General features: G+C 46.6%; 2 protein-coding genes and 1 long non-coding RNA gene across 8 annotated transcripts; 2 read left to right on the forward strand and 1 right to left on the reverse strand.

Moving 5' to 3' along the window:
* The first annotated feature begins 54,055 nt into the window (after positions 1-54,055).
* On the forward strand, positions 54,056-78,529 carry YWHAB (tyrosine 3-monooxygenase/tryptophan 5-monooxygenase activation protein beta). The gene is made up of 6 exons (XM_075901272.2): positions 54,056-54,214; positions 69,912-70,213; positions 71,053-71,176; positions 74,370-74,533; positions 76,036-76,131; positions 76,656-78,529. Exons 2-6 carry the CDS (start codon positions 69,920-69,922, stop codon positions 76,710-76,712), a joined length of 735 nt encoding a protein of 244 aa, XP_075757387.1. The 5' UTR covers positions 54,056-54,214; positions 69,912-69,919; the 3' UTR covers positions 76,713-78,529.
* On the forward strand, positions 76,037-113,428 carry PABPC1L (poly(A) binding protein cytoplasmic 1 like). Of its 6 annotated transcripts, none has more exons than XM_075901264.2 (16): positions 76,037-76,131; positions 92,260-92,473; positions 93,957-94,150; positions 94,710-94,825; positions 96,075-96,214; positions 97,308-97,402; positions 97,813-97,950; positions 98,947-99,042; positions 99,692-99,958; positions 101,174-101,264; positions 101,697-101,825; positions 104,466-104,605; positions 107,502-107,595; positions 110,377-110,507; positions 111,888-111,978; positions 112,974-113,428. In XM_075901264.2, the coding sequence occupies exons 2-15, from the start codon at positions 92,281-92,283 to the stop codon at positions 111,969-111,971; spliced, it is 1,908 nt and encodes a 635-aa protein (XP_075757379.2). In that variant the 5' UTR covers positions 76,037-76,131; positions 92,260-92,280; the 3' UTR covers positions 111,972-111,978; positions 112,974-113,428. The 6 variants fall into 6 exon arrangements, with proteins under 6 accessions (XP_075757379.2, XP_075757381.2, XP_075757380.2 ...); XM_075901266.2 differs by lacking the exon at positions 76,037-76,131 and adding an exon at positions 84,757-85,013; XM_075901265.2 differs by lacking the exon at positions 76,037-76,131 and adding an exon at positions 85,037-85,186.
* Positions 102,037-107,105, reverse strand: LOC149523470 (uncharacterized). Its single transcript, XR_016347045.1, has 2 exons — positions 106,374-107,105; positions 102,037-104,220 (listed from the first exon to the last, which is right to left on the reverse strand). It is a non-coding gene; the product is annotated as an uncharacterized LOC149523470 (long non-coding RNA).
* Positions 113,429-117,371: the final 3,943 nt, after the last annotated feature.

Here is a 117,371-nt window from a genome sequence, read left to right on the forward strand (position 1 = left end):
TGCTGACTCCGTGTTACTGACCCTCAACTGACTACAGCGGCATTGTACAAGAGGGTTTTTCTTGTGCAAGAAGGGGCAGTGTAGACAGCTCCTTCTGGCACAAGAGCCTCTGCTGCAAAAATGGCAGCTCATTAGGTATGCAAATGAGGCTGGGCAATATTCCACGCTTAGCCTCATTTGCAAATTTCTCGCACAAGACGCCACGACTGTAGACGTAGCCCTTGATGGTATCATGAGCTTTTGTGGGCACAACCCACTTCTTCAGCTGAGTTCTAATCAAAGCAGCCTTTCTAATCCAGCACTTTTCATTGACAGCACTCAAAGCACTTTGCAAAGCACCACCCTCCCTATTCCACAGATGGGGAAACTGAGGCACCAGAGAGGGGGAAGTGACTTGGTTAGGGTCTCCTGTCACAGGGCAGATTCACCACATTGCACCTCCTCCTAGGGAACACCCAGTTCCCCCCTTGCCTCAGTGACCTACTGCCAGTCTTCATTAGCCCCTGCCTCAGGGGCACACTGCAGTCCGAAATGGCCCCTCCTCATTGGCAAGGGGGTGTGGACCTGCTAGCTTCTCCTATCCTGGCTTCCCCCCTTGTACTCTCAGGCTTTGCCTCAGGCCCTGCAGCCTGGGAGTGAGGTCAGGCCCCAGCACTGCTCTACCCCCAAGAAGCTGCCTGCTTCCTATACAGCCAGGTCCCTCCTGCTATCCAGCCAGAGTAAGTCCTTCTCTCTCATACTAGGAGCCCTTCTTTATATAGCCCCTGCTGGGCCCTAATTATCAATAACCACCTCAGCTGGGGCTTCACTCTCAGCCCTCACTCAGGGCTGGGATTTTGCCCTTAAAGTGCCAGTGCAAGGCAGATGCCCTGTCACTTTTCCCAACTGGCCAGTGGCAGAACTCAGGATAGAATCCATTCTCCTGATCCTTGGTTTAGTGCATTAGCCACTACTCTACACTGCCTCCCTATCCACTTAAATTGGACAGCGCCTGTGTTTCAAGTCCAACCATCGCTGCCAGGATACATAATTTGGATATTGTCACATATCATGGGGAGAGAGTGACACCCCACTCCATTTACCTGAGAACGGGTAATGGGATGGGATCACTTGGGCTATGTCTACACTGGCATGATTTTCCAGAAATGCTTTTAATGGAAAAGTTTTCCGTTAAAAGAATTTTCGGAAAAGCGCATCTAGATTGGCAGGACGCAAAAAAAAGCACTTTTTGCGGAAAAGTGTCCGTGGCCAATCTAGACGCGCTTTTGCACAAAAAAGCCCCGATTGCCATTTTCATGATTGGGGCTTTTTTGCGGAAAACAAATCTCTGCTGTCTATACTGGCCCTTTTGCGCAAAAGTTTTTTGGAAAAAGACTTTTGCCCGAATGGGAGCAGCACAGTATTTCCGCAAAAGCACTGACAATCTTACATGAGATCGTCAGTGCTTTTGCGGAAATTCAAGCGGCCAGTGTAGACAGCTGGCAAGTTTTTCCGCAAAAGCAGATGATTTTGTGGAAAAACTTGCCAGTCTAGACACAGCCTTCAAGTGCTCTCAGGCTACCCAGTACAGCAGAAGTCAGGTGGGATACAAAGCATACCAAGAAGTAGCCCTCTTCGAAGTATCTGCTCCTCTTAAATGGTGTTTTCTGCCCTTTGATATTTCAGAAATCTGACCAAACACACCACATATTTCATATATTACTACTTTTATGCCTGTCAACTTTCCAAAGAAGCTAATAGTCAGGGGTCTCCAAGAACATTTGTTCAAAGTGCAGCAGCAGTCAAAAAAGCTAATAGAATGTTAGGAATGATTAGGAAAGAGATAGATAATCAGACAGAAAATAGAATGCTATTATATAAATCCATGGTGTGCCCACACTTTGAAAACTGTGTGCAATTCAAGTCACCCCATCTCAAAAAGGATATATTAGAATTGGAAAAGGTACAGAGAAGGGCAAATAAATTGATTAGAGGGTTTGGAATTGCTTCCCCTACAAAGGAGATTAAAAAGACTTGCACTGTTCATCTTAGAATAGAGAAGAGAGAAGATGATAGAGTCTTTAAAATGATGACTAGTGTGGAGAAAGGGATTAGGCAAGTGTTATCTACCTCATCACGTAACACAAGAACCAGGTGTCACCCAGTGAAATTAATGGGCAGCAAGTTTCAAAACAAACATAAGGAAGTAGTGCTCCACGCAATGCACCACTAACCTGTAGAACTCCTCGCCACTGCACACTGCGAAGGCCGAAAGTAAAACTGGGTTCAAGTAAGAATTAGATAAGTTTGTGATGGATAGGTCTATTGATGACTATTAGCCAAGATGGTCAGGACTGCAACCCCCATGCTCCGGGTGCCCCAAAACCTCTGAGTGCTAGAAGCTGGGTCTGGATGACGGGATGGATCACTCGGTGCTTGCCCTGTTCTGTTCATTCCCTCTGAGGCACCAAGATCGACCGCTGTCGGAAGACAGAATGCTGGGCTAGATGACTATTGGTCTGGCCCAGTGTGGCTGGCCCTATATATGGGAATTTCTACACTGCCATCAAAGGCTTTTTTAAAACTCTCCATTTATTTTTCAGTAGTTTATGTTTAACTCGGTTAAGGCTGTAATGGGAGCCTGAACTTGCTTTGACTTGGCTGGCCTCAATACCAGTAGGTGAAGCCATGGCCATACAAACTTCAGCATGGGCAAGATGTCTGAGTAAATTACCTAGGCCTGGTCTACACTAGACCCCTTTCCCTCCCCTCCCCACTACCCCCGGTCAATCTAAGATACAGAACTTCAGCTATGCAAATAGCATAGCAAAAGTCAATGTACTTACTGTGGGGTCTTCTGTGTAGTAAGGTCGGCCGCTGATGCTCTCCCGTGGACTCTGCCTATTCTTCTCATTCTGATGGAGTAACAGAGTAGACAGGAGAGCACTCGGAGGTAGATTTATCACATCTAAGCAGACACTAGGGCTGTGTCTAGACTGGCAAGTTTTTCCGCAAAAGCTTTTGTGGAAAAACTTGCCAGCTGTCTACACTGGCCGCTTGAATTTCCGCAAGAGCACTGACGATCTCATGTAAGAAATCAGTGCTTCTTGCGGAAAACTTTTCCATTAAAAGCATTTGCGGAAAATCATGCCAGTGTAGACGTAGCCAATGTGACATCCACTGACATGTTGCAGCATCAATCCACTGCATATTGGAGACAAGCCCTTGGGCTCCAGGCAGGTTGTATTGTCCATGATGCTGCAACTTTACTGCTCTCAGTACTTGAGCTAGCTCAGGTATGCCTCCATGCACTGCAGTCACCACCATCCCCAACTGCACTGTACATGCACCCTTAGATTCCATGCCACTCTTCTTGTCAGTTGCTCATTTAATTATCCCCCTGGATGGGAATTTGTTCTGTGGGTAGCCCCTATTTATAGACCCTGCAAATCCACAGATATCCATGGGTATCAGCATCCATAGATGTGGATGTGGACATCTGCAGCTCATTTTTGCATCTGCAGATACACATTTTATATCTGTGCAGGTCCCTACCTATTTACTCCCTGCACTTCACCTTGAATCCATCAATGGTCTATGAGCAACTCAGGCTAATGCAACTAGCAAAATACATTGTTACCAAACTGACCCCCAGAGAAGAAAGCAGCGTAATCCACTCTAGCTACTAAACATTCCTGCCTTCTGAACATGATATAACTGGAGAGACACTTTGTTTTATGGTTCCCTGTCACTGATAGCTGCCTCTCAGCTCTTGGCCTCAGCGATATTTAATGACACTCAAAATAAATCAAATAGGCATCTTGCAGAAATATGCTGTTTCCAATTAAGAAACAATGTCTATGCATTCGGATTTAGTAGTCAGACAAAAGATAAATGTGATGGTTAATTGTGCCTGTTACGTTTCCCTTGGGAGACATGAAACAGAATCCATGTATGTTTTGATCCTACACATCAGCCAGTCGGCCTCATAGAAGAAAAGGAAATGCTGCAGATGCCACATCCTGGGAGACAGATTGGCTGGGCACAACATATGTCCGGATGGGCCCACTTTATACAAACCTAAATAAATCCATCAGCATCTACTATGCACAGAGTGGCACAGATGTGCCTGAACTGTTGCCAACTTTCACACTGTAAAGAAGCACCACGGCTTTCACAATAAGCCAATCACCAAGCCAGTCCCGTTTCAAAACAAGGCCAAAACAAGCCAATCCCTAAAAGAACCCCCATACTCTGTTACTGGATCCCAAGCATGCAGTGTGGGACTGTTGGTCCTAACCCTTAAGCCTCTTGCCCCTTCAAAAAACAAAAAAGCAACAAGCTACCAGCAACTTTTCAAAACCTGACAAGCAAAAATGTAGCCTCAAGCCAAGTGCGTCTGAAATAAGCCAAATTTCTGCTTGTTTTCTGCAGCTTTGGCAAAAACAGAAGGGGCTGATGGCAAAGGGTATGTCAAAGAGAAGAGCAAATGGATGATGCACTTCCCTGTGAGGCTCACTTGTGTGTCTTGGTTGTTACAGTGTTAACGATGGCTGTTTACAGTCAATATTTGTAAACAGCTGATAGAAAGGCAGTGTCCTACATTAAACACAGATGCATGCAAACACATGGTCATAAACACACAGACATGTGCACACACATCTATGCATGTGGAATCTAGTGGCCAGTGTACATTCTGTGCCACCTTCTGTGCCCAATCCACATAGGACGCGGGTTTATCACAAGCCTACAGGTCTACATGTTAGCTCTTTAGCGCAAGCTAAAGAGATCCATGCTCTGAGGCCTAGAGGGCCTGGCTTTAATCCCAAAGGGATGCATGCCCACAAATGCTAAAGCAGCTGGAGTCGAGGGTTAGTGAAATAGCAGCTTGGCCCACTTTTTTTGGTGTGAAGGGTGTGCCATTGAGGCTGCCATGGCCCAGAGATGGAATGTCAGAAGTTGTGGCTGGAGACCACTTGCTTTGATCCACCGGTTGGGCTTCCACTTCCCACAAGGGGGCTGGGAAATAACAGCATAGGAGTAGGAGGCAGTCGGTATCAAGATGGAACAGTCTGTGTCAGCAGGCTCTTCATCACTACCTGTCATACCCAGGAGGGCTGACCAGCAGCCTGGTGACTAAACGGTTAACCATGTCTCCTGTCCCTAGCCAGGTATCTGGTCATCCAGTAGTAATGCAGGTAGGGATTTCAAACTGGGACAAAGGAATTTTTATTTTTTCCCTCCTTTGTCTGAGTCAGAGCGGTTTCTTGCAAGTCACAGGGAGCTGGGAGGCCGTTCCTCTCCCCAAGAACGGACTTCTTATAATATGTAAGTAGGACAAAGCTTAGTTAGCCCGTCAGGTTTTATTGTTTTCATGGTTTGGGGATTTTGACTGAGGTCTGTGCTGTTAAAAGTGGTTTTTTCTCTCTCTTTTGTAAGGAAGCTTTCTAACCCACGGAATTTTCTCTGAGTATATCAATGGGTAGCTCTTACCATCTAGCCACCTCAAATATGCTTGCAGCTGTAGTTTTGTTTTGATAATAAAAGTTTGTTTTCTTTTTTCTAATTAACCAGTATTGGTTCATTTTTGTGTCCTGGAAGGTTCTGGAAGGTTTGTCTGTGTATCTACCTGCCTGACAGAGGGGCAACTATCACAGACTGCAGCTTGTTTTCTCTCTTCTCTTTTTTCAAGCTCTCTTTGGGGAAAAGAGCTTGAGGTATTCTTGGGGTTTTAGGGAGGAGGTTTCCCAAGTGATCTCTTCCCTGGTTTTCTTGGAATACTTGGGTGGAGGCAGCGGATATTCCCCAAAATCCGGGCATTAGGATTTGGGGGGGAAGTTTTTGTACCAAAACCTGTAGAGATACGGTTTTGGGGTGCTTTTGCAGGCCCCCACTTCTGCATTTGTCGTGCCAGAGTGGGGAACAGCCTTGATGCTACCCAACAGGGATGTGTCAGGGGGGTGTATAAGGGGAGGAGGCAATGGAGCAGATACACCTTAGCTGGAACGTGGCAGAACTCTCATGCCTGAGAACTCAGAAGCAGAAGGCAAAATGCTCATGCCTAAGGTCCCTCCCCAGCCTGTCATGAACAATTTGCACCTCCTCTATCAGCTTCTTGTAACTTGAAGACTCTAATTCACTATTTTTTCCTTTCCTTTCCTCCCCTATTTATTTTTGGATCTGGACTTTATATAACCCATTCAGCCGAAGAAGTGGGCTGTGCCCACAAAAACTCAAGATACCATCTACATGTTTTGTTAGTCTTTAAGGTGCTGCTAGACTATTAGTTGTTTTTCAAGTTTTTCCAGCATAACCCCAGTTCAGTGCCCCTGCTGGGCATCACAGCACCCTGCCCTGAGAGAACCGGAAGCCCAGGGCCAGGCTAGAATGTGGCATCCTTTCAGCTACTGATCGCTGCATGCTTTTCTAAGTGGCCCTATGCCACCAAGCCCCTTGGAACCTTCCCTCAAAAACAGGTGAATCAAATTCCATCACTGACTAGGGGGTCCGGCATTACAATCAAACTGTGCAGAGAAATCTGTTTTATTTCCTTTACGCAAAAGGAGGGACTCAGTCTTTATACCGATAGGCTGCCTGGCGTATTCTCGGCACGAATGCACAGTCTGGGATGGCTGAGAGATTACAGAAGAAACAGGGACTGAACCTCCCCAACAGCTGCAGCTCAGAAACATGCTTATTATCCATCTTGACGCCAGCAGGGGTTGTCTATGGTTGCTGAAATGTCCTCTAAGAGCCAAGAAGTCTGATCACTGTGTCTGTTAGTGCCCCACTATCCTAATTAGAGGCTTTAGCTCCTCTTGCTGCCGACACTTGAAATCTCTTTGTAAGTAACTCCTGCTCTGCAGGCAGCATTGAACACAAGCAGCGTAGCCGCCACTCTCCTTGGTGGAAGAGAACAAGGGCAAGTACTTGCCAGGTACTGTATGTGCTAGTGAAGAAGGCCCACGATTTAGTGCCAGTGCAGCACACTGCCAGACACTAGCCTTCACTTTTTCTCACCAGGAATTCTCCTGGACTTTTACAATGTTTAGCTTTACACATCAGTCTGTTTAGCATGCAAACTGCTATTCTGGTCTGTGTTTTATTACTCAAACCGATCGTTACTAGGGTTGTTTGGGGCTTTCGGCTCCCTGCAGACACTCGGGCTATGGTTTTTGTTTAATTATAGGATGGCAAACATTACAGATGGAGCCTTCGTAAGAGAAATGTTGGCTGTGAATTCCTGTGCATTTTACTGCACGTACGAGTGTAATATGGCACTCTTTAAAGGACTGAGGGGGATGCATTCCTGGGGAGAAGGAATGCAAGGAGGAGGAAGATAGTCTTCGTTTTTATAGCTCCTGGTATGAAAAGACCTCGAGGAGTAGGATCCACAAGGAGAATGAGGTGTTGCAACAGGCTGCTTAACATTTTAGCACCTAGAAAATGACAGGCACATCAGTGAGCTCTACATAGCTGGAGTTAGGCTCCTAAGGGGAGAGGAGGGAGGCACAAAAGGTAGGATGCTAGGTAAGGAGCCTCTAAGCTAAGCAATGGAAAGGGTGTATCCAAAGCCCTGCTCTTCTCACAGAGATGGGCACCTTCCTTAGCCTCCCATGAACAGAAACCCCTTTTTGGGAGTCAGGCAGCTATCTGCCTAAGGTGTTTCTTGCAGGACTAACTTAGGCAATGCCTTGCTCCACATTAAATGCTGGCAGCAGCAGCAACAAGGAAAGGCACCAACACTAACTTTTATCCCAGTGGTCAGAGCATTTCCAGGAAACCCAGGTTCAGCTTTCCTTCTTTCTCTCTGAAATATCCCACTGAACTATGGGATATTCTGATGTGGGGGCTCCCCCAGTCTCTCCTGCTGATGCTATGCCACTATCGATTCCTACTCTGGAGGGAATGACTCTGTAGTTCAGTGGAAGATCCCCATACCAGTGCCCTTGCTCCAATCACCCTTTATCCATAGTGGAACTGCTTTAACAACACTGGCAGGGCTCAGTGTCAGAATATCCCACAGTTTAGTGGTTAGAGCATTCACCTAAGATAGCCCGTGGCCAACCCGTGGCTCGCGAGCCGCATGCAGCTCTTCCCTCCCCAGGGTGCAGCTGGTGAACCTCCCCCGCCATGGCTCATAAAGCTGCCACCCCCATGCCCGCAAAAATGGCCCTCTCCTCCCAGCTCCCTGTGCTGACCTGGGCAGGGGAGCCATCTGGCACGGCCATTAAAGATGGAGAATTAAAGATGGCATTGGCCAGCGGAAGCCTGATGTGGCCAAAAAGCCTCTAAACCAAATGCGACTGGGGGCTCTTTTTAAAGGGGCAGTCCTTTTTTTTTTGGTCAACAACTTTGCCCCGGCTCTTTGCGCTGGATCCACTGATATCTTGGTTCTTTGCCCAGAATGGGTTGGCCACCCCTGACCTAAGAGGTGGGGCACTCCTGTTCATTTCCTTCCATCTCACTCACCTCTGGCAGAGACAGGGGAGTTGAACCTGGTTCTCCTGTATCCCCAGGAAACGGTATAACCTGGATGCACAGGGAAATGGGCTAAGCATTGCAGTAGAAGCATCACTTTCTCCTCCTCTGCCCCCTTCAGATTCTGAACTGGACTTGGTCCAGTATACAGCCTGCCAGACTGGGCCTGCAGACCACTTATCTTCCTCCACTTTGTGACTTGCTCTGGGGCTAAGGCAAGAGATAGGAGTCCAAATGCTTAGAGTCGTGGTCACCAATCCATCAATCGTGAGGTGTTCCGGCCTTCCCCTTGTTCCCCCCCCCCTCCCAAAAAGAAGCCCACACTGGCACTACAACCTCCTGGGAAAATGGAGGTAGCACTGGCTTCCTGCGGCATGGGGGAGTGGGGGAAGTCATAGAATCATAGAGCTGGAAGAGACCTCAGGAGGTCATCAAGTCCAGCCCCTTGCCCAAGGCAGGACCAATCCCAACTAAATCAACCCATCCAGGGCTTTGTCAAGCTGAGACTTAAAAACCTCTAGGGATGGTGATTCCACAACCTCCCTAGGGAACCCATCCCAGTGCTTCACCACCCTCCTAATGAAATAGTTTTCCTAATATCCCATTTAGACCTCCCCCACTGTAACTTGAGCCCATTGCTCCTTGTTCTGCCATCCGTCAGTACTGAGAACAGCCTGTCTCCATCCTCTTTGGAACCTCCCTTCAGGAAGTTGAAGGCCCCTATCAAATCCCCCTTCATTCTTCTCTTCTGCAGACTAAACAAACCCAAATCCCTCAGCCTCTCCTCATAGGTCATGTGCTTCAGCCCCCATGGCTGCACACCAGATCCAACTTCTCAGGAAGTGCACCAGCTGTTTTGGGGAGGGAAGGAGCAGTGCGTGTACTTCCTGAGATGCTGGATCTGGTGTGCAGCCGTGGGACCCCCATGTACCAGCCAAGCTGTCTCTGTCCCCTCCCCCTGGCCAGACCCCCATGAATACCATGTCCTGGGCCCCATCAGCACCCTGTCTCTGCCCCCTGCTCCCACCAGCACCCTGCCCCAGTTCCCACCCAGCACCCTGACCCCTGGCCAGACTCCATCTGCACCCTGCCCAGGCCACCATCAGTACGTTACTCCCACCCCTACCAGCACCCTTCCCCCTGCCCAAACCCCCACTAGCACCCTGGTCACTGGCCAGACCCCCATCAGCATCCTACTCCTGCCCCCTTGCCAGACCTCATCCAGCATCCTGCCCAGACACCATATAACACCCTGCCCCTGTGTTGTACCCAGACACCCACCAACACCCTTCTCTTCCCTTGTGGCCAGACACCATTCTGCACCCTGTCCCCTGGCCAGACACCATTCAGCACTCTGACCCTGCCTCCTAGCCAGACACCCACCAGCACCCTGCTCTTATCCCTGGCCAGACACCCACCAGCACCCTGTTCTTGTCCCCTCCCTCCTGGCCAGACTCCTCCCTGCAGCTTGCTCCTGTACTCTATTTCCCACCCAGATTCTGCACTCCCATCTCTATCCCACTCACTGGCAGCCCTGTCCCGCACACCGGATGCCTCATTTTTGGCCCCACTTCAGAGGTTAGAGGGTCCCACAAATTCCACTAACTCTGGAACTCAGAAGAGTTAATCTGGCCTGAGGCTTTGAACCTCAGTCCTTCCGACCCTCCCTCCCCCCATGGGGCTAAAATGCCAGAGGAATGAGGTGTCTCAGTTGGGGCCACATCAGTGAGGCTTGGGGGATTTGGGAGGGGTTGTTTTTTTGTATCTCACTTGTATGGTCCCCGACTGATTTTTCTGTGGGTCGGTGACCCCTGACCCAAAACAGGTTCCCCGCCCCTCCCATAAATAAAGACAATGCTGAAACATTTTGTGTTTGACATAATATTTTATTTAAAAATGAAGCCTGGCCAACAAGCCCCCAATTGGGGCCAAGCCCCCATCTGGCTGCAGCATCATAACACACCTGCACCTCCCACAGACCTCAACCCTGAGCCCATCATTCACTGGAACCCCCCTGTCCTCAGTCCCTCACATCCCCAAACTCCTGCACCCCCGCATCCCCAGTCTTTGCCACAACACTACTGCACCATCCACACACTGCAATCTCCCTGCCCTGAGCCCCTCATGCACCCCAACCCAAACTCCTGCACCCCCACATCCACAAGCCTGCAGCTTGCTCAGCACCCCGACCCTCCACCTGACCCAACACTCCCCAGCCTGGAGCCCCCTCCCTGAGCCAGCATCTCCTTCTCTACCTCCTCTTGCACCCAACTTCCCTCCCAGAGCTTGCACCTCTCACCCCTTCCCACGCCCAAATCCCTCATTCCCACCCCAGAGCCCGCACCTCCTGTCTCAACCCAGGCTGTGTCCAGACTCCATGCCTCCGTCGACGGAGGCATGTAGATTAGCCAGATCGGAAGAGGGAAATGAAGCCGCGATTAAAATAATCGCGGCTTCATTTAAATTTAAATGGCTGCCCCGATCTGCCGATCAGCTGTTTGTCGGCAGATCGGGAGAGTCTGGACGCGATGCCCCGACAAAGAAGCCTTTCTTCATCGACACAGGTAAACCTGGTTTCACGAGGCTTACCTGTGTCGATGAAGAAAGGCTTCTTTGTCGGGGCATCGCGTCCAGACTCTCCCGATCTGCCGACAAACAGCTGATCGGCAGATCGAGGCAGCCATTTAAATTTAAATGAAGCCGCGATTATTTTAATCGCGGCTTCATTTCCCTCTTCCGATCTGGCTAATCTACATGCCTCCGTCGAAGGAGGCATGGAGTCTGGACACAGCCCCAGTGAGAGTAAGGGCTGGGGACAGCAAATGATGGAGAGGAGACCAATAGAGAGGGCAGGGCCTCAAGGAAGGGGTGGGGTCTTGGGGAAGGGATGGGGTAGATCTTGGCTTGCCCTGACATTTAAAAAGTGAACTTGGGTGTAAAAAGGTTGGAGACCAGAGGCCTAGAAGGAGCCAGAGGTAAAAATACCCAGAATGCACATCGAGAACATTTACCTGGAAATTTAGACACCAAGTGAATTTACACAATTCGGCAGGAATTGTGTGGATCACAGTGGAGTGTCTTTGCAGATCTGGACCAAGGCATTTTACAAACAACCTATTAAGCAGTGTTCCTGTTACAGAGATAGACAAACTGAGGCCCAGGTAGAGGACATTGGTCTGGTCTCTCTGGGTATGTCTACACTACCCCCCTAGTTCGAACTAGGGGGGGGAATGTAGTCATACGGAGTTGCAAATGAAGCCCGGGATTTGAATTTCCCGGGCTTCATTTGCATAAAGCCATCCGGCACCATTTTTAAATGCCGGCTAGTTCGGACTGCGTGCCGCACAGCTACACGCGGCATGAACTAGCCGGCATTTAAAAATGGCACCATCCGGCTTTATGCAAATGAAGCCCGGGAAATTCAAATCCCAGGCTTCATTTGCAACTCCGTATGACTACATTCCCCCCCCCCCCCCGGTTCGAACTAGGGGGGTAGTGTAGACATACCCCCAGAGTGCCCACAGCTCACAATGGGAGTCGCAGACACTCGGCACCTCTGAAAGGCAGCTCAGACGGGCTTGTGTGTTTAGCAGGGAAAACCCAGCGGGGTGCGCCCAGCTGAGAGAAGTAGTAGCACTGATGACGTTTTTCCTCTCTGGTGCCCTGTTTTCTGCCATTCTGCTCCAGGAGCTGTCTGGAGCGCCTATGGCCTGGCTCCTCAGGCAGGACACTCTTCTAGTTCAGCCCCCTTCCAGGCTAACAGAAAAGTCCCCACAAAAGAACTGAATAGGGCCACAGGGCTGGCGTATAGACTATTAGCCTATTCGGGTGTGATGTAGTGTCAGTACCTTGCTGGTTGCTGTGCTTGGGCTGTGGGCTGAGGCATCCTGGTCCAGACTCCTGTAGCCATGTCACATCTAGGCTGCGCTGTATCCTGGAAAAGCAATAAACCCTTCTCTATTCTACTGGCTGGCGGAGTTTGTTCTTGCTGCCACAGGGCTGCATGATCAGGGGGAACCCCAACTCGCCGTCACGCCGGGACACAGCAGCTCATGGTTCTTTTAAATAATCCCCAAGGCTCATGTTTCCCCTCCTGCTTGGGGAGGGGAATCCAGGCCCACCCTCACCTCTGGTGCCAGCCCTTGGACTCTGTGTTCTACTGCACCTTATAACCTGCAGCCATGCCAGGCTGCTCCCATTTTCCCCCTGTTTGTCAGAATCTCTCACTGGGCTCAACTCATGCTCTGGAGGTCTAGCTCCCTCATGTGACTGCTTTTAAGGAGCTTCCTCCACCCAGTACCAGCCTTGCTTCTTGCGGGTATGTCTACACTACAGTGTTATTTCGAAATAGCTTATCTCAAAATAGTTAATTCAAAATATGTTATTTTAAAATAATGCATCTATACACAAAACGCATTTCAAAATAGCATTCTGCTATTTCGAAATACTGCGTCCACACTAAGTGGATGCTGAATCGCATTTAAGGCCAGCTGGAACCAGGTCCAGCAGGGCATCAGGTCAGGAATTACTTTGTGTGGCTGCTGCCTGAGGCTATCTGAGGCCTGTGCTTAAAGGGATTCCCCTCCCCCCAGACAGCCAGTTCTCAGCTTTCCCTGCTTGCTTGCCTACCTCGATGAAGGACAGCAAAGCATTTTGTCTCTGCGTGCTCTGGTTGCCCTCACTCGGGACACGATAGCACTCTGCAACACGGAGCCAGAGCTGCCCCTGGGCACTCTGGTGCTTTTTGTGGACACGTTGCTGCGAGCCTGGCTGCACTTTCTGCAGGCTGCCATCTGGGAGGTCCATCGGGGGGCTGTGCGTATCCAGGAGGCCCTGCAGAAGAGCTTCCACCCTGAGGAGCACTAAGAGCCTCCCTGGTCTGCCTCACTGGGGGCTTGTGCCTCATTCCTCCCTCACGTCCTTCCACTTACCCCTCCCTAACTCCCCTTCCTGATGTCAAATAAAATACACATATTTTCATGAACACAAACTCTCTTTATTTAAGAAAAATGGGGGGGGGGAGGGAATGAAACTCTGGTGAGACTGGGGAAAGGAGGTGGGAGAGGGGAGAAGAGAGGGTGGGAGAGGGGAGGGGGAAACCTGGGAGGAGCGAGCTGGAAGGGGGAAGCAAGGGGAAGAAGGAAAAGGGGAAGCTCAGGGCTCAGGGTTGGGGGTCTCACCAGACCAACCTGCTCCTGAGTTTCATTCAGTTTCATGCAAACCTGCTCCTGAGTTTGCACGTGGCCTTTGGTGGCCAGGCTGGCAGCTATCCTGCCATAGATGGCCACGTTTCTCCATCTAGTGCGGAGATCATGGACATTAGGGGCATCTCCCCCCAAACCTGAATAAGATCCATGATCTCCACCCTGGACCAGGAAGGCACCTGCCTTCTCCGGACCCTGTCAGGCTCCTGGGAGCTGGCAGACTGCTCCTGGGGAGCGGTGGAGGACTGGCTGCCAGTGGCTTGCTGGCTCATGTTTTGGGGCCACTGGGTCAGGGGCAGTGACTGCAGGCTCTGGGCTGGCAGGCTTGGAGCTGGCACAAGCACTGTAGCCAGAGTCAACACCTTTAAGGGCTCCGGGGAGAGGGGAGGGAGAGGAGTGTTCTTGGTTGAGGCTGGTGTGGCCATCAGGGCACCCTGGGAAGGCTGGAGCCCCCCTATTTCGGAATAAGTGTCTACGCAGCACTTATTTTGAAATAACTATTTCGAATTTGGCATTACCAAATTCGAAATGAGCACTCCGTTATTTCGAATTAATTTTGAAATAGTGGTTTGGCTGTGTAGACGCTAGTAAAGTTATTTCGGAATAACTTTGCTGTGTAGACATACCCTGCCTGAGTGGCTGATTGCCTGCTGGACCAGCTGTTGCTATCTGACTCCCTCAGTTACAGCTGGAAGTGTTACTGTCCATCTATTAACTCATGCTTAGCTGTTACAATGTGGGGCTTACATATCCCAGGAAAATTACTCTGGATTGGTGCATGTGTTAACTAATATGTAAATCACTCAGGCCCTGATTCATCCAAGCACTTAAACATGTGCTTAACTTTAATCATGATTGACTTCAGTGGGCTATAAGCACATGCTTAATTACTTTGATAAATGGAATCCTCAGTGCTGATGACAAGGGCTATCATGTTGAACATATTAATAGGTTGTGGTAACAACCCATTCTTTAAACACAAGAGTCCGTATGAGAAGGGCTTGACAAGCCCCGGCGAGAGCTACTCGCCAGCCCCGCATTGCGCATGCGCCAGATCGGCACTACACATGCACGACGTGCCGGTGAATGGGGTGCATGGAGCGCCTGGCTGAAATCTACTCACCACAGTCGAGTAGATTCAGCGGTTTGTCGAGCCCAGCTTATGAGCATGGAACCACAAAACAAGTTAGGCACCTAAGTTCCTGTTTTAAGTGCATAGTTTCAGAATCACCATGATGCACAAAAGTACTGAACCTTGAAGACATCTAATCTCACTCAGCAATAAAGATCCCTCTAATTTTTTCCCAATCCATGAGTGGAATAAATGTTATGTGCACCAAGGCATGTACAGTTGTGCACCACCAGTAGAAATACACGCTGAGAGCTGTGGGAGGCTGTTAATCAGCTTGGTGGCATTGTAATCTCTCCTGAGCAGCGGCTCAAGCACTCAGTTTATAGGGAACACTTCTCAGCACCTAAGTTTTTGGTAGTAAAAGTTCCCTCAATGTCTATGTTTCTGCCTATGGACAGGTGCCCTGCTATCTTCCTCTTTCACCCAGGTACACGTTGTCCACCTTTACCCAGACTCATTCACAAAGCAGGGGAAGACAGGCATTCGGGTGCCTAAGTCTCATGCAGGGCCGGATCCAGTAGTCACACTGTGAGCGTGTGCATACATGGGGGTGGGGAAGTGTTATTTTTGCTGGGTATCATGTCTGCAGTTATCAGTATGTTCAGATCTGTGGTGTCCAGCACGCTAGCCACTAGTCACATGTAGCTATTTGGCCTGTTGAGTGTGGCTAGTTTGCTCTGCTAGGCTGTGTCTAGACTGGCAAGTTTTTCTGGAAAATCAGCAGCTTTTCCAGAAAAACTATGCTGCTCTCGTTTGGGCAAAAGTCTTTTTCCAAAAGACTTTTGCCCAAAAGGGCCAGTATAGACAGCATAGTACTGTTTTCCGCAAAAAAGCCCCGATCGCGAAAATGGCGATTGGGGCTTTTTTGTGGAAAACCGCGTCTAGATTGGCCATGGACGCTTTTCCGCAAAAAGTGCTTTTGCGGAAAAGCATCCTGCCAATCTAGACGCGCTTTTCCGAAAATGCTTTTAACGGAAAACTTTTCCGTTAAAAGCATTTTCGGAAATTCATGCCAGTGTAGACGTAGCCCTACTGTATAGTAGTTCTATAAGGGCTACTGCTTCAGAACTTGTTGGATATCACCGGTTTAGATCTTTTTGTTCCTTTAAGGTATACTGTGAAAATTAGAAATCTTTTTCTTCTCTGTCTTCTGGAAGAAGACTTGTTTTTAACCAAATGCTAATGTGTGAGCTTTCGGGAGTTAGCATCCTGGAAAAGATACAACTCTGTTTTGTTTATCTTTTGCCCATCTGAGAGAATTCGAGCTATTTTTCTAGATTAATGAATTTCATAAAAACAAGATTCCATCCCAGAACAGTCAAAATAAGGTAATACGGGAAATAGAAAGAATGAATGGGAAGTTATGCAACAATTTGGCTCTTAATCCAAAACACAATCTTCCCCCCACATATCTGTATTCACTGCTAGATTAAATGTTCTCAACATATTGTTTGTAAATCCGACTCCTTTTATCAGGTTAATTGGGCTTTAGGCTCTTAAATCATGGGCTTCTGTAATTGTAGTGCCTATTCAGTTGATCACACAAGAACTTTCAGAGGCAGCTCCTGGCAATATTTGTACAACAATGAAAATGTGTGTGGAAAGAATGAGAAACCTTGGCACTGTTAAACATTGCCATGAATGTACGGAATCTATTGTTGTGCAAAGGCTAGGGTTTATGTTCCTGTTTTATAATTCATCAGTAGGTTCCAGACAATCAAGGTATCTAAAAGGCATTCTCAGAATGAGTGTTTCTTAAAGGATGGGAGTTCTACTCCCCATGCTCAGGAAGCTGGGAAAAGGTATTTGTCGTACATGACATTTGCCCTGTTACTAGTGCTTCACCTCGTAACTAGTATAATCTCATTGTACAGCATTCACATAAGGAGTGACTTAAGATTTTGTTACAAGGAATCCTGTGGCACCTTATAGACTAACACAGCACTTCTCAAACCGTGGGTCGCAACCCCCAGGGGGTCACGAGCAACTTAGAGGGGGGCCGCAGCTGGATTCGGTTTTTCACTTGTGACCCCTCTCCCCCGGGCCATGAAGAGCGGCAGGGCAGCGGAAGGCAGCCGTTGGTAAGCCGTGCAGTGTGGCTGGGGCCGCAGGACTCCAGAAGCGCGGCTCAGCTGCAGCAGGAGGCAAGGCGGCGGGAGAGTGAGACTAGCGCCGGCGCAGGAACAGACGCACGAGGGGCCAGCCAGGGCATGGTTGCCAGGCGACTGAATGCTTCCCCATCTGGGAGAGGGCAGGGTCACTCAGGCAGTGGGCTGGGGGATTGGGTCGGGGCAGAGGACCCGGAGGTAAATAAGGGCACATGGGGATCAGAGGAGAAGGCAGAGGAGACATGGGAGAGGAGTGGAGGATGGAGGAGAGGAGAGAGAGAAGGAACCAAAGGGACGCAGAGCGGAAAAGAGGCACAGAGGAGAAAGAGACAGGGGAAGGAACCTGCAGGGGGGAAGGGCGTTGAGAACCGCAAACACCTTGAAGGAACCCCTGGAGGGCAAGGAGTCTGGTGAGAAGTGGGGAGGAAGCGACCAGGGCAGTGGGGGGGGGGGGGGAGGTCCATACAAATTCATTTAGCATTTTATCACAAAGTTTGAGAACCCCTGGACTAACAGATTTATTGGATCATAAGCTTTCGTCAGATGCATGTAATGAAAATTCCAGAGGCACGTATAAATATATAGGCATAAGAAAAGAGTTCCAATCAAGAGTAAGGCTAGAGATAATGAGGTCAATTCAGTCAGGGAGGATGAGGCTCACTTCTAGCAGCTGATGTGGAGGTGCGAACACCAAGAGAGGAGAAACTGCTTTTCAGTCATCCTCCCGGAATTGACCTCGTTATCTCTGGCCTTACTCTTGATTGGTACTCTTTTCTTATGTCTGTATATTTATACCTGCCTCTGGAATTTCCACTACGTGCATCTGGCAAAGTGAGTCTTTGCCCACGAAAGCTTATGCTCCAATAAATCTGTTAGTCTATAAGGGTATGTCTACACTACAAAGTTAATTCGAACTAACGAATGTTAGTTCGAATTAACTTTGATAGGCGCTACACTAGCGCTCCGCTAGTTCGAACTTAATTCGAACTAGCGGAACGCTTAGTTCGAACTAGGTAAACCTCATTTCACGAGGACTAAGCCTAGTTCGAACTTACTAGTTCGAATTAAGGGGTGTGCAGCCCCTTAATTCGAACTAGTGGGAGGCTAGCCCTCCCCAGCTTTCCCTGGTGGCCACTCTGGCCAACACCAGGGAAACTCTATTGCCCCCCTCCCGGCCCCGGACCCCTTAAAGGGGCACGGGCTGGCTACGATGCCCGTTCCAGGTGCAAGCCTGCCAGCACCCAGCTAGCAGACCCTGCACCTGGCACGGCTCGAGCCAGCCACCCAATGCCCCCCAGCCCTCCCCCTTTTCCCGGGACCAGGCTGGAGGCTCCCGGGAGCTTGCCCGAGACCGCAAGAGGCGGGCACCCGCCTGGTCTAGTGCGGACATCGTGGGCTTTGTCCACGACCTCTGCACTAGGCACAGGAAAGTGGCCGTCTAGGGCAGGAGAGCTGCCAGCCTGGCCACCCAGGAGCAGGTTTGCATGAAAATCAAGGTGGTCCACTGAGACCCCCGACCCTGAGCCCTGAGCTTACAATGGCCGTACTGGGTCAGACCAAAGGTCCATCTAGACCAGTAGCCTGTCTGCCGACAGCGGCCAACCCTAAGAACCCTGGAGGGGATGGACCGACGACAGTGACCAAGCCATTTGTCTCGTGCCATCCCACTCCAGCCTTCCACAAACTTTGGGCAAGGACACCACTCCTACCCCCTGGCTAATACCACTCCATGGACCCAACCTCCATCACTTTATCTCACTTCTCTTTAAATTCTGTTCTAGTTCTAGCCTTCACAGCCTCCTGCAGCAAGGAGTTCCACAGGTTGACTCTTTGCTTTGTGAAGAAGAACTTTCTGTTACTACTTTGAAGCCTGCTACCCATTCCTTTCCTTTGGTGTCCTCTAGTTCTTCTATTATGGGAACTAATGAAGAACTTTTCTTGATGCACCCTCTCCACCCCACTCATGCTTTTATAGACCTCTATCCTATCCCCTCTCAATCTCCTCTTTTCTAAACTGAAAAGTCCCAGTCTCTTTAGCCTCTCTTCATATGGGACCTCTTCCAAACCCCTGATCATTTTAGTTGCCCTCCCCTCTCCCAGCCTTTCTCTTCCCCTCTCCCACCTCCTTTTCCCAGTCTCCCCGAATTTTGTACAATAAAGAGAGATTCTATTTTTGACCACACGTTTTCTTTATTTTGTACATCAGGAAGGGGGGCTAGGGCAGGGTAAGTGGAAGGAGGTGAGGGAGGAATGGGGTACGAGCCCCCGATGGGGAGGACTGGGCTGGCTCTGCGGGCTTCTGGGGGTGGAAGCTCTCCTGCAGCCCCCCAATTGCCCCCTCTCCCCAGATGGCAACCTGCGGCAAGTGCAGCCGGTCTGATGGCCGAGTGCTGATGTGCGGAAAATTATGCCAGTCTAGACGCAGCCTGTCTGCCTTGTTTGTTTAGACTCTTTTGGACAAGGACTGCCTCTAGCTGTTGAATGTATCATGCCCATCAGAGGTCCATCAGCAGGAGGGGAGGGATACCTCAGTGGTTTGAGTATTGGCCTGCTAAACCCAGCGTTATGAGCTCAATCCTTGAGGGAGCCATTTAGGGATCTGGGGCAAATCTGTCAGGGATGGTACTTTGTCCTGCCATGAGGGTAGGGGAGTGGACTTGATGACCTCTCAAGGTCCCTTCCAGCTCTATGAGATAAGTAAGCCTTCATGTGATGGGCCCTATCAGCTTTAAAGGTTGTGAATTCTGCTAAGCATCTCATACTACTTCTTTCCCATGCCAAATTAGTATGATGCTACAGAACAAAGGAAAACCTCAATAACAAGAACTTTCATCCAAGCCCAGACACCAGAGTCCTCCTTGGAACCAATGTTGCCTGCACTGGTTTTACCCTGTGCTTGGTAGTTAGCCTAAACACTTCAAACACACATTGAAACAGCCATTGTCTATACTGCTGGCTATAGGTAGGTCGGTTCAGAGTCTAGCTCTTTCAGCAAAATGTTGCAACCTGGCAGTATTTAAACCTTGTGCTTGCAGTTGTTCAGGGCACAGTAATAATTAGTAGTGCCCTGGTTCAGAGTACAAATGGAACATATATGATGGCTCAGCTATCTGTAAATCAGGACAGTTTCCATCTGGTCCTAAGTCTATTTATACCTCACCAGCCCCAATTAACTTTGGAAGCTGAGGCTAGTAGTGAAACTGAAAAACTGTTCCGGAAGAGTGTGACTGAATATGGGCTGATGTTAGCAGGAAGGGGAGAGGTGGAGACTATTTATGCCATCCAGTGAAGGAAGATGTAGCACAGGCCACTGTACTGCTGTAAACTGACAAGCAAGTAAAACACAAAAGAGGGCCCGGCTAAGCAGCAAGATAATTGTGTTTCTCATGAACTCTACAGACCCCAGACACTTATAATCAGGGCCGTCCCTAGGAGGGTGTGGGGCCTAACATAACTCCTCAGGTGCAGCACCTGGGACAACCCCTCCACAGCAGGCCCCACCTCCACCCTACCTGTGCTCCACCCATTCCCACAAGCCCCACCCCCGCTGGGCCCCTCCTAACCCTGATGCACCCTTTTGCCCCCTTCTTCATGAGATGCAAGCCAGGGAATTACCAGGACTTGCACTGAAGTGGCAGCCGGGATTTCCCCGCTCCGCCCGCTTTCCCACCAGGACTCTCAGTGGTGGTGGGAGCAAGAGCAGCTGGGTAGCCGGCTTCATTCCACCCTTCCGTCCTCTCTTGGCCCACTATGCTCGGCTTCTCTGTGGCAGTGGGAAGTGGAGCACCCTGGGGCCAGGGTGTACTGGTTCCTGCTGCCACAAAAAAGCAAAGAAGCCAAGAGCCACGGGCCAGGACAGGAGGGTGGGGGTAGGATGGGACAAAGCAGAGCCGGCTACTACTGAATCACTCCGTGTCCCACCCCTGCTGCTGCCCTGCACCAGGCCCCTAGGAAATCCTCTGGGTCCCATCCATAGGACAGGTGAGGCAGCCACCATGGGGCCCCCCAAAGCATGGGGCCTCAGGTGGCCCTAAACTGTCATAAATGTGATGACTCTGCTTGTAATTCCTGTAATTTAGTACTGATTCAAGTATATTTCCCCAGTATTTCTGCCTGGCAGGGCTTATTGGTCCTAGTCCCCATTAGAGCTGTACAAATAACTGATTTTTTGGTTTGCTGAGAGACAAGGTCACTGAAGCACTATCTCTTACTAGCCCAACGTCTGGTGGAAGGTCCAAACTTTTCAGCTTGACTGGATTCCTCTTCAGGTCTGGAGAAGGAAACCAGCCTGTCTCCGGTTGATTGTTAATTTTAAGGGATTAACACATGAAGTGAGCAATTAGGGTTAGCAGATGAATTGTTGTGCGCTACAAATTGTGGTAACAAGCCCTAAAACCAGTGCCTCTGAGACTGTGATTGTTGATGTCTGGAAGAGTTATGCATGTATGTTCCCGGGCTTGCTTTTTGAAGGTGTTTCCTTTGAGGAGGAGTTCTGAGAGCTCAGATATAAAACGATCGCTTTGTGAAAAGTGTTCACCCATGGGTGATGTGGTGATTTTGTCGTTTATCATTTTTTCTGAGAGTTCATTGGAGAGTACAGTGATTGTTTATTTTACCTACACTGTTTTGGGGGCACCTTGTACACTGAATGAAGTACACCACATGTGGCATATGCAGGGCCTGAGGATCTTGAAAGCTTGTGATATTGATGACTGTAGCAATGAAACTAGGTCTTCAGGTTTGACATCTGTTCTTTTGTCAGAGTCCAGTGCCCCTTGTGTCTTGGTCTGTGGGAGTTTGTTTGTTTGTTGCGGTCAGTTCTCAAAAACAAATTTGTGTCAACTCAAAATTTACAGTTTTGGCAAATTAAAAAGTCAAAAAAGATTTCTGCCTTGGCTTGAATGAAATATATTGTTTTGATTTTGAGCAGTTTTTTAAAAATGTTTAAACTGAAGGAAATTTCAAACAGAAAGCCTTTTCAAGTGGAACTGTCAGAAAGTTTTATTCAGAACATGTGAAAAACACACATTATTTGAAACAAACCAATGTTTTGACTTTTTCTGATTTTTTTTTTCCAGCCCAAGAAATTTGGAGATACAGAATGAATTCATGAAATATTTCAGGCAGTGCTGAATCTGCACTTTCCAATGAAAAAAGTTTTTGGTGAAAATTTCATCCAACACCTGGTCCAAATCTATGTCTCCTGCTGAGTGTGTAACACATGGGACAGTGAACCACATCCACTAAGTGTGTGGGTTACAAGTGCACAAGACAATGCTGCCTCAGTGCAAAAGGGAATCAGTGAGGGTATGTCTACACTACAGTGCTATTTTGAATTAACTTAATTCAAAATAGTTAATTCAAATTAAGCTAATTCAAAATAACTCATCTATACACAAAAACTATTTCGAAATAGCATTTTGCTATTTTCGAAATAGCACGTCCACACTGAGCGGACCCTGAACTGAAATTAAGGCTGGCCGGAACCAGTGCCGGCAGGGCATCAGGTTAGGACTTAGTGTGTGGGGCTGCTGCATGAGGCTAACTGAGCTCCATGCTTAAAGGGACACTACTCCAACTCCGGACAGACAGTTCTCAGGGTTCCTCGCTTGCTTGTCTACCTCGATGAGGGACAGCAAAGCAGTCCTGTTTTGGAGTGCCCTGAGAGCCCACACTTGGAACACCACAGCACTCGGCCACATGGCCCACAGCTGCCCCTGGGCACGCTAGTGCATCTCGTGGGGTTGTTGCCATCAGTCCTGCTGCACTTGCTGCAGGCTGCCATCTGGGGTCTCCATCGGGGGGCTGTAAGGATCCAGAAGGCCCTGAGGGAAAGTGTCCACTCCGAGAAGCCATCAGAGCCTCCTCAGGCATTCCCACTGGGGGCTCGTGCCCCATTCCTCCCTCATGTCTTTCCACTTATCCCTCCCTAGCCCCTCTTCCTGATGTCAAATAAAAGACACGTGTGTTCAAAAATAGAAACTGGGTTTATTGAACAAAACTGGGGGGAGATAAACCTCTGAGGAGACTGGGAAAAGGAGGTGGGAGAGGGGAAGAGAGAGGGTGGGAGAGGAGAGGGGGAAACCTGGGAGGAGGGAGCTGGAAGGGGGAAGCAAGGGAAAGAAGGGGGAGGGGAAGCTCAGGGCTCAGGATGGGGGGGTCTCACCGGACCAACCTGACTTTCATGCAAACCTGCTCCTGGGTTCGCATGTGGCCTTTGGTGGTCAGGTTGGCAGCTATCCTGCCATAGACGGTCAATTCCTCCATCTAGTGCGGAGATCATGGACGTTGGGGGCATCCCCCCCAAACCTGAATAAGGTCCATGATCTCCACCCTGGACCAAGAAGGCACCCGCCTTCTCCAGCCCCGTCAGGCTCCTGGGAGCTGGCAGACTGCTCCTGGGGAGCGGTGGAGGGCTGGCTGCCAGTGGCTTGCTGGCTCATGTTTTGGGGCCACTGGGTCAGGGGCAGTGACTGCTGGCTCTGGGCTGGCAGGCTTGGAGCTGGCACAGGCATTGTAGCCAGGGTCTATCCCTTTAATGTCTCTGGGGCTGGGGGAGAGGAGAGTAAGCTTTCCTGGTTGTGCCCAGAGTGGCCACCAGGGCTCCCTGGGAAGGGCTGGAGGCCCCCTATTTCGAATTTCTACACAGCACTTATTTCAAAATAGCTATTTCGAATTTGGTGTTACTTCTTGTAGAATGAGGTTTACCAAATTTGAAAGAGGGACTCCACTATTTCGAATTTATTTCAAAATAGCGGTTTGCCTGTGTAGATTCTATTAAAGTTAATTCGAAATAACTGCTGTTATTTCAAATTAACTTTGTAGTGTAGACATAATAATAATAATAATGATAATGATAATCTAGTTGACTTCCTACAGAACACAAGCCATAGGTTTCACCCTGTAATTCCTTCACTGAACCTCATCAGCTTGTGCTAGTACTGATTTTTGCCCCGGGCTCTCTTTACAGTTGCTTTAGCAGCATATAAATTCCATAAACCACAAAGGAAGAACAGCATACAGCCAATGTAAACAGGCCTATACTGCCCCCTAGATAGGCTTAGCAGAATTCAATTTTTATGTTTTATAATTTCAGTGGATGATATTTAAGTTTATCATTAAACTTTTTTACAAAATTAAATTTTCATAATTATAGGAAATTATGGAGAAATCAGACATTAGGAAGGATCAGGCAATTACTTAATGAGGATGGTAAAATAGAGAATAAAAAATTGTTAAAATACAGTTTTAATCGTTAAAATACAAGTTGTCAATATTATATCTCAAAACATACAAAGTAAATACTCTTAAAACAAACTCTAATGAGTTCTCAAGCAGCATATTTCTTACTTTGCCTGTCTGTGTATTTTGATGATTATCGATGGAAATATTTTTTCCGTAGTTCAGGTGAGTTCAATGAAATTAAGATGAACCAGTATTAACCGCAACGAGTCCTGTGGCACCTTATAGACTAACAGATGTATCGGAGCATAAGCTTTTGTGGGCAAAGACGCACTTTGTCAGATGCATGTAGTAGAAAGTTCCAGAGGCAGGTATAAATATGCAGTCCAGAATAAAGCTAGAGATAACGAGGGTCAGTGGCCTTGGGAGGCAGGCCAGTCCTCGCCCACAGACAATCCGCCAACCTGAAGCAAATTCTCACCAGCAACTATACACCATACCACAGTAACTCTAACTCAGGAACCAATCCACGCAACAAACCTTGGTGTCAACTCTGCCCACATATCTACACCATCACCACCATTGCAGGACCTACCCAGATCAGCCACATCATCACTGGTTCAGTCACCTGCACAGCTACCAATATAATATATGCCATCATGTGCCATCAATGCCCCTCTGCTATATACATCGGCCAAACTGGACAGTCCCTATGTAAAAGAATAACTGGACACAAATCAGATATTAGGAATGGCAATATACAAAAACCTGTAGGAGAACACTTCAATCTCCCTGGACACTGTAGCAGATTTAAAGGTAGCTATCCTGCAGCAAAAAAACTTCAAGAGAAACTGCTGAGCTACAGTTCATCTGCAAATTTGACAACATCAGTTTAGGATTAAACAAAGACTGTGAATGGCTAGCCAAGTACAAAAGCAGTTTCTCCTCTCTTGGTGTTCACACCTCCACATCAGCTGCTAGAAGTGGGCCTCACCCTCCTTGACAGAATTACCCTCGTTATCTCGAGCCTTATTCTGGCCTGCATATTTATACTCGCCTCCATGGAGCCCTGGGCTAGGTTGGTGGGGGGAGGGCAGTTCCACTCTCCCGGAAAGGGTGGGGCTGAGGGCAGCCAGCCCTCAACACTGCCCAGAGCACAGAGCATTTGGATTAATTTTCCTGAGTGTCTCCATGTAGACAATTCCACTCTCCCTCCAAAGAAGAAGGAGTGTCAAACGTGATAGGAGTGATAGTCTGCTCCCTATATGCGTGGAGTGGGACTTTTTACATTCACCTACCCAGCCCATAGATGTGGAATGCTGTTACATCTTTCTGTAAAGGGAGCTGGCTAGGACAGTGTGGTGCCCTGAACATTACTACGGTGGAAGGATAAAGGGGGATGAAGAACACTTTCTTCAAAAGATAGGTAGAATAGGTTACATGTAGTCTAAGTCCACAACATCATCTTCAATATACAGTCAGCAGGCTTTCGGTAGGTCTTAGATTCTCCACTTGCAAGTGCCCTAGGCTCTCTCTCCTCTTCTGATGTCCTCTCCTAAGCACTAATATAGACACCCGAGCACTTGCATTATAATGAACCCCAGACTCCTCCCATTCCTATAATGCTTTGGTAAGAGGAAGCTGGACCTTCCTATTGCTACTCATCAAGCCTTCTCTAGTCCTCAAGTCTAGTTTGTGCAAAAGCATGGTCTTTTCCCCCCCTTCAAAGCCCTTTCCAAGTTCCATCTGAGAAACTTGTTCTGCCATGGCACCCTCTCAGGACTGCCCCCAACCCCACCCTTTCCCGGAGAGTGGAGCTGTCCCCTCCCCCGCAACCTAGCCCAGGGCCCCATGGAGGCTGTCGGAGCATAATCTTTCCAACACTCAGCAGAGCCAAGAGAAAGCTTAGGCTGGGTCTCCTACTTTCTTACATGGATTCCAAGTGGCCCCCTCTTTCAGCTGCTCATAGTGTCTCATTGTCTAACAGCTTCCCATCCTGACTACTGAGTACACTGGAAGAGTATTGCCTTTCTGCAATTGCCACAGTAATTTTAGTACATCATCGACTGTGAAACTGCCTGATTCATCTCAAGCTTGGCAGAAGGAGAGGTGACGTTTTCCACACAGAACTAAACAAGATGTAGTGAGTCAATGCCTGCTGATCTATTTGTCCTATATTGTTAATGGACATGCTCCATCATGCAGACTATACAAGGAATAGATTGCATTGCTGTAAGGAGTGTAGGGATTCAGCACGCTAAGAACCTTTAGATGCCAAAAAGGGAGCCTGAGGAGCTAGACAAGGCCCTTATATCTGTCCGATTTGCTGTCCCTGACATTTTAAACAAGTTTCAGAGGAGTAGCGGAGTTAGTCTGTAACAGGAAAAACATAAAAAACAACAAATAGTTAGTAGCACTTTAAAGACTAACAAAACATGTCAATGGTATCACGAGCTTTTGTGGGCACAACCCACTTCTTCAGATGACCAGAGCATTGGAAGTCCAGAATCAAGAATAAATAAGGGAAAGAGGAAAGGGGATGAGGGTAGAAGGAAAAAATTAGGGGGAGAGGGGAAGACAGTGGGGGTACATCTAGACTACATGGCTCCGTCAACGGATTTGTAGATTTGTTTGTTCGGCAAAGGGAAATGAAGCCGCGATTTAAATAATCACGGCTTCATTTAAATGGCTGCCCCGCTCTGCCGATCAGCTGTTTGTCTGCAGATCGGGGCAGTCTGGACACTCCCCTGTCGACATGAAAGCCCTTTATCGACCTCCCCGGTAAACCTCATCCTACAAGGCATAACGGGGAGGTCGATAAAGGGCTTTCAGGTCAGCACGGGAGCATCCAGACTAGCGCGCTGAGCCGACAAACAGCTGATCAGCTGTTTGTCAGCTCAGCGGGGCAGCCATTTAAATTTAAATAAAGCTGCGATTTAAATAATTCATTTCCCTCTGCTGATCAGCTTAATCTACATGGCTCCATCGACAGAGCCATGTAGTTTAGACACACCCTGGGTAGATAAGTTTCAAAGGGATAGTCGAGCCAGTCTGTAACAGGAAAAACTTAAAAAAACAACCAACAGTCTATTAGCACCTTAAAGACTAACTAGTTAAAAGAGGCTGATAAGAACCATTAGTTTGCATTAGGAAAGGAAAAGTACTAACACCAGATTCTACACAGACATCAAGAACCACTGGCACCTTCATTGGTTGGTTGGTGGATACTGTGCGAGCCATCCGGATAGCGTGATTTCGACCATTAGCATGAGAATTAAATTTGTGAATGAAGTGGAGTTCCAATCCTTCTCTGTATATTTGGCTTGTGGAATTGGTTGTGGCTCTTTCCCCTTTGGGTGAAGGGTCATTTTCAAAATGATCATCTGCTGTTTTCCCAGAAGGGGCAGATTTAGCTTTTCTGATTCTCACCATCGGTTTCCCTTTGTGTCATATTACAGCTGGAGTGCGGAGACCATTGGGCTGCTATCCATTCATTACAATCAGCCTTGGACTTAACTGTCCTAAATAATTTGGTATAATCTGCAGACTTCGACTACTCACTGTTTACCCACTTTTCCAGATCATTTATGAATATGTTGACAAGCACTGGTCCCAGTACAGACCCTTGGGAGATCCTGCTATTTACCTCTCTCCACTGTGAAAACTGATCATTTATTCCAACCGTTTGTTTTCTACCTTTTAACCAGTTACTGATACCTGCCACATTGTGGCCTGGAGACAAGGGCCAAGAAGGTACAAGGGACATGATCAGTTAAGGGAGAGTGAAGGAGGGAAGGGCAAGGCTGCTGCCAGAGGGTCTCTGGGCTGGGACCAAAAGTAGTGGGTGGGTCAGGGTCCCTCCTTGCCTCTTACACCACACCTGGTACCAGGGAGAGTAGCCTATCCAGACTGTGGCTTGCACCTGAAACAAGGGGCTAGATTTTGGAGCTGCTGTTAGCCATAATGGCAAGTATAAAGACTGAGGACTGCTGCTACACTCCGGGAAGGGGTGAGAGACTGTACTAGAGGGCTCTGCCAGAGGACACCATGGCCCTGAGAGTGACGTGGATCCAAGGAGAACCAGCAGAGCGATGAGCAAGACCTCCCACCCCCAGAAAGGCATGCCCTGCTGGGTGTGAGAGCTGATCCCACAGTGATTAGCAGGAGGCATTGTGGCCATGAGTTGACCCTGTTACAAAGCAGCACAGGAAAACATTACAGGGTTGTTTTAAATCAACAGGCACGTGAAGATGAAAACTAACCTGTTTATAAGAAGTTCTGTGAATGTGCAATGCAAAAGAAAACGCACGTGAAAAATGAAAGAAAGAGGAATAAAACATTTAGAGGGAAAAAAAAGCTTTTGAAGACAAACTGCACTGGTCAGGTCTCCATTCTTTGTATTCTTAGGAACAGTCAGTAGGAAATGGATAGCCTTAGTACAAGAAGGAAATGAGTACCTCAAAGAGGGTGGGGCAGAACAAGCTCTGTGGGACTAGCCCCCATGCCGCTGATTATAGTAACCCAGTGTACAGTATTACAGACTTAACAAAATAACATTGGGCTGACTAGGAGTTGACAAAATTGCTCATTACTTATCAACGCAGCATGTGCTCTGTCGCAAAGGGTGAGCTGGAGCGCAGAACCCAAATATTTTAATAGCAATAAAATCTGCCCCACGGGAGGTTTGAATGATGTTTGTATTTTTTTTGTCTGAAAAGGCACAACAAGCAGAGCCAGCAGTACTGTAAGTCCCCAGAGGCTGTGTGTGGCATGAGACAGTGATGGCAGGAAACCGGCATTTCCTACAGCAGCTCCCTGCAGGCAGCTGATTTTGTGCTTCTAAAGTCAGTTGGCCAGATCATCAGCTGGTGTAAATTAGCATCACTTCAAAGAGTTCAACAGGGCAAGGATGACTGACACCAGCTCTGGCCCATGCATTCTTTTGGAACTAAACAAGAGAAAGAAGGGGCTTGTTTTATTTTTATTTATTTAAAAAAAAAAAACTTTTACCCTTTCCTTTCACTCAGCTCTTACAGCTTCCCCGGTATTGTGCATTTCCTCATGGAAATGTAGTGTAACAAGTCTAATGAAGGAGGTAATAGGAATTGTTTCAATAAAGGGGTGTTCTGCACATCCCCTGCATGAGGAATGCTCTGGGTAGTAATACAGTAATTTCCCATGTAACACTATAGATGCATTTCTGAAAATGTTCGTGCTAAGCGAAAATGTGCTATGAGGGGTCAATTTTCCCATTAAAAATAATGGACAAGGTGGGGGGGGGATGTTGGTGGTGATGGGTCGTCAACGTCAGCATTAGATATCTAGCAACACACGTCACTGTGGTTTGTTAAAACACAAAGATAAACATGTGAGTGAGCAGAGGAACACTGTGACCACGTGTATTCATAAAATAAAATCATGCTATTGCAAAAACGTGTTAAGCGGGCACGTGTTAAACAAGTAATTACTGTATTCTCCAAAGTGCTCTGATTTCTAATGTTCCTAATACACTTGAATGGGACTATAAATACAAGTGCAAGCAAAACATGGGGGTAAGTCACCTTTAGTGGCTGCTTCTCCCAATATTACTGTTTCATAGACCTCAAGGCCAGAAGGGACCAATAGTATCTTCTGGTCTGACCTCCTTATGACACAGGCCAAAGAACTTCCCCAAAATAATTCCAAGAGCAGATGTTTTACAGAAATATCCAATCTTGATTTAAAAATTGTCAATGATGGAACATCGTTGCATCTGTCCAGGTAACATGAACAGTTTCACTGACATTTCCTCAATACTGTTCATGGTGGATTTCTTGGTAACAGTGCAAAGGGCTGTTATCTGTGCTGGTGTTGACTCTACTTTGTCCCTTCTTGCCTTGTATGGGTATCCCACACATGATCACACAGCTTTTTAGCTTGTTTACACTAAACCCGTTAGGGTGTCCACCCCACAAAAGGCCTGAGTAGGTAAAAAGGGCCAATTAACCTGTGAAAAGCTGCACCTGGAGAACAGTCAGGGCTGACAAAGTCTAACTGATGATGAAGCCCAACTGAGCTGCGCAGGCTAAAACAGGAAGGTAGCAAGGAAGAAGAGGGGGATTACTAGGAGTTTAACAGCAAAAATGTTACTTTCTTCTGACTTCCTCATAATATCTGTCAAAAAAAGTATAACAAAGTATGTAATAAATGAGAAAACCAAACGTTTTTGGTTATGGGAAATCAAAGTACAGCTGGACAGATACAATTCCAAATCCACAAATGGGGGTTATGAAAAAAATGAAACAAGGGAAAAACTGCAAAAAACCAATGACATTTCTGATTTTTTTAAATGAAAAATGGAGCCAGTTTTGTCAAGTCTACAGAGATAGATCAAAAGAGGGCAGCACAGTAAAATGTGGACAACACTGTGTTGCTCCTAGTTTTGGAATGCAGAAATCTAAAAGGCTGTCAAATTACGTGAGCATTTTGATTGCTGAACTACTGATGATAATGTTAGCGCCAGCCTGGATTAGAGAAGTGCAACCGGCAGCAGCTACAATTTTATCTGATTCCTCGTCAGGCAGTATGACAATCAGAACAGGGACTCTGGAAAGCAGAAATGACAGTAAGTGAAATAATATTCCTAACTATGGAAATAATACAAGTCAGTATCTGTATAACAACAGCATGGGTTCTAGCACATATCAGCATACTCAGAAACGAGATGGCTGACAAAGCAGCAAAACAAGCTCTAAGCAAGGAGGAGATGGATATTACAATACCCTTAAGTAGACAAAAATGTACAAGTGTGGTCTCAAAGAGCTTGTGAAGGAATATCAGGATCAGCATAGTCAGTCTATCTCCCTGCCAGGACCCTGACAATGGGTGTATAATTGTGTTCATTCCTATTCAAAGACCAAGTAAATTGTATCTCATGAGAGCCCAAACTATTACAAATGTTGCCTCATGGGGCACTGATTTATCACATAGGCCTAATAGGATGACTAAGCTAGAAATTGTGGCAAAATATGAGTTAATTATAGTTAAGATGAAAAACTCAGGAGAAAGGGAAGGAGAGATGTTTCTGCCAAGGAAAACATTAATTAATGGTTTCTTACTGATGGATGAATTACTCCTCTGCTCATCCATTCTCATCTAATACTGGGCACAAAGCACACTACCTAAACTTTCCATTCGCTAATGAAAGCAAATAAAGGTATCTTGGCAAGGGTGATGCTTACTAGGTAACCAATTAACCAGTTAATCCTTTACATCCCTAGTTCAAAGAAGACTTTTCTGTATTTCCCTTTCTGGAATGAATTAAAAAAACGTAGCTGAGTTGCTTAATTGTGACTCGTCATGTCACATGGTATGGTTTCTTTTCCTTGATTGAACGAGGCAGCTAATTTCTTGTAGCCGTCATGGTTGACATGGACAGCTTTGAAGGAGGAGAGCGCAGTGGTGCAGTCAGTTCAGTATGAAACCTTGGGCCTGCCCAGGGCAGCGGTTGGGAAGGAAGAAAACACAACAATGGTTGTGGAAGAAGTAAACAAAGAGGGTGTCTAGGATGTTGTCGTTGACAGAGTGGAGGGGTTGGGAGAGGACTGGTGCCAATAGCACAAGCACCTGAGTCAGCACTCAGGTCACTGCAACTCCAATTAGTTGCCCCAGAGCACTCCTGACTACGTGAACTGTGCCCAACTGATACATTGAGATGGTCTGAGGAGAGTTAATAGATCAATTAACTCATTAGCCCAGTGGATATAAATTGCACAAGGACACACGAGAGAGACTTATAAACTCAGAGCTGTGAGAGATCTCCTTCCCTCACGAGTAGTAACCACTGATCTAAATATTCCCTTTGGGCTGTATAATGAACAATAGCAGGAGAAAGCAGACACATGGTGGACATCAAATAGTTTTGAAATAAAACATTTAACATGTTTTTTGCTGAGCTAAGTTGTTCTTTAAAGACCCCTGAAAGGACTGTAAGTTTCTCAGGATGGGGGATAAATGCCATCTGCACTTGACTTGTGACCCTTTCCCTTATGCTTTCACGTGCTTGTGTGGTCCGCATAGCACTAGTGACTCCTTTTCCACTGCAGCTGATGGTGAGAGAAATCTCTAGCTTCAGAGCCATTTTTTTATTCTCCCACCTTCACACTGCTTTTGTGTACCGTGAAAGCAGACTCGTCCTTAATAGCAACTGTGCCTTTCTAGTCAATGTACTAAACATAAATGCAGGAACAAAGAAGTGCAGAGATATAAAGGATATATTAGGTAGTGTACGTTCTTATGTATAACTAGAAGATTTACCTAGTATTGCTCAAGTCCATAACTCAATTAATTTTAGTTTTTCTTCATTTGATTCATTGCTCTGGGGTGGGGCTGGGGATGAGGGGGTCAGTATGCAGCCCTCTGTCACTGTTGCATCTTGGGTCCAGGTGAGAACTGCCTGTCCATAGCCGTTCCAGCTCCAGCAAGCACAGCTGAGGAAGGGGTGCCTGTCCCAGGCTGGGGCAGGTCTAGGTTCTTCTGCCCTCTGCACTGCTCAGCCAGACTGAGGAATGCAGCCAACTGTGGACTTTTCCCTCGCTCCCTGATGAAAGGGAACAGCCAGCAATGTTCCCATATGAATTGGAGGGGGGGAGCTTCAGCCCCCCTCCCCATGCTCCCTAACATATGTCTGGGGCATGGGAGGTTCAGGGTGGGAACAGTCCCCAGTCAGCCCCTTTCAGCTTCCTGGTGATTCTGTCTCTCTTCTGTAGGGTTTTATGAGAAGCAATCACATTCGGCACATCTCATTTTCCTGCACAACCAAACCCTGATCCTGCTTTAAGTTATGATGAGAGGAGGCTGCATATCGAATTTGGTGGCCCTAGCTCCTACCGTTTAGGAGGAATTCTTGAACAAACAGACAAGACACAGAATCTCACATACAAACTCTCTCAAATATATAGTAGGCTAGCAGATATACCCAGTGTTGCTCAGGTCCTTAATGGTATTTGGAGGGGGGGATGCGGGAGTCAGGGAAGGGGGTGGAGGCTCAGAGCAGAAGGTTGGGTCGGGGGGACCACAGCAAGGGTTGGAGATGGAGTCAAGGCAGGGGGTGGGGGCTCCAGACAGGGAGCTGGGAGGCCTGGGGGGCTTACTAGGGCCATCTGCAGTGACGAGGGCAGCACTGGTCCAGCAGTGGCGGCTCTTGAGGCTGTGCTGGGCCTCTGGTGATGGTGGCTCCTAAGGTGGCCTGGGCTGTGCTGCTGCAGCAGCAGCTCCTGTGGCATCGTTGGGCAGGACTGCACTGTTTGTCCCCTTGTCCAGTGTTAGGGCGGAGGGCAGGGGAGGGCCTGGGCTACCCTATTGGCAGGGCGGGGTGGGCGGACAGTCATATGGCTGCTCCCCTGTGGTCACTTTGCAGTATAACTGTTCCTCCTAGCAGCCCCCTTCTTTCATGTGTTATGGAAAACAATTGGATTCCAGTCCGACCCCGTTTTCCTGGCCCAACTAAACCCTGACCTTGCTCTAAGTTAAGATAAAAAGACACTACATATCAAATTTGGTGGTGTTAGCTCTCACCGTTTAGGAGGAGTTCTGGAACAATGGTCTCAAGGACACACACACACACACACACACACACACACACACACACACATTTCTAGAAAGCTAGCTGACAGCTTGCTTAACTAAGCTACCAAACCAGAGGTAAAGCAAGTAAAATGCAAAGCTATAGAACATGGCATTTTGTACGTAGCTCAACACAAAGCATTTTGCATGGCTTATCTGTGACAAATTATCTTGACATCAACCTCCTGTCTAGACTCATCTTGCTTATCATCATCCCTAAGCTAAATGCTGAGTATAATGGTTTGCAGGATTTGACTATAGTATTGGGACATCTAATGGCTGAGATCATTATTGCATGTAGTATGAGTTCTTGCCCTTCCACATATAAGGAACCAGATAGAAAACTAATTAAAAGCTTGAATTAGTTCAGTCCTTGAACCACTGAAAATAAGGTTACAGATTACATCATTTCTAGACCCCACATATTGATGTTTTTATATCCTTTAAGCTTATCTAATTTGGTTGGGCACTTCTCACTGTACTAGTTCTACAAAAAACGACGAGGAATTCTGTGGCATTTTCTCATTTTCGCAGATACAGACTAACACAGCTACCCCTCTGAGAATTGTACTAGTTTTGTGATCTGTTCACAATATTCAATTCTTTGTCAGTGGCTTCTGTATTTCTCAGCATATTAACATATACAATTTGGTAAGGCATTAACAATTCTAAAGGTAACAACATTAATACGTTCACACATATTGCTTCAACCTTCTACCCACTCTGTATTCCAGGGGTGGGCAATAATTTTAGAAGGGGGGCCACTGGAAGGGGTGGTTCCTCAGGCAGAATGGGCAAGGACACTTCCATGCTCCCTGCCCACAGACCTGAGGGGGCAGGAGGAGACCTCACACGCTCCCTCTGCCCCCAAGCCAATCAGGACTGGGAGCGGGGGAGTGCGTGAAGTCTCTTGCCTCCTGCCCCCGACCTGCAAGTGGTGAGTAGTACCTAGAGTGAACTGCCAGTTGTTCAAAACAGCTGGCAGTTCACTCAAGGCGCTGAGCGCCTCTTGCAGGGGGAGGAGACTTTGCGCACTTCCCCTTCCCCAGGTCTTGATTGGCCTGGGGGGCAGGGGAGTGGCAGGGCAGCCACAGCAGTCTGAATCAACCTGCTTGACAGCCCAGATCCAGCCCACAGAGGCTCTCTTGCCCATCTCTGCTGTATTCTGACATCTGGTCCCTGCCTGCTTCTACTACTGCCACTCCTTCATTAACTGGCTTATTTGAGTTGCCTGTACATAAAAAACACCTAGCATACGACATGCACCAGAGGGTCTGATTCTGCCATGCTGGCTCACATTGATTGGCATCCTACTGTATGAGCAATCCCATTGAAACTGATGGAACCATTTGAAGAATGAGGTATTATTCAGCACGAGGCTGGCAGAATTGCATCCTACATGCATCCTAGGTTCTATACATCTAGTCCAATGTAAACGAGGATGAGTGCTTAAACCTATGTAAAGAAATTTGGGCTGGATTTTTCAAAAGAGCCAAAGGGAGCTAGGGGCCCATTTGAATTAGCCTCATTAAGACTCCTTTGAAAATCTTAGCCTTGGTTTATAAATTGATATTGGGCACAGATAGGTAAGAACCTAAATAGAGCCAGGAATCAGGGTGAGCAGCAAAGCCAGTTTCTGGGCAATCTAACCAATGCAACTGGCCTCTAGCACACCGCCAGGAGTTGAGTGCCTACAATGCCTGCTTGGTGGGAAAGCTTAACAGACCGTCTTTTAAATCCAAACAGCAGTCTGAGGACTAGACAAAGATGGACTATGAGGGATGTGCAAGATTCAGGAAACAGCTGATCATTTTCTGTGAGAGTGCAAAGAGTGTACCTTTGAAAGGGGATATTCATATAAAAAACTTGAGACCTTAAAGGTCCATCAACGGCTATTAGTCAGCAAGGTCAGAGATGCAACCCTGTGCTCTGAGCGTCCCTAAGCCTCTGGGTGCAAGAAGCTGGGACTTAAGTACAGTGGATGGATCATTCAATAATTGCTTTGTTCTATTCATTCCCTCTGAAGCATCTGGCACTGGCCATTGTCAGGAGACAAATTGCTGGGCTAGCTGGACCATTGATCTGACTCAGTATGGTCATTTATTATGTTCTTAGTGAAGGGAGTAGAAAACGTGGGAGCCAAGTGAGTTTTTTTCCACTTCTGCCAGAGATACAAATATTATACATACTTGAAAATTATATTCTCTTTCATCCTTAATGGCTTGCCACTCAATATTCCCTCCACAGGTTAAACAGAATCTTGGCTTGAGTTTCTCTTTATCAGTTTACTAAGGCCATTCTGCCTCAGAACTGTGCAAATAGATCATATTTTATTTTGCAAATACTCTCATGCACAATCTGAGATTTTTTACATGAGAGATTTTGTTAATTTGATCCATGATAAAGCAGTATACTTTCCACTAATGTATGCAGTTTTGCTGGTGACATCTTGCAAAGGTCAATATACTGAGTTGTCCTGAATTTGCCTCGGGGAGAATTTGTACCACCATTCTAGCAAAACAGTTTTTAGTAGGGAAACAGCAGGTGGCAAGGGTACAAACAGTCTTTCATTCTCAGAAAAAACATCAAGAAGAATTCCAAGAAATCCTGACTAACAAATACAGGCTGCAGTCAAAGATCTGGAGCCAGATACCGCTATCAGTCACAATGGTTTAATGGTGGTGTTCTTGTTTTCACAGCAGCCTTAATTCAGATATGGCTGGCTATCGGGCTCAAATAAAGAGTTTAAAAACCGGACACTAAACGTCAAATTATTAGAAATTTTCCTACTACCTTTTTTCCTGAATGCTCAAGAAATCCTATGCCAAGCTAAATTTCCCACAAAAGGTGCTCTGAAGAGGCAGCAACGGTATGTGCTGAATCTGAGAAATAATCCTTTGTATGACTATGGAGGGACAGAACTCACAGCTCTCACTATTGAGATTTACATATCCTTTTATCACTCTTGTGTCATCCTCTGATTTCAGTTCTTGCTCTTGGGAAGCCTTTTAGTGAACTATTTGTGAACTGTTAAACTACTAAATGAACATTGTGATGAGAAATGAAGACATCATGAATCAGAACAAGCCAGGCCAGAGAATGGAAATTCCTCTAGGGCAGTGCCACTTTAGAACTTGCCCACTATCACAGAAAGAAAGGATGCTCGTAAGAGTTGTTTGCAAGGCTGGGGCGAGGTATTGGTCATTTTCCATTCTACAGTTAATTACATGCAAAAATCTGAGATTTCAGAGAGCATATAAAATAGGAATAGCTTCTCCCTGGTAAGAGTCACATTTGCTAATCCTTTATCAGATTTTGCACACTGGTGGATTAAGGTTGAACATTTCGTTTCTTTATTTTGAATTATACAGAACATATCCATAGCTCAAGGTGCCCTTCACAATACAATTACTATAGTTAGCACTTCTCCATCAATTCCATCCAACCCTGCAATCAAAAACAGCCACGAAGGAAAATGCTTGAAAAAAATCTTCCTCTCCTCCTATAATTCCTCCTCTCCTCCAGAAACAAAGGACAAGAGATGGGATTTTCAGCAGGCTCTAAATTTGAACAGATTCAGGCTATTCTGCTTCAAAGGAAGAGTGAGTTCCCAAGTTCAGTGGCTCATGCAGAGAACACCCCACCAGCAACTCCCTTTTATTTATATTTAGGGGCTGCTGCCCAGTGCATCTGCAGTCCTATGGAATAAGTCAAATGGGACCCAGGTTCATCAAAGCTTAGGTGCTCCATGAAAGATGCATCATTCCAGTCAACACCATGGATTTTTTTCCAAGAACTGAGTCCTTAAATTTCTTCCTCAATAAAAACAACGAGGAGTCCTGTGGCATCTTAAAGACTAACAGATATATTTGGGCATAAGCTTTTGTGGGAAAAGACCCACTTTGTCAGATGCAGTGGAGTTGCCCACAAAAGCTTATGCCCAAATAAAGCTGTTAGGCTACGTCTACACTGCAGTGCTATTTTGGGGTACGAGAGGTATCCCAAAATAACTATTCTGCATCTCTTGAGTGCACGCATTATTTCAAAATATACCAGGCCTGCTATTCTGACATCCCTGTAAATCTCATTCCACAAAGAGAAAGGGTATGTCTACACTACCCCGCTACTTCGAACTAGTGGGGTAATGTAGGCATACCGCACTTGCAAATGAAGCCCGGGATTTGAATTTCCCGGGCTTCATTTGCAAGTGCGGTATGCCTACATTACCCTCCTAGTTCGAATTAGGAGGGTAGTGTAGACATACCCTAAGGGACATTTTGGAATAGCGGTTTATTTTGAAGTAAGTGTTGTGTAGATAGCGCCAAATTTCAAAATAACATCCAAATAAGATATGCAATTTGCATAGTTCAAATTGTGTAGCTTGTTTTGAGTTCCAGGTGCAGTGTAGATGCACCCTTAGGGTATGTCTACATTAGGGAGTAATAATTTCAAAATAGCACTATTCTTCTTCACAAGCAAGAGTTATTATTTCAAAATAACAAGCCCATTATTTCAAAATAACAGGCTTGGTAGTGTGGATGCTTACCCTGTTATTTCAAAATAAGGGGAGTTATTGCCCTTAGTCTTTAAGGCATCACAGGATATCTTAAGGTTTTTGCAGATACAGACTAACATGGCTACCCCTCTGATACTTTTCCCAGTAAGGTAACCCAGCCAGGCCATACCCATCCCTCTAGAGGCTGCCTGGAGGAAAATACTTAACCATAAAACTAAGCTGATAAATTGCTACACCGACAGCGAAGAAGTATAGAAGAATGTATTTTTCCATAGCTAATTTTCTGACTGAAATCGCATAGCAGAAGTATTTGAACTTCAGATGATTCTGTGAGCAAGCCAAGACCCATTTTCACAAGGAGTTCCAAACAGTCTAGATTTGGTGTGTACACAGTCTCAGAAGATCTCAGAGTTATGTTAAGATTGTTATTGGTGAGCAATATTTTGGAGAAAAGAACAGTGTACACAATCCTACTGATACTTCTTGATAGATACATAAGAAATATCTCTCCATATACTGCCTGCCATGCATAATAAGGCCACAGTTTTTAGGTCTTGTCAGAACAGCGAGTAAATAAAGTATACGGTTGGAGAAATTACCTCTGGCTCCCTCTACATCCTGTGCTTTGAAAATTTGTTTAAGGTTGCTGCCTTGTTCATCTCATGGTTTAATTCCCCCAAGCATTACGCTGGATCACATGCACATACTGATTGTATTATTGTCGCCAACTTTCAAAGTTACAGTATCACATTGGCTGTCAGTCATCTTTCTGCTACACTGATGGGTTTTGTTTGCTAAATACAATGTGGCTATTTAGCAACTTGAATGTGATTAATCTCATTTGATTCAGGGAAAAAACTAATTGCATTTTCTCAGAGTCAATATTCTATCCTTTCTGTGAGCCTCCCTTACCAACACCGCTCTCCCAGAACTGACTTCTTTCTATAGCATTTCCATTTCCTATCATTACATTATTTTTTATTATTTGGGTTACTTATAAACCCATACTCTTATATATATTTGTGTCACCAAATTGTTTGATTAAACTATGGTTTTAGCTATGGTCTGTTACGTCACTTTCAAGTACCTCCAAATTGCAATGATGGTTTTTTACTTCAGACCAGCATGTACTGTATTTGGTACAGAAACTACTGAGTTACTGGCTTTGCTTTGACTTCATGAGGCCCAAACATCAATATTTTGTTATTTTGTTGCCCAAACCCATGTTTTAGATAAATCCATTGTGAGTCACAATAGTCTTGACAATGTCTCTTTAACTAACATTTAAAAAAAAATTCACATCATCATAATGTACTTGGCCAATAATCATAACTGATGACCTGTTTATGCCCTGAAGCAAAAGTACCAGTATTCTTAAGTTTTTATCTTAACTAGGTTGATTGTAACACTATCTCTACAACTACCAGTTGCAATGTTACAAGTAGTCTCTACACCAGTGTCAAGGCTGTTCCCCACTCTGGCACTTTGAGTGCAAAAGGTGCGGGCCTCCAAGAGACTTTAAAATACCCTGTCTCAAAAAGCTTTGTTTAAGAAACTCCCCAAGGTCATAGATTTTCTGACTCTGGATGGTACGCTGCTACCACCCAAGTGCAAAAAATCCCTTTGAGAACTCAGGAAGATGCACTTGAGAATTTATTTGTGTGGAGAACTCTCAAGCTCTTTAACTCCCCCTCTGGAGAGAGCTTTAAAAAACATGTAAATTCCTTAATAGCTGGCCTTGCAGTTTTAGTCAGGTGCCCACAGAACCTCCTGCCTTCTAGGATGCAGAAATCAGATCATAGTCTTAAAAGGTGAGTTTATTAACAAAACAAAGAAGAAATACTGGGCAAAACATTATTTGGTTACTGGTGTTACAGAACAACTGAAAAAAGGCAGATAAAAACCCCAGAAAACATCTTCCCTGGGATTCTGTTTAAAAGTTACGGTGTATGGAGGCGGGTGAAGGTAGTACATGGGCTCAGCACAGAAGTCCAACAAACCCAAAATTAAAGAAAATAACCTGATTGCATCTGACTAAATATTCCCTGTTCTACTCACATATCTGCTGTTCCAAGATGTAATCTTCCTTAGGCATGGATGTTGCTGGATTCAGTGCCTGGCCCCCTGGCTTAATTCATGTCTCCCAGATCTGCTGTGGTCACACAAAGACTGCAGCAGGAAGATGCTGCTTCCAATTAAAAAACTCACACTGTTTTCCTTGGATTTCCTGCCAACTTCCTGTTTCTCTAGCATTCCTGGAGACTCTCTACAACCTGTCTGTAGGTTTAACGCTTACAGGCAATTTAGTTAGCTGAATGGCTGGAATGTCCAGAAAAAGGTAGTACCTCTCCCATTCGTCACAATCAGCAACAAGCAACCTAGGCTGGGAGCGGGCCTCATGAGTCCTTTATCTCAGTGGGCCGCACGATTGTCATAACCAAGATGGTCTCCCAGGATAGGGTAGTTTTACTAACTGTGTTTGCATACCTAGAATATGCAGGGTGTGCCGGTTGAATCAAAGCAGTGCTTTGATTGGATGCAGGGGGAGCACACTGCTCTTACTGTCATGTTGTGTGCAATCAGCACACACTTCACTTCGCATGCCCTTGCTTTATATGCATATCACTTTAGTAATACTGGTAGGGAAAAAATGATGCAGACAAAAACCATCAGAATCTGGCAACCCAGTGCGTGGATAATGATAAACAAAATGTCTTGCGCCCCATGAGGGTTCTATGTTTGGCCTGCATGTTGCCCATCACTGCTCTACACGGACAGATGATTGGAGACAGAAATGGAATTTAGTACGTTTCTTGTTCGGCTTTTTCTAATGGCAATAATAGTCTAAACATATCATACACCCAGAGTTGCCTCCTGACACATACTTTCCCTACTCCGCTCCTTTGCATGCCCTGAACCTGCACTGTTGAATGATATTTCAAATGTACCTAATCTGCCATCTGCTGGACATCTAATTAATCAGTCCCAGAGGAGACAAGATATCTATAATGACTGCTATTAGCCATTACATTAACCCCATTACATTATTTAGTGATCTGTGAGATCAAACTACGGAATGAGAGTATTGATGAAACAGTTTGCAGACTGCAGTATGAAAAATATGCAAAAAGAACACATACTGTGTTCCCTGTAAGATTTGCAGCTGGGTGGCCACCCAGGAGAGATTTGGTGCCATCCTTCTGGTTAGCAGAATGCCCAAAGCCAGCAGCATGTTTTTATTGGTGGTACATGTCCACACCTGCCTTGGTGCACATAACAGAATTGATTCTGAACATGATGGAAAACATTAAAGGATTGGACACATGCAAGCATGTGTCTGAAGTGCTGTGATCAGAGAAGAGCACAGGAATCAAGAAATAAAATACAAATAATAACTATCAATAAAAACTATCAAATAATGGAATTTTGTCAGTATTTTTCTCATGACTGTGAAAGTGAAACCCTTTCTACCATACCTATTCAAACATTATTAGATACAAAGCACAGATTATAATTACAATTAACAGTTTCATGGTCTGTTTATTAACTGTCTTCTTTCTGCATCTGTATTTTGTTTTTTAAAACAAGCACCAGCACATCAAGAAACTGTTTTTAGATATACAGTTCTACATAGTGATGTGCCCAAAACACAATAGTGTTTACAAATGCTGAAGCAACAACAGCTTTGGATCCCATTGGAACAGAATTTTTCTCACATCACCCAGGTAAAAATTTAAATAGATCAGTCTGACTTCATTTTCATCTGCTTTTTACTGACTGCAATGCTTATATCACCAAACACATCAGTTAACACACCCAATTGAAATAGTTCTATACAACATGAGAAGCAAAATACAATTTCTCATAATAAAATTGCAAAGGCTTTGCCTTATTGGTCCCTGCCCTTTCCTACACACACAGTTCTTGGATTACATGTGTAAATCTAACAAAAACAGCACTCTCCAAGAAGTTCTTCTTCACACGGCGCACAGTCAGCCTGTGGAACTCCTTGCCAGAGGAGGCTGTGAAGGCTAGGACTAAAACAGAGTTTAAAAAAGAGCTAGATAAATTCATGGAGGTTAGGTCCATAACAGGATATTAGCCAGGGGGTAAGGAATGGTGCCCCTGGCCTTTGTTTGTCAAAAGCTGGAGAAGGATGGCAGGAGACAAATTGCTTGATCATTGTCTTCGGTCCACCCATTCTGGGGCACCTGGCACTGTCGGAAGACAGGATACGGGGCTAGATGGACCTTTGGTCTGACCCAGTATGGCCATTCTTATGTTCTTATGTTCATTCTTATGCCCGTATAATCAGAACCCTGATATCTCCCCTATTACCTGAACCAAATATGTGTCACAGAGGCCCTGTTTACAAGAGAAAGGTACACCAGTTTCATTAACATCATTTTTAAACCAATGTAGTTAGGGCACATAAGTGTATGAGCTCTCTTGCTCCAATTAGAACTGAGTTATCTGAAGTAGTTTCCTAATCAATTTAAGCCATAATAAAAATGTGCACTTAGCCTTTAGCACTGCTTTAACTAAACCAGACTAAAAACCATAACTATTTCACATAGCTTATTCCCCTCACTTATATGCCCTGCCTCTCCTTTTATGCACCTCACAATCTCTTGTGGCTAATTGTTAAATTAAGATCATCAGCCATCTATTATTACCAGTTTTGCTGTCACCTGTTCCACTAGCAAATCCTTTGATAGCTGCAACCCATCTACTCCTTTGACTTTTGCTTAATTTCCTTGCAGCAAAATACTCCTTTCTCCCTTTGGGAAGGGAGGGAGAGAAGACACGCATTGGTCCTGAAGATATGAGGACAATGTAAAGCAGTTCCTGGGCATTGGGACATTGGCAAATGCAACTGTTCATGTTCCTGATTTTTCTGTGAGAGCCACTGTTTAACTACACAAAGATCTAACAGATCCTGGGACTGGTGGGTCTACCCCTACCCAGAACTAAAGGCCCATTCCCTCCATTGAGGCGGAGAAACTACAAAGCTCAGAGCAAAACTGAGTTGAGGAAAGAACAAAAATGAGACACCAGGAATGAGAATAAAGCTCGTAGGGCCAAAACGAAGCATCCAGAGGAGGACAGAAAGCAGAGAACACTAGACAATGGCCATGGCTCCTCAGAGAAGCCCATTATTTCATAATAGACTTGAGGCCCAGCCTAAGGCTCATGCACACTGCTTTAAATAATGTATGCTGACAGACTGCAAGAGGCTGAGAACCAGATACAAGTTGGGGCCTGTGGTGCTTTACAGGGAGAGAGGTGGGGGAAAAAGAGAACTAGGTGCCTAAATATTTTTGAGGGTCTGGGTCCCAATCCATGCCCCAAAGCACACTTAGTCCAGGCTAATAGGACACATACGATGCAGAGAGTATTGACATAAGGCAAGAGGGAGAAGTATAGAAAATATATGATACAGGTAGCTAATTAGAGGAGTGAATTCACTGAGGAGTGAATCATTATTGGAGAGATTGTGAAAAGAGGTGGGCTTAGAGTGGGAATCTATGGCTATGTCTACACTGGTGGATCCTTGCGCAAGAACTTCTTGCGCAAGGATTCTTGTGCAAGGAGTCCTGAGTAAGAACACGTCCACACTGCCATGTGTGAGATGTGCTTTTGCGCAAGAGCGCCCATGACAGTGTGGCTGCACGGCAGAGGTTCTTGCGCAATAAAATTCTATAGCTAAAATAGCTTGCTTGCGCAAGAGAGCGTCCACACTTGTGCTTCTTGCGCAAGAGCTACGCTCTTTTCTTAGAAGTGGAAGCTGTCTTGCGCAAGAAGCCGTCTCTTACCACGCAGTACTGTAAATCTTCTTGCGCAGGAGCGGGTGGGCAGTGTGGCTGTGTTCTTGTGCAAGAAGCCGCAAGTGTAGGCATAGCCTATATGAGGAAAGAGGTGGTGACAAGATGGGCTTTGTGGGAGATCTGGATGAGACAACAGAACCCTGCAGACATGGGGCAGCATTGCAGACAGCACAGAAGCTTTTGTAGGAGAGAGAAACAAATGGGGCAGGAAAGGAAGCTTTATTGGCAGGATTTAGGGCTTGGACAAGAGCATGATGGAGATAAGGGATGAGAATAAAACAGGGACAGCAGGCCAGGTTTTTAAAGCTAATTAGGGACCTAATGATGAAGATAGGAAGCCAGTGGGATTTTCAAAACACATAGGCTATGTCTACACTGGTGCTATCTTGCACCAGAAGTATGGAAATGAGGCTAAGCGCTGATTATCTTCAGGAATAACGGCATTGCGCAAGAGGGTTTTTCTTGCGCAAGAAGGGGCAGTGTAGACAGCTCCTTCTGTCACAAGAGCCTCTTCCGCAAAAATGGTGGCTCATTAGATATGCAAATGAGGCTCGGCGATATTCCACGCTTAGCCTCATTTGCATACTTCTGGCGCAAGATCGCGCCAGTGTAGACATAGCCCTAGGCTGTTTAACTTCCAGTGACATAAATGGGTATTAGGCACTTAGGCTTAGGGTTGCCAGGTATCCGGTTTTGACCCAGACAGTCCAATATTTGAGCTTTCTGTTCGAGAAACAAATCGAGAAAATATAAATGTCCAGTATTTGCTTAAAAAGATGTAATGTAGATTGTGATGTAATGTCAGGTATGTCCTTTATTTTTGTTGAAACCATCTGGCAACCCTACTTAGGCCCAGATCCACACCAGGAACTTAGGTGCCTAAACCCCAGCCTGAGTCTCAGATATAAGCACCTAAATCCCAGTTCTGGCTCCGCTTTGATGAATAAAATTTTCACCAATGATCCCCACAGAAACCTTAACTGACTTGGTTCCTAAATTTTCCCTGTACAGGCAGTCCCCGAGTTACGCGGATCCGACTTATGTCGGATCCGCAGTTACGAACGGGGCTTTTCTCGCCCCAGAGGACGGGAGCGGCAGGACGCCCAGATGAGCCGTGGTCCCGCCGCCCGCGTTCTCCGGGGTGAGAAAAGCTGCTCCCCGTCTCCTTGGTCTGCTGGTCAGACCAGGGAGACGCGGAGCATAGCCGCGGAGGACGCCCGCATCGGGACAGCCCAGGCGCGCTGCGCAGACTAGGTAGACGGGGAGCAAAGCCTCGGAGGCCGCCCACAGCGGGACAGCCGTGGCGCGCCTGGACTGTCCCGCTGCGGGCATCCTCTGTGGCTTTGCTCCGCGTCTCCCTAGTCTGCTGGGGGAGGGAGGGCGCAGCTAGTGCCCCCTCCCCCCCAGCAGACCAGGCTTTTCTGCCCACAATGCCTGGGGTAGAGCAGCTGGGGCGCTGCTGGGTTGGTCCCGCAGTGCCGCTCCTCGGCGCTACTGGAGCAACCCAGCAGCACCCCAGTTGCTCTGCCCCAGGTGTCCCCAAGTCAGCCGCTGCTGAAACTGACCAGCGGCTGACTACAGTAAGCCCGAGGCAGAGTTGCTCTGCCCCGGCTTCCTGGAATCAGCCGCTGATCAGTTTCAGCAGCAGCTGACTTGGGGATGCCTGGGTTCTTAAGTTGAATCTCTATGTAAGTCAGAACTGGCATCCAGATTCAGCCGCTGTTGAAACTGATCAGTTTCAGCAGTGGCTGAATCTGGACGCCAGTTCCGACTTACATACAGATTCAACTTAAGAACAAACCTACAGTCCCTATTTGTACGTAACCCGGGGACTGCCTGTAATGTTTCCCTCTGCACTTATGGGTGTATGCACTCCCAAATGCTTATCTCATCTCCCACTTAAGCCCCAGATAAATTACAAAAAACCAACAAATGGTCTGGTAGCACTTTATGGACTAACAAAACAAATTGAACTTTCGTGGTCACAGCCCACTTCTTCAGATGACCAGAGTTTTGAGTTTAGCTAAAACTCAAAACTCCAGTCATCTGAAGAAGTGGGCTGTGACCACGAAAGTTCATGATACCATCTATATTTTGTTAGTCTATAAAGTGCTACCAGGCCATTTGTTGCTTTTTTGTAATTTATCATTTACAGACTAACTTGGCTATCCCCTGAAGCTTAAGCCCCAGAGCAATTCACAAGCCGGGGAAAGAAGGCATATGGACGCCTTAGTGTTCTGTGGGGCTCATTTGGGTAGGCGTGCCAGATCAGATCCCATTTCAAATCTGGCTGGAGTATGAGCGCTGCTGCTGCCACCCACCTTTTCACTTTTCATAGAATGCTTGCCTGAAATGTGGGAGATTCAGGTTTAGTTTCCATCTGATTGGCAGAAGGGATTTAAATAAGGCTTTGCCACCTCTCGGGATATCACTCTAACCACTGAGCTGTGGGATTGGGTGATGTGGTGTGTCCTCCATCTTTCATGTCGGAGCTGTTGCACTATGGATCATATAAATAGACAGCCAGTGGAAAAAGGGGATTACACATAGGGCTTCCCACCTGAGTGCTTTAACCAGTGGACTGCAGAGTCATTCTCTGTTTCTGACCCAAGGAGTATTTAAGCATTCAGTCATAGCAGGGACAGGCACCTCCTTTCACTCCAGATAGCTGCCTTAGGCAGGGGAGCTGACAGAATTGCCTAGCCCCTGGGCAAAGTGGCATGGGGGCCTGGCTTCACAGTCCTGGAAGGGCTGGGGCTTCAGGTGGAAGGCAGGGGGCTGAGGACAGCCAGCCGTTAGCACTGCCCAGATCACAATATGCCTTCCCCCCACCAGCCACCCTTAGCACCACCCAGGGCTCCGACAGCAATTTAAAGGGTTGGGGCTCCAGCCATTGCTACTGCCATCGCAGCGGTCTGTAGCCCCGGGCCCTTTTGAATCACTAAGCCCCAGGGCAATTGCTCTCTTTGGCCACCCCAGGCAGGCCTCACTTTAAGTCATATCCCTCTTGTTGGGATCTCCTGTTGACTGGCTTAGATGATTCCCCACCCAGCATGCTGACTTCCATGAATCACAGTGTAAAGTTCCTCTCTTCCTCTATTTATCATATTAGAAGCCTAAGTGCCTAAATCTGGAAAAACTTAAAAAACAACAAATAGTCTAGCAGTACCTTAAAGACTAACAAAACATGTAGATGATATCATGAGCTTTTGTGGGTACAACCCACTTCTTCAGATGCCTAAATCTGCTTTGTGAATTGCAGTGTTTGTCCCTGTGATTTTCTACGCTCCTTACACAGAGGTCAGCAACCTTCCGCATGCAGCCCATCAGGGTAATCTCCTGGCAGGCCATGAGACATTTTGTTTATGTTGACTCTCTGTAGGCACAGGCCTCTGCAGTTTTCACTGGCCACAGTTCACTGTTCCTTTGTGGATTCCATACCTCGTCGGTTATGAAAATCCAGATAGGAGTCTATCTGCATCTTTAGACATCTAAATATTTGTTAAATTCAGGCCTAGAGCTTTAGAGATGATGATGAGGAGCATGAATATGGGGAAAGAGAAGTGGCAGCAGTGCAGGGACTAACAAGGGATGAAATGATCAGAACAGCATAAGAGGAAGATGAGTTTGATGGTGGGGTTTTAAATGGAATGGAGGAGAGTGAGAGGTGTACCAAGTAGGCCAGAGATGCATAATTTAAACATATGATTACCAAAACCAGGACAAAAAGAAATGTGTTTTAAATTTCACAGGATGACAGCCATGCAGCTAAATAGCTTAGCCCCAAGCTGGTAGTTGAACAGTTCAGCTAGGTCAAGTAGCTGGGCATACTGCTTATGACGTCTTGTGCTCCACAAATATTCATTTTGAATAACAGGATCCTCTACATACGTATGGATGAGTTTATTCTATTAAAAAAACAACTTTTTTTAAAGTTACAGACTAACATGGCTACCTCTGAGATTCTATTCGATTTAAGTTCTTGTACTATGCTCATCACCATGATAAATGAGTATACAAAACACGTCATGATGGCATGGCTAAGATTATTGATCAGTTTAGGTTCAGTGTTCTGCTCTAAATTGCAGGCTCTTCCTTTATACCCTCCCAAGATGGCATATTTTTTCAAATGCTATTTGTTACTGAGAAAGGTCAGCATACATTTGATTAACATTTAAGACACTTGTGCCGTCCTCTGGAAATGACTTAGATCAGCAGTACCACTTGTAAATACTATGCATCCTCTTTGCAGTTGACAGCAAATTACCTAAGACTATCATTTAATTTCATTCTTGCTATTGTTAAGAGAAGTTAGTGTTGGAGAAGGGCATTAAAGACCCTGGAGACGAACAAAAACAGGTTATATTATGGGCAACAAAAGAGCAAACTTACATCCACAACCTGCCACTACCTACAAGTGCCTCAACCCTCATCTGAGGAGACCAGAAGGGGTAAGATCTCTGACATTATATACAGGTGATGGACAACAAAGGTATTTAGTTTTTTGGAACAGAATACAAAGGCATTTTCAGGTACATGGATAGCCAATGCTGAATTGCTCTGCTTGGGTAAATATGCAGATATTATATACAGTATATGTAAATTATAGATTAGGATATTTCCTGATGTACTGCACTCATGAGTGACACTTGGAGAGGCATGTGGGGGTCACGTGCCCCTCCTCCATATTTTAATTGCTGAAGCCAGGTGCCCTCATTCTGCCCCTCTCTTTGACCCACAGGCATGGGTCACCTTTGCTTGCACTGCAATTTAAGCTCAAGACCCTTGTTTTGTACATCTTTTCACTGTTACAAATTACTGAAGCCAAAAGCACCTCAAACAGATTTTAGAACTATCTAATCCCATCTGAGCTCCATTTAACTTCTCTTGTTCTGTTTACAACGAGTACAGTTTTGTTTTATGAGACAATGATTGTGAAGTGTTGTTATGCTGCTATTGTTAAACAACTTTTTCCCTTTGATCCTGGAAGCACTAATTAGAGCAATCATGGGACTGCTCTAATTTAAATTACTAAAATGGCCTTCCAGTGGCCCTTCTACCAGGTGAGAATTGCCAGATTAGCATGCCCTAGCCATACTCCCAGACACATCTTCAGCACAGGAGGGAAGAAATGACAGCTTTACAGCACTTGGGGATTGCTCTACAACAGGAATGACCAACTACCCATTTACTGCAGTTTTACATCCTTTTGTGCTGCTGGAGTGGCACCAAGTTAATTTAGCTGGGAACCTGACTGCTCATCTGTTGAGGCTGTATTTTTGGTATTGTTTGGCTGTATTGTTAGTCAAAATTATTTCAAATCTAAAATGTGAGTTGATCTATCTGAATTAGTTAAGTTTTCCATTGAATATATTTTTCTCACATTCATAACTTCCCAATGCTGAGAAAACTTCCTTCCAAAGTAATTCAGCTTTGGACTAGAGACCAAGCACCAAAATGTTGGTGAAAATCTGGCTCAACTGAAGTCAACTGGAACTCTCCAAATTGGAGTTTGTGGGATCATCATAAGAAGGGATTGTCCTCCTTAAATGTTTGTAAATCACCTAGCAAATAGTGGGCACTACTACAATTAAATAATAATTTACTAAGGACCATCATGTAGCCCAAAGGTTCACAGCAGATATATGCATACCAGAAACCACGAGAGCCCACAGTTCATCCCCTTGCAATTAATTTTGATGCCAGAAAGAGAACTATCACATTACTTTCCATCATGATGTTGGGTCAGCTTAATGTGATGACTCTTACATTATACAGAAAGTTCTTCTTCACACAGTGCGTAGTCAACCTGTGGAACTCCTTGCCAGAGGAGGCTGTGAAGGCTAGGACTATAACAGAGTTTAAAGAGAAGCTAGATAATTTCATAGAGGTTAGGTCCATAAAAGGCTATTAGCTAGGGGATAGAAATGGTGTCCCTGGCCTCTGTTTGTCAGAGGCTGGAGAAGGATGGCAGGAGACAAATCGCTTGATCATTGTCTTCGGTCCACCCCCTCTGGGGCACCTGGTCCTGGGCACTGTCGGCAGACAGGCTACTGGGCTAGATGGACCTTTGGTCTGACCGGCTACATCTACATTGGCAAGATTTTACGCAAATACTTTTAATGCAAGAGTTTTTGCGTTAAAGTATTTGCGCAAGAGAGCGTCTACACTGGCATGTGCTTTTGCGCAAAAGTATCCATGCCAGTGTAGAGGCTCTCTTGCGCAAGAAAGCTCCGATGGCCATTTTAGTCATCAGGCTTTCTTGCACAATAAATTTATGTTGCCTGTCTACACTGGCCTCTTGCACAAGAACAGTTGCGCAAGAGGGCTTTTTCCTGAGCGGGAGCATCATAGTTCTTGCGCAAGAAGTACTGATTTCACACATTAGAATGTCAGTGTTCTTGTGCAAGAACTCCCCGCCAGTGTAGACAGGTAGCATGTTTTTGTGCAAAAGCAGCTGCTTTTGTACAAAATCATGCCAATGTAGACACAGCCACCCAGTACAGCCATTCTTATGTTCTTATACATGGTGTCTTGTGTTACACATGTTTCAAAATGACATAATTACATTTTGCCCCCAACAGGATATGCTCACCCAACACATTGAAATGAAAGCAGCACAACAATTATTTGGTGCAGTGCTCTTTGGATGCCATATTGATGCAAAGTGATCAAAATGTATGACAATTTGGCAGTGGTGTCATGCCATGATGTCTTCAGGAGTTATCATGAGGTCATTTCACAATGGGAGAACAGCAGTTTGCAGTGATTTGTCAAAATTCCATGATACAAGATCATTGCCTTCTCTTCAACTATATTTTCATTAGACCCTTTTGCCCTAAATTCTCCATTGTCTAGATCAGGGATTCTCAAACTGTGGGTCAAGACCCCAAAGTGGATTGCAGCCCCATTTTAAAGGGGGTAGCTAAGGCTAACATTAGACTTGCTAGGGTCCAGAGCTGAAGCCAAAGCCCTACCATGTGGAGCCAAAGCTGAAACCCAAGGGTTTCAGTCCTGAGCAGCAGGGCTCAGGCTTCAGCTTCAGCCCTGAATGGCAGGGCTCAAGTTACAGGATCTCCTGTCCATGACTGTGTCCCCCCCCCCCCCCCCACTTCTTCTGGACAGTGGGTCTCAAGCTTTGGCTTTGCCCTCCTGCGTCAGTGGTGGGTCTTAGGCTCAGGCTTCAGTCCCCCATCCTGGGAACCTGTAGTAATTTTTGTTGTAAGAAGGGGGTCACCATTCAATGAAGTTTGAGAACCCCGGTCTACACTAATGCACCCAGTGATGGAGCTCAGCCAGTAACTGCAATAGTGGGAAACTTTTGACACAAAACAAAAAATGTAGACAATGCATTCCAAGCTGAGAGGAGCTGTTGCAGCTACCACTCAAGAGAATGACACTCCCCCCACTTTTCCTAAGCCTCCCTCCCATCTTGCTATTACTCTTAGTAATACTGCAGTGGCCAGGAACCACACTCCAGATCAATGCTTTGTGCTGAATGAGAAACAAACACAAAAGACAAAGAAATTTACAATCTAAACAGAACCAAGATGGTGCAGATGGATGAAGAACACAATGGGGTGGGGAGTGAAGGTGACAATAACAGGAACATGATGCTGATTATAGCAAAGTGCTCAGTTTGAAAACTTAGAAAAGAAATATCAGGAGATGTGATGTTAGTGAATTGCTAACAGGCCACCTGCCCAGTCATTGTAATAGAATTAACCATTGGAGTCACATAAGAAGGTTTTTTTTTGTTATCTGTTTTTTTTAAGGAAGATGGCTATACAAAGCAATGCAGAGAAGACTCTTTATACATACAGGGCAGTGAGAAAGGCTAAAGGTGCTTATGGAAGAGCAGACGGACAGCTAATGGAGTTTGCTAGCTCTGATGGAGTGTAAGAGATGGTCATAAATCAGTGAGTTCAGAAAAAATAAATGCGGGGGTTGGTGGAAGCTAACTTATAAAGAACCTTGAGGGCACAGACTTTAAACTTGTGTTTGATGTGATGGAAAAGGGGAGCCAGTGGAGGAACTTGAAAATGGGGAGTGGGGAGAGGGAAACCCAATAAAAAAGTTGAGCTCCAAAGATGGTTTGGCAGCAGTGTTCTGAATGGAGCTGAGAGGAACAGGGTTGCAGAAGGTGAGGCCAGAAAAGAGAAGACGGTAGTTGAGATGGGAGAGAATGAGGGGCACAAGCAGAGGGGAAAAGCTGGAGTTCGGAAACACTAAGGCTATGTCTACACTTGCAGCTCCTTGCGCGAGAAATATGCAAATGAGGCTAGGCGTGGAATATTGCCGAGCCTCATTTGCGTACCTCATGAGCCGCCATTTTTGCAGAAGAGGCTCTTGTGCCAGAAGGAGCTGTCTACACTGCACCTTCAAGCACAAGAAAACCCTCTTATGCAATGCCTTTATTCCTGAAAATAATCAGTGTAGCAGCATTGTGCAAGAGGGTTTTTGTTGCGCAAGAAGGGGCAGTGTAGACAGATCCTTCTGGCACAAGAGATTCTTCTGCAAAAATGGTATGCAAATGAGGTTCAGCGATATTCCACGCTTAGCTTTAATTTCATATTTCTTGTGCAAGAAGCTCTGAGTGTAGACATAGCCAGAGAGGGGAAAAGCAGCAAGATTCAGATATTGGGGGTGGCCATGGGCAGGATCAGGAGTGGGACAATGTTGAAAACAATGTTCAGAAAGCAGGTCTGAGTTTGGGAGATCAATGTTGTCAGCTCCCATTCATCTCCCAATTTGTCTCAACGGTGCCATTCCCTCAGCCCCTGACTACTCTTCCCTCTCTACTACCCCATTACCCATCCACTGTGACCCCATCCCCACTTAGCCTCCCTGTTAGCCCATTCCCTGTCAACCTCCTACTCCTCACTACTACAAAACCCCTCTCAGCCGCCCCACTACCCCACCCCCTCTACTACCCCAACCCCTCTCAGCCGCCCCACTGACCCACCCGCTCTACTACCCCAACCCCTCTCAGCTGCCCCACTGACCCACCCCCTCTACTACCCCAACCCCTCTCAGCCGCCCCACTACCTCACCCGCTCTACTACCCCAACCCCTCTCAGCCGCCCCACTACCCCACCCCCTCTCAGCTGCCCCACTGGCCCACCCCCTCTACTACCCCAACCCCTCTCAGCCGCCCCACTGACCCACCCGCTCTACTACCCCAACCCCTCTCAGCCGCCCCACTACCCCACCCCCTCTACTACCCCAACCCCCCTCTCAGCCGCCCCACTACCCCACCCCCTCCCCACCCCCTCAGCCGCCCCACTACCCCACCCCCTCTACTATCCTAACCCCTCTCAGCCGCCCCACTGACCCACCCCCTCTACTATCCCAACCCCTCTCAGCCGCCCCACTGACCCACCCCCTCTACTACTCCAACCCCTCTCAGCCGCCCCACTACCCCACCCCTCTCAGCCGCCCCACTACCCCACCCCCTCTACTATCCCAACCCCTCTCAGCCGCCCCACTGACCCACCCCCTCTACTACCCCAACCCTTCTCAGCCGCCCCACTGACCCACCCCTTCTACTACTCCAACCCCTCAGCCGCCCCACTACCCCACCCCCTCTCAGCCGCCCCACTACCCCACCCCCTCTACTATCCCAACCCCTCTCAGCCGCCCCACTGACCCACCCCCTCTACTCCACTCCACACCCCTCAGCCGCCCCACTACCCCACCCCCTCTCAGCCGCCCCACTACCCCACCCCCCCTCTCAGCCGCCCCACTGACCCACCCCCTCTACTACCCCAACCCCTCTCAGCCGCCCCACTACCCCACCCACCCCCCCCTCTCAGCCGCCCCACTACCCCACCCCCTCTACTACCCCAACCCCTCTCAGCCGCCCCCCCCCCGCCAATTATCCCATTATCTCGTCCCCTATGACCCTAACCCCACTCGGGCCCCTCATCTGCACTAGCCCCTCCCTTCCCCTGTTGCCATAGCTGCCGAGAAGTTTTTTTCCTCCCCCCGCCCCCACACGCACCCAGTACCGCGGCCCCGCGGGCCCAATAGGGAGAAAGGGGCGTGCCCGGCCGCCGGAAGGGGCGTGGCGCTAGCGCCGGAAGTGGTGCTGGAGCCGCAGGGTGTGCGTGGTAGCGAAGGGGCCGCCGCGCTCGGAGTCTCCTGACCCGCCCGGGACCGAGGTGTGAGCCTTCCGCCAGGTGAGGGACTCGGGCTCGGCCCCGCAGCGTCGGGCCAGCGCACGGGGGCTGGGAGCCGCGAAGGGGCCTCGCCCCTTCTCTCTCCCCCGCCGTGGGGGAGGTGGGTGCTGCGCGGCCCGGCAGGCCCGAGGGCTCGCGGAAGTAGGAGGGGGCAGGTCCCCCAGCCTCCGCTGGCCCAGCTCCTCCCTTCCTCCCTCGGGGACGGCAAGGCCCGCGGGCGGGAGGGGCGGGCGGAGGCCTTCGCAGGCCGCGGGGCTGCCGAGGGCTCGTTCGGGGGCGCAGCTCTCCCCCCCCCCCCGTCTGCAGTAGCTCGTGTATCTTAGGGGAGCCGGGCGGGGAAGGGGAGCCGCCCAGGTAACGGTGTGACCCGCTCCCCTCCCCCAGGCTGCTGCAGGGCCTGAGCTGGCACTGGCGGCACCGCCTTCCCCGCCGTGCCCCACCCAGGCTGAGTCACCTTCTCCCCCGAGGGCTAGACTGGCCTCGCACACCTGTGTGCGGCAGCCGTCGCTGGCAGGGGCTGTTCCCTTGGCGTGACTGACCGAGGTCCATCGGTTCCTGCCGGCTGGAAAACGCGCCTCTCCTTGTCGGGGTCAACCCGATTCTAGGCCTGGCGTCCAAAGCCTCCCTGCGGTCTTCTGCCGCGGGCCTTGATGCCCAGCAGCCTCGCCATGCTGCTCCATTCAGGCAATGCCTACAGCGCAGGAAAATGATTCTTAACTAAAATCCCTTGCTGGGTTGGGGAGATGTGAATCATTTTCATGGCACTTCATAGCATCCTTTTCACATAGCCACTCCAGGTGGTGTTTCTGACAAATAGGGAGGAGGTAAAGATGCATCCCTGGCATCTTTATAAAATCCTGTACAGGTGTGGGTGCACAGGCATTATGCTGCCAAACCCAATGGAGTCCTACTCTACCACTAGGGCTCCTAGGTGTTCCAGTAATACAGGTAACAAAGGTAGCATATTATGTGTTATCACTAGCTTCTGCTGTGGCACAGAGCAGAACGAAACATAGGGAGGGTATTAGAGGAAAGACTATTGGTTCAGGCATCAGGCACAATCTGTAGGATTTCTTAAGAAAAACCCCATAAATTGCCTTGATGTTATAATCTACAGATGTTATCTTGTTTAGTGCAAGTATCAGTGCTGTCATAATGTACTGGAAGTAAGAGTCTGTCCCAAATGAAGATTTCAGTTAAACTAGTAATTTATTTGATGTGATCTTTTCGACATTATGTTCCTAACAAGAATCAAATTGAATGATATGTAATACTTTAAAAGCTAAATTATTCTGTATTTGTAACTTAAATAGCTTGAAAACATTTATAAGGCTCTGAAATTTTCATAGGTTTGGTGTGGTTAGGTTATCTGAATCAGAGATCTCACCAAGTGCCTGACTGCACTTTATGTAGGGGGTTGTATCCTTTTTGATAGCTCTGCATGACAGAGACCATTAAAAAAACTTGGAAGGTATACATTCATACTCTTCCCCTCTCTCCCTCTTCTCCCCCGCCCCCCACCATACACAGACCATCATCCTCTTCCAGAGGGAGAAAACACCATTTTTTATCATTTATTTACCATTTATTTTTTGTCTCTTAGATCCCAAAGTGGTAGACACCTGGCAAAGTAGCTGATTGCAAATGAAGTGTCCTGACCATATAATCATATTCGGATTTTGTATTTATAATGCATAGTTTTTGCATTAATTTGGAATGGATAAAGTGAGACAGCATTAAAGCAAAAAAGATCCAGTGCAGATTTGCACACTTGGTTTTGTCAATGCACCTTCTTCTGACCAGAAAGATCCTTGCTCTTCTGATTCTCAGTATCTTTTAAGCAGGGGAGGTTAAGTGTGTGGGTTTCGTTATGTGTTCAAATAGACTAGGAGACTGAGTGCAATATAAGTAAGGTTTTGAGTGAAGGCTAGTGTCCCAATGCACATTACATTAAAACTAAAGCATTGCAGTGCTATGGCTGTTTATTTTTTCCACAACCTGTATCCCATCCTGTAAAGTAAATACTTTCACATTCTTTTTATTAGTGAAGGTGATTTGTTGTAATATAAACATTTATTTTTGCATGAAGTTTACACCAGAGGGAAGAGGGTTTTGGGAAACTCACTACTTTCATCTGGACTTTAGCCAGAAATGATTATGGTAGCTGAAATAAAAATCTAACCCTGTTAAGTACATTGTATGCCTTCCTGTTTCCAATTGCAACTGTCCTTTATTTATACACCACTATAAATATGCGCAATGGTTTGAACAAAATGACAGGTCCCTGCTCTAAAAAGTTTACAGTCTAAGGACTTGTCTACATGGGAAAATAGCCTAGAATAGATAATGTACAATACCTGTTCACCACTAGCTGCACATGTGGATGCTCATATTCTGCAGTAGGGATTCAGTTTTGCTTAATCCACTTTAGAGGTGGATTAAATTAACTGCAAAAAGACTTGTTTTAAAGTACATCTCCCCAGCAATTAGGAGATTTGACTGCAGCACATGTAGCCATACCTGGCTCTAACTGGCTCACTAAATATAGCAGTGAAACCGCAGTAGCATGGGCTCATCACCCAAATACATATCTAGACTCCCAAAGGGCTTGCATTCAGTGGCTAGCCTGTGCTGATATGGCTGTTGTTATTTTTAGCTAATTAGCCAGATCAAAGCTAGTTTCTGTGTGCTTATGCATAGAGTCCTACAAATCTGCAAGTATCTGCTTTTATATCCATGGATGTGGATATTTGTGGACCATTTCTGCAGATGACAAAGATGCGGATACAAAATTTGTATTCTTGCAGGGCTCTGATGATAACCTCTCAGGCAGCTGTGAGGAACTGGGGTTGGGATCCTCCATCTGCCCTGGGGGGCAGAGACTGAGGCCAGACACTGCTCAGGCCCCCTGCCCAGGGTAGGTTGGAGGGTCTGTCCTGTCTCCCTACAGCTGCCTGCCTGGCTCTTACTGTGGACAGACTGCAGCTCTCAGCACTTCTTTCCCTCCTTTCTTAACTTTGTCCTCCCTTTCCCACCTCCCACCCAATCTAGTTCTGGAAGAGCTGCCCTGGTAGTTGTGGGGAGCCTGGGTCCCTTCACCTCCACATGGCTGTGGAACTGTGAATCAGGGACACTGTGCAGTGGGGCTGAGGGGCGAGGCCCCAGGCTAGGGACTGCTTGGGCCCCCCATCCTGGGCAGGTGAAGTGTGCTACATTTACACACAATTGCCTGCCTAGTTCTTATTGTGACTGGGCTGCAGGTCCAAGCTGCTTCCTGGCCAGAATTGGGTCAGGAAGAGCTACATTGGCAGCTGTGGAGAGCCAGGATCCCTCCACTTGAGCTGGGCAGGGATATGGCTAAGAGCTGCTTGGGGCTCCCTACCCTGGGCAGGTGGAGGGCCTGCCATGGCTCAGCACAGCTGTCTGGCTGATTTCTACCATGACTGAGTTGCAACTGCCAGTCCCAGCTATCACCCAGCTGGAGCTGGGTTGGGGAGAGCTGTGCAGCAGCTGTGGGGACCCATGGTGGACCCTCCAGCTGCTGTGGGTAGGGGGCCTGAGCAGCCCTCTGGTGGTTCCACAGGTCTCCCCCATCTTGCTCTGGCTGGGAACTGTGGGAACTCATGGAGCCCTGGGATGGAAGAGTAGAGGGGGGCCTGAGAGCAGCCTCCAGCTATGTTTCCGATTCCTCAGGCTTCCCGCCTGGCAGAGGGCAAGCGAAAGGCCATAAATCCCCGTGGGCTTCCCATAGCTGTCCATGTGACTTCTTAACTGGAAGGTCGCTCTCTCCCAACCTCAGACCATGTAGAGCCCTCAAATCTGTGGATGTGGATATCTGCAGATAATTTTTGCAGATCATGGGTCAGGTGCTGATAAACTGTGTAGTTGGGCAGTGCTCTACCCATGTATGTTTCAGTTACACCTTCTGACTGCTGTGTATTTGTACCCTTAGTGTGGAATAAGTGTTAACATACAGAGCAAGAGTGGAATAGCAATTGGGCTTTTAAATTCACAACCTAGCTTATTTCACCAGACTTTCCTTGTGAGGACAAGCCCTAAGTAAATAACATAACAAGAGATGACAAAAAAGGGGTGAGAAAAAGATTGTGTATGCATAGGCTGGTGACTGTGCAGAAATGAAAGCATAAGATTTGTCAGTCTTTTCTAAATTTTAATGAAGATTTGGGGCAGCATTTGTGTGAACTAGTGTGAACAGATGCCCCAATTCTATAGAGATAGTCCTGATATTTGGCGTTTAGTCTTGTATATGCACCCACCACCCCCTGTACTGATTTTTTTTACATTTACTATCTGGTCACCCTACAGTGGTGGTCACATTGGAAAGCTAACTGAAAGATATGTTTTGTTGAGGATTTTGGAAGAGAGTGAGGCTGCATGACACAAGGTCAGAGAGGATATTTCATGTGTTCTGCTGCCTGCTTAAAGCCATAAAATATGCAAAGAGCATCTTACTAATATTACTGGTCATCTTGACTTCTTGATAGAGGAGAAATTAGCTTTCTTTGTTTGGGTAAAATCTTACTGGGAAGGTACAATTTCCTGATGTCACATTTTACTAATATATAAAAGTGAGCGCTTTATTTTTCCATTAACTTGGAGTGATGAATTTTTTTTCCTTTGAGGAAAGGAAATGAATGAGAAATGCTGATGTCAGAGAGTAGCCTATATTTAGTTTCCAGTGTTCTTTCTCACCACTCCTAAATCCCTAGGTCAAGATAAAAAACACAGCTCTAGCAAAGTGAAAAACCTGGTATTGAAAGGCAAAGGAGGTTCTTGTATTCATTGGGAGCTGAGAAACACATTGATTCCATTCCCTTTAAAGGGTACCCATCAGTAGTGATGCCTGTTGAGAACCACTGCATGGTGGATATCCTCTTCATCATCCAAACTCTCTTGTCAATACTGCAGTTGTTCCTGCATTAGCATGCACATGACTAAATCATGACGGAAGCTTTTTCCCTTTGTTTTGAGGGCAGTAGTCTCCTTTTGAATCCCCATCTAGTCTCCACATTTATGGAACTGGAGTGTGGGATGTGACATTAATATAGATTTTTCATTTTGGGGTGAATTGCTGCATTAATGTCACTAGCTAAAATCAAATAAGATCGTGAAGTGCTGTTCACTTTTAGTAGGCAGATCTGCAAAGATCTCCAGTATTATTCTGTTCTTCCTGTTTTAAATCTAAGGGTGCGTCTAGACTACATGGCTCCGTTGACGGAGCCATGTAGATTAGAATACTCAAAAAAGGGAAATGAAGCAGCGATTAAATAATAATAACTTTGTTAGTTTTGGATCCATATGTGTTTATTCTCATCATAAAGCTATAAGGGTGTGTCTAGACTACATGGCTCCGTCGATGGAGCCATGTAGATTAGGTTTCTAGACATGGGGAAAAAAAGGGGCGATTTAAATAACCACCGCTTCATTTACATCAAAATGGCTGCCGCGCTGTGCCGATCAGCTGTTTGGCGGCACAGCGTGGTAGTCTGGATGCTCCGCGGTGCTCGACCGCGGAGCGTCCAGACTACCACGCTGTGCCACCAAACAGCTGATCTGCACAGCGCGGCAGCCATTTTGATGTAAATGAAGCGGCGGTTATTTAAATCGCCCCTTTCTTTCCCCATGTCTAGAAACCTAATCTACATGGCTCCATCGACGGAGCCATGTAGTCTAGACACACCCTTATAGCTTTATGATGAGAATAAACACATATGGATCCAAAACTAACAAACTTATACTTGTGATCAAATCTAGATTCAAACTAACTTCTCCCAGAGTGAAAGGTTAGTGTATTAACTCACCTTTCTGCCTGAACAAAATTCCCTGTAAGCCATGCAGCTCAGTATTTAGTGCTGCATAGGTGCTCAAGGAACCTGCCTGGGGACTTCTTGCAGCTGTGGGAAAGCTGCCTCTTTCCCCTGCCCCAACTTAACCTGGCCTTCAGCTTGCTGTGTCCTGGGCGGGGTGGCTTCAACCCAGTGCTGGCCCAGACCTGTGGTGGCAAGGTAAGTGTGCCCTGTCCACAACTTTGCTGTGAGCTGGATTTGCCACAGCCAGGACAGCTCTGTCTTGTCTTGGACTCAGCTGCGGTCAGGGCAGCCTCTATTCCAGCTGCAACCCAGTCCTGGCTTGAACCTGCTATGGCCACGGGAGAGGCCCTATCCTGCAGCCCCAGAATTGCTGTGGTGGGTAGAGGCGCCTCTCCCCGCCAGGCCAAGTGCTTCTGTGAAGGAGAGCTGAGGGAGTCTCTCTCCTCACAATGCTGTGGAGCACCCTCCTTTACCCCAAACCTCTCAGCCAGCCCCACCTCAGAACCTTCACTCCCAGCCAGAAGCCTCATACGCAGGCTCCCCAGTCCTCTGCCCGAGCTCTGAGTCCATCATCCCCCAGCTCCATCCCAAAGCCTGCACCCTCAGCCCTTACACGCTTGCATCCCAACCCTCTGCCCCATGCCTGAGCCGCCTGGCCCACCACTGCCATGTGAATTTTGTTGCGTGCACCATTATGAAGGTGATGTCACATATCACCCTCCATATCAGTGGACATACAATGTATTCTACGCAGTTAGGAAAAATTAGAGGGACCACTGTGCCTGACTCCTTATTGATGTATGTTAAACCAGTTATTGCACTCCTTTCTTTCCCAAATCTTTTCTAGTAGAGAAATGTTTATTAATTTTAACATAAGCATTAAAACGTCTGTTGTCAGAAGAACAGGTCATTGAAAGCCGACTTCAGGACAATGAAGATTTATTAGTACTGTTTCTCCAGTTCAATATCTTATGTAAGTCAGATATTTTTCAGTGCCAGTTTTTCATATGCTTTCTACAGTGTTTAAATGCAGTTACGCCTGATCTGATTTGACAGTTAGTTTTGACTAGTTCCTGAAGATTGGAAGCAATAAAGTCTATAAAAGCAGTTATGATTTTTCTCCAGTAACTTAGGCCTAAAATGCGATTTCTCATAGAACTGTTGTAATCTGTTCGGAAACGGCTAAATATTTTATCTCGCAACTGTCATTAAAATATACATAAATCCCAAATTCCCTAAATCCAAAATTCCCTTTGTCCTTGCTTGCAAATCCTATGGGTTTACTTTGACCTTGAGTGCCATTTTTAAAATGCTTGTGCCTTTCTCTCACTCCTCACAAAGATATGATAGCATATTGGTTTAAATGGTTGACCGATAAGCCTGTGCTCATTGGTTAACCATCACACAAGCCTTACCTCTTCTCTTCCCCCCGCTTCTGTATCAGAAGCATCAATGTGGGGGGAACCCCTGAGCACCAGCTCCCACCTGCCCCTCCCCTGTGTTGCTGCTTCTGTATTAGAGGCAGCAGAAAGGTGGTGGCAGCAGGTGGCTTAAAAGCTGGCTCTCCTTGTGCACCAGCTCCCACAGAGCCACCTCTTCCCCATGAAAACAAATGAGTGCCTTTTACAGATACATTTCTCAGGCTGTACAATTAAAGAAATCCAAGGTAGGCCATCTCTACATGAGCAGGCAAACTCACTTGAAACCTTTTAATTTCCTTGTGAACACAGGTCAGTTCCTTTAAGATTACTTGAGCTGGTTGCGGTGTTGGAAGTGAGGCTAGACAGGCTCTAGAGATTTTTCTCAGTTCGCAGGAATGAGAAGTCAAGAGTGTTAGATTCAGAGTTCTGGTGTCCGAGTCCTTAATGGCTTTCAACGTTCTGCTTGCTGGCATTCTTTATCAGAGTTAGTGTCCAGTCATTACCTTTTGGAGGGGTTCTAAGCCCTGGTTTGGCAGGCTCTTAAATCTGAAAAGCAGTATCTCAAATATGAACACCTTATACTTGCAACTAAAAAGCCTTGTTATCAAACTCTTATAGAATCATAAGGCTGGAAGAGACCTCAGGAGGTCATCGAGTCCAACCCTCTGCCCAAAGCAGGACCAACCCCAACTAAATCATCGTAGCCAGAGCTTTGTCAAGCTATGACTTAAACATCTAGGGATGGAGATTCCACCACCTCCCTAGGTAACCCATTCCAGTGCTTCACCACTCTCTTAGTAAAATAGTTTTTCCTAATGTCCAACCTAGACCTTCCCCACTGCAACTTGAGGCCATTGCTCCTCATTCTGTCACTGCTGAGAACAGGCTCTCTCCACCCTCTTTGGAACCCCCCTTCCGGTAGTTAGACTGCTATCAAATTCTTCCTTTCTTTTCTGAAGACTAAGCCGAAATCCTTCAGGCTCTCCTCATGAGTCATGTGCTCCAGCCCCCTAATCATTTTTGTTACCCTCTGTTGGACACTCTACAATGTGTCCACATCCTTTTTGTAATGGATGGTAGGGATGTAATAGTGTAGTTGATTAACCGATAAGCAAAAGCTTATAGGTTAATGCTATAGACTACATGCATTTGCCTCCCCTCCCTGCCAGTAAATTTTTTAGCAGGCTGGACAGCAGCCTTGCTCAGTCCTTGCTTGCAACAGGTCCAGGACCTACCCCTGCTGCTGCTCTGCACTTAAGGAGTATTAGGAGCCAGGTGGGCAGGCAGCTGAGCTCAATTCCAGCTCATGCCACGTCTAGAAGCTCAGACTCCCCCTAGACAGGAGCTGCTGCCACCGGGTGCTGCTGCCTCTTGATCAGAGACTGCAGCACAAGGCATCAGGCAGCTGGTCCACAAGGGCAGCTGATTTTTAACCTGGCTGCCCTCATGGACCAGTTCCTGCATAGCATTCTGTGCTGCTGCTTCTGATACAGAGGCAGCAGCATGGAGTGGCAGGGAGCTCCTCGGGAGTGAGGCTGGAGTGCACTGGCTACCAGCCCTGCCCCCAGGACTATAGAATAGAATCATGAGGTTTCACGACTGTTCAATTAACCGATATTTAACATCCCTAATGGAGGATCCACAATCACAGAATCATAGAACACTAGTACTGGAAGGGACCTTGAGAGGTCATAGTCCAGTCCCCTGCCCTCACAGCAGGAACAAGCACTGTAGATCTTCCCTGATGGATATCTATCTAACCTGCTCTTAAATATCTCCAGTTAACGGAGATTCCACAACCTCCCTAGGCAATTTATTCCAGTATTTAACCTCCCGGACAATTAGGAACTTTTTCCTAATGTCCAGACTAAACCTCATTTGCTGCAATTTAAGCCCATTGTTTCTTGTCCTAACATCAGAGGCCAAGGAGAACAATTTTTTTTCCCTCTTCCTTGTAACACCCTTTTAGATACTTGAAAACGGCTATCCTGTCCCCTCTGTTTTCTCTTTTCTAAACTAAACACGCCCAATTCTTTCAGTCTTCCTTCATAGGTCGTTTTCTTAGACCTTTCATCTTTTTTGTTGCTCTTCTCTGGACCTGCTCCAATTTCTTCACATCTTTCTTGAAATGTAGTGCCCAGAACTGGACACAGTACTCCAATTGAGGCCTAATCAGCATAGAGTGGAAGAATGACTTCTCGTGTCTTGCTCACAACACTCCTGTTAATGCATCCCAGAATCACGTTTGCTGCTGCGCGCTTTTTTTTAAAGTCTCACTGTTGACTCCTGTTTAGCTTGTGGTCCACTATGACCCCTAAATCCCTTTCTGTAGTACTCCTTCTTAGACAATCATTTCTCATTCCTATATGTGTGAACCTGATCGTTCCTTCCGAAGTGGAATACTTGGCATTTGTCTTTATTAAATTTCATCCTATTTACTTCAGACCATTTCTCCAATTTGTCTAGATCATTTTGAATTTTGACCCTATTCTGCAAAGCATTTGCAACCCCTCCCTGCTTGGTATCATCTGCAAACTTAATAATCGTACTCTTTATGCCATCATCTAAATTGTTGATGAAGATATTGAACAGAGCCAGTCCCAAAACAGACCCTTGTGGAACCCCACTTGTTATGCCCTTTCAGCATGATTGTGAACTGTTAATAACTACTCTCTGAGAATGGTTATCCAGCCAGTTATGGACCACCCACTTTATAGTAGCCCCATCTAAGTTGTATTTCCCTAGTTTATTGATAGAAAGGTAATGTGAGACCATATAAAATGATTTTCTGAAGTCTAGGTATACCATGTCCACCGCTTCTTCCTTATCCACAAGACTTGTTATCCTATCAAAGAAAGCTATCAGATTGGTTTGACATGATTTGTTCTTTACAAATCCATGCTGACTGTTACCTATCACCTTACTATCTTCCAGATGTTTGTAGATGAATTCCTTAATTACTTGCTCCATTATCTTCCCTGGCATCAAAGTTAAATTGACTGGTCTGTAGTTTCATGGATTGTTCTTATTTCCCTTTTTATAGATTGGCACTAATTTGCCCTTTTCCAGTCTTCTGGAATCTCTCCCAACTTCCATGATTTTCCAAAGACGATAGCTGAAGACTCAGAGACCTCCTTTATCTGCTCCTTGGACTATTCTAGGATACATTTCATCAGGCCCTTGTGACTTGAGGGCAACTAACTTTTCTAAGTAATTTTTAACTCGTTCTTTTTTTATTTTAACTTCTAAACCTATCCCATTTCCACTAGTATTCACTGTTAGGCATCCTATCACCATCAAACTTCTTAGTGAAAACAGAAAGAAAAGTGGTTAACCACATCTGCCATTTCCAAGTTTCCTGTTGTTTTCTCCTGCTTCACTGAGCAGTGGGCCTACTGTGTCGTTGGTGTCTTCCTCTTGCTTCTAATATATTTGTAGAATGTCGTCTTGTTACCCTTTATGTCTAGCTAGGTTGAGCTCACTTTGTGCCTTTGCCTTTCTAATCTTGCCCCTGCGTACCTGTGTGTGTGAATATTCATCCTTTGTAATTTGGCCTAGTTTTCACTTTATATATAACTCCTTTTAGATTTTTAGATAGGATACAATACTTCAGATGTCCTCACTAGAGCCGAATAAAGGAGAATAATCACTTCTCTAGATCTGCTGGTTGTGACTTGTAAAAAGTATCATGATTACATTAGACCAGTGGCTCTCAGTGTGGTCCGAGGACCACTAGTGGTCTGTGATCTTGGAGGTGGGCTGTAGGCTTTGGGACTCTCCCCATCTCCCTTCTCTTCCCCCCCCCTCGCCCCCCCCCCCCCCCCCCAGTGAGAAGCCCATGCTAGCATTCCAGTTCTCTCTCCCCCTGCAAGGTTAAAATGCTAGTACTGGCTCCTTTTCTGGGGGAGGAAACAATTCTGCATGCTGGTGCTTCTCAGCACCCCAGCTGGGGGAACAGCAGTACAGGAAACTGCTTGCCTGGAGGTTTTCTCTGCTGCTCCCATTGGCTGGAATCCTCGCCAATAGGAGCAGCAGGAAGCAGTGCCTGGGGGTGCAGAGCCAGAGAAGTGCCCCCATCCCCCTCATGCCCCAGCCCCACACTACCATCAGTCTCCCCCCCACCACCAAGACACTGCACCCCTATCCCTGCGTGCTCCCTTTCAACCAGACCTGCTATCCTCCACCTGCTCCTGCACCCAGCCTCCTGGCCAGACTCCCTACCCCGAGCCTGCACCTGCACCCTCCTTCCTGCTCAGACCTTGCAACTCTATCCCCTCCTACACTCATTTTGTCATCATTGGTGGGCTGGTGGGCCATGGAAAGATTTATGATGAGTGGGGTAGACCACGGGCCTAAAAGTTCTTGAGAACCACTGCATTATACAATTCCTGTCACTACCCCACTACCATTGTCATTGAATGTACTGCTGTTAGTGGCAGATAATTGCTGCTGATGACTTTCACTTGTAGCCTAAGAACATATGCAGCTTATTTTACAGGCATCCTAGGGATGTGTTCTAGGCTGTGGCACACTAATCTGTTAGGAAGGACATAGCTTTCAGCTCCTTTATGGGAGGGACCAGCTACAGCTGATAGTGGCTTTTTCCCCCCCAAACATTACTACTTTCCTTGTGTTTTTTTTCCTTCTGGCAAACACTTCCTTCTTATGGAGCCCAAGCCATCATAGCTCTGCAAAGCCCTTCTCCAAGCTTCTAACAAGGTAAGCGGTGGAGAATCAAGACACTAACAGTGTTCCTTTATACAGCAAAACCTTGAGTGAGAGTGATGGTAGGTGAGTACTGCCATGGTACTCACATTTTGGTGTGTGGCGATACCTTACTTATTGGAAGAAAACTTGACGGTATTTGAATTCTTATTAGATTTGTTTTTTAAACAGCACTGCATACTCTTGTTGCAGTAGCCCCTGACTGCGGGGGGGTCTGAGCTCCCCAAGGACAGAGGCTGCTCCACAACAATAGCCCCTGTCTGTGGGAAGTTCAGCTCCCCCCCTCCTCCCCCCCCCACGAGCAGGGCTGCTGATGTGGAACAGCTTCTGTTTGTGGCAGGCCCAGGCTCACTGCAGGCAGAGGCTGCTCTGAGAGATGCTAGAGCAGCCTCGGTCAGCAGGGAGAATCCGACCCCATAGAGGCAGCTGTATAGGGGAGGGCAAGTGGCACTGTGGAGCTGGTGCTGGGGTGAACTGGCTTTTAAGTTGGGAGCAGGCAGATCTGGCAGCAGCTGGGGGGGATGGGGTGGGAGGCATGTAGTCAACAAGATTAACTGATAACCCTAGGCTCTACACATTGACATTCCTAGTTAGCATCATATTAATAAACCTTCCACAGTTCCTAATGTGAATTCTACACAGGTGATATTTTCACGATTCACAGCACTACTTGTGCTGTGCTACCAGATAAGCACAGACAGAATAGAATGCAAACTTTTAAAACGACAACATGGAAATGGTTTTAGAACTACTTGTCTCTAAATTTCAGCATTCAGACTATTTTTCACAACAAAAATCTCAATCCTTTGGTAGTGGTATTGTGTAAACTTCTTGTGGTAAACCTAGAAGTGACTACAGTGAAAATGCTACAGTGCAGGTTATGAGGAAATTGGAGTCGGACAGTTAGTTGGAATGTTTTAATATTTGTGACTGGCTTTCAAATGCTATAAAACACTGTTGATACAGACATACTTTGATATTCAAATTAATAGTGAAGTTTGGCAATTGAGTGAAAGGATGGGTCCACAGCTGTGAATTAGTTACGGTGTTAAGCATGTAAACTGAATTCATTTCATAATTAAAAGTATAGCAATTTGGGATGTGGTAAGAAGGCAGTGGATGACTGTGTTGAATTGGAATACAGAGCACTGCATCTCTACCAGGGATGTGAAAGTGTAAACAAATAACCAATGATCCTGGGCTCTCCAGTTAACGTTCATGGTTACAGGCAATCAGATCCTCCCTTCTCCTCCTGAGGGGCAAAAGCAGTAGGAGGCAGCGCAAGGAGCTGGCTTCCCATGCACACCGGCTCCTGGCAACCCACCTCCCCTGCATGAAAACATGTAACTGCTGAAAATTTCATGTTGGTAATAATAATGACCAAAAGATGTTTAACTTTGATCTGTCTTTTCAGCTCACAATTTTCTAAGCAGTATATTTATTAAAGCCATGTCTACACTGTGATCTCAAGGGTCTGATTCCCCTGCTCACATATACATACTTGTGCTAGCCCTTGTCAAACTAGTGCAAATATAAATAGCAGTGGAGCTGTGGAAGTGGAAGTGCTAGTGAAGGCCCGGCTTAGCTGTTCTGAGTACAAGCCCACCTGAACCTCATGGGTATTCACTTGTCACGGCTAAGTCATGCCTCTGCTACCATTATTCATACTAGCTGTACTCGGTAAGAGCTAGCGCAAGCATGTGTGTATGAGCAGGGAAATAACACCTCTAGAAAATGTAGCTTAAGTGTGTGCATTATAAAAAATCCTGTCTCAGCTGGCACCCTTATTTGGAGTCATCTTTTGTATAGTTTGGGTAGATAGTCTTTAGGGATGTAAAATCCCATCTGGAGGCAGGCTGGAACACCCCCACTCCCAGTGTGCCTGGGCCAGGCCTGCCACAGAAGGCAAGGGGTGGGGTGGCTGCTCCAGCCCCTACCGGTTAACTGCAACCGGTCAGCATCACCTTGTCAGGGTGGTGCTTACTGGTTAACCATTCACATCCCTAGTAGCAATGACTACCAATATGTATCTGCATCTGTATCAAATTTACACTTGATCTCCCATGAAATGTCTGATGTGACTCAATCTGCACCATCTTTCTGACAGACAAAACCTGGTGGTTCCTTGGCAGGGTCAGTGATGAGCTGACTTGGAGTCTCCCTAGAGTAGACTGGTAAAGATAGAGCTATGATAGTGAAGTAATGTGAGTTAATGTCTTAGGCGAGAGTTGCAATCTTAATATCAGTTTGGCACATTAAATCAGTAGAATCTGTCTGTCTCTCTCTAAAAAGCTGTGTTTGGAACAGAATTAGACGTAGTGCAGAACTTTAATTACATGTGTGCAGGATGATTCCCATTTTCTAGGGCGGCTTCTTTCAGAAACAAATCTGTATTGATCCAATGGCTCACAGAACAGGCAAATCAATAAAGTGACTATGCACATGCCACACAAGTCCTTTGTTTAGGCGTAGATGTATCATGTCACCATTGTGCTTTGCAGACACAGAACATAGCCGTGAGGAAAAGCCATTTTCCTTACTAACTTCACCATCCATTGTCATAAGGCATACATTCTTAAACTGTGCTCAGTGGAGAATTGGCTAGTCACACAGTATATATCTGACCTTTTGACCCAGCTGTTAAATTGCATTTAAAAAAAAATGAATGTCTTTCTTTCTATTGTTTTACAATTGCATTCTCCTTCAATCTATGTATTAAAATATGGTTGACTCTGAAAATGCTGCAAGATATCAGGGTTGCTTGTCTCAAAAATCTCATGTGCAGAGAAAAACACAGATATAAGAAATAATGTTCCTGGCATGGCAGTATAAAAACATTATCTCTGGCACCAAATGCTAGCTTTCTTTTGCTGTTTTGGAAGTATCCACAAAAACATTGTGTTACATCAAAGTAAAGGAGGGCTGGGCTGTTCAATGACAGCAGGAGCTGTCCAGTATTTTAGATACTCCTGCTTTAAGAACATTATTTCTGTCATGAAGAGTACTGGAAGATACAATAACATGAAAAAGTTCTGGCTTTCTGTTTGGCAAGTGTTTGAACATATAGCCATTCCTCTCAGACTTCTGGTGATGTTAGATTGGGGACATGGTATCATGACAGAGAGGATTGGAGAAATCTGTTTGGAGGAAAGATATATGATTGGACATCAGTATTAATCTCACATTTGAGAGGATAATGTTTAGGTTCTTCCGGGAGAGTAATTAATTGTGATTCTTAAATGTATCAGAAGGTGCTGCTCTTAGTGAAACAACCAAAATACAAAGTTAAATTCCTGGTAGTAATTCACTTCAGATTGAACCTCTGGTTCGGGCAACATCTGTGGTCCAGTATGATTTTAGTCAGCAGCATGGGGGGCATGCAGGAAGCAGCAGCAAGGGGTCAAGCAGGAACTGACGGAGGACACCCTCTCCCCCAGCATGTAAACACGTAACTGCTGGAAAAATTCAGCGGTTACACGTTTACTTGAATAAACTAATTTTAACGTCCCTGGTATTGACCTCCTGGAGTCCAGCAAATACTGTGGTTCAATGCCAGTCAAGTCCCCAGGTCGCTGGACTAGAGAGGTTCAGCCTGTACATTGATCATGAAGAAGACAGACTTCCCACTTATTAATCATCATGACTTATACCACATCCCTTTACCTTTCATTCACTTTCTACAGACTGTGCAATCGAGAATTTTTTTTCTCTCCTTTCAAGGAATAGCCATGGATAAAAGCGAGCTGGTACAGAAAGCCAAGTTGGCTGAACAGGCTGAGCGCTATGATGACATGGCTGCTGCTATGAAGGCTGTCACTGAGCAAGGACATGAACTGTCCAATGAAGAAAGGAATCTACTCTCTGTTGCCTATAAGAATGTGGTTGGTGCCCGTCGCTCTTCCTGGCGTGTAATATCCAGCATTGAACAGAAAACAGAGAGGAATGAGAAGAAACAGCAAATGGGAAGAGAGTATCGTGAGAAAATTGAGGCTGAATTGCAGGATATCTGCAACGATGTTCTGGTAATAATCCAAGATGAAAAAATAACAGCAGTTAGCATTGCAGCAATTGCCCGGGACAATATCAGGGTTGATTGTCTCAATCTCGCAGGTAGAGAAACACAGATACAGGAGGGTTCCTGGTGCTCATTCCTTTTGCAACCATTTTTGAGTCCTGTTCCTCACTTATCTGAGATGCTAAAGGTCCAGGCAGGAAGATAATTTCTTAAGGATTTGGCTAAAGAACTTGGGTTTAGTAACTGAGCATTTTAGTTTCTTTTATGTAACTGTATTCAGTGTCCAGATCACCACTGGGACCCCTGTGGACAGGGACTGCTTCACAGCAGTGTCCCCTATCCCCTTCCCCCCACCCCCTCCTGCTGCCTCTGATAGAAGCAGGGGAGGAGGGGCAGGCAGCATCCTGGAGATGGTGCTGGGGGGAACTGGCTTTACTGGTTCCCCCCCATCACCAGCTCCTGCTTCCTCTCCCCCCCTTTGCTGCCTCTCTCTGATAGAGGCAGTCGGGGAGTGACTAATCAGCTATCCAGTAAGCATTTGCTTATCTGATGATCGACTAGTTGCTTGCATGCCTAGTGAAGCTGGCTTCTTGTATTCTCTTCCGTTTAAAACTCAGACTAGCAGGCGAGGACTGAGCCAGCCTGCCAGTTCAAGTTTTAAATGCAGAGCATGTGCGGGGAAGGGGAGTGTTGCAGTTAACTGGGACCATTCACCAATAAGCACTTAGAAATTGCATCTGCATGTTAAATGCTTACCATGATAGTTAAAGTTTATCACTCCCGTGATTTGATTTTTTTCCCCCGGACAAATACATGTGTGAATTTCTGTGATACTTCCTCTTTCAGGAACTCCTGGATAAGTACCTTATTGTCAATGCCACACAGCCAGAAAGCAAGGTCTTCTATTTGAAAATGAAAGGCGATTACTTCAGATATCTTTCAGAGGTGGCATCTGGGGACAGCAAACAAAGTAGGTGGAGTTAAAATCTTTTAGATGTGTATATACAAAGCTTATCAGGAGTCACATAGCTACAAAGCAGAATGAAGTATGAAGAGATATGTTTCTGTGTTCAGCGGGAATGTTCTTGTCATGCTGTCTGGAGTGCTGAAAAGGGCAGGCACCTCCGCCTGATGGTGTGCTCTATAATTAGATTTCACCAAGCCAGGGACAAATGTGAACTAGTGGATCACTGTAACAGTCTTACATGGAGTCACAGACCTTTAGACTTTGCCACAAAAAGCTTTCTTAAATCAAAAATCACACCACCTAAGGGGGTTCTCGGTCCTATTCTAGATCTTACACCAAAGGCAATGTTGATTGCCAGTTGTGTATAAACAAACTAGCAGTCTTACTTGGTGCTGCCCAGGCCCTTCAGGGGAGAGGGCTGGTGCTGTAGGGGTGCAGGACTCAGGGCAGGGCCTTGACAAAGGGGCTCAGGGTGGGAGGTCCCATCTGGCACAGCCCTTTTCTCGTCCATCCTCCCTCACCTGCCCACCAGGGGTCTTTTTCTTGCCCCTCCCCAAACCTCTCCCTGCAGCTAAGGACCAGGGCAGGGGAAGAGAGTTGAGGGAAGGGGATGCTACTTATTCAGTGTTCTAGTAGGCAAGATGGCGAAGCCCCGGCTCTGCTGTCCACTCCCTTGGTGATATGGCTTGCTGTACCCAGTGGCCACTGCAGATAGCTCTCCCCTACGGGTCTGCTGTCCCCAGTGGCCACATTCCTATTGTGTCCTTCCAAATAGCAGCCCCTCCCTTTGCACGTTATGGAAAACTGCCCTTTTCTCGCAGGCTTCCAGTTCTCCTGGGACAACCAAACCCTGACTTTGCATTAAGTAAGGAAGATGAAGCTGCATCCCAAATTTGGTAGCTTTAGCCCCTACTGTTTAGGAGGGGCTCTTGAACAAATTGACTCAGACATGTAAATAGCCACACTCTAATAAATATATATATATATATATATATATACACATATATATAAAATTGACTAAAGCTTTTATTAGCTAAGAAAAGGAGATGAGCTATTGAGACATTAAAACAGGTATAAAATATGCAGAGGTGAGTCAGTTTGTAAGTCCAAATGGTAGTAGTGATGTAATAAACTGACAGTTTCCAAAAAGTCTCTTCAGGATACCCAGGTGGTTTCTGTGGATCTCTGCTTTGAATCTGGTACACTTGCCTGTACATGTCCAAACGTCCAGGATCTTTCCATCAGAGAGCTTATCTCAGAAAACAAGCTGACAGTGTCACTACCCACATGGGTTTTTTTATGACCGTGAGGAATGTATTTTGAGTCTTTGACCTCTTATCACCACATACAATGACCACTAGCTTTTGAAGTTAGCTCTTTTCTGTTAGTTCTTCATTTGCAGTCCATAAGGCTTCTTTCTCAATTGATGGCATTTAGTTATGAGACTCTACACAATGTCAATGTTGTCTATTTCATTATAACAGGATACAGATGAGTGCAAACAATGCCAGTAACATCCAATTGATGTTTAAACTTCATGTAAACTAAATATACACTTATACCTTTAACAATCACTATGATCAATAATAATGTACAGGTGACTAGACCTGAGGCTTTGGCGTGAGAGCTGGAACATAATCTGCCAGTGTCACAGCAGTGATCAACACCGGTAACCCCCCCCAAAAAGGTGGGTTCTAACACCATGCCAAGCACATTGCCATCTCTCAGCTTACTCTGTCCCCAAACGTCTCCTATCCCATGCCTGAAAAGGCTTTGCTACCTGTCCAAAAGTTCAGCAAATCCAGGCTCTGGTAGCTGGAGAAGACAAATGTGTTGGAAAATGTCCTGCCAGTAACACCTTCCTGATTATATCAAGGGATCTTTCTGAAATAACTTCACTGATTGGTAACACATTTTGATAGGTGGACTCTGAAGTCTTAACCTAGAGACCTTTACCTTGTTAAAAACTGACACCTTGAACTCTTCCTACAAATTAGTGGGCAGTCAGTGCAGATCATGGAATAGGATCATAGGGCTAGACCAGTGTTTCCCAATTTTATTTGGCCACAGAACCCTTTTTGGCTTGAAAGAATGTCAAGGAACCCCTAGGTTCCGAGGCCAAAAAAAAAAAAAATTAGTCACACTGTGATTTCTTGAGCAAAAAAAAAAAACCCATGGAGATTTGCCTCTGTCTCTTTAAGAGGGAGCGGGGGAGTGCCAGGTTCTCACGGAACCCTTACTTTTGCTTCATGGAACCCCAGGGTTCTGCAGAGCACCAATTGGGAAACACTAGGCTAGATGGTCATTCTCAGGCAGCAGTGGGCAGTGTGAATGGCCCTCCATCTCAGTGGGCTGCAAAATTATCATTACCAAGATGGTCTCCCCGGGTAGGTTAGTTTTGCTGATTTGTATTTGTGCACCTAGAATTGTGGTGTGTCAACTGAACCAAAGCAGCACTTTGATTAGAGGGAGTGCACAGCTGTCAGTCAACGTTGCTTGCAATTAGCATGCACTCCACTTCGTGTGCTCTTGCTTTATTTAAGTACATGTCTGTTTAGTAATACCAGTAGGAAAAAGCTACACGGATGGAAAACAGTGTAATCTTGCAACAGTAAACAAGACATGTCTCAGCCCACACAGAACCCCAATGTTGCCCACCACTGTTCTAGAGCCCATCAGCCTGGGGAAGGAGCAGTCACATTTCCAGTATTCTCCCAATTTTTAACCCAGGGAGCTCAGGACTGAAGTTACCTTTTGAACGCTTCCTTCTCAGAAGCATTAAGGATGGCTCATTAGACAATTCCACTCCCAAGTTCGTTTGTCAGCATTTATTTTCCAGAACTATTTCCTGTTTTTCTGTTGGCTTTTAGCTTTTAAACACAATGCAGTTTGGCAGCACTAACCATAGGACTATATTTGATTTTTTTTTAATTTTTATATGAATCGTTGCATTTTTAATCTTGTGAGCAGTCCTGCATTTATATTGCTAAGTTTTTATGATTAAAATTATTGAAAAATTCCTTTGTGCTTGTTTTTTTTACATGTAGGTATTTATTAATCTTCTAATTGGAATTTACCTGATGTCAGAAGTTCCTAAATTGTCCAGACCAACGTGTTAATAAACTGTGCCTTATACACAAGATAGGAGATGCAGTGACTTATCATGCATTAATCTTACTGAAATCGCTTTTTGCAGCAACGGTATCAAACTCTCAGCAGGCTTACCAGGAAGCATTTGAAATTAGCAAGAAAGAGATGCAACCTACACATCCCATTCGGCTTGGTCTGGCTCTCAATTTCTCTGTCTTTTACTATGAGATATTAAATTCCCCTGAAAAAGCCTGTAGTCTGGCAAAGACGGTAAGTAGACTTACTGGAATTTTTGTGTGGGGAAAGGGGAGGAAATTACTTAAGGTGAAAACTATTAAATGTGTACAGTGGTACCTCCTGAAGATACTTTTGAGTGATTTTATTCTTCTAAAAGCAAATAGAATACTCCTTAAGGAGAATCTGTCGTAAAGAGGATGCATGCCTCAGAGGTGCTGGCCTTCTTTCACACTAATATCTGTATCTTAATATCTTTCCACATAAGCTAGCAAAGGCATACTAGTCAGTTGACTATTGAAAGTGGCCTTGTGAGAAATAAAACAAGCTTCTCTCTTCACACTTTCACAGAATTCTCCCAGAAATGACTTGCTTTGGAAATTTAAAAATGGTTGCATTAATCTAGCGCTTCTAAAACTGAAACTAACACAGTCTTTAGTGGAACATGTTTCAAAAATTTGATGTCAGTTTCTCCAGTATGACTTGAGTGCTCTTCTGAAACATCCAATTTCTCTTCAGAGGCCAGAACCATTTTGGTTTCATTGGTGTGGCAAACTCTTTGATGGTTTAATTGTGCTCAAATAAATGACCAGTGAGTTAATTTTGTCCTTAATCTTTCCTTGAAATTCCACCAAATCTCTGAGAGCTGAATAGCTCCATGTGGTATTTCTGTTATTTCACCTCCACTTACTTCAATTGAAAGCTGTCAAGTAACTGCTTAGGAGTTAGTGAGCATATACATAGAGTGCACTTTGTTTTGGGTCCTAGTATTTTGTATCAAGAAGAGATTTTCACTTGCACTGCACTTGCTACTGTTCTGCTTTTTAAGTTACTGGCCTCAATCTGTTTAAGAAATGTGTGTACGTTTGTGATAGGCCCTTTTTCTATTTAAGTATATTTCTATTTCATGGTAGTTGTCAAACAGGCTACATGAACTATGATAGAAGATTTTATAAAAAGTTGGTTGCAACTGTGGTCATATTGGTGTTTAGTGGAAAGTACATTGTTCCTTCCACTGTCAGACTGTTTCCTATTTCTTCAGTTGTCTTCCTATGTGCAGCCGGTATGACCCTGAAGATACCTCTAGTTTTTCAGCCTTATTCATACATGCCCTCACCACTCATTCAAACCTTTGAGTACTCCATTTTTAGTGAAGACACGCTAAGGAACTTGTCTGACAATGCTACTCTTCAATAGAGTGGCTGGATTGCTTTTGAGCCTTTGAAGCAGTCCATTCTGTGGGAGTAAGCACTCTCATTTCTTGAGTGTTTTATACTGGCCTGGGAAGTAAGGCTGGTCCAAGAATTACTCTTAAAACTCATATAATGGAATGGAATTCTTCCATTTGGCTAGTGGCCTAGTCTTCACTTAATTGCAGTTGAGCCTGTATGTGGTACTTTCTTTAGACAGGGAAAAATACTCCTAGTCAGTCACTGAATCTTAAATGTAAAATCGGAAATTTATGTAAATGAAACTGAATACAAATGAGCACAGAATGAGAATCTGTCTGTTCTGTTAAACTGTCTTGCCCATTTCAGGCTTTTGATGAAGCAATAGCTGAGCTGGACACACTGAATGAAGAGTCTTACAAAGACAGCACTCTGATCATGCAACTACTTAGGGACAACCTTACTGTAAGTATCATTGGAACAAACTGCTATATTTTAAACTTGTCACGGTTGTAAATGTTATACTTTCAGGCTCCAATAAGTAGGCTTTATCATGAGACGTTTTGTATGTTTCTCTGCTTTACAAGCCACTTCTCTTCTGGAGAAACAACCACACCAACTTGATGTAATTGGACCTATCTGAGAGCCAAATCCTTTGTATGTTGCATCAACATTGTTACTGCACTAGCACAAGTCACTAAGCCTTTCTGCAATCTGTTGTCGTTGAAAGGTGCACTTTGTTGACAGCTTCCCAAAAGCTACCTTTTCTCTAGTGCGTATTGCCTGTAAGCTTCATTTGCTTTCTGTTCCTAAGCCTCCATCCAGCCTTCTGGTTTTAGTTCCTAATTCTTTGCCACTAAATTTATCATGTAATACTCTTCCATTAAGAAAATTGCACAACCTACAGCTAATTACCCCATCTCCCCTTTCCTGACAATGTAATTAACTGCATGCTTTCAGCATAAACATGTGTTTGTATTTTCTTACAGCTATGGACATCGGAAAACCAGGGAGATGAAGGGGATGCTGGGGAGGGAGAGAACTAATGGCTGTCACGCTTCACTATATGTTCAATGTCACTCTGTATCCTACACATATATCCCTTTGTGCGACAAGCAAAAAGAATAGTACATCGACTTTCACAACCTCAACGTAGCAAAAACTGTCTGTGGGGTAAAAACAATTGGTTGGTGTTTTGTGTACTTAAAACGGAGATTGGTTATACAACTGCATTCTGAACTTTCTGATCATGAATATTTGCAGTTATGATTACCGTGTTTATATTTTTAACTCAACACTGTGATTATGGGTTTTGTGATTGCAGTTGACTTTACAAAACTCTTCCTGGTAGAAACTAGACATTAATTATGTAACTCTGGAAAGATTAATCTGGCTCTCAATAGTCGAAGTACAATTCTGTTGTAAAGTTGTACAGAAAGTTATTAAAATTATATTGTGACACTGGAGCATGGAAGGAGAGCAATCCATTGTGTGGCATTCCAGTTCAGTAACACACTTCAGTGAGTTAGTTTAACAGGCACACTCTATAGACATTTTAACCAAGTTTGGTGCACCACTTTCAGTCAAAAGCTCACTTTTAGTAATCTTACTTTTCTGAGGATTCAGTTTTTTGGGAGTATAGTAGCCTGATTTCCAAATTACATTTACAAGTAATTAGGGTTTGACTTTGAAAAATGATCCAGTGCTCATATAATATGCATGACTTAAACCCCCTTCCCACAGCAATAAATTAGCTAGTTATAACTTGGACTGTTCTTTAGTAGTGAGATTTCTTGGTGCACTATTGTCAACTTGCAACAGGAAAAGACTAATATTGTATAAATGGCCTTATTAGTTTTTGGATAATAATGTTTAGAGTAAAATAATGCCAACATTGCATTTCACTTAGGAGAATTAAAATCTCCTTTGGTATTCCCACTCTGAATTCTATCTAGAAATATTTCTAATATCTGCCATCTTTCACTTTATTGAAATCTTCCTCCCATTGAATTGATGTTCATCCTCACCCTCTCACCTGCTTTTAAACTTCATTAAAAAAAAATTCTGGACTCCTATATACATACGTTCCATTATTTGTGGATTAAAGGTGATATGAGGGTGATGGAAAGACATGAGTGTGCTAGTGGGCAGGTCTCTCATTGAAATGTTTGAGAGTTGCCAGTGCTGCTATAGACTTCAGCTCTTAACATCTGCCACTTTTAAGTAATACAAGGATCTGGCTTAAATTTTCAAGATTTCCCGCTATTTCTTACTGGAATGCAGGCCTACACATTTGTAATGCTTATTAGGAACTTGTGATATTAGAACTCTAAATGTTCTCATTTAGTTGTGTTCTCAAACAGGTCCAATCAAATAAGACTTAATAAGAGTTGCATGAATAATGCAGTGAAAAAGATTAGGATTAGTCATCTATAAGTCTCGCAATATCATCCCTCTACCATTTCATCTAGCTGTAGAATCCATCTGTTTGTCTATCCCTCTGTCTGCTGGAGAGAGAATTTCATGCACTGATTTTAAAACTCCCCTCTACTAGCTGAACAAATAGTGCAGTTAATACTTGGCGCTTGGTAAATGCAGTAGTGATGAATGTGGAACCGAGCCTGTCTGTATATCTGGTAGCTCTTTTTGCTTTGTTTTTACTGACCAGTATTCTGCCTAAAGTTTGCTTCTGTGACGGTTATATTGCTAGCACACGTGGTTGTGAGAATAGTATAGCAAAAAGAAATACCTGGTTATTGATGTACTAGATTTGTGTATGTCTTTTAAAAAGTTCTAGTTTCACCTTACACAAAATAATCAGGAAGTGTAAAAATTCAAAAGTGAATAAAAAATTTTATCAGTTCCTTGTGGTCTGTTATCTTTGTCACACTTGTGGCAACAGAAAACTGTGGTAGTAGAATCACCACCTCCATTATAGTTATGTCCAGAATTTGGACTTTTGTGTGACTTGTTGACTCTTACGGAATTAAGTGGTACAAATATTTAACTCATTCCTTTCACTAAGAAAATGAAAAACCCTCTGCTACACCACTCACTTTGTAGTAGAGACCGCCACTGGTTCTGTTGCTTGATGTCCATTCTGTGAGGCACATGCCTGTACATTTTCATGTTGAGGAGGGAGATGAGGAAGAAATGGAATTGTAAGATGATGGCTAATACACGAAGGATACTGACTTGGGTACTAGTGTTAGATTCCTATCTGTCTTGTAATGCTGCTTGCATAGGAAATGCTGAATGCATTGTATATACCTGTAAGCTCAACAATGTTTAATCTCTGTAACAAAAGCCACAGCTCTGCATCTGCCTACGATGCAGAGCTCAACAGTTTTGGAAGGATAGAAGTCAGTCAGTGGAGAGAGGGTTAGAAGCTAATCTAACAAATTAATAGTGTTGCTTTTTCTTATGTTTCATACCTATATGATCTTGCCAAAATATTTGTGTGAAATTGTAATTCTTTCCCAAGTCATATTCAGTCTGGTATGTTGCAGTATTTATACTGGACTGCTAGGCAAATGCTGTGGCCTCACATGACAGATGTTTGCACATGGCGTTTGAATCCCTTGCCTCAAACAGTTTGTTATTGGAGATATTCATACACATGACTAAGCATTTCTTAGTAAATGCACTTGATGGTTCCCCCTGTTTTATAGTTGTCACAAAGATTTTAACAGATTTTTTTTCTCATTTCTTCTTGCCTCCCCCCCTCCCCCGTCTGCTCTAGTCATAACTCTGATGTGATCAATAGAATAAGGTAAATGTTTCAAAAGTGCCTAGGTGACTGGGTCATAGAGGCATCTGTTTCTCAATGAAAAACTTAAGCGCTGAAAATTTTTTCCAGTGTCTGGGAATAAATTCAAAAGTTTTTATTAAGGCTAAATAGTTTGTGGGAAAACTGTCCAAGCTTGGACGGCCTTCATCTCCCCACTTCCTGCACAGCTTACTAATAGATCTATGCAGCTTTATATTGCTAATAATCTAAAACTTGTAAATATAGGGCCTGCTTTCCATGTGCATGTCAGTTTTCCCTTTTTGTACATTGTCAGCTGTATGCACAGATAATAAAGCTTGCACTACACACAGGTATCAGTGGCAGTGCATGAAAATGTACAAGTGTAAGCGCAACAATGAATCCAAGTGGGGGCTACTTTCTGAAAATCTGGTGCTTTAAATCTCAGTAAATAGTAACCATCAAATTACTTTGATCCAGGAGTTATCCTGAACCTTGGAAGCAGGTTGGCTGGGAATGAAAAAAGCAGTTCATCCTACTTTAGCTTTTATAACTGTTTTAATGACCTTTTTGCTGTACAAGGGGATTGAATTAATTTGGTTTCTGGGAAAGCATCTGATGAAAATTGTGAAGCGACATTTCTCTTGGCAATTCTCTCTCAAAGCAAGGAAGAGCCTGAGTGCTGGAGGGATTTTTGATATTGTCTTGCAACACTGCATTTACTACTTTGGAAGAATGTTGGCATACACATTCCTTCCACGTACAAACCACCTGTTAACATATTTAGAACATTAGGGAGTACAATTGCTATGCACACTCAGGTTCTCATCTCCATTTAAAAAGTATTCTGTAGCCTGGTGGGTTGGTAAGACACTTCTCCTGCATATCTTTGAAGGTCCTTTTCTCCAAGTGTTGTCTCAACGTACACACACCCGTGGTGGGGAAGAGGGAAGGGGTAGGCACAAGGAAAGTATTCTAAGTCTTATTCTTAATTCTTCCCTTTAAACTTCCAGGAGCTTGACTTGATGATAGTAGAATAATATGGCCATTACTGATACCATTTGAGTTTTTTTTTTTAATTCTATGCCCTTGAGGACTTGATATGGTAGACTGAGTTGTAACTGCTGTAGCTATAACTTAAATGTAAGATGTCTGAAAAGAGGCAGGGAATGTGTATGTTTTCTTTAAGAGGTTCTGCATGCCTTCCCCATTGTGGCAGGCAGTCATGTGTATAACACTTTCTTATCACACTAATGGTACTGACCTATCATCTTACTCCATTCAACTGCTAGAGAAGCATAGTGTTAAAACCTAGCTATTTGAGGGTCAAACACTAATCTGTCCCACTAATTTTACAGCTAAATGGAAGTTATTCAGTGCAATCAGATATTCTGCCAGTTTTTCCATCCTCTGTAAGCACATCCAGCCTTAAGTCCCAATGCTTGCTACAGCATTTATACTGTACACTTCCTACTTCTTACCCTGATAAAGTTCCACTGTTAAATGGATAGCACAGCTTTGGGCCAGCTACTGCTATTTGCTGATTCAGAGCTGCCTGCCTCATGGAAGACACCTTCCCATCTTTGCCCCTGGGAACTTAGGAGGCAGGCTTGCCAGCAGAGGAAGCGGAAGAGCAAACAGGTATGTGGGGGGGGACAAATGCAAAGTATGGGAGGAGAAAAGAGTGTTTTCCTTGCTATAAGCCTATAGACTTGCAAGGGCGTGCAGGGAAAGGGAAATCCATTTGTGGTAAGCCATTGCAGGAGGACTCCCTTATTACATGGTTCCACTTATCCTGTGGTCCTCATACACCAGTCCAGGCCATAGTCTGAGTTTCCAAATGATGGCGATGGTGGGAGGAGCCGAGGCTGAACTGAATTGTTGAAGGAGAATCCAATTGTTCTGCTGCTATGGCTCAGAACACAGTAAATACCCTTGTTGAGCCCATGCAGATCTGTTAGGTTGAGAATGCAGGCAAACGCTAATGCTCTGTCATGCCTCCTCCCTCCCCAGCCTGCTTTTGCTCACAGGCAGCACTGTGAGGAATGGCATCTTGGAGCAGAGACCAGCGTGTCAAGCGTTCTTTATACTGCTGCTGAAGATTTCTGTATGTCAATTACAATTAAGGTTCTGCTAAAGTTGCCAGATAAGCCACCATTAATATTAACTGATGCACCTTATCACTCAAACACAAACTCCTGAACTTCACAGCAAATACTCGTTCAAATTCAGAACCGACCACAATGCACGCTCAAGTTTCTTACTGCCACAGTCAAATGTGCAAGATGAACTACGAACTCAGTACTGAATTAAGTTCCTTTAGCTGTAGGGCTAAAGTCTATGTCCTTACACATGGGAAAAGTATGAGGCTAGACCAAGCTCAGGTTATGTAGTGTGAGTTTGCACATAACCACTTCTCCACATGCTGGCGGCTAGTTGCCTGGAAGGGAGTTTATGGAGCAGAGGTGTCAGTGTGTATAAATAAGATGTAAGTTAAAGGTTACTATCTTCGTTGGACCACTTCCCCTCTGGATTTTTAGTGGCTGTTATTTCATAGAATACATTTGAGGTGTTTTAACTAAATACTGACCAATCATAGAATGTAAGATCGGAAGGGATGATCATGATACAGATCTAGCCTGATGAATGGTGCATTGCAGGCCACAAAACCTCACCTATTCACTCCTATAATAAACCCTTAACCTCTAGCTGAGTTACTGCTGTCATTACTGCAGTGTGATTGGGGTGGACTGCTGCAGTCACTCTGCAGCAGCACCGCGTCTCAGCTTTTTTTTTTTTTTTTAAAGGAGGAATAATTTTTCTGATCGTTACTACAGTGCACGTCTATTTAAGTAGGTAGAACATGATTACACCCTTTGGACTAGAGCCAACTTGCAGTGTTTAATACACCTGTAGCACTTGTAATTAGATCCTAGTCTGTAAAGACTAAGGAGGTTTGCATGTCTCCTGAAAAAGGTACTATACTGCCCCATAAAACCATGTTGAATATCTATTGATATACTGCTGGAGACTTGAAATCTCCAGCTTCTTTTGCAGATCTGAGTGTACCTTGGTTTCCTTGTCATGTACTCAGCCGGCCTAAAGTTCTGCTTATGCACTGTGTTAGTGTCAGAGGCCAAGCCATGATTTGCTGAAGGAAAATCAGTGCAAATATTTTAAAAGATCTCATGAAATAAAATCCTTACAAACTTCATCCCAACCATGTCCTTGCAGTTTTTCAGGTTAATGAGAATTCTTTTTCCTCACAGCACCCTGGTAGGAAGCTGGAGCTAAGGAACAATATCCTTGAATCTAAGAAACTGGAGGAGGACAGTGTTCACATTATTTATTGCATTGTGGTCATGCCTAGGAGCCCTACCTGTGGACCAGGACTTCATTATGCTAAGTGATGCCCCAACCCAGAACCAAGATCATTTCTTCCCCACAGAACTTACAATCTAAGGAAATAAATACAAGTCTTAATAAAGGAGCAATTCTCTATATGCCTTTTCTGTGACAATTAACATAGTGTGTTCTTTCTTTGGAGGCAGGGACTGTCATTCGCATCTTATTATTTTGGGTGCAGTTTGGCTTCATTTTTTCATAGTAGATACAGGGCCTGGTTTTCAGGGAAGCCCATATATCCCAAATTCTAGTTTAGAGCTGCTGCTGCTCCCATTTATTTCAAAGTGTTTTAATATCTTTCAAAAAGGTATATTTCAATGTGGATTTTCTGCCCTCCCTTGTTTGGTTTCTCAGGATATCATTAGTCATTCAGTGGCCTCCTAATGACACTGAGTACAAAAGAGGAGGTTCCCACAGTAGAGTTGATAGTTTAATGTGAACAGCAAGCTTAAGATTCTGCTAGAACAAATTTAGTCCCTGTGATTGTTACACATTTCCACACCTGCCTACATTTGACAAATGCTAAATGGCTACTGAGAAAAGATCAGCTGGGTTCCCTGATTCTATTTCATTTCTATCTCCCCCTATATTTCTCTTTGGCTCCTATGATCATAACTAAATGGCCCATTGCACCTTAGTAAGACACAAGAGCAGTATACTCCCTGTTTTACACATGGGGAGCTAAAGCACCAAAGGGAGAGGTGACTTTCCTAAGGTCCAGGCGAATGAGATTAACATATTTGATTAGATCAACCTCTTCGCCAAAGGATTAATGCCCACAAAACAGATGATAGACAGGATCACAAAGAAAAAACAATTTCTTGCCATTTCAACCAGAAAGGACGCTGTCTCAACGACTTAACTACCTGCATTCTGCTACAAAGACCTTTTACATCTGCACTTGAAAGGGAATCCTCTGAACTGTCATTCATGCTAAAATTCGACACTCTCTGGGGGGGGGGGACTGAACAAAGACCCCAACTACCTTACCCATTACAAAGATAGCTTCCCCAATTATCACCTCTAATACCATTAGCTCACAGACACTTACCTTCCTTCCCCCCCCCACACACATCCCCCTTCTGTTCTGAAATGTGATTTGTCCTTTTCATATGTGTTCATTTTTTTAAATTGTATCCTTTGGTATATATGGTTGTGACTATTTTCTTCCACTATTTGATCTGAGGAAGTGGGTCTGGCCCACGAAAGCTCATCATCTAATAAACCATCTTGTTAGTCTTTAAAGTGCTGCATAGTCCTGCATTTTGCTTCAACTTCTGTGGATGAGCGAGGTGAACTGTTGAGCTTACATGGAGCTCGTCTTCCCTGCATTTCCCAAAATCAAGCAGGATGCCTGGGGTAGTGGAGAAAGCAGAACCCAGCTTCTTCCTTAACTAGAATCATGGGACTGCAAGGAACTTTCAGCAGCCATCAAGCCCAGCCCCTTGCAGGCATGGCCCAGCCCCACAGGGAGTTTCAAATAGTGCTCTTAAGTCTTGAAAGGGAATCCTCTGAACTGGCATTCATGCTAAAATTCGACACTCTCCGCACGGGACTTAAAGACCCCAGCTATCTTACCCATTACAAAGATAGCTTCCCCCATTATCACCTCTAATTCTATTAACTCACAGACATCTCCCCTTCCCCACCTCTAATATCATTAACTCACTGGCATTCACCTCCTTTCCCCCCCCCCCATTCTCCTTCTCTTCTGTAATGTGATTTGTCCTTTTCATGTGTGTTCATTTTTTTTAAATTGTATCCTTTGGTATGTATGGTTGTGACTATTTTCTTCCACTATTTGATCTGAGGAAGTGGGTCTGGCCCTCGAAAGCTCATCATCTAATAAACCATCTTGTTAGTCTTTAAAGTGCTACATTGTCCTGCATTTTGTTTCAGCTACACCACACTAACACGGCTACATTTCTACCCTTAAGTCTCCAGTGATGGAGATTCCACAAACTCCCTGGGTTCCTGCGATCCATGGCCCTTTAGGAAGCCTCTCACCTGAGTCCTCCTGAGCACTGGCTCCCGCTTCTGCTCCAGGAGCTTTAAATCAGCCAGCGGGGATCGGAGCAGCCGGAGCTAGGGGTGGGGGAGCTAGGCGCAGCCCCTGAAGGGAAAGGGGGTGTCTGGGAGAACCGGGGGCGCAGCCTGGCCCCGGGAGAAGCCCTGCTCGCGCTCTGTGCTCCCTGTAAGTCTGGGACGGAGGCTGCCCGGGCACGAACCACGTGCAGCTGGCGGCGCGGGGAGGGGTCGCTGGCCCCGCCTGCCCGGCAAGGAGAAGGGGCGGGGTCCGGGGAGCCCTGAGCGCTTCGCTGGCTGCCGGCTCCCGCCGCCTGCGCTGGAGCTGCTGGGTCCGCGAGCGTGAGTGGGGGCGGCCCGCGGGGAGGTGGGTGCCGCATCGCCGCTGCGGGGTGAGCCGGCTCCCGCGCCCCCTTAGCCCGCGCTCGGGGGGCTGGAGTACCAGGGCCAGCCCGCTCCGCTGCCCCGGAGGGCTCGTGCGGCCCAGAGGGGTGGGCAGCAAGGGTGCGGCCAGAGTCCCTCCCCCGTCCCTTGTTCAAGAGGTCCAGCATGCTCCAGTGCGCCCCCCCGGCACACCCCCTCCTTAGGGGGCAGGTCTTAAATGCTTCCCACCAGGGCAGCCCCTCTGAGGCTAGGCGCTTTCCGGGCGGCTGGGGGAATTGATTCCGGGCATGGGTCTAGTGGGGTTGTGAATGCTGAACCCTGGCCGAGTGGTGCATTCTCAGCGCAAGAGATGGGTCCCCTCCCTCCTTTCCTGAGACAGGCTTGTACCAGACACAGAAATGCCTTCTCCTGTGCCTTCCCCAGAAACATCCCTGGGCAGGAAACTCATTTACGTGCATCAGAAGCTGGTGAGCTTCTGCCAGCAACAGCAAATGGAGGTTTCTTGGCTCGAAATACTGGGATAAGCGGTTGTAAGGGATTGAGCAGCGCAGAAATGGGAAGCATATTCAGCAGGTGGGGCTAACGTTATTAAAAGCTGCTGCTGCCTCTCTACTATCTGAGGTTTTTCTCAGGCACATTAATGGCTTCTGATGCCCAAGTGATCAGTGACACACCGGGCTAGTTCTGTTGGGCCACAAATATTCAATATTAATAATACCTTTAAAATGAACACAGGGTTTTAGGGGGAAAGTTTTCGAAGGAAGCTTGACACAGTTGTGACAAAGTCAGTGGAAGTTGGGTCTTAAGCTGCCCTTTTGTGACTTGGACAGTCTCCCCTTTTATGCTGCTTCATACCTCACGTGATCCCGCTGAAGGCATATGGTGTAAAATTTGAACCTTTGAAGCAGGCATGGGAAACCTAAGGCCTGGGAGCCAGATGTGGCCCCTCAGCTTGCCTGGATCTGGCCTCTAAGGCTGACCTCCTCTCCCCACCCTCCCATATTGGGGAGCGTGCACTGATGCAAATCCTGAACTGCCTATGGGCCCTGTAATGGGTTGGCATATTGAGCCATATTGAGTACAAGGTTGTACTATTGTAGAAAGTTACATTGAGCCTGGTAGTCTAACTGGTTGGATTTCTTGAGCCATAAAATTTACTCAAAATCTGGCAAAAATCTCAGTCTTCAACTCCAACACAATCAGATGTGAGGAAATTTCTTTTTAGATCTGTTTGCATGCAGATCCTTCAGAAAGGAGGAAGTCCCTTAGAAAGAAGCTATGGTACAGACTTTCAAGTAAATCAAGGCTTGAGGGTACGCTGAGATGGTGGACGACTCTGTCCAAAATGGAGGTTGTCTAGGTACATATAAACTTAGCTATTTAAGCTATGAAACCCAAAAGCTAGGTGGCCAGAATCATTTAGGAACAAGTGGATTTGAGGGGGAGAAAACACTCATGGCTCATATGAGCCCTTGATGTTGAGGACTTATGCAAACTGGCTTTGAGAGTCCCAGTCCTACGAATCACTTTTTGCCAGGCAGACAGAATGAGAGCTTCGCAGAATGCGGGGTCAGATCCTTCCCTCCACACACTGCTCTTCTGCTGTGCCCTGCTCAGATCTCTCCTGCAGGCATTGCTAATGTGGCTTTGACTTCTTCCCTAGCTGACTCACTATTTCACTTCTACTCTTCAGGGGAAGAGAAATTTCTGCTAGACCTTCCAGCATCAGAGATGAAGTATTCACCGATTGGAATGTTAGCACCTAACTATCCTGTTTCCTGCTATGCCACCGACTTGCTCTGTGGCTCTAGGTCTGTCAGTATCCTGAGGCTTTCCTCAGTGATAATACTTCCCTACCACAGAATGGTGTGAGATTTAACTCTCGTTTTTATCAAGTGCCTTTGAGAGTCACAGACCAAAAGAACCAGAGAAGTGCTGGGAAATTTGTTTTCTCTCTGATAGATGAAACAGAACCATATTTCCAAGTTTTGGCTCTTATTGGCTGACAGGGAAAAGAACACCCAGGGGCTTGCAATGGTCTGTGGATAGGCCAGGAGAACTTCAGCTTCCTGGGGTTGTGAGGGCTGGGACCAGGTCTGCAGACTAGGATTCTAAAATTCTGGCATTTTCTAGTCTTAATCTACTGTTTTAGTGTGGACAAAAGAGCACTTCTGACAACACACAGGGACCAGGTTTCTTCCTGCTAAGGGCTAAGTTTTAGTCTGTTCCCAGGTGAAGTTTCTTTCCTGATTGCCTGACCTGTCAGTGTGCTCTTGATACAGGTGCTATTGTTTGTTGGAGTGGGAACCCCATCGTCATCTTAATTGTTGGTGGGCTGCATCTGTACCGCTGGCTCCACAGGCAAGGCAAGATGCTATTTGACTGACTTTTTCGTGGCTCAGAACTGGTATTGGCCTATTTATTCATAGCATTCTCAGGCAAAAGGGATGGATTTGAAAAGGCAGCTTGCTCTTTGCCTCGTTTTTCTCTTCCCCTCTCGCCCCTTCCTGTGTATTGATTTATTTGCTTATGCCACATTTCCCAGATTCAGCCACACAAATGAAGAAGCATCTTCCACTGGCCCAAGTGTGGGTGTTTGCAGAATTTATAGTTTGAATTGTAATAAAATTCACAAATAATGATTTACTTCCTCTGCTTCTTGGGTTTCTCTAATGTGCTTTCTGCGCCCCCTTTTAAAAATTTCCCTCCCTTTGTGGCTCAAGGCTTTACAAAACAGCAGCCTTCTCCCCAGCTTCAGGGGATTAACACCTTCTTCCTGAGCCTGCATTGGTCGGGGTGACCGTATTTGCATGAGGGCTAAGGATGTTAAAGACTAGTCGACAAGCAAATGCTTATTGGATAGTCAGTTGACTAGTTGATTTTTCTGCCACCTTTATCAGATAGAGGCGGCAAAGGAGAGTGGAAAAGGGGGTACTTCAAAGGGCAGCACTGCACAGCAAATCCTGGCGGCATTCAAAGGGGCAGTGCCTCACAGCTGATCCCTGCCTCAGTTGAGGGGCTGCCCCTTTGAAACGACACCTCTGTGACATTCAAAGGGTAGTGCTGCCTAGAGCCCAGGGGCAGCTAGGGACTCCCCAGCTGATCCCATGCTCCACGCGGCATTTCTGTGGAACCCAGGATCAGCTGGGGAGTCCCGAGCTGACCCTGGGTTCTGGGGAAATGCCGCATGGAGCCCACGGTCAGATGGGGAGTCCCCAGCTGATCCCGGGTCCTGTGGAAATGCTGCGCAGAGCCTGGGATCAGTTGGGGACCCCGGGCTCCATGTGGCATTTCAAATTGGCAGCGCAACATGGAGCCTGGGATCAGTGGTGGACTCTGAGTCCCCTGCTGACCCTGGGCTCCATGAGTGCGCTTCTGCTTTTAAATGCACCAGAGCCCCCATTGGGGACTCTATTTACATTTCAAAGCTGGCACCCACGTGCAGCCCGGAGTCAGCGGGATTTCCCATTGGCCCGGGGCTGAACAGGGTGTTCTGCATTCCTCCATTGAAATGTACAAGAGCCCCAGTGGCATCCTTAATGAGGGCCTCAGTTACACAGAGATTCTAACTTCCGCAGTACGTCACCTCCCGGCTTTGAGTTCTGGAGCTGATGCAAAACTCTCCGGAGTTCAGCATTTGTCTGTGTCAAAAGTATTTAGCATATAATATAGTTTAGTGCAAGATTATACATATTTATTTCAAACATTGATTTGGCATCCATCATTGTTATCTAAGGAGCCTTGTAATATTTAAGTTGGGGCCCTAGAAATCTCAGAGAGAGAAGCCAACCCAACTCTTCCCTGCTGGTTGCACCTTTACCGGCCAACCAGGATTTAATCAATTGGTAAGACTTGCGCAAAGGCCTTTGTATTGTAGCTCTGGAAGCAGATAGGCTGGTATTTCTGCAGGGCGTGAATGCCATGGGCTTGGAATTGTTGCCAGGAAAATTCTGCCACTAGCACTTGGTTTACCTCTAGAATAGGGGTAATCAGTTTTTGTCAGTCCAGATTTCTCAGGAGAGGTATAGTCAAGGTCCAGACTTCAGAGGAGGTAATACTGAAACAATAGCAATAATGATTAAAAAAGAAAAAGATTTCACAGTCCATTCCAAAATGACAGTCTGGATTTGGTCCTCAGTACACCTATTGACTTCACTTTCTAGAGAGGTGTGTCCCCAATTCAGGTGAGCAGTACCTGGGATAGCCTAGCTCAGGAATGAGCACCTCCATTGCAAATCCGTATCCTCATTACTGCACCCCACTGCTTCTGTACTTGTCTGGGGATGTATCTAATGAGGTTTTTTTGTGCTGAGATGCTCCATAATTGTTTCCCAGTCAGTTGCAGGAGAACTTTGTTTGTTCTTTGGGGAGAACAGAAAGAGGTTTGGAGACCTGTCAGCATCTCAGTGATATGGGGGTGGAAGCCTGCGTTTTCATTGCAAAATCTCACTGACTATACCTCTGTTTAGCTAGGCTACGTCTACACTGGCATGAATTTCCGAAAATGCTTTTAACGGAAAAGTTTTCCGTTAAAAGCATTTTCGGAAAAGCGCGTCTAGATTGGCAGGATGCTTTTCCGCAAAAGCACTTTTTGCGGAAAAGCGTCCATGTCCAATCTAGACGCGGTTTTCCGCAAAAAAGCCCTGATCGCCTTTTTCACGATCGGGGCTTTTTTTGTGGAAAACAGTACTATGTTGTCTACACTGGCCCTTTTGTGCAAAAGTCTTTCGGAAAAAGACTTTTGCCCAAACAGGAGCAGCTTAGTTTTTTCCGGAAAAGCACTGATGATTTTACATGAGATCGTCAGTGCTTTTCCGGACATTCAAGTGGCCAGTGTAGACAGCTGGCAAGTTTTTCCGGAAAAGCAGATGATTTTCCGGAAAAACTTGCCAGTCTAGACACAGCCCTAGAGTGTTATAGGTCAGAACCAAGGTCTGCATTATGCCCTGCCAGGTCAGCTAGGCTGGGTTTGACATGGGTTTTCAGTGTCTTAGAGTAAAAACAAGGAGTTTTGTGGCACTTTTAACACTAATGTATTTGGGCATAAACTTTCGTGGGATGCATGTTCAAGAAACCTTATGCCCAAATAATGTTTTTAGTCTTTAACCTGCCACGGGGCTTCTTGGTTTTGCTGAAACAAAGTGGTTTTCTGTGTGGCTGGTAAGGGGAGAAGGTTAAGACCGGTGTGAGCTCAGGTTAACTGTAATTGAAGACCTACCCCAAGACATCAAATTCCAGTACTCTTGGCAAGAATGATCCTGCCCTCCCCACCCCAATTTTCTTTTTCTGTGATAGTCCCCATTTCCTTTTTTCTAGTTTTTGAGTGGTACATGGGCTAGTTTGTTGTGGCTCAAGTTCTCTGACGTGAGGGGTAGCAGTGTTTCTTGGCACTACCATGGATTTCCCTAGCACCTTCCATTAAGGATCCTGTAAACAGGTTCGTCCCTCAGAGTCCACTAAGAGCTAATCTTATCACAGAGAGTTAAGCCTGGGTAGTCACCATCCAGGCCGGTGGCCCTTTTTATTACGCAAGTTCGCGTTTACACCCGAGCCGGATCGGCCTGTCGGCGGAGTAGGGGGGTTCGGGCCCGCCCCCTCTCCGAACCCCGGCCCAGGGCCCTAAAGGCAGGGACCCGTGGTCCCTCCCTAGCGGATGGGGGAACGCCCCAAAACACACCCGCTCACGGGCTCCACGACCCCGCCCTGGGCAGCTTCCTACTCCACCAGGCCTCCCAGCCCACTTCCCGTGACCTCTCCTGCCTCACCTCTTCCTCTGTCCCTCCTTCCCTTGCTCTGTCCACCGTCCTTCCCTGTACCGTGCCAGCCCCGGGTTTAAATCCCCCGCCGGCTCCTTTCCCCCTCTGCGTCACTTCCCCTGCGACGCCTCCCTGCCACCCTTCCCCCGTGATGTCATACCCCTGCGCCTCCCCAGCCCCACCCTCTAGGGCCCTGCCGGTCGGCGCCCGCTGCCTCCCGACGCTCCCTGCGCCGGCTGCCGGCACGTTCCTGTAGCCCACCGCGGCGGGCTGGGCCGTGTTCTCCGCCCCCTGGTGGGGCTGCCCGGCGCCTCCCGGCGCGCTCTCCGTGCGGGGCGCGAGTGCCCCGTCACCCCGCCCGGCGCCTCCCGGCACGCTCTCAGTGCGGGGCGCGAGTGCCCCGTCACAGATCCCTCTTGCATAGGGCGGTGTTAGTCACCTCTGTGTTACAGCAGGAGAAGTTCAGAGAGTGTACAGACTTGGGCAGAGTTCAGAACAGAGCCTCAGCATCTTGACTTGTAAGTCCTGCCACTTTGCCCTATTCCCCCTTCCCCACCAAACCCTGAAGAGGGCATTTGCCAGACTTCCACGGAGCGCGTGTCTGTCCTGTATCCTGACAAAACAAGCACACAAAAGTGGCTCCCAATACACTCTTGTAGAGACTTCGGCGTCATTCATTTTACAGTGTGTTGTCTCTCTGGAATGGTACACTATATAGTCATACTGAAAGCTATGATGTCATACTATGAATGGCAGTGACTTTATAGGAAATGTCTTTTGAGGCAAAATGTCTTTGGATTTTCTCTTCCTTCTGAAGAAGGAAACCATAAGGAATTATAATATAAATGCACTTGGGTGGTTATGCTTACTGTGGAATGAAATTCCATTTGATGTGTCTCAATCATGAACAGCCACCCAGCTGAGTATCCAGTTGTCTGTACAGTTTGCTTGATATGGGGGACAGTTCTGGGAATGTACATTAATCATTCATGATTTTCATCTCAGTATAAGTGAGAGCAAAGCCTTGTTGAAAATACCGGCTCTGTGGTATACCTGGAGGGCTGTTGCAGTTCAGTTCAGATGTAACTTGCAAGAATTAATGGATTCTGGATTCTAGTCTGTGCTTTGCAGCTAACTTCTTCCTAGGCAACTGGAGTTTGGTGTGAGACTCTAATTGGTGGTTGCTGCATGTGATCAAAGTCCATATTCTGTTATCTTGGCACAAAAACATCCTTTGTGCCACAGCAAGTAACCAGGTCTTGCTTCACTTTAAAGTTTTAAGCTTTGTGGTTGACCATGAATGCAAGTGGCCCTGGATATCCATTAGCTTCTTTGTACGTGGGAGATCTGCACCCAGATGTGACCGAAGCCATGTTGTATGAGAAGTTCTCCCCTGCTGGACCGATCATGTCTATCAGAGTTTGTCGGGATGTTGCCACACGTCGATCGCTCGGTTATGCCTACATAAATTTTCAGCAGCCTGCTGACGGTAAGCCTAATAAAACTTAACCTCTGGAAAGTGGTGTGTTTTTAAAAAAAAATTTAAAAAAAAAATAAAAAAAAAAATCTGTGATCTGGGTTGGGGTTTGAGGGCTGATTACAGCGCCTAGATAGTGTGTGTGTGGGGGGGAGACACCAAGGACCCTACAGTTTTTTTTTCTGCCCAGGTGAAAAAGTCTGAGTGCTTTGGGGAATGTTATTCATGCACATTAAGATACATTGGACTTGACTGTCCTCCTGTGAGATCAGAGAGCAGTAGAGAATGGCTGTGTCTCTCTTCATGATGGCTGTGCCCACCTGTAGAGCATTCTCATTTTCTAGCATGGGGTGGGCAAAAGGGCCTCCATGGGCCGGATCCATCCCGCCAAGTGGGGGATTTGTTCTTATTTTAACAAAGACGATGCTGAAGTCCATGGCGAAACCTCTAAGGCACCTTCGATTTTTTTGGAATGAGGTTCGAGCTGGTGAAGAGCGGCAGTTCAATAGCACTAGAGACTGAAACTCTTCTGTTGCTCAAAGCAGAACCAACACAGGCAGCCAAGAGTAAGGGTTTTCCATTTTACTGTGAATGAAGAAAACTCCCCATGTGCCAGTGCACAGAGGGATTCACAGATTGCTGGAGATGATGAGCTTTGGGTGGCTACCTGAACAGAGCCCCAGGCCTGTGTGTCTGCTGTGGCTTGGGACCTGGCTTGCAATATAGCTTCGCAGCTGCTTCTCTGGTCATAATTAGGGATGTTGACTATTCTATTACCCAATAACTAACTAACCGCATGAATTTTTAGTGATTAGTCAACTATTTTATAGTCCCCCTGGGCAGGGATGTAATAGTGTAATCCAGGGGTTCTCAAACTTTGTAATACTGCGACCCCCCCCCCCAAGTTGCTCACGACCCCCCGGGGGGTCGGGACCTACAGTTGGAGAAATGCGGGTGTAGTCGATTAATTGATAAGCAAAAGCTTATAGGTTAATGCTATAGACTACACGCATCCTGCCCCCCGCCAGTACATTTTTTAGCAGACTAGCCAGCAGCCCAGCTCACTCCTGGCTTGCAACAGGTCCGGGACCTGCCCCTGTCCCTGCTCTGCATTTAAAGTGTATTAGGAGCTAGGCGGGCAGGCAGCCCAGCTCAGTTCCAGCTCATACCAGCTCCAGAAGTTCAGATCCCACCCCAGACAGTGGCTGCTGCCACCTCTGTATCAGAGGTAGCAGCATGGGGTGACAGGCAGATGGTCCGCACGGGCAGCTGATAAATCATCTAGTCGACCACTTGCTGACATCCCTAATTGTGATTTAATGGGGGTCTTTTTCCCATCTATGAGGCTAGAAAATAACACTTCCCTGCTCCTTGTAACAATCTGCTCATAAGACAGCCGCTGTTACAAGAGGAGGAATATTGGCCCATGTACCACTTAGTGTCTCTTTATAATTGTTTTCACTTGTTTGTAATAAATGTGCATGTTTCCTGCCAGCTGAGAGGGCCTTGGACACCATGAATTTTGAAGTGATCAAAGGTCGGCCCATTCGAATCATGTGGTCCCAGCGAGACCCTGGACTCAGGAAATCGGGAGTTGGGAATGTGTTTATCAAGAATCTGGACGACTCCATTGATAACAAAGCCTTGTACGATACATTCTCAGCCTTTGGGAATATCCTTTCTTGCAAGGTATGTATGTTTTGACTGCAAGAACAAGATTTATCCTAGGACTTGCCTGCACTTTGTCACCAGGGATGTCAAACGAGTGGAGAGATGAATTCTCTTTGCGTCATGCTGTGTCCTTGTCTTTAAATTTTCGCTCATGAAACAAATAAAGCCAGTGTTTAATGAGTTACTGGGGAGGATCTCTGCTATCTTACTTCCCCCAGCAAAGAAGGCTGGATGCAACTGCCTCCAGAGCTGATGCATGCTGACTCAGCTAGAAGGGATCTGCTAGGAGCAGTGCAGACCACTTCCTGTCCCAGGGCCTCAGCACATTTCCTCAGGGGTGTTTCCAGCATCTCTCAACCCTGGGAGCTGAGCTTGTGACCTGTATCTCTTCCTGCATGGGCCCACATGGCACAAGAATGGTGGGGGTCTAGGTATTGTAGCTTGGTGAAAAAGCAGATGCTAGTGAGGCTGAACGTTGGCGAGGGGACGTGGGTGGGTGCTAAGGAGGTTAAGGGACAGATGTGCCTTCTGTTTATCAGGGCTCTTGCATGTCTTGCTCTGCCTTTCTCCTGGGCAGGTTGTGTGCGATGAGAACGGATCCCGCGGTTATGGCTTCGTTCACTTTGAGACTCATGAGGCAGCGAATCGGGCTATTGACACCATGAACGGGATGCTGCTCAATGACCGCAAGGTGTAAGTGGGGAGGAGGGATCCTTGCTTTGGTCTGCTTCTCCCTTCAGTAATGCTTTCTGACGGCAGCCTTTCGAGAACTGCTAAACTCTTGGCTATTGCTGCTTGCTCAGTGGGGTGGGACATGATCAGCACAGTGGGCAAACAGGCTCCTTATGAGGGCCCTTGCTGTTTCTGTCCTCTTTCCGTTGGGCTTTAGGGCAGAGGTGGCCAACCCGCGGCTCGTGAGCCTCATGCGGCTCTTCTTCCCCAGAGGTACGGCTCGTGGAGCCGCTCCTGCACCCTCTCCGCCCCCGCAATGGCCCCTGCCCACAGCTCCCCTGTGTCCACTGGGGCAGCAATTCAGAATGGTGCCCAAGATTGCGACTGTCAACCGGAGCCTATGGCCAAAAAGCCTAAGCTTGTTTCTTAAAGGGGCAGCCTCCTTCTCTCCCCTCCTCCCCCTCCCAACAATTACGGTGCGGCTCTTCACATTTTTCCCCGCTGCTGTTTTGGCTCTTTATTAAATGCTGCTTTAGGGTTATGCCAAAGATCCTGGTAGGGCTGAAGTGTGGAGGCTGTAGTGTGAGAACTGCTTGCACTGAGGGAACAATCCCTAGTCTAGGCAAGAGCAGGTGCACGTCATGTTGGTGATGCTGCAGTTCGAAGCTCCCTGACCCCTGAGGAGTTCGGTTTCCGATCATGCGGAAGAGAGAGGGTTTAGACTCCTTCCTGGGAAAGATGTTGCCATTTTTGGGTCTCGTGAGCTCTCTAGATTGCTGCCTGTGTTTTGCCACTTCTGCCCAGCTGGGATGCAAGGGTGAGGGTCCACTGAAGGTGAACCTGGCACTGCGGGGAGGAGGGGCAGACTGGTCTCCATCCAGGAGGGAGAGGGCAAATGATTGCTTTAGGATCTGCTTCATCAGGTGAGATCACCCAAGGGAATGCCTGGGATGGGATGGCTATTAGCTTGTGAGGTGCTTGGAGCAGGAACTGTCTGTTCTATGTCTGTACAACCTCAAGAAAAGGGGACACTGTCCTGACTTGGGCCGCTGGGTGCTACAGTTAGGTAACAATAGCCAGTGTCTGTGGGGAAGTGGGGAGTGTACACATTGGATCTGCGCAGGTTGCTGAGATGCATAAATGCACAGCTATTAGTGATAGAGACCATCACCTTCAGGAGCAACTCTACTGACCGGTAGGTTCCCATGTCTTTCCCCCTGCACAGTGGATGTATAGTGAGGATTCATGTTCCTCCATTTTCCTTCTGCAGCTTTGTCGGCCATTTTAAATCCCGCAGAGAGCGGGAGGCAGAATTTGGGGCACGGGCAATGGAATTCACCAATGTCTATATCAAGAACTTCGGGGATGATATGGATGATGACCGACTGCGGGAAATATTCTCCAGGTTTGGTGAGTAGTGTTCCACAGCAAGGCCTGCACTGCGTAGGGTGAATAGGAGGCAGTGGGACCGGTCCAAGGGCAAGAACCTGAGTGAGGCATGAGACCTCTCCTCTTACTGATAGTCGTTTTAGGGTGAGCACTTATCCGAGGGCCACACCAGTCGATCCAAATGATCTAGTGCAGCTTTGCAAAACTATCATAAATTTAATCATCAGTTTGCCTGTTCTCTCTCATGATGATAGCAGGTGACCTGATTGCTTATTTGCTTTTCAAAACCAAACTCTTGCCCTCCCCAGCCAAGTGAGTGCATAGAACGTCTCAAAGCTGCACTGGAGTGTGGAAGCCAGTTACAGAAGGGCCAGTGACTAGTCTTGATTGAAAAGCAAAAATTATTCCTTCCTCTGAGTCTTCCAACGGGTTGCGACTGTCTCCTACGTTCTTGAAGCAACATCCGTTTCTGGTAGAGCCCTGGGCATACTGTTGGTGCTTGAGGAAATACTAAATCATCTGCCATTTTCTGTTGCGCCTTTCATCTGTGCTTCTCAAAGGCTGCGTCTGTGACTAGATTCCTTGCACTGCATAGACGGGGATACTTCTCTCCATTTTACAGGAAAAAAACTGAGGCCCCAGAACTTGTGACTAACTGCGGGCATCAGGCATAGAACCCAGATCTGCTGTACAATCATTAGATACTTGGGTCATGACTCGCTGGCTGGCTAGCTCCTGTAAAGTCCTTTCTAGGGGAGAGGACTTAGGGAGACCAAGCTAGTAAGTTGGGGGTGTCTGTATACTTCCTAACACCATTGTCACACCTGTAAGACTGGATGTCTTTGCTGGCAGGGGAATATCCACACTGCAGTAGGCACTTATGGTCGTCCCTGTTCCATGTCTGTGTCTTTTTGGAGTTACCCCAATATCTGGATCTCCTATGCAGCTGCCATGGCCCCCATATTACTCAGCACTGGCTAGACCTCTAACAAAGGTCTAGATTGCTAGCCAAAGCAGGAGATGTGGGAGGGAATGGGATTTCCTCAACCTGTGAGCAGAGGCATTGGTAGACTGTATCTTGCTGGTCTCGGTTACTGTGCTCTTCTGTCTGCAGGAAAGACGCTGAGTGTCCGCGTTATGATGGATGAGACTGGCTGCTCGAAAGGATTCGGGTTTGTCAACTTTGAGAAGCACCAAGAAGCCCAGAAGGCAAGAGGGTCTTTGTGTATTTAATCAAATCGCTGACGACTAGAAGCCTGGTTGGGTCTTTGGTCTCACAAGCAGGGGTGGACTCGTGCTAGCTGCTGGAATGTAACTAAATGATCTGTTGGTCTGAAAGATTCATAACTTTCAGTTCCTGTAACTTCTTGTTAACAACATGTGTTTGGGTGGCCGGTGAGTCTGTGTGGACAGTCGTCCTATGCAAAGGGAGGCTCTTACCTGCCTTGCAAGCCAAGCTTAGAAGCCAAGTTGCTTTTATGCCTTATTTTTTAATTTGGAAAGCTTTCTGGTAGCCATGGGGGAGGGGAGATGGAGCCTACCCCATGGGTGGGGGCGGGGCTGGGAAGCTGCTGGTGCTCTGGTTTCTCCGTGGGCTTAGACTTGGAGTCATCTGGCAGGCTGTGGCGGACATGAACGGGAAACAGATCAATGGCCGGATGGTGTATGTTGGCCGAGCTCAGAAGAGGATGGAGCGTCAGAGTGAACTGAAGCGTAAATTTGAACAGATCAAACAGGAGAGAGTGAGCAGATACCAGGTAACAGGAGGGAAGTGGAGGGGGCCTCATGCCATGTTCTTGTTTGCTCTCAGGCATGGTGGTCAGATGGGGTGACAGCATGGGATGTCTCTGCTGGGCCTACTCGATATGAAGTAGGGATGGTAAATATCAGTTAATTGAATAGTTGAGTAACCTCATGAATTCTTATTGGTTAATCGACTATTCTGTAGTTCCCGGAGGTGGGGCTAGCAGCCAGTTACGCTCCAGCCCCACTTCCAAGGAGCCCCCTGTCATACAGAGGCAGTAGCGCGGGGTGGCAGCAGCCCCTGTCCGGGGGTGCGTGTCTGTGCTCCTGGACCCAGTATGAGCCAGAACTGAGCTGGGCTGCCTGCTAGCCTAACTCCTAATACACTTTAAATGCACAACTGCAGCAGGGGGTAGGTCCTGGACTTGTTGCAAGCCAGGACTGAGCCAGGTTGCTGACCAGCCTGCTAAAAAAATTACCTGGGGCGGGTGGGAACGTGTGTAGTATAGCATTAACTTACAAGAGTTTGCTTATTGGTTAATCGACTACACTATTACATCTCTCAGCAACAGCCTGGTCTTTGTATTAGTGGGAATCCCAACAGCAACCAGCATCTCTGCCAGGGAAACGAGCTTTCTTCCTTCTTTGTCTGATGTACTGGGATTTCATAGATCTGCATTTCTGGGACTGGATCCTTAAAGGTGCCAGCCTGGTTCCCTGCATTACACACTCCTCCAGGTCACGTCTTAGAGGTGACGCCTGTAAGCGACGATGTGGAAAGCCAGTGTGGTCCTAAACCCTGGCTGTATCTGCCGCCTTCTTTCATGCCCAGAAGACAGTGAGTTTGTTTTAGTCGTATGGAAATCTGGCCTTAGGGGAAGGAGTCAGTAAGACACAGCCCAGCTAGTTCCTATGGAATGTTTATGGTGGGCCTTCAATAGCCACCCTGAATTTGGGAGTGCTTGCTGTGCTGTTTGGAGAAATCTAGTTACTGCCCTCTCTCTTTTCAGGGGGTGAATTTATATGTGAAGAATCTGGATGATGGTATTGATGATGATCGGCTGAGGAAGGAGTTTGCTCCATATGGTACCATTACTAGTGCGAAGGTAAGAGAAGTGGGCTACCCCGGGGAGTCTAATTCACAAGGCATTAGATCCTAAACAGTCACCAATCTCTGGGTCTGGCTGGGCTTTGCGGGGCACTGAACACAGTAAGTCCTAGACTTCAGAGCTGTGTGAGCCGTAGACCCTGGCACATGAGTTGTGACTGGCTTGCATCTTCTGCCTGTAGCTTTTCAGATAAGTCACTGCTGATACTCCCTGCTGCCGTGGGAGTCTCTTACCTGCTGTCTCCACGGTGCTTACAGCCCCTGCTAATCTGGGGAATGCAGGTTGGGACCCCCCCCCCCCAAGATATGTCCCCTGCCCCACCCTGAAGTGGTAGCATGTTGGGTTGCTACTAGAGCTTTTGTGTTTTGGTCATCTGGGGATAGGCACCTAGAAATAGCCATTTAAGGAAAAAAAATTATCCTTGGTTATGTGATGGGAGCACCTGCCTCCAGCCTTGCTTAAAAGAAATCAGCCCCAAGAGCCTCAGGCCAGAGTGTCGGTTGCCTTAGAGTCCAAAGACTGGCTGCTGTCTGCATGCCGGTCTCCCTCCCTGCTCACGTCCCCACCTGTGATGACTGCTGTGTGCGCTGCGCGGATGGTGTGCCTGGCATTCAGTGGACTTTGTTGTGTTCTAATCTAATTTTAGGTGATGACAGAGGGTGGACACAGCAAAGGGTTTGGGTTTGTATGTTTTTCCTCCCCAGAAGAGGCTACCAAAGCCGTGACGGAAATGAACGGGCGGATCGTCAGCACCAAGCCTTTGTACGTCGCCCTCGCTCAAAGAAAGGAGGAAAGAAAAGCAATTCTCACCAACCAGTATATGCAGAGACTAGCCACCATGAGGGCCCTGCCTGGCCCTCTCTTGGGCTCCTTCCAGCCACCCACAGGGTACTTCTTGCCTGCCATCCCACAGGTGAGACCCCGTTCACCCCTCTGACGGGCTTGTCAGCAGACCGATATGAACTCGGAGCTTGCCTGGGGTGAGACCCCCAGTCTGGGGATGGGGGGAATGGACATGGGGGAGGAGTGTATAAATTCTCTGGCACCTCAGCACCTCCAGCATTGAGAATAATTGAACTAGCTAGCTTGTCTAGGGACCCAAAGGTGAAAAGCCAATGACTGTCATTCTAGGGATGCCAGAGCTACAGGCAACATGCTGAGTGCTGCTCTGTTCTGTGTGCTCAGCCCCTCCAAATTGGTTGCCATTAGAATCTGTCCTGAGCATCTGTCTGCTTGCCTGGTGGATGCCCAGCACTGCAGACATCAGAGTCTCTGCCCCGAAGAACTTAGTCTAACTGTGCATAGTACAGCATGTAAACACAACGGGCAAGATTTTCAAGTCTGGGTGACTAAAGTCTCTGCATCAACCCTTAAATGAACAAACCTTTGGCTTGTTTTCCTTGGAATTACTGGTGGGTGCTACCTTCTCAATGCTTCTCGAAAATCAGGCCATCTAGTTAGGTACCTAAAGCCCCGGGCCCTTTTGTATCGCTGGGGTTTGCCTCTCTTCTTGCTCCGGTCAGCAGTCCTGGGTTCACATGACTCCCCTGCGAGCGGCACGCTGAGCTAGTTACTGTGGAAAAGCCTGGCAGAAGAAGTCTGATGCAGGGATAGGCTCATGGCAAAGATGTGGCTTGTTAGACAAGGAGAGGAGTAAGTTGATATGGCCTAGCGCCAGGGGAAGCAGCAGGAAAGGGGACTGTGAAACACTTCAGGATACTGCACTACCCATGGGATAAAGGCCTAGAATGCATTAGCATGATGCCGTTCTACACAGATTACTGAAACACTGTTGAAATCTCTGAATTATCACAGGCCTCTTCTCTGCTTCCAGCCCCTCAGGATGTCCTAGCCCTGACTGGCCTCTTTCCCTGGGTAATAACACTTGTGTAGCCTGCAGACTGGGTATTAGTGGGTCCTGGGTTTGTAGACATGCTGGTAAGTCATGGAGGTGTTTGAATCCTGCTGCTGCCAGTTCCATGAAGGGCTCTTTTGAGCTCTGCTTCAATCCGTTCATCCAGTTACGTCTGTAGTTCCCGTGTCACGGTGTCTGTTGCTGCTGCCGGAGGATTGTAGTAATTGGCTCAGGTTGGCGAGTGAGTCACTCTGTGTTCTGCTCCTTTCATAGCCACAAACTAGAGCTACTTTCTACAGTCCTAGCCCAGTGGCCCCTGTGCGTCCTGCCCCTCGCTGGAGCACGCAGCCCTCCAGACTTCCCTGTGAGTGAGTCTAACTCTGCAGTGCCTCCTTCCGCCTCTCATGGTGGGCAGCCTGCGTGTGGTGGAGGGAGCCAGTGTGTGCCTCTGTGTGTGCTCTCAGCAGCTTGGTGTGGGACTTTGGCCTTTTCCTTCTGGTGCTGGGATGATTTAGGAATGAACATGCTCAAAAAGTAGCACAAGCCATGAGGCTAGGGAAACTGCTGTGCAGACATTGCTGGTTGAGTGTCACCTGCAGGCGATAAGCATTGGGAAGTAAAACTCTGCATCGCACTGAGTAAGAGAGACCTCCTCTTTCATCTACATCTCAAACCTTTCCTTTTCTCACCCCCCCAGCCCCCCGGGTAAATGCTGCTTGTTTGGGCTCACTTCCCAGCACAGATGTTTCTTCCTGGCCTTCACCATTAGAAAACTTACAATGTTCAATTGTTACAGCAGCCTACCAAACGGCCACCCCACTCCTGAGAGCGACAGCTCCACCCAGGCGCCTGCTATCCAACATCAGCACCATGAGACAGGCATCTACGCAGGTACCCCGAGTGCCACCGCATGCCCAGAGAGTGGGTAAGTCTAGGAGGCAGTGGGTTAGAAGTATCTCGTGAACATGTGTCGAAGAGGGCATTTGCCACAGTCTTGTTCTGTGTCATTTTCATAGTACACATAGTCTGAGAAATATTACCACTGATGGTGATCCAAATTGGCAGAGAGAAAAGGAGAAAAATGCTGCTGCAGTACTTATTACAATTTCCAACTATTGCCTTTATTTATTGTGTGATTTTTTTTTTAACGATTTGTATTTTTAATGGTTATGAAACTTTTTGAATCTCAGCCTATATGGTTAAGTCCTTGCCTGATGCCCCCATAACTTCTCACATCTGTGCAAATGTAACTTCCCAATAAGCATTGATATTACCTGTCAGAACTATAAATAAATTGAATTCTGCTGAGCCCCATTTTCAGGAGCAGTATTTTCAAAAGTTGGAGAGTGGGTAAAAACACTTGCCCTAAACACTTGCCGTAGGATGCTGTGCTGTCCCCAGTGCACAGAAGGGACTTAAACCCACGTGCTACTAGTGCTGTCTGTGGTTCTCGGGGAACGTTGTCGTCTTTGGATCAATGCTGAATGCAAAAAGGACCCTGAGCCTGATTGGTCCCACTGTGTGCCGTTCAGTAGTAATGACCACACGGAGTCCTAGGTTTAATATTTACGCAAAGTGTTCTTCAGCCAAAACCAGATTTTAAGGGATTCCCTGGACAAAGGAAATGGTTCTTCATCGGCTCCAGTTAAACAACAACAAAGGTTTTGAGATGCTAAGTGGAATAGAGATTGCCACTGCTTATAGTGAAGACTGACAGAGATGGGTGGTCTGAAAATGCTCTGTGCTTATCTTGTGCCTTTTAGATTTGATTTGTGTGTTACTCTCAGGATTTTCTCGGAGCAATGAGCGCCTGCCCATGATTGCATCTCCCTGGGCTTACCTAGGCCATGTCTACACTAGTCTATTCACTAGGAAACTATTTTGAAATAACTACGTTCTACTTAACTCCTGATTTTTTACAAAATCGAAATAGCCTGTTCCCACTGTGGGGAAGCCTCAAATTTAGTCCAAGACAGACTCAGTGCATCCACACTAACTATCTCAATTTAGAGTTCCAGCAAGCACTGGGGAGTAATTAGCTTGAATTACTCTGGGGAGTAGCTATTTCAAAATAGTGTGGATGCTCCGGTGCCACTAATGCTATTTCAAAATAGCTATTTTGAAATTTCAAAATAGTTACTTTGAAATGTCAAAATAACTATTTTGAAATTAGCGTTATTCCCTGAGAAAAGTGGGAGAACAGATTTTGAAATAAGTGGACCCTTATTTCAAAATAACAGGCTTGGGAGTGTGGATGCTCCGCTTATAAATTCAACTTAACTCTCTCCTCCATCCCCCTATTTCAAAATCAAGCCCTACGATAGACCAGGGCATACTGGTTTGCAACTCTTGCTTCCTCGGGGTTGGGGAATGGTTCTGACTATCTTGGCTCTTTTGACTTGTTATACCTAGCACAGGATGCCTAGGAGAGAGACTTAGTGGCTTGTCAGTCAGTTTACCTACTTATGTTTCTCTCTAGCATAAGTGACATGGTGGAAAGTTGAGGAAGTTTAATAGCAGAATCTAAGGGCCAGGTGCAGAGGTGACGTGTATGCAGGACTTAATGCTCTTCTTGCTGCTTTCTGCGTTCGTGGCTCCTTAGTGTGTGAGTTACACCAGCTCAGGCTCTCTCTCACAAGCTCTCCCTCGGACTTGTAGTTCAAATTGTAGGTGGTGTGTAAAGGGGATGATGCAGAAGTGTACGCTGGAACATGGTAGGATTCTGAAGCTGTCTAAGAGATGTAATCTACTGGCTGGAGGTGCCAGAAGAGAGAATAAATTGCTTTGGCCTAAACTCTCACTCTCGTTTCTCTGGCACTTAGACCTGCCCCTGTATTTGGCCCTTGGCTTTTTCTGTGCTCGAAATGAACAGGAGATGAGAAGCAGTTGGGGTGAGACACTTTTGAGTCCATGCTTGTGGACAAGGTTCCGGGGCTTCCAGCAGCTGGTAGCTGAGGGGAAAGAAGGTGGTTCCCCAGGGAGTTTTGGAGCAGGATGCACTAGGAAGTGGCAGTGCTGCTCCCAAGTGGCAAGGAGGTTCCAGCGGCTCCACAGTCTGTGAACACCCTTGTGTGTGAGAGCACGTGTGGCGGGACCTGTCGATCTTGTTCCTCCTCAGTTTTTTGTCCTTTTTCTGTCCTTTTGTGGAGTCAGGCAGGCAGCCCAAGGAGGGCAGCCTCCTGCTCCTGCCTGGATGGCAGCACGCTGTCTGTGGCCCCTGCTGTGCGCGAGCACCATACCATCCAGGAGGAGTCCTGGGGCAAATCCTTGGTCCCAGGCCTGCTGCTGCACTTTAGCTGCTGATGCTGACACACATCAATCTATGGGGGGAAACAGAGACAGATTGACTTGGGGGCACTTGTCCATGCCCTGAACTGGTTGCCCTGTGCTAGGAGAGCCCATTTTGCATTTGAATGGCACCAGCACATTGCCTTGAAGTTGAGGGGCGTATTTTGCCAGCTCCACTTGGCATGCTGCCCACATGCTCTCTGCAGGTGTAGTTAAAGCATGTGCAGATGCTTATAGGCAGGTCTGACCCTTGCCAACATTCCTTTGTCTCTTCCAGCCAACATAGGGACCCAGACGCTTGGTGCCCGGGCACCCACCTCACCATCCCTACTGCGGGGTATGCCGCAGTATAAGTACTCCTCAGCGGTGAGGAACGTCCAGCCGATAGGAAGCGTGGCATCCATGCCGGTACCACAGGTAACCCACTCACAGGATTCTGCCCTAGAGGCGCGGGGCTAGAGCATCAAAGAAGGGAGAAGCAGAATAGAACGCTGAACCAGGGCCGCTCCAAACCTCTCCTGTAGGGCAAGGCTGGTGGCCGCAGTCTGAAAGGCCTTTCGGGTTCCTATTGGCATGTGGTGTGAACTCTGCTGCTAGAGTGTCTGGTGGGGATGAAGGGTGGAATCTCACCTTTAGGGAGCTGTGCTATTCTGCATGGTCCTGTTAGAGGGGGGGACTTGGCTATAGCTTCGCCCACTGAGCACTGCTGTCTAGATGCTCAGCCTGTAAAAGGGAGGAGGGGGGGCGGTCTGTGGAGACAACAGGCACATAGTCAGTGCTGCATCTTGGCCTTTCCAGCCAGACCACTCAGCAATGCAAAGCACTGCAGGCCGAGTCCAGTGCCTTGAGTGGAGGCCTCATCTGTATGCTGTAGTCTGCTCCATTCGATACATTGGTGCAACCTTCACCCTACATGAATACCATCGGCTGGGCCAGATCTGGCCAGCCCTGATAAGGAGGGAGGCAAGAGGAGACTGAGTTGAGTCTCCTGAAGCATGCAGATTATTTTTATCTTACAACTCCTGTCCCTGTTGGAAACTGCGAGGCCCTTGCCACTTCGCAGAGTTAGTTCTTAATGCTGGTGGCAAAGCTGGAATCGAGCACCTCCTTGGTGGGAATGGGGAAGCTTTTCCTCTGGTATAAAAAATGGGACTTCTCAAATGGCTTTAAGTGTTGCTTAAACTCAAGTTTTGAGATGCTGGGTGTGGGTGGCTCTGAAGGAAGCCAGTAAGTTAAAAGCGCTGTGTGCTAGTGACCAGGGCAAGGGACTGGGATTCCAGCACTTAGAGGCCACTTCTGGCTCTGCCATTGGAGCCTGTGACCATGGGCAACTGGCAATCCATACAGCTCAGGCTTCTCATCAGCAAAATGGGGTGACTTGCCTTGTGGCTGGATTAAGGCCTAGGCACTACAGGCCCATGCTTAGGGACCCAGCTGCTGGAGTTACGGGATGCTGCCACTACTATTTTACCTCATGACTGTGAAGAAAAGTTTGAAAACTTGAGTCAACTGTAACAGATGCCGCCTGGCGTCAGGCTGGCTACTCACTACTCACTAGCTCGCGGAGCTGTCAATAGTCTCGATACCAGAGGAGCTGACAATTACTGGGCCCCTGGGCAAGGTGGGGGGAAGCCTGGCTCCATGCTCCCAGAAAGGGCGGAGCCTTGATTGGAAGGGGAGGGGCTAGGAGCCAGCCTCCACCTGCCAGACTTTCGGCATCACCCAGACTATGCAGCCAGGGCTCCAGCAGCTGTTTTACAGGTTCCAGGGCTTTGGCTGCTCCTGCATGTGGAGGTAAAAATGGAAGGTTCGAGAATGTGGCCAGCCCCAGAGAGGTGCAGAAACAGGCAGCCTTGTATTGAATATTTTTAACTTTTATTAAAATGCTTTTAACTATAACTTTTTTATTTATTAACTTTTTACATGCGTGGGTGCCAGATAACTATTAACAGTAACAACAAACAAACTGCAATACAATAGAGGAAAATGCCCTGGGGTTTCTCTAAGTCTAAGTAATTATCAATAACAGCCCAGGGATTTTTCAGTTATATTTACATTAATTTCACTCATGAGGTTTAACATCTATTTAAACTCCTAACTATACTATTTAACAAACTTCTAACTAACTTACTCTTAACACTATTATTGATCAAACCTTTAACTAACTTTACACAGCAATACTCACATTTATCAGACATACAAGGGACAACAGAGACAACAGCATATTCGTTATTCGTTACGCTCTGCAAAAGATTCGGTAGATTCGGTGAGCGGGAGGGAGTCCTCGGGTGATCAGCCCTCAGAACCTGGCTCGTGTTCTGCCTTCCAAATGTTCGGGAACCCTCAACTGCATGCAGGAGGGGAAGCTGTTTTATAGAGAGAGCAAGAGCTTTCCCGCGCCTAGTTGTGATAGGCTTGACAAATTCAGTCTGCCTAGTGACAGGCTGAGAGGGAAGGGGAGGGGGTGAGATGGCCCTTGAGTGGCGCGAACTTTGTATGACCCTTATCTGCCTGGTGTCTTACTCCTGGTTTTTACTGATTTTAAGTCTCATAGTGCAGGATTTTTGGTTTGAGGGGAAGGTAAACTTGGGCTAGGAAGGCTATGCGCACGAGGCCTGGCCAGAAAAGAGCCTGTTTTCACACTGCAGTAGCAGTAGTGGTAGCCAAGATACCTGGACCTCTTTGAATTGCTAGGCCCTGGGGCATTTGCAGGCCTTTCCCCTCCCCCATCCCGTATTGGCAGCTCTGCCCAATGCGCTTAGTGCTTTACTGGTCTGAGGAGCCCTGGCAACACACACTAGCAGAGTGTGGCAAGAGGGCAGCAGGCACAACACCCCGCTGGAAGACACACACCTTCTTGCTGCCACCCCTGCCTTGCTGTTGGGAGAGCAGGCCTCTCTTGCTGCTCCTCGTGAGGGGGCTGATAGGAGGCCCCAGGCTGCTGCCCGCAGTGGCACAGGTACAAAGCTGTGCCGAGGTGTGGAAGGGGGTTTTCCATTGCTGTGACATTTTTCACAGTCCTGAGGGGGACAACCAAGTCAACCTATGTTTTAAGTGCAGAGCAGGCCTCAGTGTCCTGGTATGCTTAGGCCAGGGCTGCCTTACTCCAGCCCTGACTTGCCTTCCAAACAGGGGTTAAGATTAATGATTGAGATCCCCAGATGAAAAGGGGCTGTAACTACCAAGCCTTGCCAATAGATCCCACCCTTCTTCCCTGAGTCCTTACTTCTAAAATATGACATGTGCACCTTGATTAGCTCAAGTGCTGCTGCTTGCCTTTCTGGATGATTGTATCCTTTGGTGCTTTGTTCAGGTTGGAGAATCTGCCGTTCATATCCACGGGCAGGAGCCTCTGACTGCATCCATGCTCGCTGCAGCTCCTCCCCAGGAGCAGAAGCAAATGCTAGGTAGGTGCTGGTGCAGCTGTCGTTAACCTCCTGGAGAGGATGCAGGCTGTGTTGCTTCACTGCACGTGCATTGCATGTCAACAAGCCCGAGATTTCTTCCTACCCCCATACGTGGTACTTGTGGGATTTTCACAGCCTGAGCGATAGTCTCCAAGGCAACAGAAACTAACTCTTGTTAAATCTGGGCTGAAAGCTGCTTTTGCTTATAGACCTGTCCCTCCCCCGCCCCTTTGTTCTGTAACCTGTGGGAGTGGTACAGTGGGTCACCGCATCCTCGGCCAGGTTAAGGGAAAGCCTGTGGGCTCCACCCCACCTGCTCTGCCAGGTTACAATGGGGACAAGGTTTCAGGCTGCCCTGAATTCCAAAGAGTCCGTTTGCTGCTGCTGTCAGGCTTTGGGTGACCACTTGACCTGTGCAGGATTGGGGGCCTGTCAATCAGCTGTTTGCCTCCTCGGGGCTGACTGCAGCAGGCAATTGGGCTTTGCCAAAGTGTTCAATTTCATGTGGAGTCTGGCAGTTCCTTCTGACTGAGCAGCAGGTTCTAGGGATCTGAACTGGTTAACTAGGAAGCTTCCTGCTAATGGCATCCTTACTGGTTAACCAGCCCTTGCCACTTACCGCCGCGGTGGGATCATATTAAAACAGCTGACCATTGACACAGCTTTGCTGGAGATTCCATGGGTAAAGCACTTGTCCAAGGGCCTTGGGCTGTGCAGATATGGACACACGTCTTGCTCTCCATGCCGCCTGTCTCCCAGTATCTTTTCTGGTGGGTCTGGAAGGCGCTGGCCTCCTCTCCTCAGTAGGGATGTAAACAGGTAACTTGTGGTTAGTCTGGCTGGAGCAGCCCCCGCTTGTGATGGCTGGGTGGGGCTGCTCCAGCTTGACCAGGACCTCTGTGGTGCAGGCAGGGAACTACTCCAGCGGGCCACTACCCGTGACCTGACGTGACGGGTCAGTTAACTAGTTAACGTTTTAAACAGGATTTTACATCCCTACTCCTCAGTGCTGGCTGCACTTTCAGTATAGCCCAGTGGCAACAGGTGGCTGCTGCTATCCAGTTTCAGCCGGCAGCCTCACTCCCTGGCATGTGTTCTCTCTCCAGCGTGCATGCTGAAGGACCCAGGGGTTCATGCCTGCAGGCTAAGAAGCTCTCCTCTGGGCTACCATATGCTTCAGTGCTGCTGCTTAATGACTAAATCCTAGTTCCATAGGAGGAACGCTAGTGATGCAGGCTGTTTCCATGGCCCAACCAAACTGTGGCATTTGCAATCTTTTTTGGCCTGTTTTCAGTGAATTAGAAACATTGCCAACAAGGTCAGTACAAGAACATCACTCTAGCGGGAGGAGCTTGGTAGGGCTCCTCCCACCTCACTTGACTAATTGGTTACTTTCTCTGAACATTCCTTCCCCCAGGTGGCACTTCAGTTGGCTTGTGACTATTAATCCTGAGTAGCAATGTTCCACACCTACTTAGTGGCATATCTGACCGTAGCTCCTGCAGGATAAAGAAGCTGAGGAAGGCAGTTATTTTTTACCTGTTTGACTCTGGTCTGCATTCTCTGATGGCAGACTGTAAGGGAAGCAGCAGCTATGCCTCTTGTTAGTGAACACAGGCCTCTGAACTTTTTTCTGTGTACATCTCTGAAGCATCCCATAACTAGCAGCATTTTAATCCAAGGCTTTCAGGTTTTTGGAAGCTAGTGCGAAGCAGCAGGATTGAACAGATGCTGCTACACTCAGTTGCTCTCCTGTTCAAGCAGCGAGAGGCTGGAACCAGGACTAGCCCAATTCAGCACATAAGTACAAGAGGTCTCAGCCACTGTGTGTTGACACCAGCTCCATTTTGCACAATGTGACTGGCTGGCAGACATGTCTGATGCTGTTCTTGGAAGGTTGAGTGGCACAGAGTCAGGGCCATCAGTCTTGTCACCTCAGTGGGCTTTGATTTCAGCTTTCTCTTGGACCCACCGGGTTCGCTGTCAGTGTTTGAAATCATCCAGGCCTCCATCTGTGCATGTTACAACCCCCCCCCCCCCCCCTTGTCTGCTCAAGAGAGGCTCAGGAATGGAACAGCTGCAGGGAGGAACATAGTGTGCTCAGGGCTGAGGAGTATTGTCAGTCCTTGGAGCGGGGTTGCAGGGGGACCCCAGGGCAGAGGGGTTTTTGCAGACCTATGGGGGTGGGGAGCTTGTGGAGAACCAGCCTGGTTGAAAATCCTTGTTCCTGGCTCATCTTAGCACCACGTTCTCGCTGTAGTTCAGCATAAAGAAAGATTGTGCATTTACACCCTCACTGGGACACAGACGCTTTCTTGGAGCATGGTATCTACATAACAGCCACACTGGGTCAGGCTAAAGGTCCATCTAGCCCAGTGTCCTGTCTGCTGACAGTGGCCAATACCAGATGCCCCAGAGGGAGGAAACATAACCGATAATCCTCATGTGTTCCCTCTCCTGTCACCCATTTCCAGACAAACAGAGTCTAGGGGACACCGTTCCTACTACTCCTGGCTAATAGCCATGGATGGACCTAACCTCCATGAATTTATCTAGCCCTGTCTGAGTGTGCAAGCACCTCTGCAGCAAACCTAGATGTGTGCAAGGGGATCTCCTTGGTCTGCTCTCATCAGAGTTGAAGGGGGCACAGACCAGAGCTGGAACTCATTCTGTGCAGCAACAGAAGGGGAGGGGCTGGAGAGAGGCTATTGAATTGAAATGGTCTGAAGTCACCTTGCGTTCTTCTGTGATAAGTAAAGCTGCCCTTGCTGTTGTGACTAGGTGAACGCCTTTACCCCCTCATCCATGCCATGCATGCGTCGCTGGCTGGAAAGATCACAGGAATGCTGCTAGAGATCGATAACTCAGAGCTGCTGCTTATGCTGGAATCCCCTGAATCTCTCCACTCCAAGGTAGGAAGTAGCCAGTGCAATGTATTCAGGGCTGTCCTTTGGATTTACAGGGCCCTATGCAGTACTGTTAAACTGGTGCCCCTATTCCTGATGGCAGCAAGGGTGGGGGGTGACTTTTAGAGATGTGATTTTTATGATCTTCAGCAACACACTAATTAAATATTGCTAAAGCAGATTTTAAACTAAGGTCCTGTTGACCAACTCAGTAAATTCAGAAACTGACAGTAACACCTGAGGTTGGCAAATGCCTGTTAAATGGCTTCATTACCACTTGAATGGCTCTTTCACAGGTTCAGTGTTCTGCTAAAAGGCCTGGCAGGCTTTGTCACTTCTAAATTAACTAGATACTTTCCAGAGGAAGCAGAGCCACAGACCAGGGATCGTAAGTGGTCAGTGGGTGGACATTAAAACCCAGTAGTGCCCCATATGTTCAGGTGTCCTATGCAGCTGTATATTCTGCATATGGGTAAGGATGGCCTTGAATGTGTCACAAAGGGAAGGAATCTGGTAGTGCAAATAGTAAAGCTGTTCGTGTGTGTGTGCGTGTGTGTATGCGCGCGCACATGCGTAGAGGCTGCAGGGAAGGGAGGACGTGGTTGGGTGAGGTAAATGTCGTCACTGTTTTATGGAGAAACATGAAAAGCAGGTACAGATCCGGATACATAAGCCACTTGAGTAGCATCGTTACCTCTTCCCCTCATTCCCCAAAACTGGGGGGGAGGGGGGAGAGAAGAAGCCAAGCTAGGGTACAGTGGTGCTGTTTGGAGATGGATAGGAAACTGCTGGTTTTGGGAGTGGAGGCAGGGAATGTCCTAGTTTTCTGGACCAAGACAGGAAAGATTACCACATTGTGAACGCCACAGAAGTTAAGAGGCGCATTCTAGAAACACTTTGAAGACATTGCAGAAGTAGAGGCTGAAGTAAGCAACCATGCAGAGCTGTATGAAGAGGGAGGTGGATTGCTGGCTGCTGAGTGAGGCATGAGGGATGCCTTGTGCTGAGAGCTGCTGCAGTCTTGCTAGTCAGAGTTGCCATTGACTCTGTCTGTCTTTGGGTAGCTAGGCCTCCTGTGAAGTCATCACAGATGCAGAAACTCCTTACGGACCTAAGAACTGGCTCCAGTAAGGCTCATAGTATCGGAGTGAGTGAGACTTCTGGGGTTTTGAGGCCTTGGGGAATCAGACTTGGAAATACTAATCCAGCCCAAATGTAATGTTGCTGAACCATAGTGACCCTGCTCAGTAACTTACCTCTTGTAAGGGACAGCTGTCCTAGGGTCAAGTTTGAGTCAGCATGGAGTATGCTAACTGTTGCCTATGTAAGAACTTCCAGATGTCAGGACAATTAAACTTCTCTCCATCTTGTGCTTTGCTTTGGGAGATTGAGGAAGCGGTCGCAGTGCTCCAAGCACACCAGGTTACGGAATCGACTCTTAAGAGCAGTGCTGCAACGTTCCTCCTGTGAGGCACCGGTAAGTGAGAGGCAGTGTGGGAGCTGGTCTCAGGGCTGGGTATAATGTGCAGAAGGGTCCCTTTCTGCCTGGAAGGTGAGCACTAGAGAAGTCTTCCCAAAATTAGTCAAGCTGGACTTGGGAAAGCAGCATGTGAGTGATTTGTCTTGGATTGTGCTTCAAGCTTAATTCCTTCATATGAACCAATGTCTCCTGCTATCTTCCAAAACTTGATGATTGTACCAGACACAAATTAGTGGCAAATGACAAGATAAATCTGGGGCGGTAACTTGGAGGTAAAAAATGGAGGAATAGCTCTCATGGTTCTACCTGGATTTGCAGAATAGCTTAACCTATAGGGTTGCCAGATGGTTTAACCAAAAATACCAACCCCCCCCCCCCCCCCCAAAAAAAAACACCAGGGAAAAAATTCTGTTTGGGGGGGGGAGAAACCAAAATTGTTGAGCAAAAAAAGGCCCCTTTAAGAGAAGCTTTTGAGGCTCTTTGGCCCTAGCAGACTGCTGGTGGCTGCCCACCATCTTGCATCCCTGCGCCAGGCTGGATAGCTCCCCTGTGGAACCCGGTCAGCACTTGGGGTTTTTGCCTCCTGGCTGGGAAAACATTAGAAAATACTGGACATTTTAGGTGTTTGGTATCTTCTAATTTTTTTTACTGGACAGGAGGCAAAAATACCAGACTGTCCAGTTCAATACTGGACACCTGGCAACCCTGTTAACCTAGTACCTTTTTAGAATTAGTCACAAATCTGGAGCTCTTAGCAGTGATCATGCCCCTTCCCAGTACAACTTTGGCGAAAGCTTCCAGCCTTCTTGTTTGGTAACAGTAAACAAATGTGCAGAACTTCCAGGTACCTCTTTGTAAGATAGTTTGGTCATGCAGTTTCCTTGCTCTCACTGGTTACTTAATTCAGGTTCAGTATTGCCGCGTGAACGTCTAGCTAAGTGTGGACCGAGCTGCTGTGCTGAACGTGTCTAAAGTGTGTGTTTTTGTTGTAGAGGAGGGACTCTGAAGAACACTTGGCTCTGGAGACAAAGCAACTACAACCCTGACATGCATCACCACGTATTCTGGAAGCATTTATTTTTTTCTGTGTATAGACAGTGACACTGATTTGCATTCGAAGTCCGGCATTACTTTTTCTTTGTACATGAAAAACCCTGCAAAATTATTTTCCCCATAAATGAACTGCATCCTATGTAACGCTGTCCATGAGAGCTCTTTTCTGTCAACTCTCGCCAGTGAGAGCAGGAGGTGAAAATGTTAACACGGGGGGCACGTGGTAGAATGTAAACCTCTCCTTGTGAGTGGTGAGGAGGGAGACACGATTGGTTCAGTTGTAGTGTTCCAAGAGATGACAAGTCATCAGAGCTTGTCATTTTAAGTGTTCTTTGGGCTCTGTCATGTTTTATTTTTTCTTGTAGCTGACACCATAAACAACTAATACAGCCACCCCCACTGTGTACTCTTCAGTGTCTTTCTTTCAAGAAGAAATTTTTTGTACAAATGGCAGTAAAAGTGATTAGACCTAAGGCTGATCTGCAGCAAAAATGGCGGGATGGCTGGGTAGGAGGCCCTTAATATTCCTGAAAAACAAAGACAAAAAATAGGATTGATGGTCAATTTTCATCATGACACAAGGCTAATAGTTGGCTGCCCCACAGTTCTGTATGAGGTCCTGTGTTTTAATGCATCTGTAGTGGGGTGGCTGCCTCACTTTGGCCAGAAGGTGTTCAAACAGGCTGGCGGGAGCCTGGGCAGAGCCCCAGGCAATCAGAGATTTAGAAGGAGCCAATCAAAAGGCAACTTGCTGGAAAAGCCCAGATTATAAGGAGCTGCTCAACAGAACAGAGGGCAGTTGCATCCTGACCAGCAAAGGTATAGGACTGATTCCTAGTGAAGAAGCACATCTGACAAAGTGCTGAGCAAGCTCAGAGCCAGAGAGAGGGGCTCTGGCCTTAATACCTCCCAGGCTGTGGCCTCGATACAGGGACCAAGAAGGTGCAAAGGGAACATGGGAAAGTGGCCCAGAGTAAGGGAATGAGAAGTGGCAGTGGGGAGTGAAGGACAGTAGGACCAGGCTGCTGCCAGAGGGTCCCTGGGCTGAGACACAGAAGTGGGCAGGCCTGGGTCCCCCCTTTCCCTTTACACTGCATCTAGCCACCACTGGAGTGTGGCCTATACAGGCTGCGGCTTGTCCCTGAAGTGGGGGGGCTAGATGTTGGCTGCAGTTGATCATGGTAGCTGGTATGAAACTGACTACAGATGAGAGATCAGAGTGGAAACACTGCCAGAAGGCAGTGTCCTGGAGGATGCCACGGTCCTGGGCGTGATGCTCTGCGCGCTCTCCACACTCTGCTGTTGGCCTGCAATGACCAGTGAGACACCAGCCAGAAGGGGGCACCGTGCTGAGGTATGAGCTAATTGCTGTAGTGATCAGTAGGCAGTGCTGCTGCAGAGGTTCTTGGACAGTTACAGCATCTTAATGGTTTGGAAAGTGAGGGGGGGGGGGTCGGGGAGGGTAGCTGTGAAGCAGCAAAATTTGTAGACAACAGTTATCTGCTAGTCAAGACCAGGGAGGACTGTGAGGAATTTCAGAGATGTAACCATGCAAACGAAGCTCAGTGTTGATAAATGCAAAGTGGTGTGTGGCGGGGGTGGGAAATCACTATATCTTACTTGACTCTAGCTTAGCTGCATGCAGTCTGGAAAGGGACCTGCCTGTCATTGTACTGCTCCATGAAGTTAAATTCATGGAGGTTAAGTCCATCACTATTTATTAGCTGGAATGGTGTCCCTCTAGCCTCTGTTTCAGGGACTGGAAATGGCTGACAGGAGAGGGATCACATGATTACCGGTTCTGTTCACCCCTCTGGCATTGGCTACTGTTGGAAGACAGGCTCCTGGGCTAGATGGGCCATTGGTCTTTCCCAGTATGGCCGTTCTTATCTGTTACAAATACAGATGTGATAAAAAGCAAACATGGAAAAATATTATAATGCCATTAATGTAGGTGGAGCAAGTAGTGTTGCCTATCATTAAGGTTGCCCAACACATTCCTTCAGCTCTTGTAACTTTGCCAAACTGTAACTGTTTGAAAGCTTCAGAGGGGGAGCTGAGTTAGTCTGTAACTGGGAAAACTTAAACAATGAATGGTCTAGCAGCACCATAAAGACTAACAAAACATGTAGATGGTATCATGAGCTTCAGTGGGTACAACCACAGTTCATCTGTGGATACACGGTTCATCTGAATATATATATATAGCGAGAGATCATTGAGTCCAGTCCCCTGCCCTCACAGCAGGACCAAGTACCATCCCTGACAGATTTGCCCCAGGTCCCTAAATGATTGACCTCACAACCCTGGGTTTAGCAGGCCAATGCTCAAACCACTGAGCTATCCCTCCCCCTAGAGAGGTAGATTATACCCACAAAAGCTCATGATGCTATCTACATGTTGTGTTAGTCTTTATGGTGCTGCTAGACCATTCGTTTTTTAAATTTATCTGTTTAGGCATGTTCCATGCTAGGTGTGTGCCTCTGCTGAATGCTGTTTGGGGATGGGGAGGGTGGAGAGAGATGTGATCAAATAATTGACTAATAATACAAATGCAAGGGTAAATTGTACTGTCAACCTTAATTCTGCAGTTGCCTAATTTTGAGTACTTGACTCTGCAACCTTAACATTTTTCAACGTAATTTAATTTTTATGTAACTGAGTTCACTAGTGAATCTTCATGGGCAATAACGAGTACAATACTGATTGCTCTGTCTTGAAAAAGATACTGTAGAAACAAAGGGAAATAAAAGGTGGTCAGTTTTGTTAAAGATACTGGAAAAACATGGCAGACTGAAGACTGGGATCATTCACCTTAGGAGATAATGGACATAAAATATGGAAAAGTGAATATTAGCAATAACAGAGTGGGTGTTTGTTCTCCCTGCCTGTTACAACAGGGACATCCACTGAAATGCAAATTCAAAGCTGCTAAGAGAAAATACCTATTAACTTGGTAACCAAACTCTGCATCTCATTTGCACCTCATTTGAGATTAAGAACTAGAATGGGGGACATATGACACCATATCTGCTTAGTGTGGCATTCTTACATCTTCCTGCAAAGCATCTAGTGATTACTATGTGAGGGGAGACAGAATACTGGACTAGCTCAGAGCCAAAGTCTGTCAAGTGTGGTGATTCCTGGGAAGGGGAGAGATTCCAATACAGTTTTGAACCTCTCTAATCTGGCACTCTCAGGACCTGACTGGTGCCAAAGCAGAGAACTTGTGGAACCATGGGAGGTCAGTGTTGTAGTGAGTGAGTTTATTTTTATTTCACTGAGGTAAACAAATGGAAAAAAGTTTGTAATGCTGCTTAATAATGTAGGAATGTACTAACAAACCTTGGCTAGGCATATGGTTATAGAGGGTGTATTAGAGCCCTGAAGAGATACCAAATTTGTATTGCATCCACAGCTGTAGCCACAAAAATGAGCTGCAGATATGCACAGATCAGGATACTCAGGTCTATAAAGCGGATATCCACAAATTGCAGGGATCTAAACACCAGGGCTATGTCTACACTCGCGGCTTCTTGTGCAAGAAAACATCCACACTGCCATGTGCGAACTGTGCTTTTGCACAAGAGCGCCCATGGCAGTGTGGATGCTCTCTTGCGCAAGAAAGCTCTGGTGGCCATTTTACCCATAGGGCTTTCTTGCACAAGAAATCCTCGCCAAGCGTCCACACTGCCCTCCTGTGCAAGAAGGCTTACACCTGATGGCTACGTCTACACTGGCCCCTTTTCCGAAAGGGGCATGCTAATTTTACAGGTCGTAATAGGGAAATCCGCAGGGGATTTAAATATCCCCCGCGGCATTTAAATAAAAATGTCCGCCGCTTTTTTCCGGCTTTTAGAAAAGCCGGAAAAGAGCGTCTACACTGGCCCCGATCCTCCGGAAAAAAGCCCTTTTCCGGAGGATCTCTTATTCCTACTTTGAAGATGGAGAGGGTGGAGAGAGATGTGATCAAATAATTGACTAATAATACAAAATGCAAGGGTAAAGTTGTACTGTCAACCTTAATTCTGCAGTAGCCTAGTTTTGAGTACTTGACTCTGCAACCTTAACATTTTTCAACGTAATTTAATTTTTATGTAACTGAGTTCACTAGTGAATCTTCATGGGCAATAACGAGTACAATAAAAATGTACTTTGAAGTAGAAATAAGAGATCCTCCGGAAAAGGGCTTTTTTCCGGAGGATCGGGGCCAGTGTAGACGCTCTTTTCCGGCTTTTCTAAAAGCCGGAAAAAAGCGGTGGACATTTTTATTTAAATGCCGCGGGGGATATTTAAATCCCCCGCGGATTTCCCTATTACGACCTGTAAAATTAGCA

The sequence above is a fragment of the Pelodiscus sinensis genome, chromosome 17, assembly GCF_052426305.1.
Source record: "Pelodiscus sinensis isolate ZL-2025 chromosome 17, ASM5242630v1, whole genome shotgun sequence".
NCBI classification, from domain to species: Eukaryota; Metazoa; Chordata; order Testudines; family Trionychidae; genus Pelodiscus; species Pelodiscus sinensis.

Bases quoted from the DNA above. Each gene is read 5' to 3' on its own strand.
- PABPC1L (XM_075901264.2), top strand. From the start codon at position 92,281: ATGAATGCAAGTGGCCCTGGATATCCATTAGCTTCTTTGTACGTGGGA. The intron at 94,826-96,074 runs GTAAGTGGGGAG...TTCCTTCTGCAG, and splicing joins CTGCTCAATGACCGCAAGGT to CTTTGTCGGCCATTTTAAAT. The intron at 101,826-104,465 runs GTAAGTCTAGGA...TGTCTCTTCCAG, and splicing joins ACCGCATGCCCAGAGAGTGG to CCAACATAGGGACCCAGACG.
- YWHAB (XM_075901272.2), top strand. From the start codon at position 69,920: ATGGATAAAAGCGAGCTGGTACAGAAAGCCAAGTTGGCTGAACAGGCT. The intron at 74,534-76,035 runs GTAAGTAGACTT...TGCCCATTTCAG, and splicing joins CCTGTAGTCTGGCAAAGACG to GCTTTTGATGAAGCAATAGC. The intron at 76,132-76,655 runs GTAAGTATCATT...ATTTTCTTACAG, and splicing joins TACTTAGGGACAACCTTACT to CTATGGACATCGGAAAACCA.